Source organism: Dasypus novemcinctus, chromosome 14 (assembly GCF_030445035.2).
Source record: "Dasypus novemcinctus isolate mDasNov1 chromosome 14, mDasNov1.1.hap2, whole genome shotgun sequence".
NCBI lineage: Eukaryota > Metazoa > Chordata > Mammalia > Cingulata > Dasypodidae > Dasypus > Dasypus novemcinctus.
Genome location: NC_080686.1, coordinates 15,382,209 through 15,526,387, shown reverse-complemented (window position 1 = coordinate 15,526,387; position 144,179 = coordinate 15,382,209). Strand labels below are relative to the sequence as shown.

General features: G+C 37.5%; 1 protein-coding gene and 1 pseudogene across 7 annotated transcripts; one reads left to right on the top strand and one right to left on the bottom strand.

Moving 5' to 3' along the window:
* Window positions 1-38,928: 38,928 nt before the first annotated feature.
* Window positions 38,929-123,875, top strand: RB1CC1 (RB1 inducible coiled-coil 1). Of its 7 annotated transcripts, none has more exons than XM_058275529.2 (23): window positions 38,929-39,294; window positions 59,851-59,972; window positions 62,147-62,273; window positions 62,491-62,661; window positions 78,630-78,832; window positions 80,749-81,175; window positions 87,473-87,643; window positions 92,451-92,635; window positions 92,895-93,081; window positions 93,166-93,247; window positions 93,888-93,949; window positions 95,305-95,408; window positions 95,570-95,696; window positions 95,786-97,686; window positions 108,644-108,788; window positions 110,104-110,212; window positions 110,309-110,549; window positions 112,664-112,718; window positions 113,627-113,674; window positions 115,747-115,805; window positions 119,162-119,289; window positions 122,063-122,133; window positions 122,912-123,875. In XM_058275529.2, the coding sequence occupies exons 2-23, from the start codon at window positions 59,902-59,904 to the stop codon at window positions 122,987-122,989; spliced, it is 4,752 nt and encodes a 1,583-aa protein (XP_058131512.1). In that variant the 5' UTR covers window positions 38,929-39,294; window positions 59,851-59,901; the 3' UTR covers window positions 122,990-123,875. The 7 variants fall into 7 exon arrangements, with proteins under 7 accessions (XP_058131512.1, XP_012375617.1, XP_058131514.1 ...); XM_012520163.4 differs by having other exon boundaries at window positions 119,162-119,298; XM_058275531.2 differs by having other exon boundaries at window positions 108,623-108,788; window positions 110,423-110,549.
* On the bottom strand, window positions 48,916-49,105 carry LOC111760991 (small nucleolar RNA SNORA73 family; annotated as a pseudogene).
* Window positions 123,876-144,179: the final 20,304 nt, after the last annotated feature.

The window sequence follows — 144,179 nt, the reverse complement described above, 5'->3', positions numbered from 1 at the left end:
AACCTGATTTCTCCCTTCAGTTTCATACCAACATGACCAACCACCTAATTGATATTGCAATGGGCATAACTCACTGGCATGTCAAATTTAACATGTCCAAACCATTCATGATTTTCCTTCAAAAACATGCTCCTTACACAATCTTCCCCCTCTTCATAATGAGCACCACACTTCCTTCAAATCCTTGGATTGAAAACTTAGGAGTCATTCTTTTTTTAAAGATTTATTTCTCCCCGCCACCCCCCCACCCCGGGTTGTCTGCTCTCTATGTCCATTTGCTGTGTGTTCTTCTGTGACCACTTCTATCCTTATCAAGAGCACTGAGAATCTGTTTCTTTTTGTTGCATCATCTTGTTGTGTCAGCTCTCCGTGTGTGTGGCACCATTCCTGGGCAGGCTGCACTTTCTTTTGTGCTGGGCGGCTCTCCTTATGGGGCGCACTCCTTGAGCGTGGGGCTCTCCTATGCGGGGGACACCCCTGCGTGGCAGGGCACTCCTTGCGTGCATCCGCACTGTGCGTGAGCCAGCTGCACACGGATCAAGGAGGCCCGAGGTTTGAACTGCAGACCTTCCATGTGGTAGGTGGACGCCCTATCCCAGGAGTCATTCTTAATTCCTTTCTTCCCTTTCCCCATATATTCTTTCTTTGCGTAAATTCTATTAATCTCCCTGTAAAACATATTGTAAATCCACTCATCTATCAACATGTCAACCCATGTCCAAACACCACCATCTCTTGCCTTGCCTAAAATAATGGTTTGCATTTTCTACTTTTCTTCCTTACCCATCCATTCTTTGACCAGCTCCCAGAATGAATTTGCAAAATAATATCATAATGTGGCTATTGTCTTGGGACTTTCTATTGCACTTAGAATTACATTATGCAGCCCAGAAAGCCCTAAATCATCTGGCCCCTGCCTCTTTCTTGGATATTTTCTACTGTTTGTTTGTTTTAATCTTTCCCCATCCTTAACTAATTTCAATATTTATGAATGCACCAAATGGATTCACACTTTAAAGATTTTGCACTATTTCCTATACCTAAAATGACCTTTCCAACTGATAAAATATGGTTTGGAAGATTTTAATTGGATTTCATCAATCACATATAAGTTAATTTGAGTAAAATTTACAACTAAATAATGTCAAAATTTTCCATTAAGAATATACCATATCTCACTCTTTATGCAGTCTTTTATCTAGCACTAGAAAATTTTCTAGTTTCCTTTACATAAAATATTTCCATGTCTTACAAGGTTTATCTTGGGGTGTTTAAGAATATGGGGGACAAGGTCTTTTTTTGTAACTAACATTTTCAAATGGACATTGCCAAGTATAGGAAAGTTAACCATTTTTATTATAGTAATTGTTTTACCTTGCTACCTTCTGAAGTACCTTTTTGAGTGTCATTTTTTTAGGTGATTCTATTAGATTTTCTGAGGTAGGTGATCATACACATCTAGAAATTGTAACAGCACTTACTCTTTCAGATTGGGAATCATTAATACATGAATAAAACACCTGGAAACCGGGGAGCTCGAACTGGAATCTCAGCCAGGGTTTCCTAAACCTGCTAGTTACCATGCACAATATTGCTCCATGACCATTCCCAAAGTCAGAGTTCCCTGACCCTCCTGGGTCTCACTGAAATTGGGTGCAAACCATCAGTCTCACCTTTATCAATATACAGTGCTCATGAACTGATCCTATCCAACAAAAATCTCACCTTATGCCCATGATTACAAAAACACTATTAATCACTACATTTAATGACTTGACCAGGGGTAAGTACAATACAATACATCAAAACAGCTAAGGCCAATTCCAAGGTGCTGTAATTAATGCTCACAGTGGTTATATGGAAAAAGAGAAAAAGATCATGTCTTTTTTTTGTACTGCATAATGTCAATATTTGCAAGTTCTGCATAATTCAGCAAACTGGTATTTTTCGAAAGACTGATGCATGATGTTACACAATTGTGCATGGGTAAAACATCCATTCAAAATGCAAGTTACCAATGGATTTAACTGCAGTATTGTACAAAAAGTTTATTATTATAGTTTCAGATTCTACATTGCAACTAACCTATAAGAAATTGCCACTTGTTAAGTGTAAAAGAAGATTATCAATAATTATCTGCCAAGGTCAATAAAATATTCTTCCCTTTTCCAGCTACACATTTTTGAGAGGTTATATTTTCCTTGAGTATTTCAGTCAAAGTAACATTTCACTTCATTGATTACAGAAGCATATATAAGAAGGCAGCTATTTTCCCTTAACCCAGTCATTAAGAAATTTGCAAAAATGTAAACAATGCTACTCTTCTTACTCAATATTTTATTTGTTTGGGAAAATGGTTATTTTTCATTAAAAATGTTACTTACTTTAGAATGTAAGGGGGTTAATATTGTTTTCTAAGTGAATTAATAATAAAATTTATAAATTGAAACATTTTAATAACTAATATGGTAAACACTGGTGGGTATTACACAAGTAAATTAACTGATATCTATGAGCTCCTGTTTTCTCATGTGTAAAATGTTGTAATAGTGTCTCTCCACATTTTAAGTAAAAATAAAGCTGAATTCCTCTTTATTAAATTTAAAAAGAGATGTATAATGAGTTTGAATTTCTGCTGGGATGATGAAAATATTCTAGAAATAGACAGAGAAGTTTACAAAATATTGTGTAGTTAAGGTGCATTTAAAAATTATTAAAATTAAGTTCTTGTTATTCATATTGTCACCAGATTTTTACTAGGTTCTTGAGTATGCTGCAGAAATGAATTTCAAGAGCACGTTGGGTGAGTTAGACCAATAATTTATTCAGGCAAGGAGATCAGGAGTCCCAGGTAGAGAGGAAGGGGCTGAAAAGTTATGGTTTCCTTCATTGCTGTTTAACCTGGGAGTGGGAGACTAAGGCAGTAGGCTGCCAGGTTACATTAATCAATATTTTCTTCCTTTATGTGAAAACTAAACTAATGTTTGTTTTTTACATTTTATGGCTGACAAAAGGTTTAAACTGGGAAATTACAGGGAAAACTCATTCTTAATTCCCTAGTGTAGTAGATAGGTTTAATCTGCCATACCTAGTCTTGCCTTCAAAATTCTTGCAAAGAGGAGGCCCTTTCCCAATAGTTTCTATAATCAGATTTTTATATGACTTTTTCATCCTGCTTTGTCTAATTTGGGCTCTAAGAATACTTATTCACATATATAATTGCATATTTAATTTTTAACAATTTGAATAGAGCTCTTTTAAGAATTCTTACTTGTTAATTTGATACTATCATCCTGATGTATGAAGACATACACTGAGGAAATGGGCAGACACAAATAGAGTTAGACACAGAAACACAACTTATTGATGTTACTTATAATTTGCATTATTTTATATACTGTTTAATTTGGGGTCCAGAAATATATATGACTTATATAACTGCATATTTAACCTCAACAATTTGAGCAAATAGGCAGACATGAATAGTTTGACACAAAAATATAACTTTAGTTACTTAAAACTTCCATTTTTTACAAAGTAAGTGTGACTGCAAAACACTTCAAAGACTCCTGAAACTTTTCTTAATTTGCACTCTGACTGTGCAGTTTTACACTATGACCATACAGTTTTACACAAGAATTTTGTTTCTTAACTAATGGCTTGTAACCAAAATGTTCCCAATGCTTTAGCACCATTTTTTTTGTTTCAGAACTTTATATTTTACTTTGAATTTAGCAGAATTTCAGATAAGCAACAAGATTAATTTTATGTATACTTAGGCTATTCGAAGCCTCAGGGAGACAGACTGGTTTCTCTCATGAATTGCCACTCTTAGGAACACTGATAGTTAAGGCAGGAGATTTCCTTTTTTTCCCCAGTCCTTGGAGATAATAAAGCTCCAGTGATCATTTAAACTTAAGGGCTAAGAATTCCACCAGGCAGCAATTTAGTTTACACTTGGATTCATGAGAGAAAGCAGGGTTACTAATACCAGGACAGGAGACAGGGATGTCCCAGCTCTTCTCTGGACTGTAGGGGCAGAAGCTATCATGAAATAACCATAGGCAAAGACAAGGGGTGAGGTCAGGCTTGAAGCAACCATAAACGAAGGAAAGGTTACTTTAGAATTTATACTTACAATAATAGTTTCAGGCTAAATTTACTCAGTTATAATTTCAGTTATTATTTTTCTGCTGTTTTATAATATAAATGCATTTATAAGTGATTTTAACTCTTAGTTACAGTTTTTATTAATTTTTAAACCTGTTAATTTTATAACTTTTAAACACCTTTCATTCGACTTATAACATATTAAATGAACTTAACTATTACTTTAATTTTTCTTTTAAGGTAAAAGAACAAATCTCTTGCAGTTAGTTTGAAATAAAAAGCTACTTTTCAGGATTTGATTTCTATAACATAATGTTCTTTTAAAAGAGATAAGACCCTTTCTTCTTCAAACACTGAGGAAATGATGAGGTTAAAGCACAAGAAGCTATTTTGATAAAACAGATTTTCTTTGTATATTGATTATTCAGGAAAATTTTACTAAAAGAGACTAATGACTTCAGAGACTTTGAGAAAGAAGAAAATTTTTTACTTTGCATCAGTATACTACTGGACATGAAACCTTTTAAAACTTTATAGACAGACTTATCAAATCTTACTCAATTTTAATCATAAAAATTTTTCTTCCACAATCCTTCTACACTTTCAGTATTCATTCAGGCTTTGTCACACACTCTACTCTTTCCCAATAATCAATCATTTTATCTTAGGACAAAATCAACTCCTATTTCTTTAACAATAAAAACGCATTCCATATATTCCACATACTAAATTACCAGGTAAACTTCTTACAACATTATAATTGCCATTAACACTAAACAAGCTTGTTAAAATAATGAACTTTTCTTCACTTTAAATACTTAGTAGCATGTAATAGCAGAAACAGTTTTTCAGAAGCAAGTTGGCAGGGGAGGCTGGCCACCAACAAGTTTTCCTGTTATAAAATTACCTTTTATTAGTAGTATTATCAATTCAGGTTTTGTTTAATAAAGACATTTTGGAATTAGCCATTTAAATACCTTAATTTAAACAATGCTTCATTAAACTTTTTATAGCTGCTCCCCCCTTTTCAGCTTTCTGCTAAAATGGGAAGACAGAACTTACTCAAATTTGGCACCCCTCCCAGAGACCCAACCACCCTGACTGGGGCAGCCCCAACAAACCCAGGTATGTGGCGCCGACACAGATGGCCTCCAAGCCCCAGCAAAGGGATGGACCAGAGACAAGGCAGCAGAGCATGCGCAACATCCAGACGCTGCAAACATCCAGACTTCTCAGTTTTGCCCCATAATCAATTCACCCCCTTGCCAATGGCAAGAAGGGAAGGTTCCAGCTCAATTAAATTCTACTTTACATAACCACACAACTCCAACACTAGCATTGAGCTGACACAGACAGAAGCACAAAGGTCACTAATCTGACCCACAATTTCTATATATATATTTTTCCAGCATGGCTGCCCCCACAGCCATCACAAACTTTAGAGAGAACACTTAACATTAATATCTGGTATAAAGCGAATTCATTCACAATTCAGCACCATAACAAAAGATTCCAGCTGAGCTTTTTCACTGTTTAACTTTACATCCAGACCAAGCTTCAATAGAAAAGTGGATCCATTTTCCTGTAACCAAGTTTTTTTTAAAAATCCAGACCAATTTCTAGGATGTTAGGACTTGAACCTATAAACATTCCTTCCTATTATAATTAAGACCAGTATCAGATTCTAACATGCAGTTAGACAAACCTAAAACACCAGGCTTTTTTCCAGTTTTTTCCTCCAGGATATTAGGACTCGAACTTATAAACAGCCCTTCCTATTAAAATCAAGCTTCCACTCCTTCATGCAGTTAGACAAACCCAAAACACCAGGCTTTTTCCTGGTTTTTCTCCTTTTTCCAGACCTAGAGAGAACAGCTTCCCCCCAATTTTCTGGGGCTACTAGGGTTCTCTCGGGAGGTGATCAGCCTCCCCTTCCTAGCAATTAAAGCTAGGGCTGTCCAGACTGTGCTCACCCGGGGAGTCTTTTTTTTTTTTTTAAAGATGTATTTATTTATTTAATTCCCCCCCTCCCCTGGTTGTCTGTTCTCTGTGTCTGTTTTGCTGCGTCTTGTTTCTTTGTCCACTTCTGTTGTCATCAGCGGCATGGGAAGTGTGGGCGGTGCCATTCCTGGGCAGGCTGCACTTTCTTTCGCGCTGGGCGGCTCTCCTTACCGGTGCACTCCTTGCGTGGGGAACACCCCTGCGTGGCAGGGCACTCCTTGCGCACATCAGCACTGCACACGGGCCAGCTCCACATGGGTCAAGGAGGCCCAGGGTTTGAACCGCGGACCTCCCATGTGGTAGACGGACGCCCTAACCACTGGGCCAAGTCCGTTTCCCCACCCGGGGAGTCTTACCTTCTTCTGTTCGGAGTTCTTTTTCATTCCCAGAATCTTTCTCTTCAGACCTTCTATTGCCCTCGATTTTTGTTGGGAAGATTCTGGTGGAGCCCACATCTTTTCTGGATTACATTTAATCCAGGGGCACCCAGATTGGGGTTCACCCAAGTCCTCCCGGCTTCCTCGGGGATTTGGAAGGGGCAGCAAAATGCTACCATCTCTGGCCTTCGTTTGCAGTCCTGGGAGAGCCCCCAAAAATGTTGTAGAATTTGAGAGAGGTTTAATTATTTGCGTATAGAGATTCTAGGACTCAGGAATGATTTTGAGAAGGAAAAATGGTTTATTGACGGCCGGCTGGACTCGGGAGCTTTCTGTTTCAATCCCCAGCCCCGAACAAGATTTTTGAGTCCCTTTTATACAGAGAGGAAAGGCCAAATGGTTCTTTTGTCTCAGTTCTCAATAGACTTGAATTAGCATATATCTTCCACATCCTAATAAGCTTTTAGCATGGACTTCATACATTCTAGATAAGCTTTTAGCACATTTGGTTTGCATTTCCCCTGATATTCAAAGTCTATAGAGTTTGCATTAATAAACTGTTTCCTGGGACTGGAGTTGTTGCCATGGTCACCAAGGGCAGGACTGCAGCCTCTTACCATCCCACACCCACAAGTCAGGACAGACAGCCTAGGTGAAGGTTATCTCCAAAGAGACAAAGAGCCTCCCACCCATAGTCCACATCACTACTCCCCATAACTTGTGTTTCTTTCCCTTGATTCGGATCTCTTCTCTTTCCCACCCCCAAGCCTTTTCCGTCCAGGTCTGAACCTATCCCTCCCTCCCGCCATGTAAGCCAAGGCAAACCTACTGTCAGCACATTGGGTTTTCCAAGGTTCCTCCTACTCCGCTTCTCTTCGGAGGACTCTGCTGCTCCCTTTGCCACTCATCTTTCCACATCCCCCCTTCACAGAGCCAGCAGGTGGAGTCACCCCCCTAAGCTGTTCCCACAAGCCAAAAACCATTCGAACCCCCAGTCAAGCGATTTATCACGCCGGCTGTAGACGTGCTGGTTTCTGTCCATCCTCCCTGGAGCATTCCGAGGACTGTTATCACATCATCTGTATACAACTCTCAGCAGAGCGCCTGGCACATGGTAATGGTTCAATCCTTGTTTGCTGTTATTAGCTTTATTTATTATTTTTATATTTCTTTCTTTTGGTGTGTTTGTTACTATTAGTTTTAGAGTTTGCCTCATAGTCTTGCTTCTTTCCCAACTCCTGCCACCTCGTGGGTGATGTTATCGTGAAAACGGGTGATTCGACCCCAGATTAGCTTCAGACCCTTGGTTTGAACCACTCAGAGGCCCTTTCCTCACCTCTGTACTGACCATACACGCTTGATGATCTTGGACATTTCCCACATTTTAAATCATCTCTTCTGACCTGCTCTCTGAATTCAAACTCGTCTGAGGATGACTGATCTTTCTAAAGCACTAGTCTGATTGGGTTTAAAACCTCTAGTTTAAACACCTCCGGGCTGCTTCTGAATGACAGGATCCATTCCAGTGCCCTCGGGCTCCTGCCCTTAGTCACACCCCCCACCCTCCGTTGCCTTCCGGCGTCATCTGCCGTTTCAGGGCTCAGGTGCCTGCCAGCCTCCAGCGGGAAATCAGTTTATTCCGGGGCCACCCACCAGGTGGGCGGGGCTGGGGGCCTTAGCAAGCGCGCTTTGTGTGCGGTGGCCCCGGGAAGCCGAGCGCTGGGCTCCAGGCCTGCGTGGTCCAGAAGAAACAGATGTGACACGTACATCATTTGGCATGTCCTAGTAGACGCATTGACAACGTAAAAATAAATGTGAAACTGATGTCAATAGATTTATTTAACCAAATAGATTCAAAATATTTCAACGTGTGACTTGCTCTGGCCACCCTCGTGCACGTCACAGCTCTGGACTCTCTAGAACGCTGCCCTGGGCCGAGCCTTCTGGGTTCTGGACCTTGGGCTTCCCCAGCCGCAAAGCAGGTGCCAGGACCGCCCGCACCCAGCGGCTACCTCGGGGGGAGCCCGGGCTGGACGCGGCCGGGAGTGAATGTCCACACTCCCCGGCGAGGACCACGTGCGGCTCCCAGGGCCTTCCCCTGTCAGCCGGGACCTGCCTTTTCCATGAGCAGCTCTTCAGTACTCCCGGTTACCTTATGCTAGTAGTAAAGAAAAGGGATTCGATTGCTTTTTCTTTTCTGATAAAAAAAATTGTTAAATATTTCAAATCTACAGAAAATAACATGCAAACTTTTTTTTTTTTTCATTGCCCTTAGCTTGTTCTGAGTAACTTTACAGTCTTGGCTCAATTTATTTCTCCTTCATCTTGTCATCGATGCCACACCCTCTAAACTGAGAACTCTCAGCTCGGGCTGGGGGGAGCTAGCTCCCCATAGCTATCTCATTGTCTTTCCCTTCCTAGCATTTTGTTTGCAAACATTGGCCTTTAGCCTGGGAGTGGGGGAGATGGGGGGTGGGCCTTTCTTCCTTCTAGACCAGGTTCTTTTGTATGTCAGTTTATTTAGAGGAATTCTCCTTCAGCATAACTGTCCAAATCCCTTCTTCCCCTCCCACCACTCGATCCTCCTCCCTATAAACTAAAGGTGGCGAACCTGCCAAGAACCCCAGCCACGTGCTCGTGGGATCGTAGTTTTGGTCATACTGCTATAATTTACCGCTCCCCTCTACAAGAGCATAAGATCTTTGGGTTCAGGAGATAGTCTTATTGACCTGTTTAAATTTAAAAAAAAAAAATTTTTTTTTAAACATTTCTAGTGTCTGAAATGAGTTTTACATGTTAAAACCTTCTCCTGGGAGAAATCCTCATCTCTTCAAGGACAGAGGATAATTCCCATCTAAAGACCAAACTCCTCTTTTATCTTCCTTCGAATCTAAATTAGAGGCAGAGGTGGGGTTTATGCATAAATGCTCCGGAAGAGTATTTAATGAAGGTCTGTGGCATTTCCACTGCATTTGTTTCTTCTCAGTCTACCTGGAAAGGGTAAGTAAGAATTAGACTTTCGCAATAAAACTGAGTTGCTTTTAGCAATTGCTATGTATTTCCGATATTGAACAGAAAGTATTGCATTTATTTTTTGCCAACTTAAAAAGTGGAAGTTAGGGGAGCAGGTAGAGTTCATTGCCTGCTTTCCATGAACAAGGTCCTGGGTTCGATGCCCAATACGTCCTAAAAAAAAAATGGCTTGAGGGGAATTTGTGTGAAGACATTTGAGTTCTTTCTCCGTGAAAAGTGAAATTAGTTTGGTGAATTTTTTAGGAGCTTAGTTTGCTATTAAGTCAAATAAATTTAATAAGGTGTAAATATTTTAAAAAGTTTTCCTTGTAGGTTATTCTAATAAATAGTAAGATAATATCCTAATGAGACTTCATTTATTCTTTGAATATGAAAGCTAAAAGCCTGCTTTTAAGATCAAAACATATTCAAATCAAAAATATTTTCAAAATTAACTTCTGCATTATCTTCAAACCTGGAAGTAGAGCAAAGTTCACTTTAATTCTTAGAGGCAATTCTTAGCCCACTGGAAGAAATGTGCTAAAGCATTTTTGCACTTGAGAAATTGTAAGAATTTTGACCATTGAAATAAATTTTCTGTGATTGGAGTATGTATCTTTAAAACTATTTGGCAATTTTCTACTTGCCATGGTCTATACAGTGCTGTGTGATTTCTTAGGCTCATGCAGACTCAGCAAATTAACACTTGAGAGAGTTCCATGAAAGGGGGTTATTCCAGAAGATTAAATTGTTCTGAGGTAGCTTCCTAATTTGCTAATACCAGTTACTCTTAGAATTGTTCTTAGCTAGTCCATTATTCTTAAAAAGAATCCTATCTGGTTTTCATCTAAGAAAAAAGACACTAAATTAATCTATACATCATTCACTCACACGAATATTTTAAAAGAGCCCAGTATGTTTACTTAAAATATTCTTACTTTTAAAGGTTAATTTAAAAAAATTACTTCAAATGATTGTGAGTAGTATTAGGAAAAAAAGCATTTGAAGGAAATGTGTCATGAGTTAACATCTTACAGTCTTTCTTAGAACAGAAAGTATTTACTGCTTTTTGTGCTAGTATTTCAACTCTTTATATTTGCATTTTCTTCTTTTAAACATTAGCTTTATTTTCATGACCTACTTGCAGGTTTCCTAACAACCCATGTGATTTCTTTCCCTCTCTTCTCTCTTCCTTCTGCATTACCCTCTCCCCTCCTCTGCCAAATTTGGGTAGGAATTAACTGACTCAGCTCCAACTTTCAAGCACACCAATTGCTCTCACATTCTCAGCCTAAATAGCACACCAGGGCTACAAGCCAACAGTCCTGAGCTCAGGCTGCCACTTTGGCTATCCCTATTTTACACGTTTCATCAAGGCACCCAGAAAATGCTCTCTCACTCTCACTGTAGTTTTTATCAACATATAATGTACAAAAAATTAAATTCATCCATTTTAAGTACACAGTTTGGTGAGTTTTGGCAAATGTATACTATACAGTCGTGTCACTACAACCTGAATTATGATGTGAAATATTTCGGTCACTACCAGAAGTTGGGTTGTAGCCCTTTGAAGTCAACCCCCACCCCTGGAACCCACTGATGTGCTTTCTGTCACTATACCTTTTACTTTTCTAGAATTTCATATAAATGGAAACTTGCGGTATGTAATCTTATGTGCAGGGCCAGAAGTAGGGTAAGAGAGAGCTTTTGTGTCTGACGTCTTTCACTTCACATGCTTTTTTTTTTTTAATGTATTAGCGAATTTTTCCTTTAAACATTTTTAACCAAAATAAGTTGCAAGAGAAGAGCTAAAGTGGGAATGAATGCACTGACTTACATTTATGATTAAAAGCTAATATTTAAAGCATACATTTTCAAATTCTATAGTGATGAACAGGGTCTATGTTATATAATGACATTGGTTAAATTTTTTAATCTACTTTAAAATAATTTTTGTATTTCGCAATATTGTTTGAATTATATATGTCACGGATAAGTGCGGGGAGAATTTCTTTTTTAAACAGTGAAAAAGTGTATATATTTTTTCACAGATCAAGTATTATGAACATATATATATATGCCTGTAATGTTAGGCATTTTGTCTTATCTTTATATCACAGTGCAGTCATATAAATCAGAAAGGCAAAATAGTTACCTGAAGAGTACTTGTAATTAACATAAGAAAGCAGTGTGTTAAACTTAACATGCATTTGAGATTGTTCTGCATTGTTGCTTGAATCTGTCATTTGGTCTAATATTACAGAATCCATTGAATTGCTATGCTTATTTATCCATTCACCTATTGATGGACTTTTGGTTGTTATGAATAAATAACAAGACTTGTATAGCTTTGAAGATCTACTATACAAGTCTCTGTGTGGGCATGGGTATTTATTTCTCTTGGGTAAATACCAAGAATGGTACTGCAGAGTTGTATGGTAAGCATTTAACTTTTTAAAGAGGCCAAACTGTTTTTCTAAAATAGCTGCACTATTTTGTATTCACACCAGAAATGTATGACAGTTAAAGGTGCTTTGTATCTTTGCCAACATTTGATGTTAGAAGTTCATAACTTTAGCATTAGTGGGTATATAGTGTTTTCTTGCTATTTTTTTTTCCTTATTTTCTTTTTATTTTGTTCTCATTATTTTTAATTTGTCTTTCCCTAGTGACTAATGGTGATACTACCAGTACATATCATCTTTAGTGAGATGTGCTTTGTTGTGTTTGTCTTCAAGTTTCTTTTATTTGGGGTTTTTGAGCTTCAATCTGTTGATTTATGATTTCTATCAGATTTGATAAATAATTAGCTTTTATTTCTTACCCACTTCTCCTTTTTCTGAGACGTTAATCATATGTATGATGTATATTAGGTCATATTATGTTGCTCTATTTATTTTGTCATTCATAAATATAAGATTTTATTTGCACGTAATTAGTGTAGAAAGACCACATGATTTCAAAACCACAACACTTGACACATTATTAAAAAACATAAATACTTATTAACCTGACTAATCCAAACAGTGTAGTTTAATAAGAGATAGACCAAAGATAGAATTGACTAATTCAGAATTTGACCTAAAAAGAAAAAGAAAAAAGAATTAAACAGTCTAGGCTTAATAGGAATAAACTTTGCCATAAATGGGAAATAAAATAAAGGTATTAATGTTTTCCTTAATGATCTATATGAGCTGTTTACCTAATAATACAATCATTGTTTTGTAAATATTATTTCCTACTTTGTTGTGTGCTTTCTAATTTTACTCAAAACTGTCCTGGTGTGTAGACATTTGAAATTATTATTTTTGTAGAATTTGAGAGAGGTTCAATTATTTGCGTATAAAAAGGCCAGGACTCAGGAATGATTTTGAGAAGGAAAAATGGTTCATTGACGACTGGCCGGACTCGGGAGCTTTCTGTTGCAAACCCCCGAACAAGAATTTTGAGTTCCTTTTATACAGAGGAATAGCTAAATCTTTCTTTGTTTCAGTGCTCAATAGGTTTGAATTAGCATATATATCTTCCACATCCTAGGTAAGCTTTTAGCATGGAGTTCATACATTCTAGATAAGCTTTTAGCACATTTGGTTTGCATTTTCCCTGAATATTTAAAGTTTATAGAGTTTGCATTGATAAACTGTTTCCTGGGACTGGAGTTGTTGCCATGGTTACCAAGGGCAGGGCTGCAGCCTCTTACCATCCCACACCCACAAGTCAGGACAGACAGCTTAGGTCAAGGTTATCTCCAAAGAGACAAAGAGCCTCCCACCCATAGCCCACATCATTATAGCCAAATCTGTCTTTTCTTTTTAGATGTCTTCTCTGTTTTGATTAGAAAGATTTATTTGCCTCATTCCGAGAATGGCTTAACAACCAAATCAGAGAATGAAAGCTATGTTGTTATGAAACTGGTTGGTAAAAATTATCATAAATATATTTTGTCTAAACAGGGCTGGGCACAGTTTTAGGCACTAGGGACAACATAGTGATGAAAACAAACAGAATTGCATTGTTCATCCTTCAACCTTCAGGTATTTCTCCTTTTCATTCCCACTTCCATTGCCTTAGTTCTGATCTCACCCCTTGTTTTCATCTATCTGTTTCTCTACAATTTTCAAAAAGGCTAAATCTGATTCTGCCCCTCCCCTGCTTAACAGCCTTCTATAACTCCTTCAAGATAAAGTCCAAACTGCTTAGCTTGACTGTTTATCCCTAAACCACCAGTGTACTCTTAACCAGTCACTCCCTAAATTTCACAGATTTGCATACAAACTATTCCCTGAGGTGTTGGGAAAAACCCTGCCTTTCAAATTTTGTTTTTTAAACTTAGCTCAAACCCTTTCCCACATCCATCTGGGTTACATGGTCTTCCCATGTGATCTCATGCCCTTGCATTGTTTCCTATATCAGACAAAAATTAGATACTGCATTGTAAAGAACTCTTTGCTGGTTTAGATTGACCACCCCACCCACCCTACCCTCACACTATAGAGAACCCTTGTCAGCTAGATTTATCTTTACAATCAATTCCTATTCTTTAGCACGGGGCCTGATGTTAACAGTGATATTCAATAAATGAAGAATTAATAAATGGCCACTTTGCAGCCTTTTGAACTCATTATTTTATTCCCAAAAGAATTCTTTATATTAATGTTTCTGGATATTCTTGATAAACCTAAATCCCATGGGTTCAAATGCCACCTTTACCACTTTCTAGCTGGGTAGTCTGGGGGAAATTACTCACCCACTCTATTTCCATGTGCTTTGGAAAATGGGGATAATAGTGTCTATCATACAGAGCTTTGATCAGGACCTTTGATGAGCTAATATCGTAAATACTGGCCAATAATAAATCCTATATCAGTATTTCTCTTATCATGATCACCCGATTATTTAGCTAAAGTTTAACAAATATTTAAATTCAATGATAAATTCTTTGGTGTGTTTGCAACCCTACTAATCTTTTTAATGGCTTAAATCTACAGTACGGTAGTACTGAAATTTTTTGATACTTCATATAAATCGAAAGTTGGTACATGTTCCAATCAGGTATATGGTTATCATATGGGTCTTTGAAAGCATGGAGATTAACAAGATTTGCAAAGAGCTGCTTCACCACTTTCAAACCTTCTTTTGTATGTAAGCAAGTATATTTAACTCCCTGTATTGATTTGAATTCCAATATCAATTATATCTACAAGCTATAAGGATAAAGGAAAAATTCCTTCTTTCAAGAGCAATTGATTTTATTCCAGCATAGATAAAAAACATTAAACACATAGCACTTATTTGTATTCATGACCACTACAGAGGGCAAATGCATCATAAAATGGAACTTTTAAATATATTTTCGATTTAAGCAATTTTTCTTCGTTTAATTAATTCTATTGTCCCCTCTAATACCCATTTTAGTTATTATATAAGGAATCTCTTTGTTCCCCCAGTGGTCACAAAAGGGAAATCTACTTTCCTAATAATTTCTGGGCATATTCTGATTAGCTTTCACTTGAAGGAAAGATGTAACATGTAAAGGCAGAAATAAATATATGTCCTGTCTACATCATAAGGAAATACTTAACAACACAGTGTCTTTTTAAGTGAGTTTCCACTAGAATGAGGAATTACACATGATGGCAATCCATAGCAACTAAATAAAATAAAACCACAATCTTCAAATGACCTTCGTGATAATAATAATTGGTGAGTTAAATTGCATACATTTTCCCTTATAATTTTTTTCCCTGCCCTGGGGTAGCAGGGGTGGAAAATGAGTCTGCTCATTTTTTTTTTTTTTTGGAGGCATTGGGACCTAACCCAGGATGCCCATGTGGTAGGCGGTGCCCAAGTGGTTGAGCCATTTCTACTTCCTTCCCTTGTAATTATTGTTGTCCCTTTTATTCATTAACTTTTGGATGGACAGCATATAAATAACTCAAAGGACTAGAGAAAGTTTTTGGCTTCAGTATAATGATTCTTTGGATGAAGGTACTGTTTCACATTTAGGTTAGGCTATTGGTAAACAGACTTGTAAATTTTATTACAAATGGCCGGTGGCTTTTGTGAAGTGAGTTTTCTGGGTACTGGGTTATATCCTGGAAAGATATAAATATAGATAAATGCAAACAAATGACATAACCCAATTTTATCTATCCTTTACAAGAAAGAGACACCAAAGACTAAAATGTGGAAAATGAGTCTGCTCATTTTTTTTTTTTTTTTTTTGCTGGACAGGGATTACCAACTTTGTTGGAAGATTAATATTTTGTCACTGTTTACTTGAAGCATTATTAGATGCACTTCTAAAAATCCTAAGGGAAGAATTTTATTTTTGGTTTAATTAAAATTGGACAAATTTAAGACAACTGATATTATGGGCTGTTAAAAAAAAAACAAGGATTTAAAAATATGATTTCACTGATAAGCAAGTATCCAAATAAAAATCTTCTGGTCAACGTTATTTCTATGCATAAATATGGTTTTAAGTTTCCAGCTTACAGTGACCCCTGGTGTTATTTTGAAAAACTTGAAGTAGGCTATTCATATCTCTAATCTTTAAAAGCACCTATTAAAAAAGCGCTTGGCAAGAGTGGGCTAGCTCTAGATTAAAGCAGCTCATTCCCAATAGCCAATGGGGTAAATCACAATTTCTGCCAAAGGAAATCAAATTTTTGTGCACTAAACATACAAAAAAGGAACAGGTATAGCTATGCATGCTTTACAAAATTTACAATAGAAAGTTTGTGAAATGATTACATTCATTTTTTAAATCAAATCTCTTCAACTATTAAGCAATTTGAAAAGTAAAAAAGATTATAGGAACACAAATTTATCTATATTGTATTGTAGTGGAAAACACTCTTCAAAGAGAGAAAAAAACCCTTTTTTCCAAGTATATTAAAGTCCACAATTATGCAGTATTATGTGTTCCTCCAGAATGACACATTTAAGAAACAAGTGGTCTATGTAATACTATAATCTAAATAAATCATGTATCTCCATCTTACTCCTATTCCCCAGATACCCAGTTCAGCCAATATTTTGCCATCCTTCAATTCATCTATCAAACTCTCCATCCATCCATCCATTTTTTTAAAAGATTTTATTTATTTCTCTCCCCTTCCCCCCTGTTGTCTCTTCTCTGTATCCATTAGCTGTGTGTTCTTTTGCGTCTGCTTGCATTGTCAGGTGGCACTGGGAAACTGTCACTTTTTTATTGCGTCACCTTGCTGCGTCAGCTCTCTGTGTGTGCAGCGCCATTCCTGGGCGGGCTGCACTTTTTTTCATGCAGGGCGGCTCTTCTTGCGGGGAGCACTCCTTGCATGTCGGGCACCCCTATGCGGGGGCACCCATGCATGGCACAACACTCCTTGCGCGTGGCAGCACTGCACGTGGGCCACCTTACCACATGGGTCAGGAGGCACTGAGTTCGAACTCTGACCTCCTATATGGTAGCCAGATGCTCTATCAGTTGAGCCATGTCCGCTTCCCTCCATCCATTTTCTGGACACTTGAACGTAGGTTGTGTATATCATGCTCTTTGAACACTTAATTCTGCCATAAAAATTACCTAAGAACAAAGATACTCATTATGAAACCATCATTTTTGTATCCTTTATGTGTGTGTTCTTTGTTTTATTCTATGTAACCATCTTAAGTGCAGTTATCAAGTTCAAGAAATTTAATATTGATAAAAAAGTTTACAGGTTGTATCCAAAAAATGCCCTATTGAGCCTTTTTTCCTTTCATTAGATCCCATCCAGAATTACATTTGTAATTAAATTAAATTTGTCATTGTCTCTTTAGTTATTTTTCTTTTTTTTTTTACAACATAAACTTTCATCTCTCAGCCACTCCCAAACATACCATTCTATGGAATTAATCACATTCATGATATTGCAGTACCGTCATCAACTTCCATTATTAAAACTCTCATCACTCCAAACAGAAACCCTACACCCATTATGCATTAACTCCTTATCCCCTTCCCCTGCCCCTAGCAACCTGTACTCTTAATTTCTGTCTCTGAGCTTGCATATTCTCTGGTACTTTCTTTGTTCTTCCATGGGGCTTAAGTCTTTATTTATTTATTAGAGAAGTTGTGAGCTTACAAAACAATCATGCATAATGTGTAGAATTCCCAAACATCACCCCTCCACTTAACACCTTACATTTTGGGAGAACATTTGTTACCATGGGGCTTATATTTAACATCCTAAATCTTTAAAAATCTTGTTTGCTCTGATACCAACTTAATTTTAACAGTATATAGAAACTACATTCCTATACCACTCTGTTCCCCCATTTTTATGTATTTCTTGTTATAAATCACATGTTTATGCATTATGAGCCTCAAACCACTGATACATCATTACATTTTACGCATTTTCTTTTCAGATACTGCAGGAAGTAAAAAGTGGAGTTAAAAAACAAATAACAATAGTTCTGGCATTTATATTTACCCATGTTGTACTTTACTGGAGATGTGGCTTTGATTGATGGTCTAGTGTCCTTGTCTTTCAGCATGCAGCTCTCTCTCCAGCTGCTCTTGTGGGGCTGTCTAGTGGTGATGAAGGTCCTCAGCTTTTGTTTCTCTGGAAATGTGTTAGGCCCTCCCTCATTTTTGAAACAGTTTCACTGGATATAGAATTCTTGGTTGGCAAATTTTTGCTTTCAGCTCTTTAAATGTCATCCCCTGCCTTCTTGCTCCATGGAGGTGTCCAAGGAGGTGTCCTTGTATGTGATGTGTTCCTTACTTCCTGTGGCTTTTGTAATTTTTCTGATACTGTGTGGGGCTGTCCTCCTACTTATTTATTTTACTGGACATTCACTTTAAGTGCAATTCCGTTTTAAAAGTTAATATGTCAGGACCTGATACAGAGAATAAGTCAGGTTCTTTGCTACAGAACTATGACATGTTTGGAGTAACAAGCAAGGGCCGGTGGACTGTGAGGAAAAACAGACACATAATACATGCATAATGGGATAGAATAGATAAAGCTCCTAGTTAGAGTGCCTGCTACATGATAAATGTTTGTAGAATGAAAAAATGAATTGATGAGTAATAAAGAACTGGTAGCAAGAGACTATAGTTGGTATCCCTCTACTAATTAATTGCATTATCTAAGGGAAGAGAGAAAGTTATAAAATATGCTGGAAAGTCCAATCTCAGTCCTTGTCCTGAAGATTTTGGAGATAAATGGGTGGGGAAGAATCTTTTGTTGCTTTTAAACTCTTGTTCAATTTTCACAATTGCATTAATATAGCTTTCATCACCAATCAGTCAAAGAAACAGTATATATTAAGGTTCATTTTTCTAGTTATATTTCTAAACAGTACTTCATTTGTCTTTGTTTTTTTTTCTGTCAATAGTCATCTTTTGATTTGCTGATATATGCCCAACTGGCTAAAGGACACCATACCCTATTTTTAAAAAATATTTATTTATTTTAATTTATCTGCCCCTTGCTGCTTGCACTGTCTGCTCTGTGTTCATTCGCTGTGCATTCTTCTGCGTCCTCTTTTCTTCCTTTGATGTGTTATCTTGCTGCACCAGCTCTCTGTGGCATGGGCTAGCTTGCCTTCACCAAGAGGTCTCAAGAATCAAACCTGGGGCCTCCCACATGGTAGACGGGAGCCCAGTTGCTTGAGCCACATCCGCTTCCCATACCTTATTTATATTTACACTGAATCAAGAAAAATCTGGGTAGGTTTTATAGTATTCATTTGAAAGGGGTTAATTAAATGCAACAGAATGCACAATAAAGGGTCTTTTTTATTTTATTTTTTTAAATTCATTTTTAAAAAATATTACATTCAAAAAATATGAGGTTCCCATTCACCCCCCAACGCCCCCACCCTACCACTCTCCCCACAGCAACACTCTCCCCCATCATCATGACACATCCATTGCATTTGGTGAATACATCTCTGGGCATCGCTGCACCTCATGGCCAATGGTCCACATCATAGCCCACACTCTCCCACGTTCCATCCAGTGGGCCATGGGAGGATCTACAATGTCCAGTAATTGTCCCTGCAGCACCACCCAGGACAACTCCAAGTCCTGAAAATGCCTTCACATCTCATCTCTTCCTCCCATTTCCCACACCCAGCAGCCACCATGGCCACTTTTTCCACTCCAATGCCACATTTTCTCGATTACTAACCACAATAGTTCATGAATAGAATATCAGTAAGTCCACTCTAATCCTTACTGTATTCCTCCATCCTGTGGACCTTGGCTTGGTTGTGTCCATTCCACATCTATGTCAAGAGGGGGCTTAGATTCCACATGGATACTGGATGCAATCCTCCTGCTTTCAGTTGTAGTCACTCGAGGCTCCATGGTGTGGTGGTTGACATTCTTCAACTCCATGTTAGCTGAGTGGGGTAAGTCCAATAAACCAGAGTGTAGGAGCTGAAGTCTGTTGAGGCTCAGAGCCTGGCTATCATATTGTCAGTCCAGAGATTCAGATCCCCTAGATATATCTTAAACCCCAGCACCAACTACAATTCTGGCAAAGTAACAGGAAAGGCTTGTGAAAAGAGATCCCATCTGAGTCAACCTCCATCCCGCAGAAACACCAACTCCAAAGAAGGGCCAATGACATGGCACTGAACTCCATCTGCCATGACCATAAAACCTGTGGGTCTCTGTAGCCCTCAGAAGTACCAATACCTGGGGTTGTATCTACTTTATATGTCTCTGAGACTCTGCTCAGGTGTGCATAAGGCCAATCCTTCTGATAACCTCCAGACTCTTTTTTAAAGAGTCATAGCCATATAAACTCATTTGTCCTTTCCATTTCCCCCTTGATTTAGGTCAAAAAGCATTTTTAGCTCCTGTTATTATATGTAGACAGGGATATTCTGCTGGTCCGAGTTGAACCTTTTATTCAAGGTCATTTTCTAGTTACATCATCAGCTGGTACTTGGTAGTGATCGCTCAGCGCCAGGGAGGCTCATCCCTGGGTGTCATGTCCTACGCTGGGGGGAAGGCAGTGCATTTACATGCTGAGTTTGGCTTCGAGACTGGCCACATTTGAGTAACACGGAGGCTCTCAGGAGGAAACTCTTAGGCACAGTGCTGCTCTAGGCCTTGTTCTTATTTCAGGTGTATAGGCTCACAAGCATAGTCATTAGTATCAGGGGCTCACTGTTGGACCCTCATTCCTTCTTGGTCCTTGCTGAGGGACCGTGACAGAGACCCCCGACCAGGAACGCAGCACCCCCCCAGCTGTTGTTTTTAATTGTTTCCACTATGAATATATCCAAACATTTCCATGCATCCCGGACACATGCCCTGTATAACTCCCTGTCAACCATATGTCCCCTGTCAATAACATCCCATACCAGTATTCCTCCACTGCCATTGTTGAACCACTGTGTGATCCAAAACTTCCTGAAACGTGAAGCCCAATATAATGCCAGGTTCCCTTAATAGGAAAATGGAATATAGCGGTGAGTTTAAAGGCTTAGATATAGGTGACGGACTTGACCCAGTGGTTAGGGTGTCTGTCTGCCACATGGGAGGTCCGCGGTTCAAACCCTGGGCCTCCTTGACCCATGTGCAGCTGGCGCATGTGCAGTGCTGATGCACGCAAGGAGTGCCCTGCCATGCAGGGGTGACCCCCGCGTAGGGAAGCCCCACCCACAAGGAGTGCGCCCTGTAAGGAAAGCTGCCCAGTGGGAAAGAAAGTGCAGCCTGCCCAGGAATGGCACCACACACAGGGAGAGTTGACATAACAAGATGATGCCACAAAAAGAAACACAGATTCCCGTGCCGATGACAACAGAAGCGGACAAAGAAGATGCAGCAAATGGACACAGAGAACAGACAACCGGCGGGGGGGGGGGGGGGGGGGGGCGGCGAGAAAGAAAGAAAGAAATCTTTAAAAAAAAAAAAGGTTAGATATAGAATACATATTAATTTGGAGAAATTCTACATCCTATCTTTTTCTTTTCTTTTTTCCTAATTATTAAGTTTCTCTTCACAAGAGTTTTAGATCACAGTAATTCATATATACAATATACAGTACTCCCACATACCCAGTATAAAACTTTTTCCCTTCCACAGCAATAAACTTTTCACATATTCATACCATATTTACTGACACTGATGTACAGATATTGAGACAATAGCTTTCTTTTTTTTTTTTTTTTTTTTTTTTTTTTAAAGATTTATTTTTATTTATTTAATTCCCCTCCCCTCGCCCGGTTGTCTGTTTTCTGTGTCTTTTTGCTGCGTCTTGTTTCTTTGTCCGCTTCTGTTGTAGTCAGCGGCATGGGAAGTGTGGGCGGCGCCATTCCTGGGCAGGCTGTACTTTCTCTCACGCTGGGCGGCTCTCCTTACGGGGTGCACTCCTTGCGCGTGTGGCTCCCCTACGCGGGGGACACCCCTGCGTGGCAGGGCACTCCTTGCGCGCATCAGCACTGCGCATGGGCCAGCTCCACACGGGTCAAGGAGGCCCGGGGTTTGAACCGCGGACCTCCCATGTGGTAGACGGACGCCCTAACCACTGGGCCAAAGTCCGTTTCCCGAGACAATAGCTTTCAAACAAGGTAACATTTGTGTTTACATTGTGGTTTATACTTTAGGCTATACAATTTTCTAAATTTTTAGTTATCCTATGTTTTACATTATGATTTACATTATTAGTCTGTTGACCCCTATGTTTTTGGTGTAATATTACATGTTTTATATCCATCCTTGCGTACTCTTGTGAAACACTTCTATTGCCCTGAGAGTTACGTTGGCTCCATCTATTCAATATCTATTTCCCCCTCCCCTTAGGGCCCACAGTGACAGTCAATTTTCATTTCTTGAGGAGTCATGTTCAGAGATACTTGCAACAGTGCTGAGGGCTTGACATGCTCAACTGCCCTAATGCCCTGGGAGCCACCATTTCTCTTGAGAGATACAGTTCCCGCTGTTTGATGGCATTAGTCCTCCCCAGGATGTGGGCATACCTTCACTCTCATTATATGGGTCTCTACCCAATGATATAACCCACTCTGGCAAAATGAGCATTCACATATTCCCTAGGAGTCTGTCCTACATCAGATTATCCCCTTTAAGTATCTTAAACAGGTAACTTTCCTAATTATATTTTGAAAAGGTTTTCTTAGCATTATACTCTCAACCATCACCTGACAATCTCCTATGTTCGTATGTTGCCCCACCCTCCCCCCAATTTCTTGGGCAATATTACCCATCCACCCATCCCTAGCCCCCCTCAAGCCCGCAAAGCCCCACCCAAAGGTAACCCTATGCCCCCATTTTATCCCTTCCTTGTACACATACTTACCTCCAGCTTATCATAGATTTCACCCATGTAGATGTCAGCTTACATCCTTCCTCTACCCCCTGATTTCCTGTAAGCCTATCATCCAGTCTCTAGCTCTCTGAGGCAGCTTGGTTTACTTATTTCATATCATTGAGGTCATGTAGTATTTGTCCTTCAATGCCTGGGTTGCTTCACTCAACATAAAGTTCTCAAGATTCATCCATGTGTGTTTGTAGTGTATTTGTTCCTAAAGCTGAGTAGTATTCCATTGTATGTATATACCACACTTTATTTATCCATTCATCTGTTGATGGGCATTTGGGTTGATTCCAACTTTTGGCGATAGTGAACAATGCTGCTATGAACATTGGTGTGCATATATCGGTTTGTGTCCTTGTTTTCAGTTCTACTGGGTATATACTCAGCAGTGGAATTGCTGGGTCATATGGCAAATCTATGGCTAGTTTTTTGAGAAGCCACCAAACTCCTCTAGAATGGTTGGAACCTTCTGCATTCCCATCAGCAGTGGATGAGTGTTCCCATTTCTCTACATCCTCTGCAGCATTTGTATTCTTCTGTTTTTTCATAGCTGCCACTCTTATGGGAGTAAGATGGTATCTCATTGTAATTTTGATTTGCATTTCCCTGATAGCTAAAGATTTGGAGCACTTTTCCATGTGCTTTTTAGCCATTTGTATTTCTTCTTTGGAGGAGTGTCTGTTTAAATCTTTTTCCCATTTTTTAAATGGGTTGTTTATCTTTTTATTTTCAAGATATAGGAGTTCTTTGTATATGCAGGTTATAAGTCTCCTAACAGATATATGGTTACCAAATATTTTCTCCCATTGTGTAGGCTCTCTTTTCACTTTCTCGACAAACTCCTTTGAGGTGCAGAAGGCTTTAATTTTAAGGAAGTTCCATTTATCTATTTGTTCTTTTGCTGCTTGTGCTTTTGGTGTGATGTTCATGAAGCCATTTCCTATTACAAAGTCTTGTAGATGTTTCCCTACACTGCTTTCCAAAGTCTTTATGGTCTTGGCTCTTATATTTAAGTCTTTGATCCATTTTGAGTTGATCTTTGTATAAGGTGTGAGATGGTAATCCTCTTTCATTCTTTTACATATGGATATCCAGTTCTCCAGGCACCATTTGTTGAATAGGCCATTCTCTCCCAGTTGAGAGGGTTTGGTGGCTTTATCGAATATTATATGGTTATATATATGAGGTTCTATATCAGAACTTTCAATTTGATTCCATTGGTCTGTGTGTCTCTCCGTATGCCAATACCATTCTGTTTTCACTACTGTAGCTTTGTAGTATGTTTTGAAGTCAGGTAGTGTGATTCCTCCAATTTCATTTTTCTTTTTCAATATGTCTTTGGCTATTTGGGACCTCTTTCCTTTCCAAATAAATTTCATAGTTTTTCTAGTTCCTTAAAGAATGCTGTGTTGATTTTTATTGGGATTGCATTGAATGTGTAGATCAGTTTTGGTAGGATAGACATCTTAATAATATTTAGTCTTCCTATCCATGAACAGGGAATATTCTTCCATTTATTTAGGTTTTCTTTGATTTCCTTGAACAGTTTTCTGTAGTTCTCTGTGTATAAGTTCCTTACCTCTTTAGCTAAATTTATTCCTAAATATATGATTTTTTAATTTACTATTGTAAATGGTATTTGTTTCTTAATTTCCTCCTGATCTTGCTCATTATTGGTGTACAGAAATGCTACTTATTTTTGCGCATTGATCTTATAACCTGCAACTTTACTAAACTCATTTATGAGTTCTAGAAGCTTTGTTGTAGACCTCTCAGGGTTTTCTATGTATAGGATCATGTCATCTGCAAATAATGAAATTTTGACTTCTTCCTTTCCAATTTGAATGCCTTTTATATCTGGTTCTTCCCTCAGTGCTTGAGCAAGTACTTCTAAGACAATGTTAAATAGAAGGGGAGAGTGCGGGCATCCTTGTCTTGTTCCTGAATTTAGAGGGAAGAATTTTAGGATTTCACCATGGTAAACAATGTTGGCTGTGTGTTTTTCATATATACTCTTTATCATGTTCAAAAAATTTCCTGTATTTCAATCTTTTGGAGTGTTTTTATCAAGAAAAGGTGCTGTATTTTGTCAAATGCTTTTTCTGCATCTATAGATATAATATGATTTTTTCCCCTTCAATCTGTTTATATGGTGTATTACATTGATTGATTTTCTTATGTTGAACCATCCTTGCATACCTGGAATGCATCCCACTTGGTCATGGTGTGTAATTCGTTTAATGTGTTGTTGAATACGATTAGCAAGTATTTTGTTAAGTATTTTTGCATCGAGGTTCATTAGAGAAATTGGTCTGTAATTTTCCTTTATTGTGGTGTCTTTGTTTGGCTTTGGTACTAGGGTAATGTTGGCATCATAGAATGAGTTAGGCAATGTTCCTTCTGTTTCAATTTTTTGGAAGAGTTTCAGCAGGATTGGTGTTAGTTCTTTCCAGAATGTTTTGTAGAATTCACCTGTGAAGCCATCTGGCCCTGGCCTCCTCTTAGTTGGGAGGTTTTTAATGACTGATTCTATCTCTTTACTTGTTATTGGTTTGTTGAGATCATCAATTTCTTCTTTCATCAATATGGGCTGCTTATGTGTTTCTAGGAATTTGTCCATTTCCTCTGAATTGTCATTTTTGTTGGAATATAGTTTTTCAAAGTATCCTCTTATGATAGTCTTTATTTCTGTGGGGTCAGTGATGATACCTCCTTTCTCATTTCTTATTTTGTGTATTTGCATCTTCTCTCTTTTTTTGTTTGTTAGTCTCACTAAGGGTTTGTCCATTTTATTGATCTTCTCAAAGAACCAGCTCTTGGTCTTGTTTATCTTTTCAAGTGCTTTCTTATTTTCTATTTCATTTAGTTCTGCTCTTATCTTTGTTATTTCTTTCTTTCTTCTTCCTGTGGGATTACCTACTTGTTTTTTTACTAATTCCTCCAAATGTGCAGTTCTTCAATTTTTGCTCTTTCTTCTTTTTTGATGTGTGAATTTATGGGTATAAATTTCCCTCTCAGTACTGCTTTTGCTGCATCCCATAAGTTCTGGTATGTTGTGTTATCATTATCATTTGTTTCAAGGTAGTCATTGATTTCTTTTGAGATTTCCTCTTTGACCCACTGTTTTTCTAAGAGTGTGCTGTTTAATTTCCATATCTTGGTGTGAAATCTGGGCCTCTGGCCCTTGCAGATTTCCAGCTTCACTCCACTGTGGTCAGAGATATTATTTTGTATGATTTCGATCTTTCTGAATTCATTAAGCCTTTCTTTGTGGCCTAGCATATGGTCTATCTTGGAGAATGATCCATGTGCACTTGAGAAAAATGTATATCCTGCTGTATTCAGGTATAATGATCTGTATATGTCTCTTAGATCCAGCTCCTCTAATATACTGTTCAAATATTTTGTTTCTTTAGTGATTCTCTTCTGAGATGTTCTGTCCAGAGTTGATAGTGGTGTATTAAAATTTCCCACTATAATTGTAGATGCATCTATTCTTTCACTTAATTTTTCCAGTGTTTGCCTCACATATTTGGAGGCACCCTTGTTAAGAGCATAAATATTTATGATTGTTCGTTCTTCTTGAGAGATTGTCCCTTTCACTAATATGTAGTATCCGTCTGTATCTCTCACAATTGTTTAAATGTTTCACATTTAAAGTCTATTTTGTCTGATATTAATATAGCTACTCCTGCCTTTTTTTTGGTTGTTTGCTTGTAAGATTGTTTTCCATCCATTCACTTTCAGCCTCCATGAATCACTGGGTCTAAGATGTGTTTCTTGTAGACAGCATATAGATGGGTCATATTTCCTTATCCAATGTCTCAGTCTGAATCTTTTGATAGGTGAGTTTAATCTGTTGATATTCAGTGTTATTACTTTCAAGGAATTATTTATGTTAGCCATATTTTGATTGGACTTGTGTTTGTCATATTTTGTTTTTTTTTTTCCTTCTCTTTTTGTCTTTTTTGTTGCTCTTACACTCTCCTCCAACTCTGCCTGTGCTGTTTTTTCCTTTCTTCCTGCAGAACTCCCTTTAGTATTTCTTGAAGGGGAGATTTCTTGTTGGCATACTCTTTCAATTTCTGTTTATCTGTGAATATTTTGAACTCTCCATCATTTTTGAATGCTAGTTTAGCTGGGTAGAGTATTCTTGGTTGGAAATTTCTTTTCTTTTAGTACCTTGACTATATCATACCACTGCCTTCTTGCCTCCATGGTTTCAGGTGAGAAATCAGCACTTAATCTTATGGAGCATCCCTTGTATGTGATGGTTTTCTTTTCTCTTGCTGCTTTTAGAATTTTCTCTTTGTCTTGAGCATTGGCTAATTTGACAAGCATATGTCTTGGGGTGGGCCTGTTGGGGTTTATGATGTTTGGGGTGCATTGTGCTTCTTGGATATGTACATCTATCTCTCTCAATAGATTTGGGAAGTTTTCCGTCATTATTTCCTGCAACAGCCCTTCTGACCCCTTTCCCTTCTCTTCTCCTTCTGCGATGCCTATAATACATATGTTTGTGCGTTTTGCATTGTCATTCAGGTCCCTAAGTCCTAGCTTAATTATACTATCTGTTTGATTTCCGATGTACTGTCTTCCACATCGCTAATTCTCTCCTCTGCCTCTTCTAATCTGCTGCTATTTGCTGCAAGTGTATTTTTGATTTCTTGAACTGTGGTGTTCATTCCCATCATCTTTGTTATCTTTTTGCATATGTCTGCAATTTCCTCTCCAAGTGTTTTCTTCATATTGTTAAACTCTTCCTTTACTTCATTAAGTTTGTCTCTGATATATGTTCTGAGATCTTTAATTACTTGTCCAAAGTTCTGCTTCTCTTCCTGGTTTTTAGTTTGTTCATTGGATTCAGCCATGTTTTCCTGATTATGGTTTGGTTTGTAGTTTTTTGTTGCTGTCTGGTCATCATTTTATCTTGATGGGTTTAATCAGTTCCTTAGCTTCTTTGTTTAGTCTTGGGGATTAATTAACTGTTGTTCTTGCATAAGTGTTACATCTTCTCTTTGTCACTTTGTTCTTCTTATTCTAATTTCTTGTTGCTGGCTGAGTTCATTTTGAAGGAAAATATTAGGACCAGGGAAAGGCAATTGTGTAAAAAAGGAAAATGTGTAAAGTAGTATTGGTAATAAATGCTAACAGAGCAACAATATGAGATCTGGGAGGATGGATATTAGATTCATGTAAGTTGTGTAGAGTTATAGCAGTAAGTAGAGTACCTATAATGAGATAGTCGACTGAATATGGAAGGAATATGGTATGAATTAAAAAGCCAGTGTTTTCATGAGAGAGGGAAAGAGAAAAGAAAGACAACAGTATCAAGAGTGGATAAAAGATAGAAAACAAAACAAAGGTATTAGAAATTAAAAGTTAGACAATTTGGGGACCAAAGAAAGGGAGGTGGAATATAGGAGAGACAGTAGATGATGGAGCATATCTAGATGTGGGGGAAAGGGGATAGTGTAGGTGGCCAAAATCAATTCACACAGAAACGAGGAAATGGAGGATGAGGAAACCCAGGAAATGTGAGGTGTTCCCTGTAGCACCTATTGTATAATTAAGATAAAATAAAATAAGGAGAAAAAGAGGGAAAAGAAAAAAAAAGGAAGAAAAAAAGGGGGTGGGTGGGCAAAGAAAAGCGAGTGAAACAAGCAAGAAAAAGAAAAGAAGAAAGAAAGAAAGAAAAAAAAAACCCTAAATAAATGAAAAAAGACCTTAGGGGATACAATGGGAGAAAAGACTAGGAGATAATGCAATATTAGCAACCAAGACAATTTAAAAAAAGAAATAAGAAAAAAAGGAAAGGAAAAGAAAAGGAAAAAAAAATGCAAACGCTGAGGGCTAGGAAAATCACGGACCTCAGATGGCCCTCAGGGCGTTGTGGATTCAGGGATCGGAAGTCTGCGATAATGCAGACTCAAGAGGTGTGAGTCTCTGGGGTGTGGGCCACCAGGGTTTAGGGGACACAGACCTGGCAACCTCGAATCCGGTTAACAGGGAGCCTGGGAACACAGCAGTGCAACACAGCCTTCAGGGATCCCTGCAGCTGGGCACCAGCCCTATGGGGGGTGCGGGGGGGTCACATCCACAAACTCTGACCTCTGTGTCAGAAACCCAAAATTCCCCCTCTCACATGAGTCTCTTCTGTCGCTGTCTCACCAAGTCGAGTTCAGGACACCTCCTGCCCTGCAAGCCCCCGAAACAGCCTGCTGGGCGTGCCTATGTATCGCAAACAATTTAAGGACCGCCACAGATCAGCAGCCAACCCTAGGGGGCGGGTCTGTAGCCAGAAGCTCTGGTCTCCGTGTCAGAACCCCAAAATTCCATGTCTCACAAAAAACTCCTCCATCTCTGTTTCACCAAATCAGCTTCCAGACACCTCCTGCCCTGCAAGCCCCGAAACAGCCTGTTGGTGACGCCTCTATATTGCAACCAATTTAAGGACCGCCGCAGATCGGCAGCCAGCCCTAGGGAGCGGGTCTCTAGCCAGAAGCACTGATCTCCATGTCAGAAACCCAAAATTCCATGCCTTGCAAAAAACTCCTCCATCTCTGTTTCACCAAATCAGCTTCCAGACACGTCCCACACTGCAAGCCCCGAAACAGCCTGCTCGTAACGCCTCTATATTGCAACCAATTTAAGGACCACCGCAGATCGGCAGCCAGCCTGAGGGGGCGGGGCTGCAGCCGGAAGGACTGATCTCCGTGTCAGAAACCCAAAATTCCACGCCCCGCAAAAATCTCCTCCATCTCTGTTTCACCAAATCGGCTTCCAGACACCTCCCTCCCTGCAAGCCCCCAAACAGCCTGCTGGTGACACCTCTATATTGCAACTAATTTACGGACCACCACAGATCGGCGGCCAGCCCTAGGGGGTGGGGCTGTAGCTGGAAGCACTGATCTCTGTGTCAGAAACCCAAAATTCCACATCTTGCAAAAAACTCCTCCATCTCTGTCTCACCAAATCGGTTTCCAAACACCTCCTGCCCTGCAAGCCCCTGAATAGCCCGCTCAGTGCTTATGAATTCCCCAGCACCGCAGAGCCTCCAGGAATCGCCGCCGCCATGCCGCCCGCCTCAGGGGGAAGCGTCCTGCTTGCAGCCCCTATCTCCGTGAAAGAGACCCTAAATTCTACCTTTTACGTGAATCTTCTCTGTCACTGTCCCACCAAATTGATGTCCAGACACCTCCTGCCCTGCAAAACCCTGAAACAGCCTGGTCCTGAAAAATTTCCAATGCTGCCCAGCCACTTCTTTGAAGGAGAGACTATAAGGTGCACTCACTCAGACACCATCTTGCCTCACCAATAAAGGGTCTTTAAATATATGTCTATATACTGATAATTCCAAAATTCCAGATAATGTCCTGGAAAGGAATATTATTAAGAAATACCAGAAGTGCACAAGTTTAAAAAGTGGATTATATAAATAGTATGACATATTGATTGGTTTTGAAAGAGCAGAAATCAAGCCAGAGCTGAGAAAGTAAAAAATCTGACAATAAAAGCTATTCATGCTATTGAAAATTTAAAATAGAATTTGGGAAAAATACCCAATTAACCCTACTCTTCAATGTCCTCATATGAAATGGCTGTTTTCATTATAGATTAATAAAGCACCTAGTGTAATACTCACACATGCCCATTTAATTATGTTAGTGCCCTGTTTTACCCACCCCCAACCCCAAATTCTCTGTTGCAACCTAGAAAGTAATTTTGGGCCTCTGTAACTATGTTGATCAGAGCCAAGCACACAGCTGAAGCTACAGAGCAGCTGGAATTATGAATAGTCATTAGCTGGCAAATTATCTTTAAAATGTGCAGTAGGAACAGATGATAATTTAAAAATCTTAGCACACTTCCCACAACAAACTAGGGGAAAAAGCAGAATGTGACAAATGTAATTCACTAATCTACTATTCTATTTTAGAAGTTACCAATTTTTCCTTCTAGTCTAACCCTCCTTTTTCCCCTTTTCTCTTCTTAAATTTCTGTGCCGCTATCATTCTGCCTCATCTATTTTCACTTGCTTTTCATCTTGATTGTATAGTCTCTATCTCTAGATCACTTACATATCTAGCATACTTGACACCAGATACAGATAATTTTTTTACCTCCTAAACAACAATCATTTTTAATAAAATCATGAAAAGAAATGAAAATATAGGGCAGAAAGAAAGGAAGACTGAAAATATTTTATTGGTCTTCATATATGTAGTCATGCCTTTAATTTATTAAAATAAAAATTTAATGAAAAATACTTCAGTATGAAGAAATAGATTAATACTTTTATTACATTAATAAGATTTTTGAAAAAGAGGTCATGAAGAAATGATCCCAAAAAGTAGATCCCAGTAAGGTTCAGAGAATGATCTGCACATGTAATTAAAAAAAATTTTTTTTTCTACTTTTTCACATAATACTTTTTCTTTTTTTTAAGGATATATCTTTGTCTCTAGGGTTTTATCCCTACCCCACCCCCCCCACCCCCCCAATGATGGCTTCCTTGTCTGCTTGGTTTTGCTCATTATTTTTGCTCATTGCCTGCTTGTTGTTTGTCTGTCTTCTTGAGGAGACACCAGGAACTGAACCTGGGACCTCCCCTGTGGGAGGTGGGTACTCAACTTGAGCCATAGCTGCTCCATCACCTATCATTACTTTTTATAGTAATGATAGTATATAGATAGTAAAATATAGATATATATATGGATATATAGATAGATAGTAAGAAGTTTTACTTCTTACTATCTTTAGGATGTAAGAAGTAGAGTTACATGCCAAAAAATACAGTACAGGGAGCAGATGTTGCTCAAGTGGTTGAGCCTCTACTTCCCATGTACTAGGTCCTGGGTTCGATCCCCAGTACCTCCTAAAAACAAACAAATCCATAAAAAATATAATACAATAATACTGGAATTTACAATTACCCATATTTACCTTTACTGAGGTCATTATTTCTTTATGCTGCTGTGAACCACTCTCTAGTGTCCTTTCCTTTCAGTGTGAAGTACTCCCATTAGCATTGTCTGTAGGGGAGAACTAGTGGTGATGAACTCCCTCAGCTTTTGTTTATCTGGAATGTCTTCAGTTCTCCCTCATTTTTTTTTTAAGATTTATATTTTTGAATTTATTTCTTGCCCTCCCACTGTTGTTTATGCACTCTGTCTGCTCTCTGTTCATCTTCTTTTTAGGAAGGACTGGGAACCAAACCTGGGACCCTCCCATGTGGGAGGGAGGTACCCAATCACTTGAACCACCTCCGCTCCCTCTCCCTCATTTTTGAAAGAAAATCATGCGGGATAAATAATTCTTGTTTGACAGTTGTTTCCTATCAGCACTTTCAGTATTTCAACTACTGTCTTCTTGCTTCCATGCTTTTTGAGAAACTGACAGTTAATCTAATTGGGATTTCCTTTTACATGACATGTTGCTTTTCTCTGCAGCTTTCAGAACTCTCTCATTGCCATTTGCACTTGACAGTTTGATCAGTATGTGATGGGTTGTATTTTTCTTCAAGCTCATCCTGTTTGGTGTTTTCAGGGCTTCTTGGATGTGCATATTCATGTCTTTAGTTAAGTTGTCAAGTTTTCTTTGAATATTCCTTCTGCCCTTTTCTGTCTTTCTTCTGGGACCCTTGTAATGCCTATACTGGTAAGCTTCATGGTGTCCAGGGACTCTTAGGCTGTTTTTGCTTTTTAAATTCTTTTTCTTCCTGCTTCTTATCCTGTCAATTGTCATCTTGGAGTTCACTGATTCTTCTGCCAGCTCTGCTATTGAAACTTTTCTAGGAATTTCTCATTTCAGTTTTTTTTTTTTTTGGTCTTCAATTCCAGTTTGTTCCTTTCAAAACTTTACTTTATTGATTTTCTCCTATTATTTATTTCCTGATATCCTTTATTCTTTCTCTTTATTTCCCTTCATCTCCTTGAGAATATTAAAGCTCATTTTTAAAAACCTTTTTGTAGTATGTCCACAGTCTAGTCTTCTTCATTGAAGTTTTCTGGATTTTTCCCTCCTTCCTTTGGACAGGCCATCATTTCCTGTTTTTTTCTATCTTGTAATCTTTTGTTGCATACTGCACATGGTAATTTAAAAAATGTTTTTTATTTGTGGTTATATATGGTTATATATGTATGTATATGTGTGTGTGTGTGTTTATGTGTGTATATATATATTTATGTTTTTTTCCAAGGAGGCTCTGAGGATTGAACTCAGGATCTTGCACATGGGAAGCAAGCACTCAATCACTGAGCTATATCCGCCCCCCAATTAGAGTTGGTTTTTCATTTGTTTTCAGGAAGTGCCGGGGATCGAAGCCAGGACCTTGTACATGGGAAGCAGGTACTCAACCACTTGAGCTACATCTGCTCCCTGTGGTCTCCCCATAGTAATATTTTAAAATGTTAATTCTGGGATTTAGTCCTTGAGGTGTCTATTTCTTTGGTTTGTAGCCATCTTGGATATGACAGAGACTTTCTTGAGTATCAGCCTTCCTGTCAGGGAGGTTTGCCCAAAGCCAAGGCAAAGTGCAGGGTCCTTCCTGCCTTTGCTGGTTGTCTTTTCCTTGGCTTGTGCTTCAGGGGTTCCTGTGTACAGGAGTTTGAATGCACTCCTCTACTCCCTAAGTGACAGACCTTTCTCCTCTCTTGTATGTTCCACTGCTGGACTTATAGCCATCAATTTTTTTATTTATTTTCAGTTGTTAACTGCTCTCTCTGTCTCAAGATGCTTTTGCCTGGAGGGCAAATTCTGGGAGGGGGATTATGCTCATGAGGAGTTTCCCATGAGTCTTCCCACTCAAACAAGGCCAGGGACATACAAAGAAAGCACCAGTCAGCTCTAACCTGCCCTCGAGAGGATGAGGGAGGCAACAGGAAGGGTGCCAGGGGATTCCATGGCTCCCCAAAGTTGCATTTTCTTGTCCTGCCCAGGAAGTACAACCCTTCAACTATCCTCTGCAGCTCTAAGAAGGCATACTGTTCATAAACTTCCTTAACTACCTTTGTGTGGGGTTGGTTGCCACAACTGCCACCCTCAGAGGTGGGCCCCCAGAGATCCAAAGTTGCTAATCAGATGCCGTAGTTAACGATCACCCTGTGCCCACCCCAAATGTTGGATAAGTAAATCTTTATGTCCATTCTGGCACTAGCTAGTTATGCCAGAGGTTGGACTCCACTGCCATCTGCCACTAGAGTGAGGCTGGGTGATGGTTAACAGCCATGTGGGGACAGCAGTTTATTGATATTTACCATAACTTACCAGCCTCTTCCTCTCATTCTTTCCTGGATGCTGTACAGTGCTCTACTGGACTCTGGAATCCCAAAATATTTGAATCAGACAGTTCCTGCCTATTTAATAGTTGTTCTGATGAAGGGACTGATTCCTGGCGCTTCTTACTGTCATCGTCCTACAATGTGATAAACTTAACTTTTTGAGGAACTGTCATAGTGCTCTCCTCAGCAGCTGCACCATTTTATATATCCACCAACAATGCATTAGGGTTCCAGTTTTTCTGTATTCTGTCCAACACTTATTTTTTTGTTATTGTTGCGTCATCTTGCTGCATCAGCTCTCCGTGCGTGTGGCACCATTCCTGGGCGGGCTGCGCCTTTTCTCGCGCAGGGTGGCTCTCTTGCGGGGCACACTCCTGGCGCGTGGTGCACCCCGACTTGGGGGCGCCCCAGCGTGGCACAGCACTCCTTGCACGCAGCAGCTCTGCGCATGATCTCGCTTACCAACACAGGTCAGGAGGCCCTGGGTCTTGAACCCTGGACCTCCCATATGGTAAGCAGACGCTCTACCAGTTGAGCCATATCTGCTTCCCTTATTTTGATTTTTAGAAATAGTTTTCCTTGATTGTGTGAACTGGTTTTTCACTGTGATTTTTGTTTGCATTTCTCTGGTGTCTAATACTTTTTAAAATAACATAATCACAAACCTCACTATTGAGGTATCTAGTCAAAACAGGAAGCCATTGAGGCAAAAATCTGGATGAAAGACTCTCAAGTTTGAGGACTAAGTCCTCAGGGTGATAAAATCATTTTAGTTTGTCAAGAATAGCATAGGGGGAATAAAAATTAAAAGGAATGAAAAATATCAGAGTGAATCACAAGCAGCCAATAAAGGCATTTTTTTCATCCAACAGTTATTTCAGTGATACAGAGATTTATATGTGTGCACCAGGTCATAATAATGCAGGTCACAGTCCAACAAGTGTGAAAGCCACCACATGAAGCCCAACAACCGCTTGAAGTTTAAGTCAGTTCTACAATATCCTTAACTATACGAGTGATTAGTTTCTAGGTTAAGACATTCCAGTGATAGAATCAGTTGTTTTATAAAAATGAGACATAAACTTTATAAGGTATGATGCTACAGGTGTTATATATCAGTTCTATTTTTAAAGAATGAGACAAAAACCTTATAAAGTATGATGCTACAGAGATGTTATTTTCTCTTTAGATGCAAAAAAATGACTATAAATTCTTTGTGTATTGGTTTAAATCTTTTGGAAAATTAAGCATGCTTATATTTCCTTGGATGTGTTGTAGCATTAGAACAGTATTGCTCACTAGCTCTTCAAGTTCTCCTTACTGTCTTTGTTGCTAGTCATTTCTAAATTAACCATCATCATTATCATTAATACATGTGAGTACCAACAGACCAACTGAGCAGGGTAGCTTTAAGGCCTGTAAATAGCACTGAAAACATTAATTTAATAATCATTATGCCAGCAGCCTCTGAATGGTGCATGACCATATTAAACACACCAAATTAGCTACTATCTTAAAAACAAAGTTGAAAACAGTAAACCTTTTTGATCCCTTTAAAAATGGACAATTATTGTCATTCTTCCTTGGAATAAAGTCAAATTATGTGAATCATGCTTGCTGGTTATCGAAGATACTAAGTTGAGAAATATTCTAAAGCATATGTTCAATGACTTCCCATATCAGGCAGATTTAGCAAAATTCCAGTGTGTACCATAATCTTCCCAAAAATTCTATATGAATTTGGCAAAGGATTAATGCTATATAAACTTGTCAATACAATGATTTAGAACAGTGGTCCTTATACTAGCCTTCAAGATTTCTGAGGGCAGGAATTTTTCACAGTAAGTTATCTAGTTGACTATGAATATAATAGTTGCAGAATTTATTACATTCAACTAACATATTAATTGCCATGTGCCAAGCTCTAAAGGTTATAGGAATTTTAAAAATGAATACACAATTCCTAATCTTAAGGGTTTCAGCCTTAGAGAGGATAATACAATTTATAGTTGGAGAAATGGAGCAGAGGTAGTAGAAAGGTATGAGTGAGCATCACATTGTCTGGAAGGTCTTAGCTCCTGTTGCCAAGCTGTTTTAAAGGATGACTTTGAAATGTGAACAGGAAGGACATTCCTCAACGAGGTAAATTCATATAAAACTATGTGTGAAGGTGAAAGGTGCTGGGCGATACAGTTGGAGAGTTGCGCTGATATCTAATCATCAGGAGGATTTTTTATGCTATGTTAAAAACTTTAAATTGCATCTAATATACATAGTAAACCAGGGACATTGTTAGGCAGGAGAGAGAACTGATCAGAACTGCCCTTGATGTACTAAGGAGACTAGTTAGGAAGTCAATCCAGGGATAAACTGAGGGCCTGAACAAGGTGTAGGCAACTGTCAACCAATTATTTATTGAGTGCATACTACTGCATCCCAACTATTGGTGAAACAGTTCTCCCTCTCAAAAAGGTACTCAGTTTAGATAGTTATTAAAGAATTATAAAGGGTGATGAGTGTTATGAAAGAGGGAATACAGTGCTATGAAAGATATAATATGAGGTGCTTGGGGATTAAGGGTAAGTCAGCGAAGGCATCCCTTGGAAAGTGCCTAAAGGATAAATAGGATTTTAAAAATTTGAATTATCTTAAGTATTTATGGTATTCACGAGTTGAACCTGTACTCCCCCGAAAGATAATTACTTTCTCTTGTCCTCACTGTAAACCTAACAAAGTACCTAAAACATTTATTAAAAAACGGCAAAAGCTTTAGAGTTCATAAGTCTCATCACTGTCCCTTTGACATAACTTGGAGGTCCTTGTTTATCTGCTGTTTGCAGTTTCAATGAGAAAAACAGAGCAGTCCAAAATACAGATTGAAAACTTACTCCCTGGAAGCTTGGTTGATAAATGGTGCTGTAGGAGGTGGGTTTTTTTTTTTGTTTTGTTTTGTTTTTTTAAGGAAGGGCAAGAATGGTATTCCGTAGGCTTGATAAGAGGGAAGATGTAAATTACTGCGACATATTTTACTATGGTTCATGCAGTATTAGTAACCTGTAATAGTATTTTTTCTAAATATCTTTGCACATATAACAGAATTAATATTAATTAGCTCACCAAGATGAATGAATTTCAAATATATAACAAATTTCTTAACATTTTAAGAGTATAAAAATTTGGAGAAGGTGTAAACCTTTTAAAGTATGAACAGTGGTTTTTGGTAATTTCTCCTGGTCTATTATAGAAAATCTGGACTGAATTAACTTTTTTTTCCCAAAGACAAAATGTCAGAGACAAGTGATGTTTAAAACTTTATTTTTATTCCAAAGATTTTATTCCAAAGATTTTACATGCTAAGTTGGATAGTATTTGTATTTTCAATGACTTTTGTCATTGATAAGAGGAAGTTCAAGCACCAATATGTTCTTTAGAGATCTAATTCTGTTCTTACCAATGCTCTGGCGAAATTCGTCCTCACCACTTATTTTCTGAGAGCTGATAATTATGTGCCTAACAGAATCAGTTCCTTTCTTTAGTATTTCTGGTTCACATCTTTCCCCAAGGTATAATGACAATTTAGGGCTTTAATTTTAACTTCTCTCGTGTATCATATTGATGTGGTGTAAGAAAAGGTCAGCTTTCAAAATAAGTCAACAATGAGAATGACTTCCCAATGATCTTTCCAATGATTCAGAGACAAGTTCTCAGATATGTAGTAGTGCAAAAATTTAAAAATAAATGAAGTGGTGAAAACAGCAAGCCTGTCTCAAGCACAACCTTACTGGGTCAGGCTGTTGGAAAATGAAAATCGTTAATGTTTATTAGCCTTTTTTTTTTTTAGTCATTGTTGATCATAACAAATGAAGTCCTGCTAACTCAGCTCCCTAATAGGGTTTGTTCTGTTTTGGTGCCCTTTAAAACGGTGAGACTATTCATTTTATTTCTATTCAAACACAGCTCCCAGGTGAGGTTACACCTGAAAGCTTTCAATCATACTAGATATTTCTGGATATACCAGTTAAAAAAAGTATTACACAATTTTTCTAAGTGTACCTTCTGTTCATCAGATTGTAACACTCAACAAGCCTCAGGAGCTTAAGTCGCATATTCACAATTTCGTAATTCCCTTGAAATTGTTTTTTTCCGACTGGGGTAGCCATCCTAACCCAGCAGGGAGCTCATGTTATCAAGCTGAAAGTTGGCACTTAAATCTTCATTTCAATCGGTGAAATCTTAGCTCTCCTCTGTGTATGTTTTCTTTGCCTTACCTGGTTTGATACTATTTGAGCTGCCCCACCTTGCAGAATTTCAGGAAACTTGTTAGCTGGGGTCCCGGCGGATGTGTGTGTGCGCGCGGAGGAGGGGCAATCTTGCAAGGACTCTTCTCAAGGTGCCCGATCGGGCCCCAGTCCTCGCGGGCAGTACCCTGTCACAGATCCTGGCACGGTCCCCCAGTCCCCGGGGCAGGCGAGTAGACACCAGGCTCAGGACAGCAGGCTGCTGCGCGACAGACTGCGGGCGACTCGCTCTGTTCGTCCGAGGCTGGTCCAAAGTGCTGCGGGGTCGGCCTGGCGTGGGCCAGGTAGCTGCAGAAAGACAGTAAAACTCAGCTTGGGGTCGTCCACCTCCGGACGGTGGCCGGCCAGCTCCGCCACAGGCTGCCGAAGCCAGGTCTCGGCGGGTTACCTCGAGAAAGGTCAGCTCGGAAGGCTGTCCGCAGGAGCGGACCCTCCTCCTTTCCGGCATCCTGCGACTTCCGGATCTGCGCAGACGGCCCTCTCCCCGCCGCCGTCAGGCGCACCGCGCCCTCCCCCGCCCGCCGCCACTCCCGGCATGCTCCGCGAAGGAAGGGCCCGAGTCGACAATAACAAACCGAGCGAGCCGCGTCCTCGGCCCTGCGAGCCTAGGCGCTGCCCCGGACTCCACCACCCGGCCCCTCGGCTCTGAGCGGCCGCGGCCCCCCGCCCCCGGCCCCCGGCCCAGAGCCGAGGGGCCTGACCTCGACCCCGCCGCGCCGACCTTCCCTCCCGGAGCTCGGGGCCGGCGCCGGAACGGCCGTGGTGTCGTTTGGCGGCGCCGAATGGGCGGTTGGTAGCCGCCGCCGAGGACAAGGCGGCGGCAGAAGATGGTGTCCGGGGCCTTCGGCTGTGCTGCTGCCGCCGGCGGGGGAGGAGGCGTTGCCGGGTGAGTGCGGCCGCCTGTGTCCCCTGCCCCCGCGGGGCGACCCGGGGCCAAGCCGGGGCGAGTCCGTCCAGTGTGTGCGGCCCCGAGTTCGGCCCGGCTCGGCTGCTGTGCGCGGCCCGGAGCGGGTCCAGCAGGTGTGTGCGGCCCCGAGTTCGACCCCGTCGGTGTGTCTGCTCCGCCGAGCCGCAGGACCCCTCCTGGGCGCGCCGCCGGTCAGTTCCCCGCCCGTCCCCTCGGCGCCGGCTCAGCCTTGTGGTGTTTGGGCGCTGGAAGCCGGAGCGTGGAGTGGGGCCCAAGCGCACACCGGGCGACGGACCGAGACGTGTGCCTTTGTCCCGAACCCAGAAGGCGAGCATCGGTGTAAAGTTACTTCTAGGAATGACTCAGCCTCTGCCTGCCCCCCTGATAAATTTGGGATGGGGTGTGTATGCGGATGTCACAACTTCCTTGGTAGAAACCAAATACATTGACCATGAGAAATGGCAGTTTCTGGGTGGAATATATTGCTAGTTTCTTCCACCGCCGGGTGGATGTGCGGTGTTTACTGTTACGGTTTCGTAATCGAGTCCTTAACGTCATGACTCCTTAAAGCGTGGCCCTGCCCTGAAGTGGTGTAGGCACAGGTAACAAGGATGGCTAATGTGTGCTTTATCAAAGAGTCCAATTAGGAGATGGGAATGTGCTCAAGTTTATTCAGCCGAGGTTTGGGCCATTAAGATGTCATGTTGCTAACCATTTTTATCCTATTCTTAGTTGTATGTTGATAGTTCTCTGTGGCTTGTAAGATTTCGCTGAAAGGTTGAAAGCCTTGCAACTCTAGGAATTTAGGAAACTACTTTTAATTTGAACAGGGTTAAATCAGTGTTTAATCAAGAATTCTTACTGTATTTCCATTGATCAATGGTCAGATATTACTGTGGGAAGTCAAGGGAGGTGGCTGGTTTTATTTTTTATTATTCTGTCTATAAGCAGATCATGAACATTTCCTCAGTAACGTTCCTGTCGTGTTTTAGTTTAGTGATTACAATTGTGTTTTATATCACGGATACTTCAGGCACATCATGTTTATATTGGTGAACTACTGTAGATCACTTCATTTGTATTCAGACTGCTTTCTTAAAAGTAACTTTATTTACAGACTTATTTATGGTCTTAGTCCTTTATATAGAGTTATTGAATGGCAGGGAATGTAGTGAAGCATTGCTGACCAAAAATGGTTAGAATGCTTGACAGATTGACTTTTAGCAGATCAAATTTATACAGTGCAAAAGAGCAAAGGACATAAGACTTTCGTTTATGAAAACACACAGTTTTGAAAATTTTGATTATTTAAGGTTGACAAGAGCTTTTTTTAATTTGGTTTCTAATTTTGAAGTTAACTTTAAGTTATTATTCATGCATTCAACAAATATCTGAGCACCTCCTGTATAACATACTTTGTAGATGTACATAATCGATGAATCTTAGAAGAAAGAAGACTGGATAGTAAAATTTTCTTATCCAGGAAATGGTAATCTCTAACCACTCTTTTCTTTGGTAGTGAAGAATATACTGTCTCAGGAAACACAAACGAGCATCTAGCAGTACCATTCGCAGATATTCATTCATTTGTTTACTATTTACTTATCATAGATAGGGTTTTGGCCCAATTGCTGTGAGGAATATAAGAATGTAAAATTGCTCCTGCCTTCAAAAGAAAGAAAATTGGGAGTTCTGTATGAAAATAATTATAATATGGCCACTATTTGAAATTGGTAGGAAGGAATCACAGGTGTTGTAGATATATTTGTATATCTACTATGTGCCAGGCACTAGTCTAGATGTGCTGGTGATTAGGCACTGAACAGAACATACCCCTGTCCTCATTCAAGATAAAATATTGAGTATGTTAGAGGGTAATACCTGCTAAGGAGGAAAAGTAAAGCAGGGAACAAGGATATGAAGCATCAAGATTGGGGGTTTGAAATTTTAGATAAGGTGGCCAGCAAAGGCCTCACTGATAGATGAATTTTGTGTAAAGAACCAAGAGAATTGAGGAAGCTTGCTATATGATTATCTAGGGAAAGAACATTTTTGGCAGAAGAGATTGTAAAAACAAAGGCTACTATGAGATAGTAGCATACTTGGTATGTAGAAGGAAAAGTGAAGAGGTTAGTGGGAGTGGAGTGTGTGAACAAGGGGGAGAGAATGGAGAAAGGATTGTTTCTAGATGATGTAGGACTCTGCAGGTCATAGTTAAGGAAACTAATGTTCTCTAATCCTGTATGTGCAAAGGCACAGAGGTTGAGTTCAAGTAGAACCAGCAATGCTAGAAAGCAAGTGAGAACCAAATTGATTCATTCCTTTACAAATATCAATTGAACCCCTGCAACACACAGTTTTATTAATAGCTCTGCAATATAATAGTGAACAAGAGGGACTTTACATATAAACTTTGAGTATAAGGTTAGAGGAAATGGTGAACCTTTTGAAAATTATAAAGAAGATAAATCACAAGCACAGATTGCTTTGAGATGGTGAAATACATGTAAGGCTAGAGAAGCAGATTGCAGAGTGCTAAGCTGAAGTTTATGCTTACTGTCATAGATAAAATAATACAGTTTATGAACTAGAACAAACGTATGTCACTGTTACAAGGTGATAAGAATATAGTGATGCTTGGGGAAATACAATTAACGTAACTTCTGACTGTAGTTAATAGCGATATTGTAATCTTGCTTCAGAGTCAAAGAAGGTACTATATCAATGCTAAGTGACAGTAGGGAGTATGGGATTTCTTCTTTTGGACTAAGGAAAACTTTCAGAGGTTTACTGGTGCAATGATTGCACAACTCTGAAAGTGAGCCACTCAGTATACACTTTGGATAGAAGGGGCAAAGCATGGGACTGATCATGTGGTGAAGATGGACTGTGGTTAATGGTACAAATATGTGAGTGTTCTTTCATAGCCTCTAACAAATGTACAGTGCTAATAGTGTAGTAATAGGGAGTGTACAGAAAAATATACCAAGTGTACACTATGGACCATAGTTAGTGGTGATAGTCTGATCAGGTTGTTTCATAATCTGTTAACACATGTTCAACAAACAATGTAAGGTGTTGGTGGAGAGGTGATATATGGGAATTCTTCACTGTAAGCATGATTGTTTGTAAGCTCACAACTTCTTTAATAGAATGGAAAAAATAGAGAGAGGTTGGATTCTGTAGTTATGGCTCTAATAAGCCTACTTTACCTGTTAAGTGGACCCCATTGCCCAGGGTCCTGAGAGGGTGACATTTCTTTCCATCCCTCTGTAAAGTTAAGGTTCTGTTAATTTACTTATATTTTAAGTACAGTACTTGAGTGCTGTCAAGCACCCTGTCTTTCACTGATTAGCTTGTTTCTGCTTTTACAGCTGTTTAATGAGTACCCTGAGGATTATGGAATAATACTTTCCACTATGATTTTGCCATTTTGAATTCTTATATTTTATTGACTTGTAGTTATTGTAAGAAATGAAAATAATTGTATCCCATTTCCATTTTTTTTGTTACTGGTTCTGGACTGTCCACACTATTTTTTCCTTCATATCCTGCATCTGATAATTGGTCATTAATTGTCCAGAATATCTCAGTTAAAACTGCAAACAAATCATTACCATATTGTTAATATTTCCTTGACTATTACAGCAATTATATTGCAAATACAAGATTTATGTGTGCTTCTTTGATATTATGTTTACACAGATATTTTTTAAACAAATCAATTTTATTGCTACATATAAATCATACAATTTTCCAAATACACAGATATTTTTAGTTTAATAGAATATTAATGTATCACTTGCTATAAATTTTGGTCTCATTTTTGCTTTTACTATCTATTATAAAACAGAACTAGAAAACTTCTGCTATAGATGTAATCATGTGACTATTAAGATTCATATTTAAAGGAAATGTTCCTGCTTAATGTTGGTATCCCTTAAAAATTGTACCATGCACAGCCCTGGATATCATATTTTGGCTGGTGAAGAAATGCAGGTGGCATGAATATAGTTCCCATAGATAGTATATTTTGGATGCAGGAGAGATATTTTTAATAGGCTTCACATAAAGTCTTTTTAATGGTTCTTTTGAGTTTCTGTTAAGCAGAGACCATCATGACACAACATAAAAATGCAGGTGACAGTATAATTACAAAATACATTGTTTTTATGAATGAGGCTATTTTATTCAAAATTACAATCTAGAGTTAGTCTAACCTTTTCAGGGTTAATTTTCTAATATTTCCATATATTCAAATTATTGAAGTCATGTTTTTTAAAAATAATTTTTATGAACAGTAGGCCACCAAAATATGTAATACATTTATAGGAACTGATATGGAAAGATATCCATTATTTGGTCAAGTTGCATAGTAGTATGCGTAGCATTTCAGTTTTATACAGCCATTTTATCTGTGCACATTTTTTATTTTAATTACAAAGGAGAAAATTCAGTTTTGTAATTATTTTATTTTGATGATAAGCTTATGGGGATATATAAAACTATTCATTCTCATAAGTAAAAGGACAGTATTCCACTTGAGACACTTTGGTTTTGATTTCACAATTTTAGTTCTTGTTCTAGTTCTCACCCTTTGCTTTGGTTTTAAATATTTATTGAGTGTCCATTGTGTCTAGGTACTGTGGTGTTTCCGGAGGTATGATTCTTGGCCAATCTTCTCTAGCCATTTACAGTGCTATTAGAAGAATGTTAAGTATTTGGTATGCTTCCCCCCAGCATGGGACATGACTCCTGGGGATGAACCTTCCTGGTGCTGAGGAATTCCTACCAAGCACCAGGTGGTGATGCAGCTCGAAAAAGATCTTGAATAAAAGGGGGAAATGGTAAAGACAAATGAGTTTATATGGCTAAGAGACTTCAGAATGAGTTGGGAAGTCATCAGAGGGTCGCGTTTACGCATGTCTCAGCAGGATCCCAGAGATAGCCAAAGTAGATACAACCCCAGGTACTGGTGCTCCTGAGGTTATGGAGACACATGGGTTCTATGGTCATGGTAGATGGCTCTGGAGTTCAGTGCTTTGTCAGTGGGCCCTACTTTGGAATTTGTACTCCTGAATGTGATGGAGTTGGACTCAGAAGTGACCTTTCTACACATGCCTCTTCTCTCTCTTGTACTGAACCTGTGGTTGGCACTACTCAGGAGACCTGAATCTCTGGACTGGTCATGTGCCAGCTGGGCCCTGAGCCTCAGCAGAGTTGCAACACCTACTATCTGGTTCTTTGGACTTAACCCAGATCAGCTAAGAGGGAGGTGAAGATGGTTACCTACCACACCAGGGAATCAAGAGAGTCTACAGCTGCATGGAGTATCACATCCATCAGCCATGTGGGATCTAAGTCCCCTCTCGATTTAGAGGTGGAGTGGACATCACCATCCCAGGGTCGACAGGATGGAGCAATAAAATATGGATTAGAGTAGACTTACTAGTATTCTACTATAGAACTATTGTGACTTTAACAATAGAAGAAATTGTGTCATTGATGTGGAGACAGTGGCCACAATATTTGCTGAGGTCAGGGAGAGGGAAGAAGAGATGTGATGTGGGGGCATTTTCGGCACTTGGAGTTGTCCTAAATGATATTGCAGGGACAGATGCTGGACATTATATATCATGCCATAACCCACTGAATGTCCTGGGGGAAAGTGTAAACTGCAATGTAAACTATAACCCATGCGGTACAGCAGTGCTCTAAAATGTGTTCACCAAATGCAATGAATGTGCCACAATGATGAAAGAGGTTGTTGATGTGGGATGAGTGGGGGTGGGGTATATGGGAACCTCTTATATTTTTTAATGTAACTGTTTTTGTGATCTCTGTATCTTCATTTAAAAAAAAAGACAATAAAATTTAAAAAAAGCATTTGGTATGGGGGATGGTTGGGGTGAGGAAATAATCGTTTTGCTCTGAATATAAACACTTTGATTAATTGAAATAGAAATATGGACTATAAGTGATTAAGGAATAGATCATTGACATCTAGTAAACTGGGGAAGACTATATGATGTTTATGACTTGTTACAGAATGGAGACTATAGAATGACATTAGTGACAGCATGAAAGACCAAGCAAGGCCTGTTCATGAGATAAATGTGGAACTTTGTGTACTGAGCAATAGAAAGGTAATAGTGGAATGTCAGTCTGAAGAATTTAGATTTAATTGAGTAGTTGTTACAAAGCATTTAAAGTTTTGGGAGAAGTGACATTAAAAGGATTTGAGAAGCCTGCAAGTTGAGTTAGATTATTGCTGTAGCCCAGGTGTGCAGTAATAAGCACTTAGACACTGGATAGAGAAGGGTGCACAGACTTAGTGACTACTAGGTATGGGTACGGGGCACTTATTCATGATATTCTGAGGCCTTAAACCAAGTTCATTGATAATCTCAAAAACAAAGAAGTTGGTAGTGGAAATAGTTTTGAGGAGGAAGTTGTTTTAGGTTAAAGTTAGGATAATTATTTTTTTTAAATAAAAGAGCCTGGGAGTACATTGACTAAGAAATGACCAAAAATTAGCTACTTTTGCTATCATCTATCTTAGTTATTATTTGAACTCTGCTTTGGCATTTGCATGGAGTACTGCTTGTAGGTGTCCTGAAGAGTATGTATGTTTAATAAAAGTCTGTTCATTCAACAGATTCTTTTTGACTCCCTAGGTTATATCACAGAATTAGTTCTTGTCCCTGGGTAACATATTTGGACTATTTACTGTTAAGTGATGTGCTAAATTAAATTTTTTATATAGTTATTTTATTTCTTTTCCATCATAGCCATAGGAAGTGGGTGTTATTAGCATTCCATAATACAGATTAGGAAATGGAAATTTAGACAGTTGTGTACTTGTGAGGAAGATTTTTTTTTAACTTAACTGCATTTTTCCCCTTGTTAAAGCCACACAACTCATGGATTGACTGAGAAAATGTAATTCAATGAAATATAATGACTCTGACTTAGATTATGCAGAATTGATCTTTATATAGGTGTTACAACGTTTCTTTTAATAAGAGAATTTAAACCATTAGCATGAATATATTATTCATCCTGTTACCCATATATTGCACTAAATTTTATAAACCATACTTTTTTTTGTCTTTATTTTTTAAATATTGGATTAAAAAAATATGAGGTCCCCGTACACCCCCACCCCCCTCACGCCATTCCTCCCCCCATAACAATAATCTCCTCCATCATCATGAGACAGTCATTGCATTTGGTGAATACATCTCTGAGCACCGCTGCACCTCATGGTCAGTGGTCCACATCATAGCCCACACTTTCCCACAGTCCACCTATTGCGACATGGGAGGACATACACTGTCCGATAACTGTCCCTGCAGCACCACCCAGGACAACTGCCAAGTCCCGAAAATGCCCCCACATCTCAACTCTTCCACTCCCTACACCCAGTAGCCACCATGGCCACTTTTCTCCACACCAATGCCACATTTTCTTCGATTACTAATCACAATAGTTCATGAATAGAATATCAGTAAGTCTACTCTAATCCATACTCTGTTCTGCCATCCTGTGGACCTTGGAATGGTTGTGTCCACTCCACATCTATGTCAAGAGGGGGCTTAGATTCCACATGGATGCTGGGTGCAGTTCTCCTGCTTGCAGTTGTAGGCACTCTTGGCTCCCTGGTGTGGTGGTTGACCTTCTTCACCTCCATGTTAGCTGAGTGGGGTAAGTCCCATAAACCAGAGTGTAGGAGTTGCAAGTCTGTTGAGGCTCAGGGCCTGGCTATCACATGGTCAGTCCAGAGATTCAGGTCCCCTGGGTATACATTAAACCCCAGCACCAACTACAGTTCTGGTAAAAGTAACAGGAAAGACTTATGGACAGAGATCACATCTAAGTCCAGCTCCATCACACAGAAACACAAACTCCAAAGTAGGGCCAACTGACATGGCACTGAACTCCATCTGCCATGACCATAGAACCTGTGGGTCTCTATGGCCTCAGAATATAAACGATACTTTTTTTTTTTTAATTGACTTTGTAATAATATTACATTAAAAATATATATATATGAGGTCCCATTCAACCCCACCACCCCCACCCCACCTCTCCCCCCCCCAGCAACACTCATTCCCATCATCATGACACATCCATTGCATTTGGTAAGTACATCTTTGGGCACCTCTGCACCTCATGGTCAATGGTCCACATCATGGCCCATACTCTCCCCCATTCCATCCAGTGAGCCCTGGGAGGATTTACAATGTCCGGTGATTGCCCCTGAAGCACCATCCAGGGCAGCTCCATGTCCCAAAGATGCCTCCACCTCTCATCTCTTCCTGCCTTTCCCCATACCCATCAGCCACCATGTCCACTTTTCCCAATCCAATGTCACCTTTTCTATGTGGACATTGGATTGGTTGTGTCCATTGCACCTCTATGTCAAGAGGAGGCTCAGATTCCACATGGATGCTGGATGCAATCCTCCCACTTTCAGTTGTAATCACTCTAGGCTCCATGGTGTGGTGGTTGTCCTTCAACTCCATCTTAGCTGAGTGTGGTGGGTGAGTCCAATAAATCAGATTGTAGGTGCTGGAGTCTGTTGAGGCTCAGGGCCTGGCTATCACATTGTCAGTCCAGAGATTCAAATCCCCTAAATATATCTTAAACCCCAACACTAACTGCAACTCCAGCACATTAGCATGAAAGTCTTATGAAGAGAGATCCCATCTGAGTCCAGATTCATCACACATAAACACCATTTCCAAAGAGGGGCCATCTGCCCTGGTAGTTAACCCCATCTGCCATGACCATAACTCCCATGGGTCTCTTTAGCCCTCAGAGGAACCAATACCTGGGGGTTGTATCTGCTTTATCTGTCTCTCAGACTCTGCTCAGTTGTGCATAAGGGCAATCCTTCTGACAACCTCCAGACTCTTTTTTAGAGACTCGTAGCCATATAAACTCATTTCTCCTTTCCATTTCCCCCTTACATTAGGTCAAACAGCCTTTTAAAGTCATGTTATTTTATGTAGACAGGGATATTACTTTTGAGTTAAAATCTGAATCAGGTTATTTGAATGGCAAAACCTTTTATTTTGCCTACACAAAAATTCATACTCCCTTTTTTCCCCCAAAATCATCTTTATTTGAATTCATAAATACATTAGTTTAATAGACTAATCTACTTTGCTCTTATTCTCAAAGTACTTGGGTTTATTTAGTATATTAGATATTAAAACTGGTATATGGTTTTGGGGTAACCTGAAAATTTTGTATTTCTAGCCAATTCCCATGATTCTATCTTTAAGGCTGGAATTCTTTGATTTACTCAGATTTTTAAAAAGCCAAACATGGAGATGTGTGTGCCAATTTTCAAACCCTCCATGATCATCTTCAAGATAGTAGTGTCCACTTTCCCACCTCGTATTTCAATGTCAAGGCTTTGCTCCTCTTCTCTTCTCAAATCTGAGGTATTTTGGAATTCTTTTGAGAATTCTGTGAAGCAAGGGTACAAAATGTAAATGTAATTCACCAATAGATTAAAAACAGGAAAAAGCATACTTCTCTTGGACACGTGGTAAACTGACCCTAGATCCAGATTGGGATGCTCGAGAGAACTGTTTCCTGCGTGGTTTGTCCACAGGACTCTGAGAAGCTGTAGGAAGATGCGGGTGCAGGCTTGAGAGTCCGACTTCATCTGCAACGTTGTGGAATGGGACTGCACATCACTGGGCTGAGCCCTCTGCTCCCTTGCGCCACCTGGACAGAGCCTGGGGAGAGTGATCTCCCTGGGTATCCACGTTGGACATATCCTCTTACTGTGTCCAATCTGTGGTATAGAAGCTAAGATAGAGAAGAGAGAACTTGAGAAAGAGAGTAATGGTACTCCTTTCCCTTTCATTGTTTGACATATCTGGCCCTTCAAAATATGGGACATTTTCAAAAAGAATACAAACCTCATACAGAGAATTCCAACAGACTATCCCCCCATACCCAGATCCACTAATTTTAACATTTTGACACCTTTACTATATCATTTTTCCTATTTATTTCTCATTTATCTAGCTATCCAATTACCTGTTTTATGAATATTTGAGAGCAGGTTGCATACACCATACTTCCTTGTGTATTTCCTACATGAGTGTATTTACTTACATAATCACCCTAAGTGTAGTTATCAAGTTCAAGAAATTTAACATTGGGAAACGGACTTTGGCCCAGTGGTTAGGGCGTCCGTCTACCATATGGGAGGTCCGCGGTTCAAACCCCGGGCCAAGGTTCAAACCCCGGGCCTCCTTGGCCCGTGTGGAGCTGGCCATGCACAGCGCTGATGCGCGCAAGGAGTGCCGTGCCACGCAAGGGTGTCCCCCGCGTGGGGGAGCCCCACGCGCAAGGAGTGCGCCGGTGAGGAGAGCCGCCCAGCGTGAAAAGAAAGAGCAGCCTGCCCAGGAATGGCGCCGCCCACACTTCCCGAGCCGCTGACGACAACAGAAGCGGACAAAGAAACAAGACGCAGCAAATAGACACCAAGAACAGACAACCAGGGGAGGGGGGCGGGAAATTAAATAAATAAATAAATCTTTAAAAAAAAAAAGAAAAAGAAATTTAACATTGATAGAAAGCTTACATTATATATATATATATTTTTTTTCCCATTAATGTCTCTTCCATTCTTAGATCCCATCCAATATCTTGTATTGCATTTAGTTGTCATTATCTCTTTAGTTTATCTTTCTTTTTTTTAAATATACATAAGTAAATCTTCCCATCTCAAAACCTCCCGAGCATATCATTCAGTGGGATTAATCAGTCACAGTGTTTGCAGCACCATCACCAGCATCCATTACTGTAACTTTCCCTTCACTCCAAACAGAAGCCCTAACCTCATTTTACATTAACTCCCTATTCCCTCTATCTACCACCCCTAGCAACCTGAACTATACTTTCTGTCTCTGAGTTTGCATGTTCTCTGATATTTTCCTTGTGGTTAAAATGGAGATTAAATGTTAACATCCTAAATCTGTAATCTTGTTTACCTCAACACCAAGTAAACACCTGTTACAGCATATGTAACTGATGGTCCTGTGCTCCTTTGTCCCCCCCATCTTTATGTAGTTCTTGCCACAAATTGCATGTTTATACATTGAGTGGAAAGGCATTGATTTATCCTTACATTTTATGCATTTTACTTTTAGATCCTATACAAAATTAAAGGTGCAGTTACAAAAAAAAACAGTATACTGCTATTTATAGTTACACATGCCATTATTTTTACTAGAGATTTTTATTTCTTTGGTTAACTGTCTGGTCTCCTTTCAACTTGCAGAATTCTTCCTAGCATTTCTTATAGGGCCAGTCTTAGTGGTGATGTAGTCCCTCAGCTTTTGCTTATCTGGGAATATCTTAATCCCTCTCTCATTTATGAAAGACAGTTTTGCTGGATATAGAATTCTTGATTGACAGTATTTGCTTTCAGCAGTATTTTTCCCTTGCCTTCTTGCTTCCATGATTTCTGATGAGAAATCATCACTTCTCTCTTGCAACTTTCAGAATTCTCTTATGTTTGGCATTCAACGCTTTGATATAACATGACACAGTTTGGGTCTATTTGGATTTATCCTATTTGAAGTTCATTGAGTGTCTTGGATGTGTATGTCTGTCTTAAATTTGTTTTCAGCCATTATTTCTTCGAGTATTCTCTCTGCCCCTTTCTTTTTTCCTTCTCTTTCTGGAGCTATGCCAGTGCATCTATTGGTATCCTTGATGGTATCCCATAGGTTTCTGAAGCTCTGTTCACTTTTCATTCTTTCTTCTTTCTGCTTCTCAGACTGTATGATTTAAATGGTCTTTTCTTGAAGTTTCACTGATTATTATGCCAGCCCCAATCTGCTGTTGAACCCCCTCTAGGGAATGTTAAATCTCTATTACTTTGGTCTTCAGCTCTGTTTGGTTCCTTCTCATACTTAAAAAGTCTTTGGGGGAAATGGACTTGGCCCAGTGGTTAGGGCGTCCGTCTACCACATGGGAGGTCTGCGGTTCAAACCCTGGGCCTCCTTGACCCGTGTGGAGCTGGCCCATGCGCAGTGCGGATGCGCGCAAGGAGTGCCCTGCCACGCAGGGGTGTCCTCCGCGTAGGGGAGTCCCAGGCGCAAGGAGTGCACCCGTAAGGAGAGCTGCCCAGCGCGAAAGAAAGTGCAGCCTGCCCAGGAATGGCGCCTCCCACACTTCCCGTGCCCCTGAGGACAACAGAAGCGGACAAAGAAACAAGATGCAGCAAATAGACACAGAAAACAGACAACTGGGGGAGGGGGGTGGATTAAAAATAAATAAAATAAATCTTTAAAAAAAAAGTCTTTGGTAAGTCCTGGGTCTTCTCTTCCTCATTGATGTCTGATGCTTTAAATCTTCTCCTTTTCCTGGGCTGTCAATTCTTATTTCTTGAAAGCTTTGCAGTATTTGGTTGAACCTGAATATTTTACTGTGTTATTGCTGGAAGCTAGGCTCTGAGGTATCTGTTCCTTAAGCTTGTTGTATCTAACGGTTATGACAGGTTTCCTTGAATGCCAGGACCTTTGCAGATTGACCTGTGTGTTTTGCTATCCTTCAGAACTTATCCATACAATTAGTGTGGAGAATAGCTTGAGACCAAAGTTTAGGGGTCTCTTAGATCCTTTCTATGTGTGTGGCTTGCCTTGGGCATGTGTGTGTGGCCCTAAGATTTCCCCCATTTACTTGGATATGAATGTTCCCTCTTTTCTAGGAAACGTTTCTCATCGTTCCAGGTATTGCCTGTAAGAGTTGCCTTCTAAACGCAGGGCAGGTTCTGGGACGGCATGTCCCTCAAGCCACCACCAGACAGACTGGGCCAGACATACATGCTCCCACTGTGTGCATGAAGGTTACTCTGCTCCCTCTGGAACTGGGACCAGATATCCACCCTGGGAGCAGGGCCAGCTCCACACTGAGCTGGTGAGGGACTGGGAAATTGGCCATCCAGGACATCACGAGATCCTGTCACCCTTAAGTGGCTTTCTTCTTGATTCGCTTCTCTGCTCACCTAGTTATTGCAGTTTCTTATCTGTTTTTTGGAGTGTTGAGAAAGATGTTTATGCCAGTTCTTGCTGGTTGTTCAAAGCTTTGTGGGCCACAGAGACCCGAAATGACTCATTCCTCCATCTTGATGTGGGGTGGAGCCACCTTACAGAATCTTGAGTAGGAAGGTAGTTTAGGTGTTGTCTAGGCCAGCCATCCTCTCAATGCAATGTTTATTTCTTAAAGTATAAATATTTCATTTTTCTTGTCTGTGATAACTTTTGTGAAAAATGAAGGGTAAGAGTATAGTTTGAGAATAAGAAGGACTTAAATGTCCTTTATCTTGGTACAAGATAGAAGTTCGATCTGCATATTTCTGTGTGCTTGCTTTTAGGAAGCTGTAATTTATGAGTTTGCAATTGTTACTATTTTCCCTTTATTTAGGAAAGTATATTTAGTGTTTATGCTTTGCCTTGGATGTGTGGTGGTCACACAATTCCCCTAAACATGAGAGTTAGACATGGATGCTTTGTGAGAACTGGCAATTTTATATTACTGTTTCATATTTTACTTCCAAAGCTAAGAAAACTATACAAAGGTCTCAGGTGATATTAACTGAATGAATGCTATAAAATGACCTGGATTCAAGACCCTCTTTCCTCATTTGCAAATGGTAATAAGGATATCTTACGTGTTATGATGTGAGGTAATGCATATAAACTTAGCATAGTGACTTGTATATAATAATGTTAGCAATTATTGCTGTTTATTTTCTGTGACATCTACTTTGGACATGTGGAATAAATAAGAGCATTTGTAGCCACGAAAGCTGTGATCCCACTCAGACTACCAGCACTGGTAGACCCAGGGAGACCCAAGGGGCAATAATACCCCATTACCTCTCTAGGTAGATTTTTCTTTACACTCTACTTATGCCCTGTCTGGTGTCTAGTGGTAAAAGAGGATGAAGAGAATTAAAATTCAGAAAGGAGTTTCTGGTTAAAGCTGCTGATCTTATGCCTGTGAAACATAGAAAATGGTTGAAAACATGGACTGTTATACCAGGGTAGGTTGGGAGCTGCTTTTCAGAATGAATCTTTTTATTTACCTCACTTAGGAACTGTTAGAAAAGAGCTAAATAATGACTTCTCAGTCAAATGAAGTGTACCTTTATAATGGAGTTGAATTTAATGTAGATTCTAGAGCCAGTGCAATCAAGGCTATGCTTGAAAATAATTAATTTTCATTGAGCATGCTGACAAGCTAATTCTCAGATAAGTTCTTCCACCTCTTTTGGTTTTATTGTTAATGAATTTAGTTTCTTAGGTTGAGGTGTTCTTACCCAGATGAAGCAATTGGTGTTTGTTTAATGGCCAACTCCTACTTCATATTTAATCTGGAGTATATGCTGATATTCTTTATTTCTGTCATATAGTATGTAATTGATTTTGACCTAAACTTTGATATGATTGTACTATCTAAACTTCACTGTCTAACCTCCAAATGTCATAGTTGTAGTGTGGTGTTAGAACGTATTGAAAGACAAGAGCAAATGCCATTTCTCCGTGCTTAAAAGAGACTAAGGACCACATCATGTCCAGTGTCTGTTTACAATTGCCACTCATTACTGAACACCTGGTAGTTGCTATAGCTTATCAGAGCATGCCTTCAGTTGGCTCTTAAGTTTTATCATGGAACTGAGGGCATCTTTATTCTACTTTTTAATAGTTTCTAAAGCCCCCAGTAGGTTGAGAGCAATACTTGCCCTAGATCTTGAAAAGATAAAAGTTGACCTGTTCCAGATTGAAGGAAATTAATTAGCTATTACAACTAAATGTGTAATCCTAATATATGATCTTGAATTGGACCCTGGGCCAAGAAAAAAATGTATAAAGGAAATTATTGAGCTATATAACTTGATTATGGATTGTGGATTATATAAAATTTCATGATTTGGTAAATGTACTTTGGTTATATGTGTAAAATTCCTTGCTGATAAGAAACATACACTCTGAGGGGGAAAAAAAAAAGAAAGAAGCACACTCTCAAGTATTTATGGTTAAAGGAGCATCCTGTTTTGCAAACTACTCTCAGAAAGCTCAGAAAAATATGTCTGTGTATCTGTGCTGGAGTGGATGCTGACATAGGTGATAACCTAGTGGAATAAAATGTTAGGAATTGGTGAATCTGGGTAAAGAGAGTTCTTTGTGCTGTGCCTTTAACTTTTCTGTAGTGTGAAATTGTATCAAAATGGTAAAAAATATAAATTTAAAAAATACAGAAAAGGAAAATTTAAAATAATACAGTAACTATTATTTATAATGATTTTATGTTTAGTTGCACAAAAATGTTCCATCTTTGTTACTTTACTCCCACCTTCTCACAACTGGCCTTTTTTTCCTATTTAAATGTAACCCACATAAAAGGCTCCCTCGATCACCTAAATCTAAGTAGATCCTACTTTCTACCACTGTTATTTTCTTTCATTGCATTTATCACATCTTGCGTAATCTTTCTTCATGCCATTCTCTCCTTCAGAACTGTGAGCTCCATGAGGGCAAAGAAGTTTGTTTTGTTCACAGAATGTCCAGTGTCTAGCACATAAGCTCAAGTGTGTGTTGAATTTGGATGAGTAAATGAATTAATACATTTTCTCTCTGCCACCAGTATTCTTTCTATTTACCATGCTTTAGCTAAATAATCTTGCTGAAGACAAAGTAGCTTCTTTTAACCTGTAAGATAAAATCTGTACTTGTGGATTTTATATCACATATTAATGCATTCACTCATTCATTAAGCAGATCTTTATTGAATACAGTAATCTCATTCCCTGCTTATTTCTGGCTTAATCTCTTATCAGTTTTCTCTCGGCTCTGTGCGCTTTGTAGGACTGTCACCTCTGGCTCGTCACCTCTTGGTTTTGTAGATTCCAAGATAGATCATTCCCAGTTTTCTCCCAGTACTCCTCCCAGCCTCAGGCTATTAAGCACCCTCTGTGTTTCCCTGTCTCTCTCTACACACCTATCACATTTGTTAAAATTCTCTGCTTTTTCTGACCACACATACTACTTTTTTTACATCCTTTTATATCTTCACTGCCTAGCACTTGGGTGCACAGAATCCTGTTTGTTGAATAAATTGTACAATTCAGTGGTTTATAGTATCTCCATGAAGTTGTGGAACTGTCATGTGGATGTTCACTTTGGAATCAATAACACCTTAAGTATTATGCCTTCTGACCATTTTAAGTGATAAAACCCAGCTTCTGGTGATAGGGGGAAAGAAAAGTTGGGAGTTAGTGGGGTAAGAGGAGCCTTTTTAAAGAAGGATTTAAACGTGCATTGTTTTTTTCCTAAGGGTTTCAGGTGCTATGGAATTACGCGTAGGAATGTCAGGGAAAAGGGCATAAAGAGAGAGAAACATTTTAGAGAACTGGGCAATATTGAAAAGGGATTTTGATTTTTACTGAAGGAGTTGAAGTCCTCACTCAGCTTACTTCACTTCTAGATTCCATTTCTTTTGTAAAATAAGGGAGTTAGAGTCCCATTTTTCATTGGCAATAATTCCATATAGGTAGTTCCTAGAGAAGTGATATTATTTAATGTTGGGTGGCAGCAGAAAGGGAAATTTGAACCTTTAACTAGGGGGTTTATATTTTGAATATACTCAAATTCAGATTTGTGTGCAAGCACAGAGCAAGACAACCGAGACGGCCTGTGTTAACAATGATGGTGAGGGGCAGTTGTAAAAATGTGATTAAGCCAAGTAAGCTAGACACATAAATAAACTTTGTAATTAATATTCATTATTTGAATTGATGTTACTAAGGTATGTTTCACGTTGTAATACAGAGCTTCTCAACTTTGTTGAATACATGAGCTTTTTTTCAGTTGATTCTCATAATTACCCCTATGATGTGGTAGCACTATATTAATTCTCTGTTGCTAAGTAAGAAATTACCTCAGACTTAATGCTAAAACAACATACTTATTATTTCAGGGCCCTGTCATTTAAAGGTTTCTCATAAAGTTATTACACAAAATTGTTGGCTAGGGCTGGGGACTTATCTCAGACTGGGGATGTTCTGCTACCAAGCGCAGGTGGTTGTTGCCAAGATTCTGTTCTTTGTGAGTTGTAGGACAAGGCCCTCTCCCTCTTGCTGGGCTTTGGGTGGAGGCCTCCCCCAGCTCCTTGCCGCAGTGGGCCCTTCCATATGTGGCTTACTTCATTAAAACCTGAAAGGGAGAGTCAGCGGGCAAGACAGAAGTTGTAATCTTAAATTACAAAATCATCAATGTCATGTTCTATCACTTTTGCCAACTTTTAAATTCTTTTAACTTTATTTGAATATTTAATAATTGAAAATACAAACAATAATTAAAAACTAAAAGGAAAACAGTTGAATAAAAACATACATTTCTCAATTAAATGTATTAGATTTTACTTATAAAAATTTTTTGAATCATACAATATGTTACACAATATATTTGGTTCATAGTAACGCAGTCATACAGTATTGTCCTTTTGTGTCTGGTTTGCTTCACTCAAAATAAGGTTTTCCAGGTTCATCCATGTTGTCTTATGTTTTATGACTTCATATCTTGTTACGGCTGCATAATATTCCATCATGTGAATATACCATAGTTTGTTTATCCATGCACATTGGTTGATGAGCACCTGGGTTGTTTCCAGCTTTTGTTTTGCCATGTTTTATTGGTTAGAAGCAGATCATAGGTCCTCCCATACCAGAGAGGGGCGGGGTAGAGGATTACACTAGAGTGTGGATACTGGGACAGGGAGGTGGTGTGGATAATTGGGGCTATCTTAGAGTTTAAAGGCAGTTGAGTAATTTGCCCAAGATCATATAAATAATAGGGTTGGCTCAAACTCAGAGTCTGAGCCCAGAGCCATTATATCTTAAGGACTAAGAAATGCCTATAGGGGGTGGCAGTTATAGGGAGTTCAGTGGTGGCTTGTTTACTGTAGTTGTGGTGTGGTTTAAGAGAAGAGGCAGTTAGGAAAAGGAGTCTGAGTAGAGGCCTACTCTTTAGAAGGTAATTTTATAAGGAAGAAAAGAATAATAACCATATGTTGTTACATATTGCATCTTCTCTATAATAATGCAGAAATTTTTCTTTGCGCCTTCACTGAGTTTAACCAGGAATGCCATTCAGTTGCCAATATCAAGCAAAGCAAACACAAACCAGTTATAATTTTTTTAAGAAAAGTGATAGTCCTTTTCATAGTGATAGACACTGTCACAGTTCTTGCTTCTATAATGGAGTTCATAATCTAATGTGCTTTTTTATTGATAATATTCCTAGAGCATACACTCTCATGTACTTATCTCCACACACTCATTGTCTCCAAATAATGATAGTTTTATTATACCTTTTTAATTTTTGAAAAGATTTTTATCTTTTGAAGTACGGGGCTGGAGATTGAACCCTGGACCTCGTGTATGGGAAGCTGTCACTCAACCACTGAGCCATATTGGCTTCCCTCTAATGCACTTTTGAAACCTTACTTGCTATATTCTTCCTCCCTGATAATTTTACTCTTAGGCTCATGTAGAAAGAGCATGAAGAAAGATGCCTACTAACTTCTGGTAATTTATTCATGGTTTTCTTTCACGGCATTTATTAATCTTTGGGACTGTATCCCCCATTTATTAAGACATTTCCTGATTGTGAAATGTCTAGAACAGGCAAATCGTAGACACAGAAACTAGCTTAGAGCTTACTAGAGGATGGCGGGGGTGAAGAGGGATGGGGAGTTACTGCTTAATGGGTACAGAGTTGCTGTTTGATTTAATGAAAACATTTTTGTAAGGGAAAGTGGTGATGGTAGCACAATGTCATGAATATCATGAATTGTACATTTAAAAATGACTTAAAAATGATTTGAAAGGGGAAAATTTTACATTACATTACCACAATTTTAAAAAAAGCTTAAGATTAATTTTTTATTGTTCAAAGGAAAAAATAGGGGAAGTACTTTTGGGGTTGGGAAGACATTTGACCATATGTTTTTAGTGTATTCTTATTGTAGAGGGATAGCATGAGAACAGTATGAAACAGCTTTTGTTCTTACCACTGGTCTTTTATTTTTTAAATAACACTAATAGATTCATCGTAATCTTTAAGGACCGAATTACCTAATTGGTTTATGTATTTACATTTTGCTTTTGTTTTTTTTTTAAATTTATTTACCCCACCCCCTCACCCCATTTGCACTTGCTCTCTGCTGTGTCTGTTGTGTGCTTGTCATTGCCTTTTTTATTAGGCACCGAGAACCAAACCCTTGACCTCCCATGTGGTAGGCAGGTGCCCAACTGTTTGAGCCACATTGCTTCCCTCTTTTTTTTTTTAAGATTTTTAATTTTTTAATTTATTTCTCTCCCCTTCCCCCCCCCCCCCCCCAGTTGTCTACTTTCTGTGTCCATTTGCTATGTTCTTCTGTGTCCACTTGCATTCTTGTCAGCAGCACTGGGAAACTGCACCCCTTTTTTGTTGCTTCATATTGCTGTGTCACCTCTCCATGTGTGCGGTGCCACTCCTGGGCAGGCTGCACTTTTTTCGCGCAGGGCAGCTCTCCTTACAGGGTGCACTCCTTGTACATGGGACTCCTCTACACAGGGGACACCCCTCCATGGCCCGGCACTCCTTTCGCGCATCAGCACTGCGTGTGGGCCAGCTCACCACATGGGGCAGGAGGCCCTGGGTTTGAACCCTGGATCTCCTATGTGGTAGGTGGGTGCTCTTATCAGTTGAGCCAAATCTGCTTCCCTGCTTCCTTCTTTCTTTCTTAAAACTTTTCTTACCCTGTGGTAGAACAGTTATGTTTTTAAAATTCATTAATTAACTGAGTTGTTTCTCAACTCCCCCTTGTTGTTTTGCACTCGCTGTCTGCTTTCTGTGTCCATTTCCTGTGTGTTCTTCTCTTTAAGTGGCACCAGAAACCCATCATGGGACTTTCCAGAGTGGGAGAGAGGCGCTCAATCTCTCATATCACCTCAGCTCCCTGGTCTGTTGCGTCTCTTATTGTCTCTCATCTGTGTCTCTTTGTTGTGTCATCTTGCTGCGCCACCTCTCTGCATGGGCCAGCACTCTGGGTGGGCGAACACTCCTATGCAGACCAGCACTCTGGGTGGGCCAGTCCTCCGCTCAGGCCAGCTCGCCTTCACCAGGAGGCCCTGAAAATCAAATCCTGGACCTCCTATATAGTAGAAGGGAGCCCAATCGCTTAGGCCACACTCACTTCCCAAGTTATACTTTTATCTACATTAGTCTCACTGCTGTTTTTTTTCCTTTGGTTTGTTTTGGTTCGGTTTGGTTTTGAGGCAATGAATTTGCCAAATTGTCCAGTTAGTCATCTTAGGATTCAGAATCCATTTTGTTTTTTGTTATTTAGACAGTAAGGCTGTTGTGTGTATGGTATAGGTGTTAGTACTTATAGTCATGTTTTTAAAATTGATCACTTTTATTAAAATTGATCACTTTTATCTGTTTTTTTCAGTAACTTTATCAGAGCGTGAAGTATAATCCCAAAAACTCCAGAGAAATCATCATGAAGTTATATGTATTTCTGGTCAACACTGGAACTACCTTAACATTTGACACTGAACTTACAGTGCAAACGTGAGTTATTTCATATAGTCTCTTCACTTTTTTATTTTGTGTGCATGTAAAATGTTAAGTATTTTATTTTGAGGAAACAAATCCATTGCAATATGCAAGTCTTTAATCTATTCCACCACATTACATACACAATTATATTCTGTCTCAGGAATGCTACAGTTAAGTTGTGCTGTTCTGTTTGCATGAATATATTGGTTTTTTTTTGTTTTTTTTTAAGATTTATTTATTTATTTAATTCCCCCCCCTCCCCCCGGTTGTCTGTTCTCTGTGTCTATTGCTGCGTCTTGTTTCTTTGTCCGCTTCTGTTGTCTTCAGCGGGACGGGAAGTGTGGGTGGCGCCATTCTTGTGCAGGCTGCACTTTCTTTCGCGCTGGGCGGCTCTCCTTAGGGGTGCACTCCTTGTGCGTGGGGCTCCCCTACGTGGGGGACACCCCTGCGTGGCAGGGCTCTCCTTGCACACATCAGCACTGCGCATGGGCCAGCTCCACACGGGTCACGGAGGCCCGGGGTTTGAACCGCGGACCTCCCATATGGTAGACGGACGCCCTAGCCACTGGGCCAAGTCTGCTTCCCATGTATGAATATATTGTTCACAATATACAAATGTAATCAAAAGCAAAACTGATTTCAAACCAAGCTATCATTACAAATAAGTTCCTAGAGCAAATTGTTCTTCTGTGTTTCATAGAACATTGCTAGGGAAATTATTGTCAGCTATATAAATCAACATATCACTCTCATAGTTTTTGGTCATTTGTTTTTATTTCCTTGTTTGGATACAGTAAATAGTTTGTTTTGTTTTGTTTGTTAATAAAGAATAAAATAGGTTTAATTTTATTCAGTAGATTAATGAGACTCATGTCTGTAATTCTCCAGCTGGGCTGGGGTTTCAAATATTGCACTATTGGATGCCCTCCTATATATGTGAAAGTACTGAGAGCTCTTTGGGGAAGGAGGATATATTTTGAGTCCAAACAAGAAAGAAGTAGAAATGGTACATATCACTCCCTAACCTGCTTTTCCTTCTTTAAAGTTACTTAAACCAAGTCATAAAAAAACCAAAAACACAACAACAAAAAAAACAACAAAAAACAAACTAAGCTCCCCTATAAGGAGCCAGGGACATTTGTTGTCACCAGATTGCCTTGACCTTCTGCTCCTATTGCAGCATATCATCATCCATCATGCTAATGCTGTCTGATTCCAATTTGAGTGGCGCCTCTACTACCAGCATTAGCCTGCTAGCTTGGCTCCTAGCCAAGTGATTTCACTGCATCCGTAGTCTTGGTGTGGTGGGTCCTGGGAGCAGATTCCACCTGGAATTTCACATCCAGCATCTGGTACTCAACAGTTGTTGTTACCATGTTGATGTTTGATGAGCCATTTCGCCACACATTTGCTTGTGTGCCTGAAGACAGCAAGCTTTTGGAATTTTGCATATAATGTTGCACATGATTTGATGCCTAGAATCCACAGGCAGTTCTTTCCCAGAGTAAAAGTCTTTGTAATATGTGGATCTTTTTTCTAGTCAAACAGTCCTAATGCAGATTTAAGAGCTTCCTTGATAGTATAAAAATGGATCCCATAAATGTGCCAATTTAAAACCTGTATGTTTTTATAGTGACCATAATATCAAAGACTTGATAGTAATACAGACTAAATCTGACACTTTAAAGTTATTAGAAATAATTTTTGGACTTAGTATTCTTAGCTTGAATTGTGGGGTTAAACGGAGTAGTTTTCATTAAAGTAGTTTTACCTCTGAAAGATATTTTGAAACATAGGAAGAGATAGGAATTTTCACATTGGTTAGAGTTAGTGTAGTTTGTGTAGTGTGTTCTGAAAGATTTTTAATGAATCTGATGTCAATTTGATTTGAGCATATTCCTTTGCTACATTATTTTCAGTGCACACAAATAATTGTCTACTGTCTGTTTTTCATAAACTATAAAATTTTAAGATGTGATGCATGCACATGGGTGATTTAGTCATCAGCCAGTTAAGAAGCTTACGTTTTTTCACAACTGTTTTTGGGGACATTTTTAGTAATTCAGACTTAGAGTGGAATTCAATAACCTAACAGGTGTTTTTTGCTTAATGTTACTTTGGTTGTAAATGCTCGTCCCTGGGGCAAATGTAAGTAACTGATATTTTGCCTTTCTTTTATTTTTAAGTGTGGCAGACCTTAAGCATGCCATTCAAAACAAATACAAGATTGCTATCCAGCACCAGGTGCTGGTGGTCAACGGTGGAGAGTGCATGGCTGCTGATCGGAGAGTGTGCACCTATAGTGCTGGGACGGTAGGTGTCTGAGAGACTTCCACTGTGGTGCTGCGACTTCATGTTAGGTGGGAAATGGGGACCTGATGTTCAAAATGACATTGTATACAAATGGTTCATATATGGAGGGCAATGTAAATGTTCATTTGTTTGATTTTGATTTTGAATATTTAAATATCTTTGTTAAATTATATGTAACATTTAATGGCCATTTTTCTGCACCCTTTTTAAAATACAGGACACCAATCCAATTTTTCTTTTTAACAAAGAAATGATCTTATGTGATCGTCCACCTGCTATTCCTAAAACTACCTTTTCAACAGAAAATGACATGGAAATAAAAGTTGAAGAATCTCTTATGATGCCTGCAGTTTTTCACACTGTAGCTTCAAGGACACAACTTGCAGTGGTAAGATATAAAGCTGTTTTTTATATTATTATACTTTTTTGTATATAATACAATTTAAGTTTTCAAAGGTATATTTAATAAAGTTATGTCATTTTATAATATTTTCATGAAATGCTAGCTTATTAGGCATTCATGAATATGAACTGTTCCTAAAAGCATTCAAACCTAAATAGCAGGTAGCCTAAATTATGTAAAAAACGTGCAAAAATCATACAAAAACTTTCTTGAAAATAATATTTTGAAATTAGTAGGTCTAATTTTTAAGTTTCAGGCCCAAACATTTAATTATTCTACATTTACAAAAAATCATGGGACTCTAGAGTAGAAAAGCTGTTTAAGCTCAACTTTTCTGCTAGATAAGATGCAGATAATTACTTTTGATCATTGTTTTAATAATGTACCTGTTAGAGTACATGAAGGCAAAGAGAGCTTAAATAATTGTAAATTTGTAATTCTTTCTTTCATACTCATAGTTTTTATAGCACAGCTATGTTCCCAGTATGTATGTATGTCCCCAGTATGCTGCTCACAATCTCAATGGGTATCGTTTGATTTGCTTTTTGATTTGCTGGTACCTTCAATTTATAATTTGATCTATTACAATGATTGATTTTCTTGTGTTGAACCACCCTTGCATACCTGGGATAAAATCCACTTGGTCATGGTGTATAATTCTTTTAAGGTGATTTTAGATTTGGTTAGCAAGCATTTTTTGAGGATTTTTGCATCTATATTCATTAGAGAAATTGGTTTCTAATTTTTTTTTGTAGTTTCTTTATCGGACTTTGATACTAGGGTGATGTTGGCTTTATAGAATGAGTTTGGTAGCATTCCCTCCTATTCACTTTTTTGAAAGAGTATGAGCAAGATTGGTATCAGATCTCCTTTCAGTGATTGGTAAAATCTCCAAATCCTGTTTTTGGGGTATAATGCTTTTATAAATGTCTGTTAGGTCTAGTTCATTTATAATATTATACAAGCCCTCTGTTTCCTCATTTAACCTCTGTCCAGATGTTCTATCCAATGCTATAGAGACGTCTGTTTCTAAACCCTTCAGTTTTGCCAGTATGTGTCTCATGTATTGGCGCATCCAGGTTAGGTGTATAAATATTCATACGCTTTTTAAATTTTTTAAAGATTTATTTTATTTTATTTCTCTCCCCTTTCCCCCCACTGTTGTCTGCTCTCTCTGTCCACTTGCTGTGTGTTCTTCTGTGTCCGCTTGCATTGTCGGCAGCACTGGGAAACTGTCTCTTTTTTGTTGTGTCATCTTGCTGCATCAGTTCTCTGTGTGTGTGGCGCCACTCCTGGGCAGGCTGCGCTTTTTTCACGTAGGGCAGCTCTTCTTGTTGCAGGGCGCACTCCTTGTGTGTGGGGCAACCCCACACAGGGGTGCCCCTGAGTGGCACGGCACTCCTTGTGCGCGGCAGCTCTGCATGTGGGCCAGGTCACCACACGGGTCAGGAGGCCCTGGGTATTGAACCCTGGACTCTCACATATGGTAGGTGGATGCTCTGTCAGTTGAGCCCATCTGCTTCCCACACTTTTTGTTAATATATAACAACCTTCTTCATCTCTTATAACAGTTTTGCATGTACGGTCTATTTTGCCCAATACTAGTATCACTACTCCAGATCTTTTTTAGTTACTATTTGTGTAGAATAGGTTTTTCCAACCTTTCACTTTCAGCCTGAATTGTTTCCTTGCGTCTAAGGTGAGTCTCATCTACAGCATGAAGATGTCTTCTTCATAATGACCTTCTTTATCTCTTTTAACAGTTTTGCTGGATAACTAGTTCTTGGCTGGCAAGTTTTTCTCTTTCATTTTCTTAAATTCATCACCACCTCCATGATTTCTGATAAGGGATTGGCATTTAGTCTTATTAAGGTTCCCTTTTTAAAAAATTTTTTTTTAAATTCTTAAAAATTTTTTTATTCTTTTTGAGGTTCCCTTGTATATGTTGCATTGCTCTTCTCTTGCTGCTTCCAGAATCTTTTATCTCTGGCATTTGACATTGTGAATAGTTGATGTTTTGGAGTACATCTTTCTTCAGATGTATTCTCTAAGAGGTAGCTTGTCCTTTCATAAGGGTTATGAACTTTTCAATCATTATTTCCTCAAATACTCTTTCTGCCCCTTTTCTTTTCTCTTCTTTTTCTGGGACACCTATAATGTGTTAGTACATGTTGTGATATCAGACAATTCCCTGAGGCCCTGTTTCATTTTTTCCATTCTTTTCTCTTTCTGTTTTCTGGTCTTTTCAGATGCTCTGTCTTCCAGTTCACTAATTCTGTCCTCCACTTATTCAAATCTGCTGTATGCCTCTAATGTATTTTTTTTTCCTTTTTCTAATGTATTTTTAATCTCACCTATTGTATCCTTCATTCCCATGAGCTCTGTTACTTTTTTGCAGGCTTTCAAGTTATTTTTTATGCTCACCCAGTGTTTTCTTAATATTCTTTATCTCTAGCAATATTTTCCTTCAACTCCTTGAGATTTATATGAGCATCACTGATTAGTTGTCTTAAGTCCAGTGTCTCATCAGAATTTTTTATTTGATCTTTTGGCTGGGCCATATCTTCCTGTTTCTTCTTTTAATTTTTGGCTGATGTCTAGACATCTGATTATGTTGGTGAATTTATTCTAATGGTTAGTTTCTCACTCATGCCTGTTGGTTTTGTTTCATGGCTCTTCTTTGATTTTTGGTTCAACTTAAGTTAGCACAACAGGGCCAAGGACCCACTAATGAGGCACAGACCAATTTCAAGGGTGTCTGGACATGAGAACCTCAAAAACCTTTTTTTTTTTTTAATTTATTTTATTTATTTCCCCTCCTTGTTGTTTGCAGTCGCTTTCTGCTCTCTCTGTCCATTTGCTGTGTGCTCTGTGTCTGATCGTCTTCTCTTTACGAGGCACCAGGAATTGAACCTGGACCTCCCATGTGGGAGAAAGGTACTCAGTTGCTCGAGCCACCTGAGCTCCCTGGTTTGTTGTCACTCATTGTCTTTCCTCTTTGTCTCTCTTTGTTGCGTCATCTTGCTACATAGCTTGCTGCACCTGCCAATTCGCCTTTTCCAGAAGGTACTGGAAACTGAACCTGGGATCTCCCATGTAGTAGGCAAGAGTCCAGTTGCTTGAGCCACATCTTCCATCCAAAAAGCTGTTTTACTTACTGCTATTCTCTGCCCACCAGCAGATGGCGCTCTTTAATGAGTATTTCCACAGAGATGTTTCACCCTCCTTTCACTGGTGATTCATGGATTTTTACCCAGGCTCTTCACTTTGAGGGGGAGAGATGGATGTAGTACCCAGCAGTAGGGGCTAGTAACTCATGATTTTTGCTTCATCCTCTTCATCTCTGCCCCCGTCCCCCTGATGATGTGTTTTGCACTCTCTTGGCCAGCAGACCCAAGAAGCAGCTCCCTCAAACAGCTTTTTGCCCTTCCTCTGTTGTTTTTGTAAGAGATTGCAGCCCTGCCATCTTCCTGGAAGTCCAGTGTACTTTTTTTAAATTAGAAAAGTTGTAGAATTACATAATAGTCATACAAGAAATACAACTGATACCCATATGCAAATGAATGAAGGGGAATCTTTATTTTGCACATATACAAAAATTAACTCAAAATGGATCAGAGCCAGAACTATAAAACCAGAAGAAAATATTGGGCAATATCTTCAGGATCTTGTATTAGGCAGTAGTTTCTTAGACTTTACACCCAAAGCACAAGTACAAAAAGAAATTAAGAACTTTTGCATATCAAAAGACTTTGTCATGAAAGTGAAGAGACAACCTACTCAATGAAGATATTTGGAAACCAGTTAAGGGCTTAATATTCAGAAAGTCCTACACATCAACAATAAAAAAAAGGCAACTCAATTAAAAAATGGGGAAAGACTTGAACAGCCATTTCTCCAAGAGGAAATGCAAATGTCTGAAAAGCTCATGAAAAGACATCACTAGCTATTAGGGCAATGCAAGTCAAAACTATAATGAGACATAATTTCACATCTTATAGAATGGCCACTATTAAAATAAAAATTGTATGATGTGTTACTATGAACATTGTATGATTAAAAAATTTTTATATGTATCCAGTACATTTGAGAAATGTATGTTTTTATTCAACTGTTTTCTTTTAATTTTTAAATTATTTCTATTTTCAATTAAATTTACAGAATAAAAAGTGTAAAAAATAAAAAATTAAAATAAAAAACTGACAAGTGTTTGTGAGGACGTGGAAAAATAGGAACATTCATTTATTGTTAGTGGGATAGTAAATGGTGCAGCAACTGTGGACCACAGTTTGGCAGGTCCTTAGGATGCTAAGTGTAGAGTTACCATAAGACCCAGCAATCCCACTACGAGGTATATACCCAGAAGTATTGTAAGGAGGGACTCAAACAGATCTTTGCATACTAATGTCCCATAGCGGCATTATTCACGGTTGCCTGAAGGTGGAAGCAACCCAAGTGTCTATCAACAGAAGAATGAATAAACAAATAGATATGCATACCATGGGATAATTATTCTGCTGTAAAAAGGGATGAAGTCCTGATGCACGCGACAACATGGGTGAAATTTGAGGATATGCTGAATAAAATAATCCAGAAAATAAAGATATTCTGTGATCTCACTGATGTCAAATGATTATTTTAAGCAGTTAGAATCTAGGTTACTAGTAGGTAGATGGGATTAGGGAATGGAGAGCTGATGCCTAATTTGTACAGGATTTCTATTTTGGTTGATTGTAACTGTTTGGAAATGGAAACCATTGAGGAAAAGATACATTTTTAAATTGACAAACTTAAAAAAAAATAATGTTAATATACTCTGAATCAAAGTCTAATAAAAGGTTGGGGAAAAATACTTTCAATGTGCATATAAATGACAGAGCCTTAATTTCATATGTAAAGAGCTCATTAAAAGAGAGTCCTGAGAAAAATGGGTAAAGGCCACTGTTCAAATGTGGCTAAGAAGCATAGAGATAATACCATCAATACTGATTGATGTAATGCAAATGATACTTTTTTTTTGCCAATCTAAAATGTGAAAAATGGTAAGAAAATTAAAAAGAATGCTAGTGAAGATATAAGTAAAGGGTACGCTTATAATTTGTTATTTATTGACCAGACAGTCTTGGTGAATTTATCCATTAGTAATAAATGAAAGTACCAGTATGAAAAGTTACATGTGTATCATGTATTACAGTTGAATTGACTCTTCAGGTTTCCTTGATTATTCTTTATTGCATTGTCAGTTTTCTTTATTCATTTTACTTTTTTTGGCTTCTAATTGATTTTTTTTTAAAAGATCCATTTTTATTTATTTCACCTCACCCCGTTTTTTGGTGTTTTTTATTTATTTATTTATTTATTTATTTTTCTCCCCCCCAACTCCCCCATTGTCTGCTGTGTCCATTTGCTGTCTGTTTTTCTTTGTCTGCTTGTGTTCTTGTTAGGCACTTCCGGGAACCAATCCTGGGACCTTCTGGAGTGGGAGAGAGGTGATCATTTCTCTTGTGCCACCTCAGCTCCCTATTCTGCTACATCTCTTAGTGTCTCTCGTCTGTGTTTCTTGTTGCTTCATTTTGCTGTGTCAGCTCTCTGCGTCAGCTGGCACTACCGGGTGGGCCAGCACTCCGCATGGGCCAGCTTGCCATGCAGGCCATCTTGCCTTCACCAGAAGGCCCTGGGCATCAAACCCTGGACCTCCCATGTAGTAAACAGGAGCCTAACTATCTGAGCCACATCCATTTCCCCTAATTGATTTTATATACAGTCTTTATAGTATATTCTAATTACTCTTCATATAAGCTCTTTGTTGGTTTTATTTATATATGTGTATCAGATAACTTCTGCCACTCTGTGGCTTGCATTTTCACCCTACTAATAATGGTGGCTTTTGAACCTTTGGAAATATGTGTGGACAGTTTTTGGTTGTTCAGGTGACTGGGGAGTACAACTCACATTTCATGGACCTCAGGGCTTGGGTCCTAAGAGGTTTTTCTGCTAAGTGTAACACTGAACAGAGTAGAACACTAACTGTTGCAAATTGGCAGGGTCCTCTGTTAAGAAACTGCAGTTTAGCAAATGATTTTCTGCTCAATTGCTTTTATCGAAGAATGCACTTATCTAATATTTTAAACGCCCCCCCCCCTTTTTTTTTTAAGTTAGGCCAATAAAAAGAATTAATTGGGAAATGGGAGAAAATAACAGAGCATGCTGAGAAATAGGAGAGGACAGAAGTATATACCAAGGTTTGGTGTGAGCTCCTACTAGGCAGAGAGAGCCTTTACCTTTTTTAAATTAAACTTTTGGTTTGTTATGTTACTTTTCCAACATTTTTTATGGTTTATTTCATGAATATATTTATATTTATGTAGTATGTAGACTTATTTCAGGCCATTAAGGTTTTCTCTGAGAACTATCGTAGCTGTTTTTTTCCCCCCTTTTTTCATCTTTGTTTTTTATTTTTTTGTTTTATCATAGGTTTTGATATATCATGTTCTGCAATTTGGGATTTGGTTTCTTTATTGACCTAAGTGTAAGAATTTTTAAATCTCCAGGTACCTAGAGTATTTTTATCATATAGTTACTTGCTAATGTCATTGCTTTGCAAATCATAGAAGTCTGTAATACTTGTAATTTTTGTACTAGCCCACTGTTTGGTTAGTTATTTTAAATATTCCTGGAACATTTGAAAATAAAGGTTACTCTTTGTTTTTATGATATGGAAATTGAAACATATTAACTTCTGTAAACTTTATCAATTACGGTTTTCTGAGTTCTTTTGAAGAATAAGTTTATTCCATTTGCATTTTTATAACCTGCTGTTTGTTCTGGCATCTTATAGCTTGCTTTTCGGTTTTGAATTTCTTTTTCGTTTGTAATCTTCCACTATTTATTTTTGCTTTGCTTTATTTTTGTTCCTTTAGATATTTTGGAAAGTTTATTATCTGTTTTGAGTTCTTCTAATAGTTATCTTTTTACCAGTAACTTTATTTAATTTTTTGCGTGTGTGAGTGAAAATAATGAGTATAATTTTTCATTGCACTACATTTCAGTATGATTATGTTATAAACTATAATTTTAGACCAGTGTTTCGCTTATGTAGAAAATCTGATGTGTTCCAGGTTGCTTCGATAAACAAAATAAGGTTGACATTCTACACCTTGTAACTTAACAGACGTACATTCCGTTCTAGAATTTGGTGCATAGGGCATTTTTAACCATACTCTGTAAATCGTGGCAGAGTGTAGTAGGGAGTGTGCATGGACCCAGGCAGAGATTGTTGGCAGAACACAGAATGAGTGGTCGTGTCACGGTAAACCATTATGGACAGAAAGTGCACCTGTGATGGGGGCAGTGAAGAGTCTTCTCATCTTCTCCAGCAGAGTTGGGAATTTCCAATTCTCTGTGGTAATATGTTTTCCATGAGGGTTTAAAATATTAGGCTTGAAAAGATTAGTGAAGTTAGAGAGAAAATAGATATGGATGGAAACACTGGTAGGGATATATATCCTGTCTGTGGAGAGAAGGGCCACTCTAGGGATGCAGGTGGGGCTGGCTATAACATTTAATATGTTTAATCTTTTCTTTTGTTTTTGTCAAATCTATTGCTATTTCTGAGCAGTGACACAGTTGGTCTACTGCTACTTCCCCTGCCTTCTTTCCTTATCCCCCACTGTCTAAGTTTGGTCAGTTGTGTGATTGTATATTGGTGTTTCTTGATTTTTCTGCCTTAAAAGATGTTTTGGCTACTGAAGTATGAAGAAATCAGTAACGTGGACTCTTTTCAATTGATTTCTCTCTTCTCTCTTCTACTTCCAAATTTCCTTTAGTAATTTTATTATTTCTATATTATGATAGTTTAAAATCTTTATATTCTGTTCTGAAACCAAAATAAATCCCATAATTCTTTTGGACTCTGTCCTAAATGAACTTGTGCTCATTGCCTGATGTTTTAACTACATTATCTACATTTTTTTCTTATCTTTTTTTCCAGGTTCATAACTTATTTTACAAATTGAAGTATCATGTGATGAGTTGACATTAGAGCTTAATGGATGAAGAGCAGTTTAGAATCCATTTGTGTTCCTTTCAAAGCTAGAGTTGTTTTAGTCCTTAACTTGAAGTACAGGACATCAAAGCAATGCCTGTATATGTGGCCAGTACACAGTTCATTCTGCCTGTTAGATTCTAAGAGTTGACGTATTTTTTTTAAATACCAGTGAACTGTAATTGGGCATCAGTTTCTGGACCTGCCGTGATTTCAATCTTGCCAAAGCCCTAAATTCCCTCAGCCTATGTACATAGCCACCCCTCCTCCATTTCTTTCTTAATTCAATGTAGTTTGTTCTCCAGTAATTTTTTCAAGAACGGATCATGGGGACTATATCATTAAAAATTTGGAAATATTTGTAGGCTCATATTTTGAATGAGAGTTTAAAATATATAAAATACTGTGTCATCCTTTAAGAGTTTATTGATGTAAACCCTGTTCTACTGCAGCCAGATTTATTTCCCACTCCCTGCTACCTGATAGTGATTTATTTATTTTTTGTCCATGGGGTTAGCTGTTCCTGAAATCCAGTCATTTTATTAGGTTATGACGTGGTGTTGACTGATATATATATATATTAAATTTTCTAGGGATACTGTCTCTTTTCAACAAGTAGTCAAAATCTTTGAATATTTTTCCTCTTAGTTTCTTTGGTCTTCTTCAAGGATACTTTTTTATCTGCCATTTGCTCCGAATTCCTTTTAAAAACTTGTTTTTTGTATTTTTCATTTGATTTGAATTTTAAAGGCCAACTTATTCTGTCTTTTGCCATCTGTTCTCCCTTTTTCTGTTTCCATTGTGGCATTCATTTCAGTGATTTGTTTTTTATCTATTCCACTTATTTCCTTAGCTATGCTAGCCCATTTTAAATTTTCTTATGTCATCTTTAAACCAAGTTAATCTCTGCCTTGAGTTTTTTAACTTTATTTTGTACATGTATTAATTAAAAATAAAAATTAAAAACAAAACACAGTTGAATACAAAAACATAGATTGCTCAGCTAACTGTACTGGATAAATATAAATTTTGTTTTAATCGTACACTGTGTTACACAATGTATTTGGTTTGTAGTAATGCGGTCATACAGTGTTTGTCCTTTGGTCTCTGGCTTGCTTTACTAACACGCCCTCCAGTTTCATCCATGTTGTCGTATGTTTCACGAATTCCTTTCTTCTTTCTGCTGCGTAACATTCCATCGTGTGTATACTCCACAATTTGTTTATCCATTCATAAGTTGATGGACACCTGGGTTGTTTCTAGCTTTTGGCTATTGTGAATAACACTGTGAGCATCGGTTTGCAGATGTCTGTTCGTGTCACTGCTCTCAGTTCTTCTGGATATATACCTGGCAATAGTATTGCCAGGTCCCATGGCAAGTCTGTATTCAACTTCCTTAGGAACTGCCATACAGTCCTCAGTCCTCCACAGTGGCTGTACCATTCTATATTCCCACTAACAGTAAATAAGCATTCCTGTCTCTCAATATCCTCTTCAACATTTACAGTTTTCCGGCCTTTTAAATAGAGCACAGTCTAGTACCTGTGAAATGATACCTCATTGTAGTTTTAATTTGCATTTTTTTCCCTTTATTTAAATCCTGAGTTAATTTTTGTATAAGGTATGAGATAGGGTTCTTCTTTCTTTTGGATATGGCTGTCCAGTTCTCCTAGTACCATCTGTTGCATAGACAATTTTGGCTCAGCTCGGTGAGCTTAACAGCCTTGTTCACTTGACTGTAGATGTGAAGGTCGATTTCTGAGTTTTTGATTTAGTTCCATTGGTCAGTCTGCCTGTCCTCATGCCAGTACTATGCTGGTTTTTACATTGTAGCTAAGGTAAAGTCACGAAGTGAGAGTCTTCCAGCTTTTTTGTTCTTCCGATTTAGGACATTTTTGGTTACTAGGGTCCTTTACCCTTCCAAATTAGTTTGATTGTTGGCTTTTCGCTTTCTGCAAAAAAAATGCTGTTGGGATTTTTATTGGGATTGTATTGAATCTATAAACTAGTTTGGGTAGAATTGACATTTTAACAATATTTAGTATTATAAGCCATAAATAAAAGGAATGTCCTTCCATTTATTTAAGTCTTCTTCAGTTTCTTTTAGCAGTGTTTGTGGTTTACTTAATATAGACCCTTTATATCCTTGGTTAAGTTTATTCCTAAGTGTTCGTTTTAGTCACTCTTATAAATGAAAATTTTTTTCTGATTTCCTCCTCAGATTGCACATCAGTAGTATATAGAAACGCTGTTGATTTTTGTGTATTCATCTTGAATCTCGCCATTTTGCTGTACTCATCTATTAATAATCCTAGGAGCTTTTTTTTGGATTTTTCAGGATTTTCTAGATACAGGATCATGCCATCAGCGAATAGTGAAAAGTTTTACTTTTCCTAGTTGGGTGCCTTTTATTTCTTTGTCTAGCCTAATTGCTCTAGCTGGAACTTCTAGCATAATTATTGAATAATAATGGTGACGGTGCGCATCCTTATCTTGTTCCTGATCTCAGCAGGAAACCTTTCAATTTTTCACTGTTGAGTACAATGCTAGCTTTAGGTTGTTCATATATTTATTTACCATATAGAGAAAGTTTCCTTCTATTATCTTTTAGACTGTTGTTTATCACGAAAGGATGCTGTATTTTGTCAGATGCCTTTTCTGTATCAATAGAGGATCATGTGATTTTTCTTCTTCAATTTATCAATGTGGTTTATTACACCAATTAATTTTCTTGTGTTGAACCACACTTACATACCTGGGATAAAACCCATTTGATCATGGTATATAATTCTTTTAATATGCTTTTGGATTCTGTTTGCAAGTATTTTGTTGAGGATTTTTACATCTATATTCATTAGAGATATTGGTCTGTAATTTTCTTTTTTTTTTTGGTAATATCTACCTGGTTTTAGTATTAGGGTGACAATCGCTTTGTAGAATGAATTTGGTAGCATTCTTTCCTGTTCAATTTTTTGGTTGAGCTTGAGCAAGATTGGTAGTAAGTCATCTTTAAATGATTAGTAGAATTCACCTGTGAGGCTATCTGGTCCTGGACTTTCCATCTTTGGGAGATTTTTCATGATTGTCGCAATCTCTCCACTTGTGATTGGTTTGTTGAGGTATTCTTTTTCTTCTAGGGCCAGAATAGGTGGTTTATGTGTTTCTAGAAATTGGTCCATCTTGCCTACATTTTCTAGGATTTTTTGTTCATAGTATCCTGTTATGATATGTCTTATTTTACTGTGTCAATGGTAATGTCCTGACCCCTCTCATTTCTGATTTGTTTATTTGTTTCTTTTCTCTTTTTCTCTTTGTCAGTCTAGCTAAGGGTTTGTCGATTGTATTGATCTTCTCAAAGAACCAACTTTTGGTTTTGTTAATTCTTTCTATATTTTGTTCTTGATTTTATTTATTTATGCTCTCATCTTTACTATTTATTTCCTTTGGCTTGGTTTGGGATTAGTTTGCTGTTCTTTTTCCAGTTCCTCTAGGTGTGCAGTTAGGTCTTCAGTTTTAGCTCTTTCATCATTTTAAACGTAAGCATGGAGGGCTCTGAATTTCCCTCTCAGCACTGCCTTTGTAGTGTCCCATAGCTTTTAATATGTTGTGTTCTCATTTTGATTTGTCTCAAGATATCTGCTAAATTTTCTTGCAGTTTCATCTTTGGCCCTCTGATTGATTGAATGTTATTTAATTTCCATATACTTATGAATTTTCCTTTTTTCATCAGTTATAGATTTCTTGCTTCATTCTATTATGATCAAAAAAGTGTTCTGTGTAACTTCATTCTTTTTAAAATTTCTTGAGACTTGTCTTGTGACACAACATACTGTCTATCTTGGAGAGAGATCCATAAGCAGTTGGAAAAAATGTATGTCCTGCTGTTTTGGGGTGCTCTATAGATGTCTGTTAGGTTTGGTTCTTTTATTTTATTTTTCAAGCTCTGTTTCTTTATTTATTCTCTGTCCAAATGTGCTATCCAATACTGAGAGTAGTGTATTAAAGTCTTCAACTATTATTGTAGAGACATGTGTTTCTCCCTTCAGTTTTGCCAATGTGTGCCTCATGTATTTTGGCACATTGAGGTTAAATACATAAATATTTAGTATAGTGATTTCTTCTTGTTGAATTGTCCCTTTTATTAATAGAGAAAGATTTTCATTCCTTATAACAATTTTGCATTTAAAATCTATTTTGTCCAATATTAGTATTGCTATTCCACCTCTTTTTTGGTTACTGTTTGCATGAAATATCTTTTTCCAGCTTTTCACTTTTAACCTGGTTGTGTCCTTACGTCAAGGTGAGTCTTTTTATTTTTTATTTATTTTTTTAAGTATTTTTCTCATGGTTTTAATTTTTTTTTTTTAAGATTTATTTATTTATTTAATTCCTCCCCCCTCCTCCGGTTGTCTGTTCTCTGTGTCTATTTGCTGCGTCTTGTTTCTTTGTCCGCTTCTGTTGTTGTCAGTGGCATGGGAAGTGTGGGCGGCGCCATTCCTGGGCAGGCTGCACTTTCTTTCTCGCTGGGCAGCTCTCCTTACGGGGCGCACTCCTTACGCGTGGGGCTCCCCTATTCGGGGGACACCCCTGCGTGGCAGGGCACTCCTTACGCCCATCAGCACTGTGCATGGGCCAGCTCCACCCGGGTCAAGGAGGCCCAGGATTTGAACCGCGGACCTCCCATGTGGTAGACGGACGCCCTAACCTCTGGGCCAAGTCTGCCGCCTGGCACGTAATCTTAATAGTTTCCTTTGTATGTAATGCTTTGCTTTTCTCTTGCTGCTTTCAGAATCTTTTTTAAGATTTTTTTTTTTTTTAATTTATTTCTCTCCCCTTTCCTACCCCTCACCATTGTCTGCTCTCTTGTGTCCATTTGCTGTGTGTTCCTCTGTGTCTGCTTGCATTCTTGGCAGCACCAGGATCTGTGTCTCTTTTTGTTGCATCATCTTGCTGCATCAGCTCTCCGTGTGTGTGTGGTTCCACTCCTGGGCAGGCTGCGCTTTTTTTGTGTGGGGCTGCTCTCCTTGTGGGATGCACTTGTTGCCCATGGGACACCGCAAAGCAGGGGCATTCCTGCGTGGCATGGCACTCCTTGTACTTGGCAGTACTGCTTGTGGGCCAGCTTACCACATGGACAAGGAGGCCCTGAGTTTTGAACCCTGGACCTCCTATATGGTAGGCAGATGCTCTCTCAGTTGAGCCTTATCAACTTCCCCAGAATCTCTTTATGTTTGATATTTTTCATTATGGATAGTAGGTGTTTCAGGGTAGGTCTGTTTGGATTTATTCTATTTGGGATATGTTGTACTTCTTTGATCCTGTATTTACAACTTTCACAAGGGTAGGAAAGTTTTCGGTCATTATTTCCTCAAACATTCTTTCTGCCGCTTTTCCTTTTTCTTCTCCTTCCCAGACACTGCTAATGCATATGTTTTTGCATTTCATATTGTCGTTCAGTTCTGTGAGACCCTGTTCCATTTTTTCCATTCTCTTTCTCTTCTGTCTTCCAGTTCAGATGTTCTGTCTTCAAAGTCACTAAATCTGTCTTCAAGCAATTCAAATCTCTGCTTATTATCATCTTGCTGTGTCAGCTCTCCGTGTGTGTGGCACCATTCCTGGGCAGGCTGCACTTTCTTTCATGCTGGGCAGTTCTCCTTACGGGGTGCACTCCTTGCGCGTGGGGCTTCCCTATGTGCGGGACACCCCTGCGTGTGGGACAGCTCCACATGGGTCAGGGAGGCCCGGGGTTTGAACTGCGGACTTCCCATGTGGTAGATGGATGCCCTACCCACTGGGCCAAGTCCGCTTCCCCCTCTAATGTACTTTTTTTTTTTTTTAATTCATTTTTTAAAAATATTACATTAAAAAAATATGAGGTCCCCATTCACCCCCACTTAATGTACTTTTAATTTCATCCATCATTTCTTTCATTCCCGTAAGTCTGTTAAATTTTTTTGCAGGCTTTCAAATTGCTCTTTTCTTTTCACCCAGTGTCATCTTAGTATCCTTTATCTCCATAGGCATATTTTCTTTCAGTTCTTTAAGTTGATTTAGAAGAGTTGTGTAATTATCATTGATTTATTGTCTTAAACCCTGTATCTTTTCAGGATATTTGATTTGTTCCTTTGTCCAGGCCATCTCTTTTTGTTTCCTAGTATGGCTTGTAATTTTTTGCTGATTTCTGGGCATCTGAGTATATTGGTGAATTTACACTGATGGTCAATTTCTCTCCTTTGCCAGTCATTTTTTTCACAGCTCTTTAATATTTGGTTCGACTTATCCCAAGGTTTTGAAATTACCCAGCTTCATTTTTCAAAATCCTGCTGGGGGCTTACTATGGGAAGCATATTTTCTCCCAGGGCTGAGTAAAGAGATTCCTAAAAACCTAAAAACAGGTTTTGTTCATGCAGTTCCCAGACTGGCCAGTAGATGGTCTTGTTGACACACCTTTCCACAGAGGTGTCTCTCAGATTTGATCTGGCTGGAGCTAAGATTCAAAGCAGGCCCTGCTGGCCAAATACACTGTTATAAAACAAACGAACCCTGACTCCCTGTCCCTTTTCCCTTGTAACAGCTGACAGGGAGGAAGACGTCCACTTTCCTTTCAGTCAACTGCAGTGAGCCAGGGATTTTACCCCTCTTGATATCTTGAGGTTAGGGGAGGGATCCCTTGTTGGCTGGGACATTCAGTAACTCACAGTTTGTTGTTTTGGATTTTCTGTCTCTGTCCCTCAGCTTCCTGGGAGTTGTGAAGCACTGTCCTGGTCTGCCGACCCCCAAATCAGGTCCCTTGGGTAGCTTTTGCCCCTTTCTCCATTGTTTTTGTGAGAGTTGAGCCTTGTCTGCCTAATCTGATGCCATCTTCCCACAGTCAATATACTTTTGATTTGCAATTCTCCCAATGGGTAATGTTTCACATTCCCTTATGTGCTTACTGGCTAAGTTGCTTTTTAATGACATTGTGCAGAAGTGTCTTATTGACAACCCTAGCCTCTAGAGATTACCATTTCTTTTTTGTTTATTTAGGAAGTTCCGGGGTTTGAACCTGGTACCTCGTACATGCAAAGCAGGTGCTCAACCACTGAGCTACACACAGTACAAGAGATTGCTATTTCTTATTCCTTGTTTATTGTGATGTCTAGATAACTAGATAACTGTTGCTTCATTTACAACAGGGCTGTGAGAGCTTGAAAATAAAATAATCATTTTATAGCTCTTCTCTTCCTATTCAACCCTATAAAATGTGTCCAGTTATTATTAATCTTCTCAAAGCATATATCAAGTCAGCCTTAGATAACTGGCATTTGAGATGGCACTATTGGTCATTGCCAAATCATTGGTACACTGAGTGTTCTATATACCAGAAGTGATGTGTTCTTGGAACCCTTCAATTTCTGTTTTAGTTTGCCAAAGAGCTGCTGATACAAAATACCAGGAATGGGTTGCCTTTTATAAAGGGCATTTATTTGAGGGTACAAGCTTATGGTTCTGAGGCCCTAAAATGTCCAAATCACAGCAGCATCAGAAGTGCTTTCTTCAACTCCAGAATTCATCATCTCCTGGCATTCAGCTGAAAACTATTAGGCATATGGCTCATCTTTTCCTATGTCTTAGCTCTTTGAGCCTCTTGAGGGCATCTCTCCTTGAAGCGCAACTGTGGACTGAACTATGGTGCTTTCTCTCACGTGGTAGGGTTAAATATGGTGGCTTCCTTTTCCTACATCTGAGAATACCTGCTTAGAAATACCACACTGTTTATATTCTGTGTGGTATTTTTAGGTTCTTCAGTGCAGGAACAATAAGCTAGAACATACTGCAAACACTTTCTCTGTTTAGAACATTACATGTACGTCAGAATGTGTGCACAGAAACCATTGCCTTCTTTCATTGTCTTTTTTCTCTCCTGTAGGAAATGTATGAGGTTGCCAAGAAACTTTGCTCTTTTTGTGAAGGTCTGGTCCATGATGAACACCTTCAACACCAAGGCTGGGCTGCTATCATGGCCAATTTGGAGGACTGTTCAAATTCATACCAAAAGCTACTTTTCAAGTTTGAAAGTATTTATTCAAATTATCTGCATTCGATAGAAGACATCAAGCTAAAACTTACGCAGTATGTTTGCCATTAAAATGGTTAATAAAACATCTTTGAAATTTATTGTTAGTTTTAGTCATTGTAATTTTATTTCTCAGACTATATATTTAGTATAATTGAAGCTCATTTTTAGACACTTCTAAGATAGTGCTTTATAGATTCTAAAATTTTAATTGCCGTAGAAGTCTCCCACATTTGTTTCTAGTGTTGACTCCTTTACCTAAAAGACTCAAAATACTTTTGAAATAATTTTCAAAACTGAGAATCGTTGCCTGTTTCTTGCCCTCTCTGTTTGCCAATAGTGAAAAGTCAAATGTAAAAATAACACAACAGATAGAAATTCAAAGGCTATCAAATGTTAGACAATCAAGTAAAATTTTGTTTCCTTCAACATTGCCATCCCAGTTCATACTTGATGAGATGGAGAAAAACCTTTGTGTTATAGTTCTCATTTAAATGGCTTTTCTAGTTCTTTGCCTCCAAGAACATATAACACCCATTGTTTTTTTTTCCTAAAAGGATATTTATATCCCTTCTCCAGTTCTTCTTTTAGTTGAAAAGCAAGAGGTATATTTTTGACTACTTCGTTTTGCTTTAACCCTTTCTTATGCATACTTGTTAATTAAAATAATCCATCTGGCTCAATAATGATTTATCATGACTGCTGCTGAACAAGATTTTGAGTTTTTCTGCTACTAAAATTATGAGTTGGCATATTGGTATCTGCTGTCATTCATTCCAATAAGGTGTGAAGAATTTCAAAATAGGAATTTGATTATCTAGAAATGGCTTAAATGGAAATTAAATAACTAAACTAATAATTTCATTCTTAGAGATTATTATGTCGAATTGTTAGAGCTGTAATATAAAAATTAGAATCATAATTTCTATTGCAGTAGAATTATCATTTACATTTATAAATGTTGCTTGTTATACTATCTTTCATATAATTGATTATATTAAGCCCAATCTGGCCTTGCCAAAAAAAAAACAAAATAAAAAAACGATACTTAACAAATGAGCTGCAATGAGTGTAGAAATATAGCAATAATTCATAGTGGTTATAGCCCTTTATGTTTGTATTTGTGCTTTCAGTTTCTTGTGTTTTTTTTTTTTAATAATTTATGTTTTGTGGTTTTGCTTTTTTTCTTTCTTTACCTTGACCTTGAATTGTTGAAGCGACTGTTTTTCTTTGTCTTTTCTCCCTTCTTTTCTCTCTTCATCAGAATTTGGGATGGAAAGGGTCTGACTAAGCAAAGTAGTCATGCAATTAAGACTAGGAAGATGTTTTTAAAGTTTATATAATCTTTTCAGTAACTGTTTTTCTGATGAGTTTTTAGATATGCTTGCATGATTTTATATTAGTTTCTAAAAGAAGTCACATGGTTGAGATTCCTTATTTTCCCCTTGTCCTTGATAACATCTGTCTTTGTTTTGCATTTGTGATGAAAGTAAGAGTTATCCTAGTATTAATTAGAATTGCTAATTTCATCCTGTGCTTTTTCTATATCAAAAATACGCGATTGACTTAAGGAGAAAATATAAGAGACAGGTTTGGTCTCATATTGTAAACTTTTAGTTCAAATTTTGTAAATTTAAATTAAAATTTTTTCTTTTTTGTTAATCTTTTGTGTTTTTGTATTTGTAAATTTGAGTTTTTTTAAATAACTTTGATAAAGCCAAATGTCCTCGTGTTTAGTTTAAACTGTCTGGCTTTACTTTGTATTTTATTGTGTTAATGATGATATCCTCCTGTCTATCTGCTAAACCAGGCTCTTTGTAGAGAACACTTCATAGACTAGCTTATATATAATAATTAGTATAATGTAATAGATAGGTGGTAAGATTTGAGTATGAAATCATGTCATTTATTTCAAATAATCCCTAACAACTAAAGTCTCATTGTTTTACTGACAGATCTTTTGTATTTTAAGTTTAGGAACTGCAGTTTCAGTAATGGCCAAGATTCCACTTTTGGAGTGCCTAACCAGACATAGTTACAGGGAATGTTTGGAAAGACTGGATTCTTCACCTGAACATGAAGGTTCAGAAAAGGCTGAAATGAAAAGATCCACTGAACTGGTGCTTTCTCCCGATATGCCTAGAACAACTAACAAATCATTGTTAACCTCATTTCAAAAGTCAGAGGAAAATGTAGCCCCAGATACCACCGATGCTGAAAGTGGCCAAGAAATTAGGGAATCTTGTCAAAGTGCTGTCCAACGTGATGAAACTTTAGTAGATGCTAAAGAGGGTGATCTGCCTTTTTTCAATGTTTCTTTGTTAGACTGGATAAATGTTCAAGATAGACCTAATGATGTGGAATCTTTGGTCAGGAAGTGCTTTGATTCTATGAGCAGGGTAAGTAATGGAATTTTATATTTTTCATACCACATGTTAATGACGTGAATTTATATTTCTTTGTATACTAAATATTTTATGTAATGGGAGAATGGATTTCATAGTAGAAATAATGAGTGTTAGAATTAGTGTTATTTTATTCACCCATTCAATTTTAGACAAATTGAAATTATTTAACATCTACCTTTATTTACAATTGGTCGTAAATTTATGAAGATTATTTGAGGTAATATAGATAAAATTTCTAGAGCAATGTCCAACCTTAAAGTATGTAGTCAAACATTGATGGTTCTGGTGGTGGTAGAACTTTGAAAATATTTTTTTCTGATCCTGTAATATTACTTAGAAATGTTAATATTTGCTATCCTGTAACATCTTCACATGGCCATACTCTCATCTGCTAAGTGAAACTTGAATATTGGTTTTCTTTCTTGTTTATTTAGTACTGTGATAATGTAAACAGATAAAATGGTAATATTTGACCATTTCTGGCCTGCCATTGTTGTTAACTTAGTAATGGATCAAAAAGTTTGGAATTGCAGATTCGATAGACCTTTCAAACTTTTGGGATAATGTTAAATATATAACTTTCTTTTTAAACCTTTTAATTGTTTTTTAAGTCGAGGAATAATTTACATACCATAAAATATACAGATCTTAAATGGTTAGTTCAAGGAGCAACCACCACCCAAGAGAAGATATTGAACATTTCTGTCTCCCAGGAAAACCCTTTGTGCCTCATTCCAGTGACCATCTCCCTAGAGGGAACGTCTTTCTGATTTTCATTTATTTTATTTTATTTTTTTAACATCAATTTTATTAATGCATATAAATAAAGCATACAGTTCACCAAAGTGTACAATCAGTGGTATTTGGTATAATCATCTAGTTGTGCATTCATCACTTCGATCATTAATAAAAAACAGATAACTAAGAACATCCTTCACCTTCAGGCTCTCTCTCTTTTCCCTGCTGTACATAGCTGCTATTTCTGGCTATTCTTGCACAGTCATATATTTATTTATTTTATTATTTTTTTAGGAGGTACCAGGGATTGAATCCAGGACCTCGTACATGGGAAGTAGGAGCTCAGCCACTGAACTACATCTGCTCCCCTTTCTAATTGTGTGTGTGTGTGTGTGCACGCGTGTGCGCGCGTGAGGTACCGGGGCCCAGGATTGAATCCTGAACCTTATGTGTGGGAAACCTGCACTCAACCACTGAACCACATCATCTTCCCCAAGTTGATTTTTTTGTTTGTTGTTTGTTTTGGTTTTTTTAGGGAGGTCCTGGGGATCAAACCTGGGATATCTTATGTGGGAAGCAGGCACTTAACCACTTGAACCACATCTGCTTCCTCTTTTTTTTTTTTAGATTTATTTTATTTATTTTTTCCCACTCCCTTGTTTTTCACTTGCTGTGTCTATTCATCATCCATATTTCTTTAGGAGGCACTGGGAGCTGAACCCAGGACTTCTAATGTGGGAGGGAGGTGCCTAGTTACTTGAGCCTAATCACTCTGCTCCTTGCTTTTGTTGTATCTCTCATTCTGTTTTTCCTCCTCACATCTCTTGTTGCATCAGCTTGCCACTCCTGCCTATTCCATCACCTTGCTGTCTTCTATAGGAGGCACCAGGAACCTCTGCTCCCTGCTTTGTTGTGTCTCTCACTATGTTTTTTATTCTTGTGTCTCTTGTTGCGTCAGCTTGCCGTGCCTGCCCATCACACCGCTCGCTGTCTTCTTTAGGAGGCACCAGAATCCGAACCAGCAACCTCCTGTGTGGTAGGCGGGAGCACAGTTGCCTGAGCCACATCTGCTTCCCTCTTTCTGATTTTTAAGAGGAAATTTTAAATACTGCATCTGCCTGAAATCTTTAAAATTCAAAATTTAGACATTTATGCTTTTGTATTTTATAATTATAATGAGCATTGTTTGGATTAAACTCTGCACTTGCAAAACTTTTAAGCTTGAGGAGTACATACTACTTCATTTCTGATTCATAAACGTGATACATAATATTCCTTTGAAGCCAGGAAGGAAATTGATGGGTCACATGTTTCCATTATGCAGAAATATTAAATAATGTTTTGAAGGCTGTTTTATCTAAAGATAATGGTAAGAGGGTTAAACTTATTTTATAGGTACTCAATTAAAAAAAGAGACTTGATCTTTGATAGACTATATAGAGAAAGGCAGCTTGTAGTCTGGGGTGCCTAAAAAAAATACTTAATAGGGCATAGTAAAACAGAAACCTGTTTAGAATAAGTTCTGAGTTTCTTCTTAATTCTTTTAGTATCCATTTCCTGGATGACATCCTTTTGTGTAGGCATTTCATTTTGGCCATTATTATTTGTCTTCAAATAAAGCATCAGGGCTTGTTTGCCAGGGTAGGGTAGTATTCAAAGATGACTGCTGTAAGTGGATGAAAACAAGTGTTCCCGCTTAACCATCGACATTTTGGTAGTCTAAAAATTCTAGGATAATTGAGGTGCCTGTCTTTATCATTAAAACTATGTATAAGTCAGAACATAGTTATAAACGATGAGGAGAACACTTATTTTAAAGGAATTAAAATTGACTTTTTTTATGTGCTTTTTTAATTGTCTTTTTTATAAAGATAAATAGATCACATAAAAAGTTACATTAAAAAACATAAGAGGTTCCCATATACCCCACTCCCCACCCCACACCTCCTACATCAACATCCCCTTTCATCAGTGGGGCATATTCATTGCATTTGGTGAATACACCCTTGAGCACTGCCACATTGCATGGACCATGGTTTACATTGTAGTTCACGTTCTCCCACTGTCCATGCAGTGGGTTATGGCAGGACATACAGTGTCCTGCATCCGTCCCTGCAGTGTCATTCAGGACAACTCCCAAGCCCTGAAAATGCCCCATATCACACCTCAGTTGACTTTGTATTAGCATGTTTAAACGAGAAATATAGTCAAGTCATGAAGTTATATTTGCTTTATATGAGAAGGGGAAGAAACATTGATCCTCTTTTGGCTTAATAAATAAAATTTGCAAGTGTTTATACCTTTGAAAAACAGAAGTCACCTATAAAGTTAATATGGACTCACATTAGTTGAAATAATTGAGATTTCAGAGCTTAGTAGTTCCTTTCACAAGACATTAGCATCTGAAACCTTGATGGTATATTAAATAGCCGTTGTATAGTGAAAGCAAAATAGGAACTTTCAATTGGTTATTCATTTGTTGTAAAAATTTTTTAGCATGTGAGCACATGTAGCTGAAGTGCTTGAGCACCTGCTTCCCATGTACAAGGTCCCATGTACTGGGTTCAATCCCTGGTACCTCTTAAAAAAAAACAAATAAATGAAAAAAAAACAACTGTCAATGGGAAGTCGATGTAGCTCAGTGGTTTAGTGCTGCTTCCCATGTATGAGGTCCCACGTACTGGGTTCAGTCCCCGGTACTTCCTGAAGAAAGAATATTTTTACATGCTTATAATATTGCCTAAATGACACTTTCATCAGTTGCACATGCCCATTAGATTTTAAAAAAATGTTTTATCCTCAAAAGCAGCAATAACCCTCTTCTGAAAATTGTTTTATATATTTTTACTTATATTTTACATATTGGATTTTCTGTTAATTATAGTACTGAATAATAACTGGCACTTTGACACGATTTTATTAGATTTATATTTATCTTGATAATTCTATATTTGATACCAGTAGTAGCATTGCTAAAAATTGAAGTGCTAGCATGGCATCTTTCTCATCAGAGATGCTTTCTTTTTATTTTTCTTTGTCTAAAACAGCTAAATTACTTGACATCTGGTAGCAGTAGTGGTGTTTGCTGATGAAGTTAAAAAAAAAAAACAAAACTATGCCACAGTTGGATGTTCTTCTAGAAAAGCAAATTCTGTTTAGAGCCATCAGTTTTACCTACTAATTCCAATTTCAACAGTATTTTTAACATGTATTTTCAACTGCTTTTCTTATATACCTCATTTATCTGTAATAAGTCATTTAACAGTTTAAATCATTGACCTTACAATTTTTGTTGGAATTGATAGGTACTAGTTTTATATGAATCATTTAATTTATTCCTCCATCTTAATTTTATTTAGAAAATTTAGAGTTTCTCTGTATTTTTGCATACTCATGTAGTTTGTTCTTCTAGAGCAATTTTTGCTTTTTTCATTTCAGATTATACTCTAAAAGGAAAAATGATTTTTATTTCTGACAGTAATTGGTAGGGAGCACTTAGCGCATTTCTAAGCTGTCCAGATTAATACCAGCCTAATTTATTTAGCATTATCTTAGTTTTTTTTTTTTTAGGAGACTTGTGGTCTTGTTAGAATTTTGTTTGCTCTGTGCAGTGGGGTTGGGCTTGGGAGTGGGGTGGAAAGAATGGAGGGTGTAAGAAACTTTAATTTTATGGTGTCGTCTTCTCTAAGACAACAGTAGTCTTAGTCTTTCTAGGTGATAAAGAACCCAAGAGTGAAAATTTGTATAACAAGTGTTTAATCATTGAAATTTTGCTAATGATCAGTGTTTTATTTTAATTCTATCTTTTAAAATGTGTAATCTAAAAAATATCTTTAAAGATTTTTCATTTTCATTAACCTGTTGACAAATGGAATGAAAACTTTTAAGTAGAAAGTAGGAATTATGTAAACTGTATTCAGTGAAATGAGAACATAATTTCCGCGTTTGTCAGTGCAGTTGTATTATATTTTCAATAAATTATGGAATCATAATCAGGGGCTGGCTCTGTTTTTTTATTTTCCTTAAAGCATTGTTTTGTTGAGTTTATATATTATGATTTTTGTCCAAATTGATAATTGAACCAATTATAGTCATCCTTTTCAGCCCCCTACCACCATGATGATTTTTTGTACTCATTTACTACAAAATTGAGTGAGTGTTCACATATGTATGAGTTCTGTTATGACAGTATTGTACAGAACACAGACTGCCTATATTTAAATAATGGCTCTGTTGAATTTTTTGGTGGTGTTAGAAATGTGATCTCTTATTAACTGCATCAGATTCCTGATAATGACAATCGAGTATTTCAGTTTTAACTGCTTTTTTTGTACTCTGGCTACAAGATGCTATGTATAAAAATAAAACACCTCCTTTTGACTATTGACGTCTGAGAAATCATCATGAAAAGGTCATATATGACTAGGACAGGAATGGGCTTAAAGACCTAGGCTGAACAAGCAGTACGAACAAACACTATAGGTAGAGAAAGACAGGGTTTGTCTGGAAGTAAGGTAATTCAGTTTAAAAAGAAGGTAGGCCTGGAAAGATCAACTGATTTCACACCACTGAAGGCTTTATTGTATTTAGGTTTATTGGATGTGGTTTGTGGGGGAAAAAAAGCCATTTGATGATTTTATATGATTAGGAACTAATCATAGCGAATCGGTAGTAGAAGACTTTGTTGACTTTGGATTATTAACGAGGAATCAGACAAACAGAATGGGAATTTGTGGGAACTATCAGGGATTGAAATAGGTTTGGAAGTTACCTCCGTAAGAGTCATGTTTTAATGCTGAAATCATGTAGAGGAGTGAAAATGGGCTAAGGACAAAGTCCTTCTTGATCATCCAGATTTAAGGATTAGACAGCGGAAGTGGAGTAAAAAAGTAGACTGTCGGTATAACTGAGAAGAACCTGCAAAGAGGTAATGTCCCAAAGTCTCTTTTAGGAAAAGGTTGTCTGCAGTGTTTAGTGTACAGGAGCCTCAAGGGAAATGAGGTCATTAGTTATCTTGGCTGAGCAGTTTTTCTGGAGAGTGTAGGCAAATAGGCAACCAGTCTAAATGATTCTTTGAAGGGAAAAGAGAACAGTGTTGAAATATTTTCCCTAAACTCTAGCAAACTTGTAGAATTAAAGTCAGGGAACAGGAAGGATTGAAGAGTAAGAAAGTGTATTTGAGGAGAGAGAGAGACAGAATAAAGGAGTTTCATCCTCTGATTCAAGTAGAGAGCTGTTGATATGTGTTCGAAATTGACTTAATAAAGCAATTAATGTTACTAATACTGTATTTTAACCATTAACTCTGCTTTATTTTATAAGAACTGGATAGTAACATTTAATCGATTAAATGGTGGTATTAATTTTTGAAACTGTATTCCACAGAAAAATTGTCTTTCACTAACATGATTTTCCTGTTCTTGACTTACTTTTGATTTAGATTTCTCATGCTTTTCTGTATTTTTCTGTAATGCAGTGTACCAAAATTGTGTGAAACATATTTTAAACTATTTGTTGAAAATTTTATTCATATGTTTCCTTGTCATTTAGCTTGATCCAAGGATTATTCGACCATTTCTAGCAGAATGTCGTCAAACTATTGCCAAACTTGATAATCAGAATATGAAAGCCATTAAGGGGCTTGAAGACAGGCTCTACGCCCTGGACCAGATGATCGCTACTTGCATCCGGCTGGTAAATGAACAAAAAGAACTTGCTCAGGTACTTAGTACAAATCGTCTTTTATTATTTTTAAATACACTTAAAATATTTGTGTTTCTTGGAATTCCCCAAATATCTGCCTTTGTCCCTTCACATTGACATGATAAAGAAAAGCACACCTTGGCTTCCCCAGAGGTGACTGTTAAGTATTTAGTGTAGCCTTTGCATACCTGTGTCCGTGCAGAATTACATGCTTTTGCATCATTTTTTTAGATAGTAAAAATAAATGAGGTCATGATATGTGCATTAATGTGTAACTTTCATACTTTTTATCTTAAGATGTTTTTCTATTTAAGATTCATTTTCTTTCATAAAATACAGTACACATGCAAATAAGTGCACAAAATATAAATTGTAGTTTGCTGAATCTTAACAAAAGTGAATAGACGTGTAATAGCAAGCCACATCAAGAAGCAGCCTTGATAGCACCCCACAGTCCTCTCTTGTCCTGCCATCCTACTTTTTCTTCCCAAATGTAGCTGTTATTCTGACATTTAATACTGTAGCCTAGTTGTACTGTTTTAAAATTTTTTTATTGAAGTGTCATTCATACATGAACATACATAAAGTTGTACCTGTTTTTTATTAATATAAGTGGAATTATAGAATATGTATATCTCACAGGTATACATGTGCAGCATTTTTTTGGGTGTATACCAAGGAATAGAATTGTTGTTATATGGTCACTTATTTTCAGTTTTAGTAAATATTGTCAGACTGAGAGTTCCCATTTTACAATGTCCTCACCACATATGATATTGTGAGTTATTTTACTTTTAGCCATGCTGATGAGTATATTTTGATGTATCTGTATTTCTTTGTGGTTTTTATTTGCATTTCTCTGATTACAAATGAGATTTAAGATATTTTCATATGTTTCTCGATCATTTAGGTATACTCATTATTATGACATGCCTATTTGAATCTATGTTTGCTTTCTCTTTTTTTTTTTTGGTAGGGCTGTCTTGATGTGTGGAAATTTTCAATTTTAAATGTAATACAATTGGTTAGTGCTTTTTTGACTTTAGAACTCTTTTTTCCCCCATGGTTATAAAGAATTTTGGTTTATTTTCTTTACAGTATTATTTTGCCTTTTAAATTTAAAGCTAAAACCCATCTGATTGTTGTATATAGGTAAAATAGAAGTAAAATTAATTTTTTTCTTTTGGGATAACCAATTGCCCCAGTACATTTTTTGACAAGTTCCATTCCCTCCTGCTTTGGCATAAATCAGATGTTTCTGTCTGGACTCTTATTTCATTCATATTTTTCTTTCTACATTAATCCTATTGGCTTAATTTTAAGAACTTTATGGAGGAATAAAGTATGGATTATAGTAAGTATTTTTAAAAGCCATTTTATTAAGGTGTATTTACATTTCATACAGTCTATCCAAAGTACATGTGAAAAAATACTGTCATGGATCTAGCAACCTTACTAGGAACTGACATCTTAATTCCAGAAATTTAAGGTATTTTTGGATTTTTTGCATACACACTCATTGTCTACAAATAATCAAATCATGATAGTTTTATTATACCTTCTTTTTTTTCTTTGAGGTACCAGGGCCGGGCATTCAATCTGGGACCTCATATGTGGGAAGCTGGCATTGAACCACTGAGCCACATTGGCTTCCCTGAGTTGGTTTTTTCATTTGTTTTACTTGTTGTTTGTTTTTGTTTTTTCAGAAGGCACAGGGAACCAAACCTGCCTTGAGCCACATCCTCTCCCCCTATACCTTATTTCTTTTTCTTGCATTGTTGCACTGCCTGGGACCTCCAATTTAGTAATGAGTAGATGTGATAGCAAGCATCCTTTTTTCATTCCTGATCTTATATAGAAAGCTTTCATTATTTTACTATTATGATGTTTGTGGTAGGTTTATTTTTTCAGATGTCCTTTATCAGATTAAGAATGTAGTTACCTTCTACTTCTAATTTAGAACCATCCTTCCATTCCTGTAGTGAGATCAGCACTTTTTATTTCTATATTTAGTTTAACAAATTGGTAAACTGAACTCTATTGACATGTCATAAATATATTTGTCAAGGTTTCTTATCAGGGTTATGATGGCCCCAAAGTAAGTTCAGAATCCTTTTAATTAGAGCACATATTTAATACAGTTACTGAATATTTGCCTTTAAACCTACTGTGTTAGTCAGCCAAAAGGGGTGCTAATGCAAAGTACTAGAAATCTGTTGGCTTTTATAAAAGTTATTTATTTGGGGTAAAAGTTTATAGTTACTAGGCTCTAAAGAGTCCACCTCAGAGTTACTTCATTACCAAACTCTGTTGCCACGTGTTGAAGCAAGGTGGCAGTGATGTCTGCAAGGGTTCAGCCTTCCTCTTCCCTCTTAACACTCTGTGGGTCCAGCTTCTTCCATTCTCATCTGTAGGTTGGCATAGGGCTCTTGTCTTTCCGAGCTCAGCTGCTCTGTTCTTTTCACACGTCAACTTTAACTATTGGGCAAATGGCTCATCTCTCTTCCCGGGGCCCCTGCCATGTCTGTGGAGCTGTCTCTCTTCCTCTGTGTATCTTCTCTGTGTGTCTACTTCTGTGTGAGTCTGTTTTATTAGCCCACCAAGGGGTCAGGGACTCAGCCCTGCATGTCCTAATGATGTGGTTGAATCAAAGCCCTAATCTTGATTTAATCAAATAGAAATTCTGTAAGATTTAGCATTAGATCAACCTTTCTTATCCCCAACCCAGACCCTGATAACCTACATTCTGTATTTTAACTCTGAGTTCACTAATTCTAATTATTTTGTATAATTGAGATCATAAATATTTGTCCTTTTGTGTCTGGCTTATTTCACTCAATATAATGGTCATTTTGTCACATGAACCAGAGCTTTATTGTTTTTAATGCTTTTAATATTCCATTGTATATATATATCACATGGTTTATCCATTCACTGGTTGATGGACCATTGGGTTGCTTCCATCTTTTGGCAACTGAATAATGCTGTCACGAACATCACTGTGCATGTATCTGTTAGAGTCCTTGCTTTCAATTCTTTGAGGTATATATCTAGAAGAGGGGTTACCAAGTTATATGGTAATTCTATACATTCCCCCCAGCAATGAATTCTTATGTCTCCACATCCTCTCCAACACTTGTTTTTGTTTTTTTTTTTACTAGTAGCCATTCTAATGGGTGTGAAATGATTTCTCATTGTGGTTTTGATTTACATTTCCCTAATAGGTAATGATGAGCATTTTTTCATGTACTTTTTAGCCATTTGTATATGTCTGGAGAAATCTCTATTAAAATATTTTGCCCATTTTTTAATTGGGCGGTTTGGCTTTCTGTTGTTGAGTTGTAATATTCTGGATATTAAACCCTTACTGGATATGTGTGTTCCAGATATTCTAACCCATTGTCTTTTCACTTTTCTGTTTTAAAGTTCTTTGCAGCAGTTTTTAAGTTTGATGAGGCCCCATTTATCAGTTTTTTTCCTTTCGTTGCTTGTGCTTTGGGTGTATAAAGCCTAAGAATCCATTGCCTAACATAAGATCCTGAATATCCTCCTTTGTTTTCTTCTAGGAGTTTTATAGACCTGTTTCTTATATTTAAGTCAAATTTTTTTTGTGTATAATATGAGTTAGGGTTCTCTTTCTTTCATATGTATGTATATGTATATATGTATGTCAGTTCTCCCAGCACTGATAAAAATGTTGAAGAGACTATTCTTTCCCAATTGAGTGGTCTTGGCAGCCTTGTAAAATAATCAGTTGGTCATAGATGTGAAAGTCCCTTTAAGAAATATCAGTTTGATTCCATTGGTCTTCCTGTCTGTCCTTGTGCCAGTACTATGCTGTTTTGACAAAGTTGGAAAGTGTGAGTCATCTTCATTCTTCTTTTAAAGATGATTTTGGCTTTTTGGGCCTCCTTACTCTTCAAATAGAGTTGATAATTGACTTTTCCATTTCTGCAAAGTATAGGCTATTGAAATTTTCATTGGAATTGTATTGCATCTGTAAATCATTTTGGGTAGAATTGACATCTTAGCAATAATTAGTCTTCTAGTTCATGACAATGGAATGTCCTTCCATTTATTTATACCTTCTTTGATTTCTTTTAACAATGTTTTGTAGTTTTCCTTGTATAAGACCTTTACATCTTTGGTTATATTTATGTGTAAGATATTTGTTACCTTTAGTTTCTATTTTAAATGGATTTTTAAAAACTTTCCTCCTCAGATTGCTCATTACTAACGTTTATAAACACTACTATTCTCTATTCAGTTTTGCCAAGGTTTACCTTGTGTTCGGGGACTACATGGTTAGGTGCATAATTATAAAATCTTGGTGGATTACCCCTTTTATTAATATATATAAGCATTATTGAACAAGAAAAATTAATTTTAAAGTTTTGCATGACTTTTATAAGGAAAATATGAACTATTTTGTATTGCTGGTTGTTAAAAAAAGTCAGTGTTTCCCATGCCTTAAAGTCAGTGCCCATGTTTTGTTCAATGTCATATTCTGGCTGACCTTGTAGACATCAACACTGTGATTGTTTAAGAGACTAGTCCCTAGGTTTTAGGTCTGACATAGCTATTCAGATGTCCTTACATGAGATACTTTTTCTTTTTGACTTTTTTCCAGACTGAAAAATGAAAACAAAACCAGATGAGCATAAGTTTGTTAAAAATTAAGATCTACATTCAGAGAAATGTGGGATTTTAAAGTCTTATTTGAAAATAGAACAGTTCATGTTTAACAAAGATTTTGCTCTTCAGTGAAAAGTTGATGTGTTTCATGGAACAATATTAATGTCATTTAAAATATTTACTCTTAAAGGGATTTTTAGCTAACCAGATGAGAGCTGAAAACTTGAAGGATGCATCTGTACTGCCTGATTTGTGCCTGAGTCATGCAAATCAGTTGATGTTTATGTTACAAAATCATAGAAAACTCTTGGATATTAAACAAAAGTGTACCACTGCCAAACAAGAACTAGCAAATAATCTTCATGTCAGGCTGAAGTAAGTGATTCTATTATATGTAATTTAGGGTGTTTATGTTTATTGCTCTCAAGTGATGGGGAAAATTTCCCATAACACTGTATTAAAATATTTGTGGCTGATTGATTAACTTTGGGGTCAGGCTTTTTATTGAGTTTTTATGTCTCTATTATTATTTTTCTGATTACACTTGTAATTTTTCTTTCTTAGTTTAACCACTAAAGAATTCTTTTTAGTAAACTTTTAATGGATATTGGAAATAATGGATTTCATTCTATAGATGGTGTTGCTTTGTAATGCTTCATGCTGATCAAGATGGAGAGAAATTGCAAGCTTTGCTCCGTCTCGTAATAGAGCTGTTAGAAAGAGTCAAGATTGTTGAAGCACTTAGCACAGTTCCTCAGATGTACTGTTTAGCTGTTGTTGAGGTTGTAAGAAGAAAAATGTTCTTAAAACACTACAGGGAGGTAAATAAGTTAAATTCTATTTCAATTATATTATGCCTCTTAATAAATCAGTGTGCATTATTAACATAAGCTTTCCTTTTCTAGTGGGCTGGTGCATTAGTCAAAGATGGGAAACGATTATATGAAGCTGAAAAGTCAAAAAGGGAATCCTTTGGGAAATTATTTAGTAAGTGTTCTTCTTTAATAATATAAATAGATTTGCTTCTTAAAAGAAAAATATGCTTTTTGTTTTCTATGCGTGAATATCTAGTATTTTCAAAATTAAAACTATAAAGGCAATTATGTAGAATCTCCTCATATTTTTGAGTATAAAACTATTTGTAGCAAGTGTTTATTGAGGAATTTTTATTTGTAACATCTGATAGGCATTGAAATTTAAATATTAAATTTTGTGTATGTAAATTATTGTATAGATGTTCATTAAGAATTTTTGATGAAGTCTAACACAGTGAAAATTAATCCAGCATAGTGCCTGCTACCTGTTGCCTATTTGGGTTCTTTAACATTTGAAGAGTACTGAATTTGAACATAAAAAATATTTTTTAAAGATTAATACCATTATTTTGAAGTGCTAATAAAATATGATTACTTAGTAAGTATAAATATTTTCCCTAGATTTTAGCTGTAGTGCATGGCATGTGTGTATGCTCTTAATTACCACTGATTTCTAGAGCAATATTACTTTTAATGTTTATTTAAAATATAAAGTATTATAAAATTTTAATTTAGTTTTTCAAAAACTAGAGATGCCTTTTCTTTTAAATTAAAAAAAGTTCCTATATAACCATGTTAATTTCTTTATACAGGGAAGTCTTTTTTAAGAAATCGTCTCTTTAGGGGACTGGACTCCTGGCCCCCTTCCTTTTGTGTATGTATTTATTTTCTAACCATTACTAAATTCAGTATAGTTTAAAAACTTTTTCAGAAGCATTGGTATTTATCAAACATATAAAAAAGATTTTTATCCACCTAAAAGTGTTTTTGGCTTTAAAAGTCAGTTTATATAAAGCATATACTGTTAGGATTGATAGGAATATAGACTGCTGGTTTTCTCCCTCTTCCCCCTTTCTTTCTTTTCATCTCCTCTTCTGCCTCTCTCCCTTCTTTCCTCACTGCCTCTTCCTTTCCTCCCTTCCCTCCCTGCCCCCCCACTCTCCCTCCCTTTCTCCTTTTCCCACCCCACCATCTATCTCTTTATGTTTTCATAAATCAGAATAGGTTTGTCTTTGACTTCATTGGAATTAAACCATTGGTATATTTTCTAAACTAATATTGTCTGAAAGCCATCAATTTCATTATATGAGGAAATGAAAGTTTCTGTGATCAAAGAAATCTAGAAAATGCTGGGTTTTTTAAATTTTTCTTTTGAACAAGTTAAACATTTTTCTTTGCTACAGAATTATTTAGTGCTTTAAATGTATGTGTTTTTCTAAGAAGGGCTGATGTAGTAGACAGTCTCCCACACTCATTTGTCTGGGATCCTCCCACCCCCTTTTTTTTTTCATGAAGACTATCATGCCACCTCCACGTCTGCTTGAGTAATGATTATAGTAATCGAAGTTATTTTAAAACGCACAATTTTGGGCACTTTCATAAAGGAAGAAATGATAGTAACTATCTGGTAATTTTTTTTAAAAAAGAAACAAAAGTTGCCAGAGAGTTTTAGGTTTTGGATAATGTAATAGAAAAGTCAAGGGACTGGCAAGAAAACGAAGTGTTACATAAAAAAAAGAATGATTATTTTAATTATGTTAAAACAATAAAGCATGATAACAGGTGATAGGAATAGATTTAGAACTAGAGAAATCCTCATGCTCATGCTATGGGTCATGATAAAATTTAGGCTTTGTCTATGTACTGGTGAAACAAAAGTGTTTGTTTAATATTGGTGGGAATACTGAGAAAGATGTGGAAAGAGTGGGAACAAGAAAACCATTTTGGTCACCAACAGCTGATACCCTAGTTAGGAAAAACTCAAAAATATACACCAAGTCTTCATTGAATAGTCCTCTATTTTTATTTTATTTTCCATTAACTGGTAGCGATCACAGATTGGGGCGGGGAACGGAGGGGAGAATTGCTATTCAGGAGAATTACTATCAGAACTAAATACTGAAGTCTCTTATTTTTAAGTGTGGTGAGATCATTTGAAGCATTTTCACTCCTTTGTTACACTGAATTTGATTATAGTAAAAATTCCTTTGTAAATTATTTTTTATACAGACTCAGAAACCTCGAAAGTTTGACTGTGAACTTCCAGATATTTCATTACAAGATTTACAGTTTCTGCAATCATTTTGTCCTTCAGAAGTTCAGCCATTCCTCAGGTAAATGTCGTTAGCATATAATGACATATAAAATAAATATGGTATTTATTTTAAAAGAGATAATTCTCTAGTTATATTTGGCATAGTAAAATATTTGGTGGCTGTTATGCATCTTTTTCTCTAAGAAATCAGGAGTCTAATTTGATTCCCTTCTGTTTCAGGATTCCCTTACTTTGCGACTTTGAACCTCTACACCAGCATGTTCTTGCTCTACATAATTTGGTAAAAGCAGCACAAAGTTTGGATGAAATGTCACAGACTATTACAGATTTACTGAGTGAACAAAAGGCAAATTTATTTCTTTCAATCACTTGATTTCATTAGTTAAAAAAGTTTATGTTACTCTAGCTCTTTAAGCCCTCCCCTCTGTTTTCTAGGTATCCACAAATCCGGCATCCCCACAGTCTGCTTCTTCACCAAGGATAGAAAGTGCAACAGGAATTACAACTACTACCTCACCGAGAACTCCTCCTCCACTCACTGTTCAGGATCCCTTATGTCCTGCAGTATGTCCCTTAGAAGAATTGTCTCCAGATAGCATTGATGCACATACATTTGATTTTGAAACTATTCCCCACCCAAACATTGAACAGACTCTTCATCAAGGTTCTTTAGACTTGGATTCATTAGCTGAAAGTCCTGAGTCAGATTTTATGTCTGCTGTGAATGAGTTTGTAATAGAAGAAAATTTATCATCTCCTAATCCAATAAGTGATCCACAAAGCCCAGAAATGATGGTAGAATCACTTTATTCATCAGTTATAAATGCAATAGATAGTAGACGTATGCAGGATACAAATATATGTGGTAAAGTGGATTTAGGAGACCATACTTCTTTAAATGTCCAATTGGAAAAATGTAGAGTTGTTGCCCAAGATTCTCACTTCAGTATACAAACCATTAAGGAGGACCTTTGCCACTTCAGAACATTTATACAAAAAGAACAGTGTGACTTCTCAAATTCTTTAAAATGTACAGCAGTAGAAATAAGAAACATTATTGAAAAAGTCAAATGTTCTCTGGAAATAACACTACAAGAAAAACACCAAAAAGAACTACAGTCCTTAAGAAATGAATATGAAGCTAAACTTGATGCACTAATAAAGGAGGGTGAGGAAAATGAAAGCAAAATTAAAAAATTGAAAGGAGACTTAGTATGTCTTGAGGAGGTTTTACAAAATAAAGATAATGAATTTGCTTTGGTTAAACATGAAAAAGAAGTTGTCATTTGTCTACAGAATGAAAAAGATCAAAAGTTGTTAGAGATGGAAAATATAATGCACACTCAAAATTCTGAAATTAAAGAACTGAAACAGTCACGAGAGGTAGTGTTGGAAGACTTGAAAAAGCTCCATGTTGAAAATGATGAGAAGATACAGTTATTGAGGGCAGAACTTGAGTGCTTGGAGCAAAGTCATCTAAAGGAATTAGAGGACACTTTGCAAGTCAGGCATACACAGGAGTTTGAGAAAGTTATGACAGAACACAGTGTGTCTTTGGAGAAATTAAAAGAGGAAAATCAGCAAAGAATTGATCACATACAAGAGTCTCATGCAGTAGTTGTCCAGGAAAAAGAACAACAGCTACAGGAATTAAAACTCAAGGTTTCTGATTTGTCTGACATAAGATGCAAGTTAGAGGTTGAACTTGCATTAAAGGAGGCAGAGACTGATGAAATAAAAATTTTGCTGGAAGAAAGCAAAGCCCAGCAGAAAGAGACCTTAAAATTTCTTCTTGAACAAGAAACTGAAAATTTGAGAACAGAGATAAGTAAATTAAACCAGAAGATTCAGGATAATAGTGAAAATTATCAGGTAGGCTTGTCAGAGCTAAGAACTTTAATGACAATTGAAAAAGATCAGTGCATTTCAGAGTTAATTAGTAGATATGAAGAAGAATCAGATATGCTTAAAACGGAATTAAGCAAAGTAACATCCTTGCATCACCAAGCACATGAAATAGAAAAAAAATTGAAGGAACAAATAGTTGTACTGCAGAGTAAATTGGACTCAGAATTGAGTGCTCTTGAAAAACAAAAAGATGAAAATATTATCCAACAAGAACAAAAATATGAAGCTATTATCCAGAAACTTGAGAAGGACAAAGAGAATTTGGTCATTAACCAGGAACAAGAAAGAGAAGAGTTAGTTCAGAAACTTAATTGCGAAAAAGAAGCTGCCATTCAGACTGCTCTAAAAGAACTCAAATTGGAAAGAGATGTTGTTGAGAATGAGTTACTGGAAAAAGTTAAATATCTTGAGAGTCAACTAGCAAAAAGGTAAGAATTATTGAGAGTCTGTAATTATAAAATTAAAATTGGTAATTCAAAGTAATTGTGTGTGTAATCATATAGTACCTTGATTTTCTTCATTTATCTTGGGTAAATATCGCAATATGGGGCTACTATCATGAGGTAAAATTTTTTAATTTTATATAGTTGGTATTCCTTGAAGCATTTAAAAAATAAGTGACTACATAAATTCAGTAGTGACTTAACAATGGATCTTTATTTGGAATATTCAAAGAATTAAATTTTGGATTTCATAGGGTTGGTTTTTTTGTGTGGATATTTTGCTCTGCTTTGTTTTGTCTTTCTAATATCGTTACTACCTAATGTGACTACTTTTGAGCAGAGAAAATTATCTTTAGTATTTCTACTTTTTAAAAGTTACTAAGGGGTTTTGTGGCCTAATAGGCTTTTTTTAGAACATAATGTATCAGTTGGTTTTATCATTAACTTTTTTTGTTTTGTTTTTATTCTTCTTTTTTCATTCTTTCAAATGAATTTTAGAGCTATGTGTATTATATATTGGAACCTCTGTTTCTTGCATTGTCACTTTTAGACAGTCTCTTCTGATTGACTCTGCTTTGTAACATTCCCAGATTGGTATACAGTTAAACCTGCCCTTCTGTTTTAACAACAAACTCTTCCTGTATTCTGGGGGAATTAAAGGGTTTAACACAGGAGTCAGGACTTACACAGATGTTTATAGAACTGAGGTTGCAAAGGTTAAGGGAGTCACTGCTGAAGGCCAGGAAAACTATGTGAAGTAACATAAAATGGACTTAGGAGCATCCCCTGAAACTGGTAGATGTCCAAGTCTCATGGAGAAACTGCTGCAGTTCTCATGCATTTGTTAAAAGCCCCAGTGTCCTGGCTCACAACACTTAAGTATAGTTGTCAGTTGCTTGCCAGGAAGCTAAAACTGAATCTGGCTGCAGCCCTCTCTGGAGAACAAGCCTTGACTTCTCTTTTCCACAGTCCATAGCTTGTGCATATTCTTTTCACTGGCAGACTTCCACTAGAGCTCTACTGGTATTCTGCAAATATAGAATCTGTGTTGCAATGCAGATGACATCTTAAAAGGGTGAGGGCAATGTTGGGGTGAAAAACAGTTCAGCATTGTACATCTAGTTTTCAGCCTGGCAATACTTATTTCCTTAACCCATATTTAATTTATGGGTAGCATTGCTTTATGTATTTGTAAATCTCTTTAATATTTGACGCAGTGGATTCTCATTTGCTTCAGTCTCCTGCCGTAAGTTGTTTCAATTGAGGTATATGAAGCAAATCTAGCCTTATGCAAGTAGTAATTAGAAAAGGGAGGAATATTTTTGTTTATGATCAACCCAGATGTCATTCTGGTGGTGTTTTTTTCTTTTTCACTTTTTTTACTTTTTAAAAGATATTTTGATTACATAAATATTACAGAGAATATATAGGGGATTGCCATATGCCCTACTCCCCACACCTCCCACATTTTCCCACATTAGCAACATCTTTCCTTTCATCAGTGCGGTATATTTATTCCAATTGATGAACACATTTTGGAGTGTTGCCACTAAGCATGGATTATAGTTGACATTGTAGTTTACACTCTGTCCCATTCGATTCTCTAGGTTATGGCTGGTTATAAAATGACCTGTATCTGTCATTGTAATGCATTCAGGATGATTCCTAAGTCCCAAAAATGCCTCCCTATTATCTCTGTTTTTCTCTCTCCCTAAACCCAAGACATCCATGCTTCACTGCCTCCACAATAATGGTATTTCTTTAATTGCTAGAATCACATTAAGTCTATAGTAGAATACTAGTAAGTTTATTTTAGTCCATAGTTTGTTTCTCAGTCCTGAGGACTCTGGGATGGTTATGCCCACTCCACCATTAATTGAGGGGGGCTTCGATCCCATTTATCTGATTGATGGGACTTTTTCTCTTGCAGGTGTAGGTAATCTCGGTTCCTTGGTATGTTATTTGTCCATCATCTTCTCCCTGTTAGTTGTCCTGGGTGAGTCCATTGAACTGGAGAGTAGGTGTTGCAACTCTCTTGAGATTCAGGTCTCAGCTGGCACATGGACAGCCCAAAGATTTAAGTCTCTTGGAAGTACACCTGCCAACTCTAGTACTAACTGTAGGTTCAAATAGAAGGACAGAAGAGTCATGCATAGGGAAACCACCACTGAGTCTGTCACACACTAGGGAGCATAAATACCCAATTAGGGCCCTAGGGCCCACTGGCAAGGGGCCAATTTCCTGAGGTATCTGCCCTGAGTATAGAGTCTGGATGTCTCTATATACTTGAGGAGCTTCATTCTTTGGGGTAATATCTACTTTGGCTGTCAAAGAGATCCTTTTGAGATGGGCATAAGTTCTGTCTCTGAGATAGCCTCCCTACTCACTTTGAAGTCTCTTAGCCATACTAACTCATTTGCCTTTAGCTTTTACGCCTTTGGTCAAGGTCTTTTTTTCCCCCCAGATGAATTGCTTGTTGGTACTTGGTAACAATTCCTCGGTGCCAGGGAGGCTCATCCCTGAGAGTCATGTCCCATGATGGAGGGAAGTTACTGCTTTTAGATGCCGAGTTCGGCTTAGAGAGAGGCCACATTTGAGCAACAAGGAGGCTACCAGTAGGTAACTTTTAGGTACCCTACATCACTAGGCTAAGTTCTAATAGCAAGACCACAGGCTCATAAGCGTAGTCATCAATATCAAGAGTCCTTCAGTGGACCATCCTCCTTCACAAGTCATTGTCCCTGTTCTTGGGGCATTCTTGTTGTTCCTTTAGAGAATATGGCACAGCTCCCGTGGATAAGAATTCGATATTCTTTTGGTTATTGTGTGAATCTCCACCCACTGTGACAATGCCCCATGAACATTTGAACACATTTATATGCCTTATATGTATACCCAGTTGAACTTCCTCCCATGTATCCCCCTCACCGACACCCCATACCAATGATCCAGGGAGGAATATTTTAATACCCTTTCAGCTAACTGAATTTTCTTTGATACTAAGTCAAAATTCAACAATGGTAATTTCTTAAATGTTAGTTGCAATGTGGAATATGAAACCATATCAGTGAAGTTTCATACTGCTACATAGAATATCCATTAAGTCTCAAAAAGGTATGTCACAGCAAGGCTGAAGATTTAATAAAATTGATCATTTTTATTATGTCATCAAGTACATTCTAACATAAAATTGTCCCTATCCCTATTAACCCTCTCCTGCCACCCCTTTTACAGTGTCTTACAATGGAAAATACAGCGACCGCAATAACGGTTTGGAGTTATTGCCTTTTTTATTTATTTCTCCTCGCCCGCCCCCCCCCCCCCGGGTTGTCTGTTCTCTGTGTCCATCCTGCATCAGCTTTCTGTGTGTACAGCGCCTCTCCTGGTTGGGCTGTGCTTTTTTCACTCAAAGGCACCCTTGTGGGTCACACACCTTGTGTGTGGGTCACCCGTTTGTGGGGGCACCCCCTGCGTGGCACGGCACTCCTTGCTCTTGGCAGGACTGCGCAGTTACCAGCTTACCATACCTGTCAGGAGGCCCTGGGGATCGAACCCTGGACCCTCCATATGGTAGGCGGACACTCTATCAGTTGAGCCCATCTGCTTCCTGCTGTTGCCTTTAATTCATGATAAGGTCCCAGCATTTTTACCATCAATGGAAAAGGTGAAAAGGACAAATGATACCTTACTGCTATTATGAAAAATAGTTTGACCTCACTGGCCCCTTAAAAGTCACAGGTATCCTCACAGTTCTCCAAATTACATTTTGAGAATTGTTGCTCCAAAGAATGGTTGGCAAACTTTCTGTGAAGGGCCAGATAGTAAATATTTTATGCTTTGAGGGCTATGTGGTCTCTATCCATGGTACTGTGCTGTTGTAGGAAGAAATCAGTGAGACAAAATGGGTGTGGCTATGTTCTAATAAACGTTATAATTATTATGTGTGTTATACATACTATATTATATAAGTTACAATTATATAATACATGTATCATGTAATATATAATATATATTATAACCAATGTGGGCTGCATCTGGTCTGCAGCAGGCCCTCGTTTACCTGTGCCTGATTTTGCCATCTGATCTTGCCATCTTCTTTTCACTTCCTGTGGCCATTCCATCAGAGTTTCAAGCAATCATCCTAGCAAACTGTTAAAGCCAACAGTGAATCTTGAATTGCTGGTCAGGTCACTCATGAATTGACCTATTTAAGCATTATGTTTACCCTTCCTGGTTTAACTTTCATTAGATCCATTGCCATTCATATTTCCCAAATTCCTGCCAAAATAAATAAATTGTTTCTGAGTATATTTTAATCCCCCCTTGGTTAAATTTTCAGGTCCTCTGGAACCAGGGCATTTGAAAGTAGTAAAGAAAGTGTCTGGAAGTGATGAAATGGTGGAAGTGGTTGTTGAAAAGATCAGGGGAAGTGGACTTGGCTGAATGGATAGGGCGCCTGCCTACCACATGGGAGGTCTGCGGTTCAAACCCCGGGCCTCCTTGACCCGTGTGGAGCTGGCCCACGCGCAGTGCTGATGCACAAGGAGTGCCCTGCCATGCAGGGGTGTCCCCCATGTAGGGGAGCCCCATGCACAAGGAGTGCGCCCCATAAGGAGAGCCGCCCAGTGTGAAAGAAAATACAGCCTGCCCAACAATGGCGCCACACACAAGGAGAGCTGACACAGCAAGAAGATGCAGCAAAAAGAAACACAGATTTCTGGGTGCCGCTGATAAGGATAGAAGTGGTCACAGAAGAACACACAGTGAACGGACACAGAGCAGACAACTGGTGGGGGGAAGTGGGTATAATAAGAGAAATAAATAAAAAATAAATCTTAAAAAAAAAAAAGAAAAAAAGGATCAGCTTGTTGAGAAGGGGACTACCCTCAGGGCTGAAGATAATATCTTTTCAGACAGGGAGGAGGGACTACTCCTGGGAAGGGAAACTTGGTAGAAGAATTTAATTATTTAAATTACACGGCTTCATTTAAATCTGCCCAAATTTTCCTATCTCAAATCTCCGCGCCCAACTTTTTCATGATTAATGCCTTAAATTTACCATAAGAAACCTTATGAGGCTGTGAAATCTTTTAATATTATGACTCATCCAGTCTCAAGATTGGGCTTTGGATTTAGTTTTCAGCAATCTTCCCTGAAGCTGTAAGATTGAGGAATTCTTTCAGGGCCATCATAGAAGCTTTCTTGTTCCCAATTTTTTTCAGTACTGGCAGTGTAAAGTCACTTGTAGTGTGCCCGATTTCTCCAGGGCAGTCGAAATAGCCACCCTACCCTGCAATCCTTATGCCCTTTATTTTCACTTAATTGCTCTATTTTAATACCTTTGGTACCCCTCAAAGTCTGGCCTTCATTAGCCACTTGACCCCAAACCTCTCAGGTGTCCGCTCTTTTGCCAGGGCACATTGTGGTTGTGCAGTGCTCCTTTGGGAGGTCATCAGCTGTCGTCAGATTATCAGGTCAGGAATCAAGGCCAGGTCCCCTTGTTAATGGCTTTTTCCCTCTGCAATCACTCGTATCTGTTTCTGCACTGAGTTTCGAAAACATAAGCCCTTATAATATTCCAGGCTTAACGAGTTTAATATTAGACTTAGAGCTTGTATGAATTTTGGGAGAACTGGGGGGAATGAGTGGTAAGGGAGTTGCTGCTGCAGGCCAGGAAATGGACACATGGTAAGTCATCTGAGGTGCCAAAGCTTGTGTCTTATCAGGAAACTGCAACAAACCCTTTGAAGATTTGCCGCCAGTTATCTCAGTTTATAGCACCAAACCAGGTGGTTCACTCAGAAGCCTTTTGTGAATCTCACATTGCCCAGTTGTCTTGTTGCAACCACCTATGCTTCTCTTCTGTATTCCAGATCTTGTGTGTTTTTCATTGATACACTTGAGTCCAGAACCTTGTGAGAAGGGGAATCTTGATAATGTAGTTCTCCGCTTCCCATTTCCTGTCATGATGAGGAATAAGGAGGATGCTGTATGACAATTCCCTTCCCTCCACCACTGGGTTGGCTGAATATGTACATGTATATAAGCAACATTTAGAGACCAACTGCCTGGGAGAAAATATTTGTAAGATATATAATAAGAGTGCTAATTTTATCTGTAATGTTAAAGAGCTCCCACAAATCAATGAGAACAAGGTAAACAGTCCATTTGAAAATTGGGGAAAGGATAGAAACAGATTGAAGAAAAACTGCACGTGGCTAGTATGTGAATATTAAGGAAATGCAAAATTAAATAACTTCTCTTTAACAAGGCAAAATTAAATTGGTGGTATACATAAATCCATTATTGGGAATATAGGGGAAGGGTTTGCACACCTGTGTAGAAAGAAAATGCATGCAAGATGTGCATGTGTAGACTTGCTTTTGTCTAGAGGTAGGACTCTGGATAGACCACTGCACTGTCGTGCTTCCATGAGTTGGTGATGTGGGTCTGTGAAATAAGGGAGTTTTTCAATTTTGTAATTTTAATCTTTTTAATCTTATTTTTTAATCATATTGGATATGATAGAATCTTTTGTGAGCACACTCTAGTGTTGGTAGGGAATGAGGACCCTCTAGAGATGTTTTATTTCACTTTTTCTGAAATGGTATGGAAGTTCCCAGCTAATAGCAAGTGTATCTGCCTCCTTGACTTTTGATTTCCAGGTCCCTTTAATGAATTAAATTAATATATCAAAATTATGTAAGTTGTAAAATACTCTAGCTTTTCTTCCTCCTCCCTGCCTACACCACCACACCTTGCTTTCCAAAGAAAGCCAGATAGTTGTGCTTATTAAAAAAATGTAAAAATCTCAGCCAGAAGTGTTTCTTTACTAGGATTGTTTCCTGCTGAAGACAACCGTTTTGAGTCCCAGGTGGTATGAGATAAGAGAAGAGTGTGGCAGACATTTACTTGGAACATCTTTGAATGGGTCCTCAAACAATGTGGTATATATTGTATATTGTTTTTGGCCAGGCTAGTCATATAGCCCCAAGAAATCTTTGTCCCCAACACAGCATAATTAAGACTTTTGTCCTAAACTCTCCTTTCTTTGCTTTTATTGCCAAAACTCTTACCTTAGAAGCCAGTGAATAGTCTGTACTAAACCCCCAACCTGCTTATTCTGTGTTTGAGGTCATTGGGTATGGTCCCCGTGCATTCTTGTATATCTGGAGCTATCTCCTTACTACCTGCCTCCTCTCAGGATAGCGTTGACCCTGAAATAGAGCAATCCAGAGGTGAAAGACATTGAGTACCACCCACCTCTACACAGCACGCACAGTTTGAACACTATTTCATTCTTCCTGTGTCATGCTGAAACCTTCCTCTTTTGTCGTGCTGAAACCTTCTTTCCTCCAGATTTTGTTAATAGGTTCCAATGTTCTTTATAATGTATTTCATAGCAATCTAAAATCTTACTGTTCATGCTCTGCCTCCCTCCTGCTTCTCCAGCTTCATTCATTCCATGCTATGCCCTACCTTGCTACCTACCTGGAACTTGGCTTTGCCTTTCATTCCACTTTACCCTATAATTTTGGGATGATTCTTCATGGTATATATTTCTTATTACTTTCAAGAGGAAGAAGTTAGATGGGATGGAGAAAAAAGTAACCTGTAACTTGTCATTACCTAGTTTTCTCCTGAGGGTTTTGTCCTTAGTAATGAGTCCCTTTTTGTATTCTAGTTCCTCAATAATATTTATACTTATGCACCCTATCAGTTTCCTAGGAAAGCTAAAGTTTTATTTTTTTTTTGGTACCAGGGGCTGGTGATTGAACCCAGGATCTCGTATGTGGGAAGCCAGTGCTCAACCACTGAGCCACATCGGTTTCCCTGAGTAGGCCCTTTCATTTGTTTTGCTTATTATACTTGTTTCTTTAGGAGGCACTGGGAAGCAAACCTGGTACCTCCCATGTGGGAGGCAGGAACTCAACTTCTTGAACCACATCTGGAAAGCTTTAATTTTTAACTTCTGTACCTCCTCCCCTCTAACTCCAAAGGGAAAACTTTGTAAACAAATCTTTGTCTTTTAATCTTGTTACGGAATAGGAGCTTCCGCCAATCCAGTTTTTCTGGAAACTAAGCAGGGTGTGTCAGCCTGTGATAGAGGTTTTATGTCTCAAACAGCATATTAAATGTTTGGTCATTTAAAAGACATCCCTGGGAAGCAGACTTGGCCCGGTGGATAGGGCATCTCTCTACCACATGGGAGGTCCGCGGTTCATACCCTGGGCCTCCTAGACCCGTGTGGAGCTGGCCCACGTGCAGTGCTGATGTGCGCAAGAGTGCCGTGCCACGCAGGGGTGCCCCCTCGTAGGGGAGCCCCATGCACACAAGGAGTGCGCCCTGTAAGGAGAGCCACCCAGCGCAAAAGAAAGTGCAGCCTGCCCAGGAATGGCGCCGCACACACAGAGAGCTGACAACAAGATGACACAACAAAAAGAGACACGGATTCCCGTGCCACTGACAACAAAAGCAGACAAAAAGAACACGCAGCAAATGGACACAGAGAACAGACAATTGATGTGAGGGTTGGGGGTGGGGAAGGGGAGATAAATAAATAGACATCCCATACAGAAAGTGGATTTGGCCTAACTGATAGAGCATCCGCCTACCACATAGGAGGTCCAGAGTTCAAACCTGGGGGAGTGGGGTAAATAAAAAAATAAAGACATCCCTTATAGGAAGTGGATTTGGCCAAACTGATAGAGCATCTGCCTACCACATAGGAGGTCCAGGGTTCAAACCGGGGGGTGGAGGTGGGGGAGTGGACTTGGCCCAATGGATAGGGCATCTGCCTACAACATGGGAGGTCCTCAGTTCAAACCCCAGGCCTCCTTGACCCATGTGGAGTTGGCCCATGTGCAGTGCTGATGTGCGCAAGGAGTGCCTTGCCACGCAGGGGTGTCCCCCACATAGGGAAGCCCCACATGCAAGGAGTGCACCCCATAAGGAGAGCCGCCCAGCACGAAAGTGCAGCTTGCCCAGGAATGGCGCTGCACACATGGAGAGCTGACACAGCAAGGTGACGCAACAATAAGAAACAGATTCCTGTGCTGCTGACAGCAACAGAAGCGGACAAAGAACACACAGCAAATAGACACAGAGAACAGACAACTGGGGTGTGGGTGGGAAGGGGAGAGAAATAAAATTAATCTTTAAAAAAAAAAACCCGGGTGGGGGGTGGGGAAGGGGAGAAATTAAAAAAATATATATAAAAGACATCCCATACAGGAAGTGGATTTGGCCTAACTGATGGGAGCGTCCGCCTACCACATGACCCATGTGCAGTGCTGAAGCACACAAGGAGTTTCATGCCACACAGGGGTGTCCTCCAAGTAGGGGAGCCCCATGCATAAGGAGTGTGCCCTGCAAGTTGAGCCGCCCTGTTCAAAAAATTGCAGCCTGCCCAGGAGCGGGGCCATACACACTGAGAGCTGACACAGAAAGATGACGCAACAATAAAGAGACAGGTTCCCAGTGCCGCTGACAAGAATGCAAGCGGACAAAGAAGAACACACAGCAAATGAACACAGAGAGCAGACAATGGGGAAGGAAGGGAAAGAAATTTTTAAAAGTAAAAAACAAATACATCCCTTCAGAAGGAAACCTGCAGTGTTTATCTGAATTAGATTTTATCAGTAAATTTGGAAGTATAAATCACAATTGTTAACAGTTTCCTTCAGGATTATCAATATGTTGTTAATACTGTATTACTGGGAAGCTGATGTAGCTCAAGTGGTTAAGTGCCTGCTTCCCATGTATGTCATCCCGGGTTGTTTTCCTGATACCTCCTAAAAACAAACAAATGAAAAAACCAACTCTCCTTGGGGAGGAGATGCAGCTCAATGTTTGAATGCCTGCTTCCCATGTATGAGATGCTGGCTCAATCCCTGGTACCACCTTAAAAAAAATAGTGTATTACCATCATTTTATAATTAGAATAGGAGATTACATAGTAAATAAATAGGATAACAATTTTTTAAAAGTAAAGGATTATTAGGTTGACCAGGTTAATAATTACAGTTTCCATTTGCTTATTTGTCCTTGCTTTATTCTCTTCTCCTGTCTGGTTTTGTCAGCAACCGCCAATGATGTTAGCAGTTTTGAGGGAAATGGGAATCATGAGTATGTAGATTTCCTTTGCGTAAACAGTAAAGTTCAGCTTTAACTTTGTGTTATTTATTTAGTAGCTAGCAATATACAACAAAACCTTTAAAAATGCTGTTTTCAGATACCTCCCCCGCCCCCATAGTAAGTAAATACAGATGTATTTGTAACTGTAGCACATGTAAATTATAGCTGTGTAGGGATAGCAAGACAAATTTGAAGCTGTGTTCATTCCAGGGGTATGTTGAAAATTTTACCATTTTCTGATAGAAGTAGATTATCCTGAATTTATCTGATATAATCATTCAAATATGTTAGTGTCAGAGAGCATATAACCTGTATTTTTTTTTTCATTTGTTTGCTTGTTTCTTTTTCGTTGCTTTTTTTTTAAAGGTACACAGATCACATAAAATGTTACAATAAAAAAGATGAAGTTTCCATATACTCCACTCCCCATACCCCTCACTCCTCCCACACTGACAACCTCTTTCATTAGTGTGGTACATTCATTAGATATGATGAGTACATTTTGGAGTATTGCTACACAGCATGGATTACTATGCTGCAGTTTATACTCTGTCCTAGTCCATTCATTGGGCTTATATAACCTGTATTAAACTTCCCTTTTACTTGTTTCCCTTTCTGTTGTAGTTAGAGGGAAAGAGGGTTCATACAGAAATAACTTAAACACCAATTAACTACTAAGTTTAGGAAAGTAAATATCCTTAATGATGTAAATTAAATATAATTGATCTGTTTGTAACTACTATTGTAATTAAAAAAAATAATAATACTATATTTAACTTTCAAGTCCTGTCATTGAATCTCCCAGAGAAGAATCTTCAAGTTTAGTTGCTGAACTTCAAGAAAAGCTTCAGGAAGAAAAAGCTAAGTTTCGAGAACAACTTGAAGAACAAGAAAAAAGAAAGAATGAAGAAATGCAAAATGTTCGAACATCTTTGATTGCTGAACAACAGGTATGTTGCCCTGCCTCCATCTGAATTGTGTGAGGTTTTAGTAAAGTAGTCATAAATTAATGTAAATCAGGGAACAGAAAGAAAATAAGGAGGTCTAGTTCAGAACCCTTAGACACTTTAAAATTTAAGGTCTAAGTAAAGAAAGAGGAGCCTGCAAAAGGAAATGAAAGAGACAAAAAACGAACCAACCAAAACACACACCAGCACACACAAAACAGAAGAATGTGTGGCTGCATGGAAGCCTGGGCAGGTGAGTAAACGGAGGGAGTGGAGCCAACTTTTTAAGAATTGATAATGAAGATTCAGTGACTTGTCTCTGTTTAAAAATCTAAATTTATAGATTCTTTAGTGCCTTCATTTGACATAAATTTATTTCTCTCTCTCTGCTGCTTTGTGTACCCTTTTTAAACTATCTGTATCTTAAATGGCGGTTATTTAAGATTAAAATGATTTGTACGTATCTACAAGGTGACTGCTATCTTGATCTAAAAATGCTTTACTTTTGTTGCTAGCCTGATTGGTATGACTCAAAACATTTTCATTGTGAATAGATACAATTGAATCTTAAAATTTTCAATTGGGAAATGGTGGCTGGAGTTGGGAAGAGTCAATTTAGATGATTTTGCCAGTGAATCTATTGCTCTTACGTTTCAAGAAGCTCTTATATGGAGATTTTGTAAATTAAATTTTAATACTTTAGTATTCTTTCAAAGAGAAGCTGTGCAGTTAAAATTGCCAAATTGAGTCATGAGACCCATTCAAGGCATTTTTCGGGCAGCTGGATTCTACTTTGCAGTAAGAAAGTTTGTAAAAAGTACAGAGTAGCAAATCAAACCATTATAAATTAGAGATCCAGGAGCCATTCAAATATCCAAATAATAGAGGGAGACAATATAAAGTCATCTCTGTACTGCTAGTGTATTAATGGAGAATTTAGGGAAAGGCAAAAGGAAGATTCCAAAAATTGTTAGAAAGTAAAAATGAAGTGCCACCTTTTTTTTAACCTCTTTTTTAACCCCAGAATTTCAAAAAAAACTTTTGCTGATGCTTTTCCTTGAGAATATGGTCTTCATTTTTACAATAATTGGAACATATCTTAATATTGAAACAAGAAAATATAACCTGTACTGTAGTAACATAATTTTAAGTTTTGCTAACTATAAGTTAGCATATTTATTTAAAATTAAATGTCATTCTTGAATCACTGTATCTTCTTCACATACAAATCCACCACTCACATATTTGCAGGGCTATTTTCTCAACTCTAGCTGCTAAGTGCATACAAATAATTTAAGTAGTTATTCTGTTGTTCCAGACCAATTTTAACACTGTTTTAACAAGAGAGAAAATGAGAAAGGAAAACATAATAAATGACCTTAGTGATAAGTTGAAAAGTACAATGCAGCAACAAGAACGGGATAAAGGTTAGTACTGTTTTTTTGTGATTTATGCCTTTTAAAAATTAAAAAAATATATATTCATTAAATAATGCTTATTTCAATGGGGGGGCGGGACTTCAGATTTGATAGAGTCACTTTCTGAAGATCGAGCTCGTTTGCTTGAGGAAAAGAAAAAACTTGAAGAAGAGGTTAGTAAGTTGCGTAGTAGCAGTGTGGTTCCTTCACCGTATGCAGCTGCAGCCCCAGAACTTTATGGAGCTTGTGCACCCGAACTCCCAGGTGAAGCAGAGAAAGGAGGCATGGAAGCAGTAGACGAAGGAAGGCTGGACTCTGCAATGGAGACAAGCATGATGTCTGTACAGTGAGTATGTCTGTCTGTAGCTGTATTGTGAGGTTTTAAGCCACTTACTGCAATATTGTAAGGTCTAAAACTATGAAGATGGGAAACATGTTTCTCATTTACTGGTTGACCGTAACCCATATGTCTTAAGGTTGTTGCATTATAACTTTTTAAACTATAGATGTGAGGAATAATTTTAACAAGACTGACTGTATGTCCATGTGGATCACTTGGGAGGTGTTTACGTAATACTTATAAATGTGTGCCAAAATTTTTATACACTGCCAGGATTGAGCCATTTTTCCTTACAGGGACGATTTAGGCTTTCAGACTTGTTACCTAGGACAGACTTCACCGTAGTATTGAATAATCTTAAATAGTATAAGCATCTGGATTTTGCTGGAGGCGTATTAGGGTGTGGTTATTTTGCAGAAAGGCGTGACTGACTTTTGTGAAAAGCAAAATGCATTTAGAGTCCTTTCTAGTTTAAATGAGAGGATCTAGAAACTAGTTAATTTTATACTAGGAAAGATATAAAGCCTAAAATGTGTTAAAAGTTCTAGATAAACATTTAAAAACAGAAGTAGAATGTAGAATTTTCAAACTGGAAAAAAATTATAAAGAAAATGCAGTTCAGAAAGTCAATGTGTAAAAATATAAAGATAGCATACCCATTAGAAAACCTGAGCTTATATGACAGAAGTAAGTTCAAACATAGGTGAAAACTACCATCACAAGGAATCTTAGAAAACAAAAATCTATCCAGCTGTACTCTATGTACAAGAGAGGTACCTAAAGCAAAATGATACAAAAAGTTTAAAATAATGGGATTGAAAAAGACATATTAGGCAAACACTAAGGAAAAGGATACTGTTTTATCTTTTACTGTCAAAGACAGATCTCAAAGCAGAAGGCTTTTAAAAAGATGAACAGGGCAGAGTTCACCAAAAAGTTACCAGTTACTGACTTGTAGCTTCTTAAAAATATGACTTTGATAAACTATATGAATCAAAAGTGGCATAAAACTATATTACGAGGAAGTGGATGTAGCTCAGGTTGTTGAGTGCTTGCTTCCCATATACAAGGTTCTGGGTTAAATCCCTAGTACTTCCTAAAAAAACAAACAAAAAAAAACTGTATCGAGAAATTTCCTTATCCACAGTGCACTTCTCCTTCACAGGAAACAACAGTGAAGTAAAAATAAAGCAATAGAGACATAGAATAATACAATTGGCAATTTTATAAGACAGTTAAAGAAAGCAACTGTATGCCAAAATAACAAAGGAAGATTCTAAACTTAAGATGGCACTACTTCCCAAACTGATCTGCAAATTCAATGCAAATGCTACTGAAATCCCAGTTGCCTTTTTGCAGAAGTTGATCCTAAAATTCATATGGAATTGCAGAAACCCCAGAATAGCCGAAACAATCTTGAAGAAGAGTAGAGTTGGAGGATTCACCCTTCCTGATTTCAAAACTTAATACAAAGTAGTGGTAATCATGACAGTGAGGTGCTGTCCTAAGGCCTGACAGAGATCATTAAATTTGAGAGGCAAGAATAAACTCTTAAGATTGTGGACAATTGAGCCCTAACTTATTGTCAAAGACAATTCATTGGGGAAATAAGTCTTTTCAACAAATAGTGCTGGAACAGCAGTATGTGTACATACAAGAAAATGAAGGTGGACCTATACCTAAATATAAAGCTAAAATTATAGAATTCAGAATAAAAAAGCATAAGAGTAAGTCTTGTGACCTTGAATAAGCAAAGCCTTCTCCTATTAGAACTAACATTTAGAAGATTTAAATCCTCCAATCAAGTTACTTTAATGCCTCCAATCAAATTACTTTAAATGTAGTTGGAGAATTATACTTGCAAAGGAATTTTAAAAGCCTAGACAATGGTTCTTTTTTGTTTTCTAGTTAAGTTTTGAATGTTTAGGGTCAGGACCTCTGGTTCAAAGAAGTATAACATTGAAACATTAACCAGCTTAAACTGGCTGCTTTGAAATTGTATACACTTCATTTAAAAAGTATTTTTGAGTTAATTTTGAAATTTCCTCAATGTTATGGAAGAATTTAGGGTTCAGAATTTTAAAGCTTAAAACTGAAGTAGATCATTTCCTCACTTTTAGAGAAAATATCCATATGTTATCAGAAGAAAAACAGAGGATAATGCTGTTAGAACGAGTAAGTAAATTATTTTCTTGAAATACAATATTTCATGTATTCACTTTGGGGATGCAGTTAAATTTTATTCTGAAATATAGTTTATTAGACCATTTCTGTTTATGTTTAAAAATTAAATCATTTTATGGTTAACTCTTGTGATTATCATTTTGGTTTTTAAGAGGCTAAACATGGCAGTACTATTACATTAGAGACCTCTCATTTGTCATAATTACTAAGTCTGTATTAATGAAAAAGGTTGAATAAAGACAAAGAATAATGGTTATCTATGAGAATTTAGTAGAACATCGTAAATATGAATTTTATGTTTCCAAAATAAAATATTAAGTGTTCTTTCTAAGCATGGGCAGAATTATAAGAATAGGTAAACAATGAAGAAAAGACTTATGGTTTTTGTAATTATTAATTAAAATGAGTACTAGAAAATTGGCAATAAGGGTTCCCCTCAATTTGTATTATCAGTTAAGATAGAATTTTTGTCCATATTTGGCAAATCTTTTTCTTTTCTACATGCTTAATTGTCTGATAGAGTATTGTCAAGATTGTACAGTTTTGTTCAGAATCACCTGAGATGTATGTTCTAAATGCAGAGCCCTCTTCTTAGGCCAGCCTAATAAAAGAGGGTCTTAGGGAAAGATCTCACATATCTGCATACTGTGTTTACAAGTTCCACAGATAATTCCAATGCATCTTAAAGTTTCAGAGCACTTGGCTTGGCTTAGATAAATATGCCAATAAATAATGAAAATAGTTGGAAAGGATTCCTAGAAAATAAAATAATGTCCCCATTAGTGTTTAATATCACAGATAAATATTGTTCTGAAGATTGAGAAATGTTTTCAATAATGCTGTTTAGCTTTATTTGAGTTAAGTATGAGGGTAAACCCAAAGTTTGTTTTCCCCTACAGACATTACAATTGAAAGAAGAAGAAAATAAGCGATTAAATCAAAGACTTGTAAGTTTTTTTTCTTGCCAAATTAATCTTAACATTTTTTAATTATTTGCATTATATTTTAATTTGTTTGCGGTAGTTCTGTTGAGTCATGCTGGTCATTGGTCACTGTTGATACCTGGATGATAAAGTGGAGTCAGGCTTAGTTAGGTTTTATAACTGTAGGCTGTAGGCTCTTTTCTTAGCATGAAAAAATTTGTCTTGGTGAGACTGTAGATCTGATCAAATGCAGATCTTACTAAGATAATTTTTTATGAAGATTTTTATCCCTATTTATATGTGTATCCATAGAAGAGGATTATATGGGTTTTGGGTTTTTTGTGTGTTTTGTTTTGCTTTGTTTTGTTTTAGGAGGTACCTGGGATTGAACCCAGGACCTTGTACATGGGAAGTAGATGCTCAGCCACCGAGCTACATTCACTCCCCAAGATAATTTTAAAAGGAGTAAAAAATTCAGTGCAGTATCTCCTGATTATTTGTAAACTCTTTATAATTTCTTAGTTAGGATTTTGTGATTATATATGGTTTTGGTCTCAAATTAGGATTCTTAGTAGAGTCAGTAAGTAAGTTAGAGCTGTGCTTCATAAGCCTTTTAAAAATTGACATGTTCACTCTAACAAGTGGGCATAATTAATAAAAAACAATATCTTCTCATGAATTTGAAACTTTTTTTAAAGTGAATGAAAGGCTTGGGACCATGTGTGATCTTCTGAATTCCCTTGGCTTTACTCTTAGTTGTAAATTTAATCAAGTACAGCACTTAAACAGCCAGCTGAAGTTTTACAGTCAGTCACATATGCTTTAATTAATCACTTACTTCATTTTTCAAATTCTAATAATTACTATTTACAAGAGTAAGAAAGGAGCAGTTCAAGGATTGTGTTCAACAGCTCAAGGCAGCGTTTTAAGACGCAGTTTGGAATTGAATCTTTAAATCTTACAGTGAACGATCTCCTTTCGTGTGCCTTTATTAATTTGAACAGTAAAAATCTCATCTGAAAACTTGAATGGTCGAATTTGTCCTCACTGGTGGAACATAGACTATTTCTATAGATGGTTTTGATAATTTGTTGCTAACACTTTTTTTAGGCCTTTCTATTTATTATTCCTTCTTCTTTCCTTTTTGTTTTTTAAAAACACTTATTGAAACCTCTCAGTATACTGGATAGTGTTCAGAAGGAAATGGAAGAAAATCAAAGCATTGAAACTAGATTTAAAAAACAAACAGAAAATAGGCAGTTTATCCATCCTTGCTTTGACCAGCATGCATTGGGCCCACTTGCTTGTGAAAAAGAAGTTCTTGAGACCTTACTAGGCCCCAAGACCTTAGAACAAGCACCCTACATTTGATGGTGTGAGAAATGGAGTGAAGTTTGTTTTAAGAGCAGAGGAGTACAGCTGAGCTAAGGCATCATCAAATCAGCCAGCATTCCATTGTACTCCTCACCAGGGGAGGAAAGGGGTGGTAATCATCTCTTTATAATTTAGCAATTGCTGAGAGAACTGTTGGTTTTTTTTTAACTGTTCTATCTTAGGAATTACCTTTGAGATGAGAGGGAGGACTTTTCCAACCTAGGGACTTTAATAGCTCACAAGAGTTTTATGCCACAATATCAGCCAGTAGAGTTGTGTTTTTTGTTTGTTTGTTTTCCTACTTAGGTATCCACTTCCTTCTTTCCCATTACCTTTTTTTCCCTACCAAGGAAAGATTTGAAAAATGATATGCTAGCATTTTCAGACTCTCCTCAAAAATTTCAGTCTGTCTCTGTTGTGATTTATTTTTGAGAATAAATACGATGTTTTGTAAATTTTGTGAATTTGTATTCTGATTTTAATCCAACAATTTGGTCAAGTAAGTAACATAAAAATAACTTTGTCCTGTGAAACTGATTGTTGTGGTAATGAAATTATATTAATGTAAATAAGCATTAAATAAATTTGGACCTTTTAAAAGCTGGGGCACACAGACTTGGATGTGTGTAGCATATTCAAATAGATTAAGTATATATAGTCCTCTAATTTTATTAGCTTTAAATTTTATGAAGTGTTCTTTTTATTTTATTTTATTTTTTAAGATGTCTCAGAGCATGTCTTCGGTATCTTCAAGGCATTCTGAAAAAATAGCTATTAGAGAGTAAGTATTATGTTTATATTTTGGTTTTTATTTTCCTATTTAAAAAATATGGATTGAATAGTATTGAATTGTTAATTAATGAAAATGTATTTCTGTGACCATAATCCAAAAGTCAGTTCATTGGACTGAGTATATTGTGCTCATTGGTACTCAGTTTTGGGTGTTTTTTGTTGTTTGTTTTTAAAGCAAGGTATTTCTAAATTGTTATTCTGGAACCATTAGGATTCCATTCCAAAGCATTCATATTAAGCTTTAATTATCATACCTAAATACTCTTGAAGCCTTTTGAAGTCTAGTTAAACTTTCAGCTGGTGCCACCTCTTTTAAATCCCATTTACTTCAGTCTTTTTCATGTTAGATAGGAGTCTTAAAGTTGCAGTGTTTCCTCATCTTTCTTTTGACAAGCTACAAATTCATAATCCACTGTTAAATTTATCAGGTGAATAATTTAATAGTCAATTTTCCTGAACCTAATAACCCCATAGTAATATGCTATTCTTTGTCTTGGATCATTTCAATGAAGTTCTCTGTAATAATAAAGCATTGTTAGCTTGCGAATAGTGGTTAGTGGTTAGTCTTCTATACCTGAACTGGATGAATGCAAAAGCTACTAATCCAATTTTTTTAAAGACTCTTTTTTATTTATAATAGACCTGTTAACCAAATTTTTGGTTGAGATATGTCATGGTTACTGACCTTTGGCATCTCATCATTTTATCTTGTAGCTTGAAAGGGCTGAGAGGCAGCTCTCTTTCTTTCCCAGCTGTATATCAAATCAGTGGGTAGCGTTAGGGTCTTTCTAAGATTGAAGAGAGATGAGCTTAAATAACTCTGCCAGAGAGAGGTCTCCTATAGCTTTTTAAGGTAATACTTTCTGGTGGTCAGTGTCAAGGAGTATTTGTAGAATAAACATTTTTTTTTTTTTAAAGATTTATTTCTCTCCCCTTCCCCCCCAGTTGTCTTCTCTCTGTGTCCATTCACTCTGTGTTCTTCTGTGACTGCTTCTATCCTTATCAGTGGTACTGGGAATCTGTGTTTCTTTTTGTTGCATCATCTTGTGTGTCAGCTCTCCGTGTGTGTAGCGCCATTCCTGGGCAGGCTGCACTTTCTTTTGCACTAGGCGGCTCTCCTTATGGGGCGCACTCCTTGCGCGTGGGGCTCCCCTACACAGGGGACACCCCTGCGTGGCACAGCACTCCTTATGGGCGCTTCACACGGGTCGAGGAGGCCTGGGGTTTGAACCGTGGACCTCCCATGTGGTAGGTGGATGCCCTATCCATTGGGCCAAATTTGCTTCCCATGTAGAATAAACAATTAATAAAAGTAATCTTTTAAAAACCTCCACAGCCAATCTTGATGGTTTATCAGGTATGGGACCTATTAAATTAATCTTGGCAACTTAGAAATATGAAATTGATTTTCAAAGCCTGCCGATGCTTTGTTTTGTTGTTTGTTTTGTTTTAAGGGGAGTGGTTGAGTTTATATTTTTAATTTTATAAAAATCCTAGAGGGAAGCAGACTTGGCCCAGTGGTTAGGGCGTCCGTCTACTACATGGGAGGGCTGCGGTTCAAACCCCGGTCCTCCTTGACCCTTGTGGAGCTGACCCATGCGCAGTGCTGATGTGCGCAAGTAGTGCCCTGCCACATAGGGGTGTCCTCTGCTTGGCGGAGCCCCATGCACAAGGAGTGCGCCCCATAAGGAGAGCCACCCAGTGTGAAAGAAAGTTCAGCCTGCCTGGGAATGGTGCCACACACAGGGAGAGCTGACACACAAGATGATGCAACAAAAAGAAACACAGATTCCCAGTGCCACTAACACTAACAGAAGCAGACAAAAAAGAAGAACATGCAGTAAATGGACACAGAGATCAGACAACTGGGGGGGGGAGGTAGAGGAGAGAAATAAATAAAATAAGTCTTTGAAAAATATATATATATATCCTAGAGAACCGAAAAGTTCAAGGAGCATTTCTATGTATTACAAATGTTATCATATAAAACTACGATGTGTATGGCATTGTGGTCACTAAATTTTTTTCTAATTGTGGTTACATGTTTATAATCACATGTAACCAAACATGGTTACATATGTTTATAAATATCTTTATAAAATTTCCATTTTAATCATTTTTAAGTGTACAGTTTGTTGGTATTGGTTACATTCACAGCATTGGCAATTATCACCACTAAAAGTTTGTTTTCATTACCCCAAAAGGAAACTCTGTACCCATTAAGCAGTACCTCCCCATTCCTCTCCCTTCATCTTCTAGTAACCTCAAATCTACTTTTTGTCACTCTGAATTTGCCATCCTTAATATTTCATATAAGTGACATCATACAATATTTTTCCTTTTGTGTCTGACTTCCCTTAGCATAAGGTTTATGCATGCTGTAGCGTGTATCACAACTTCATTTCTTTTTATGGCTGATAAGTAGTTCATTATAAGGGAGTGAATGTAGCTCAAGTAGATAAGCACCGGTCCCCCATACGTCCAAAAAAATAGCCCTTAATATCTTCATATTCTCTCCATATCTTTAACAACATTTGTTTTCCTTTTTTAAAAGTACAGTCATCTCAATAGGTTGAAGTGGTGTATCACTGTGGTTTGGATTTGCATATCCCTAATGATTGATATTAAGCACCTTTTCATGTGCTTATTAGCCATTTGTATATCATTTTTGTGGAAATATCTTTCCATATCTTTAGCCCATTTATTGATGTCTTGAACATGACTGACGGCTCTGAAGAGATGACACCTCTTAATGCATATATAGGCCATTGTATCCACTTCTTTCTTTCCTGTTACCTTTTTTCCAGGCCTAAATCATAAACTGGTTTATTAATAATGTGTAAAGACCTTATTAAGCACATGGACCTAACTCAGTTGCTTTTTTTTACAAATTGAGGAGCACTAGACTAAGAGACTGGGGAAGTGGGTTCTAGTTCTTTCTTTGCCACTGTGATTATATGTAATTTCCCTCTTTCTAAAGTTATATTTCTTGGTGTAAAATGAAAAATGAGGGCAATAATTTTCCTCCAGTGACTGTTTGAAATAATGAAGGTATATTTTCCCCCATCTTCCAAGCAGGGCTTTTTTTGTTTTGTTTGTTTTTTTTATATTATATTAGATAATATTGGAAAATTTATTAAGGAAACATTTGGTTTTTGATCATCACCTTTGAACGTCTGTGTATGACCAGTATTCCTATTGGGAGCTGGGAAGAGTACAAAAAGACTATCATACCTATATTTAATATTACATTAATATTTGAATATATAGTGAACCATTGCAGAATGTATACTTACACTGTTAGAATAACTCTTCTGTGCAATAAAATTACATTCCTTTATTTAGTTTTCAGGTGGGAGATTTGGTACTCATCATCCTAGATGAACGCCATGACAATTATGTGTTGTTTACCGTTAGTCCAACCTTATATTTTCTGCATTCAGAGTCCCTGCCTGCCCTGGATCTCAAACCAGGTGAGGGTGGTAAGTGTCACATCCATAACTAAAATATTAAACAGCGTGGAAAAAGTATATTGCAGATTTTTCCCCTGTTGTCTAATTATATCACAATTAAGTTACTAAGAGGGAAATCCTACTTAATCTTTATATATATATATATATAAAACCTGCATTATTCAGCTTATTTTAATGGATTCTATTAAGACTTCAGAATTAGAGTGTAGTTCATGCAGTTAGATGATCACGTAGTTCTGATGATCTAATGATCAGAATATGCAGTTGATTTAAGCATCTTATATCCTAGCAATAGCAGAATTATAATTAAGCTAAAATGCTCACCAATACAACTTGTTCGGGTTTATTGCATGCTCATTTTATTTATAAAGACACTGCCTTTTCTTTGGCTAAAAAAATATTATAGTATAAAATGTTTTTTCTGTCCCATTTATCATCTTTTGTCCCCACCTTGTTTTTTATTAAACTAGTCAATACATTAATTTCATAAAATAAGACAATAAGCTTTGTTAAAGTTTACTAAATAAAAATGTCTGTTGTCTATTACTTTGATTTTTAAAGATTTCAGACTGGATAGGACACAGTATTGCATTTAGTTGTCATACCTCTTTAGCCTCCTTTAAAATCTGTAACACTTTATGTACTTGCTTTGTATTTTATGGCATTTTATAGCTATAGTCTCCCACTCATTTTATTTTTTAATGGAATTGTTCCTTAGTTTAGGTTTGTCTGATGTTTCGTTATGACAAAATTTAGATTTCTCCATTTTCTGTGTCATGTTTACTCATATATCACATCTGGGGACATACATTTTTAATGTTTTTCATTAGCACTGTGAATTTTGGTGACCTGGTTCAGGTATATTCTGATTTCTGCCCTATAATTGCTATTTTTTTACCCTTCATAGTTAATAAGCAATCTGGGGTGGAGGCATTTGAAGACCATGCAAATACCATTTCCTCATCAAAATTTCGCCTGTACATTTATTTTGTTAGTTTTTGTTTTTGTTAGGAGGCACTGGAACTGAGCCCAGGACCTCCCATATTTGGGAAGCAGGCACTCAGCAGCCTGAGCCACATCTGCTCCCTCCCCGATAGATTTAGCATTCATTAGTGATTTTTCCTTAATCTAGGCCTTATTATGATAACTGCATAATGATTGAAAATGATTTTTCCAACCCCATTTCTCCCTCCACATTTACTAGTGGCACTCAGAGTTCTTATTTATCTGCTAATAGTATGGATTCATGTATTCATATTTTTTCAGTGGTTTTTAATTTGTGTCTCTTTTAAAATTATTTTAGTTGCTTTAATTGCCCCAACTTTGGCCTATGAGAGTCCTTAACAACTGAAACCTGGGGCACGTTACTGTTTTGAGCACTCCTTTACTTTCTGGCATATTCCAGGCCTCTACCAGCTTGGAGTCTACCATTTCTCTGAGGGGTGCCTCCTCTTAATGGAGATTGTAGGTGTAGATATGCCTCTGTACTGTCTTTGCTTCTTGACCCTTTCAACAGACAGAGAGAGCTAGGAATTACATGCATGAATGTAGACAGATACACATAGATATATGAGAATGCCCCCACACAAGTAAATAAACACATACCCTGTACCCATGTTTGTGTACACATGCAGTACAGATAGATATTTTAGAAGTCTAAAGTTCACAGTGATATCTCCAGTTTCGTTCTGTCCCTACAGAGTTGTTTCTTGCTTTCTCCCATTTCTTATCTGTATGTCTCCTTATACATTGCAAAATTGTCTTCCCACAACATTGACACATTTATGAATTTGCTCAGTACTGTAATGCATCTAAAATAATTACAGACTTTTTCACCCTAGTAAAAGAGTTTGAGATTTGTTTGCAGTTCTTTTACCCTTCCTGCCCTCACTCAAATGAGGATATATGGTCATTTATTGTTGAACTTGGTCTTTTTTTAATGGACAGGTCCCATACATTGTCATGACATTTTTTGTGGCTTCCAAGTAAGTGGGTTTGTAATTTAGCCCTCTAGTACCAACTTCTTCCACAGAAAAGTCAGATTACATGATTGTACATGCCATGGTAAAACTACATTTATATTAGAAATTTCTCATAGGTTTGACCAATCTAACAGCAAAAGAAATAGCTACTAACTTGTTTATGAGACCTAGCCAACTTACCTTGTTTCCTCCCACATTTTCTACCTCCCCTTCACACAAATTCTGCCCTTCTAGACTTTTAGTTCTCAAACTTCACTGGTTATTCCTTCAGAACCAACTCTGCTCACATTGCAGTGCCAAGGCACTGAGCAGTATAGACATAAGGTGCCAGTTCCTGCCCTTGAGGATTTGTGTTATAGCCCTGCCCACACACCAGTGCTTTGCTTTGAAGATGGCATCTGCCTAACTTTGCTTTCAGATATGGAAAAGGTCATCTTTGTTAGCTTTTTCAGTAGATGGCGCTGTTGAGTTAGGTTGGAATTTTTAGATTTATTCATGATTTGCATTTAGATTTATAGTATTTCTTGAACTATGTTTTATGATTTGATATACCATCGACATTTAGTTAATGAATGATAAAAGCCACACATTACTGTTTGGGGGAAAAAAACCTGAATTCAGTTTTGTTTTATAAATTGCTATACATTTCACTGATTTCAATACTTTCTAAAGTCTTATATATACTTTTCACTCATGAGTATTTCATTAGTGAGAGTTTTCAGTTCTGACAGTTACGTTTTTATGAAAAATAATAATTTATATTAAGTTAAATTAATGATTTGATTCTTTAGCTTCAGGTACATCCAGAAGACCTTGGGTACTTGGAAAAGTAATGGAAAAGGAATACTGTCAAGCTAAAAAGGTAATTCCTACATCATATGGTATGAACCTAGAAATTACTAAAAAGATTCTCACACTGCTTTATATAGAAATCATTGCTAGTGCTGTCCTCGGCCTTTTAGCTCTCTTGAGTTAGAGCTTGAATTTAATAAGAGTTGAGTTTGAATCAATTTTATAAGTATTTATTTTATTTGTCTTTTGATAATAGAGGTAGATTACCAACAATCCATCACCTATGCAGGAACGTTACTATAAAGTTTCTGCCCTGTAACTTATAAGTTAATAGTGCTTTTGGTATGTAAAAAAAGAGCACTACATAGTTGGTGACCAAAGGTGAATTCTTTTTGTAGGGAGAGTTGGTGTTTTCTTATTTTCCTGCCCTAACCCCATTGAAAAAAATTAATGTAAAAACTTAATGGCTAAAATATAAGTGAATATAATGGCAGCAAATATCAGTGCTGTAGAATTCATGAAATCTACTATTTGAGTATTATTTCTACCTGTCCTTACCTTTGGGCCTCAGGACTGTAAACCATTAACTGGAGCTTGTCTTATATTGGAGTTTCTTTGCTACTTAAAATAATAACAGAAGGCTTACTTTGTACTAAATTTCATATTCCTTATCAATGATTATCAGTAAGAGTGGTTCAGTATTCCTCCTCTGGTGAGGGGTGAATCTCGTGTAGTTTGATAAAGACCTCTCTCTTCTCCAGTTCTCTTGCAATGAGCAATGCAGTAGGAAAGTACCTGTGTCATTTGGTGTAATCATTGAAGTGATTACGTCTTTTTTTCCCTCTTAGGCACAAAACAGGTTTAAAGTTCCTTTGGGGACAAAATTTTACAGAGTGAAAGCTGTGTCATGGAATAAGAAAGTATAACTAATAGAAGATCATCCTGTGACATTTCTCTGAATTATACTACAGTGCTCATTTACCACTCCAAAAATAGGCCATTTTTTATACAAAAGTCAACGTGACAATATACTTTATTGTTGTACAACATTTACTTTCTAACTGGCTACATTTTAGGAACAATAAATTCGTCAAAACCTTTGGCTGAATTAAAATGGTTTTGTTTTTGTTTTTACCCAGGTAACTCTAGAAATGCGGACCAAACTAGTTCATTTTCTCAAAGGGCATACCCTGTGCATTGTGGCTTATAATTAGCCATATTAATTGCCTGTTAAATATACATTAGCTTGGTTGTAGATGTTAAATGTTAGTTTATTACCAGCATTTGTCCTTTTGTGAAATCAATATCAGAATACTTGCACTCTTTAACACATTCTTTATAAAATGTGTAAATTCTACAAAACTATTTAAAGAGGAGTGTTATTGCATGCAGATAATCATAATTTTGAGTTTGCCTCTGTAGATTACTAAAGCAAATTGTTTCATTTATTTTTTAAATGCCCTTTGATGTTTCAAGGAAAAAAAAAGGAACTCTTTAATTAGATTGACTGATTTTAATATCAGCCATAAGTAATCAGCAATCTTCAAAAGCACTTTCAACATATTGCCATCTGGGTTCTAAATAGGGGGAGAGTCTGTTCCATTGACAGTTTCAAATGAAGCACTCAAACCTTCCCCACATTTTTATTACTCTGTTTAGAATAATCATTTTGATGAAATCGTAATTTATGGTTGAGTTTCAGAAAAAACATATTCATTGTACATTAACCATATAGAGGTCATTTAAATAACAAAATATTGTATTGTAAAAGACATGTAGAATTTTAAAACAATAAAGATTTGAACCTGTAAATGCGTGTGCCTTTTAAAGAAGGATACATTTTTAATAAATTTGAGTGACTGCTGGGAAGTATGAAAAAATTGTTCTGTATCATATCAAAGAGAAACTTGTTTGTTACAAAAATGTTCTTTAACTTTTAACTATTTGCTATGTAACAGGGTAAAGCAGTGTTAAATAGAATAGAATTGTGCAAACTAGATCTTTAGAAAAGTTGCCATTGAACAAAAGGCATTTAAATGAGTTAGTTGAGTTGGTTAAGACTTATTTTAGGTTTATTGCTAGAGAACAATAATAAAATGATTCTTTTCCAGAAAATATTTAATTTCTTCATAAAAATAAGTTAAATATTTTTTTAAATATGTATATCTAATAGTACAGAAAATGGAATAGTGGAATAGTGTATAGAAAACTGAATTTGACAACATATTAATAAATGAACAAATGATTTCACATGTTTCTATTCAATCCTTCCATAACATCTTTACACAAAAGACACAAAAGCATTAAATTACTTTATAGGTGAAGTGGATTGTTAGGCATATTTGATTGGATTTAAATGAGTTTGCCAGATAGGTCACTCTGACTTCATTGGTACACTTAAAATTTCCTGTGTGGGTCTTGTGCTGTGGAGTTGTAATGTGCTGAGCCAAGACCCCTCTTACTACTGTGGTTCATTAATGATGGGTTTTGTTGTCTTTAGTTTTTTTCTTAATGCCTGTTTTATAACCATCCTGTCAGTTTTCATGCATACCTTTATAAAATACCACAAATGACAGAAAAATTATAATCTTAGGTAAAAAGGAAAATGAAACTTGGGAATCTAAACTCATCAACCTTTGGGATAGAAGTTGTACTTTGGGTCAATATGCTTGAGTTCCAGCTCCAGACCTAAATTTAACTTTGGGCAGCTTTTTTCATGTTGCCCAAACGAATAATAACAGCATCTACCTCCTAGAGTTATTTTGAAACTTAAATGAGAATTATAAATGTAAAGTGCTTTGACCAATGTCAGGCATACACTAAGCACTCAGCAGAAGTTAGTGATTACAACGGTATCCCTGTCCAAAATAACCAAAACCTTTTCAGTCATATTTTACTGTGAGGAAACCTTAAACATACTTGAATATATGGATAGTTTTATCTTGGAAGAGTTACCTAGATATATACTAGGAACAATGAACAAAACACATAAAAACTTTGATTTCTATTTAACAAAATTGTGATGTAAAACAGACACCTTTTTTGTTTTTTGTTTGAAAAAAGATCAATACTGTATCCCCACTGCCTTTTTACCGAATTTAGCTCCCTGGAGGCAATTGCTTTTGCCTTTTTAGCCATTTTTATCTGGTGTGCTAGATTATATGCACTGCTATTTCATTCAATTTGACATCCTTTATTTATTTTCTCATAATATGAAGATTTAGTTCTTTCCTAACACTACTATATTTTAATCTTGCTTATGCTGCATGTTACTTTCTCCATTTGTTCATTAGGGTTCACATCATGGCTCTTCAGATATTCTTTGCTAACCCATATCCTACACTATGATTATATATCCTTTCTTACAAACCCACCTTTTTCTTTGAAGGACTTATGCTAATATCATAATTTTCATTGCCTTAATCTTTTTAAGTGTTTCTTCAAATATACCAAGTCCTGTTTTCCAAAGCCCTCCTTTTTGGGATATTTAGCTCTCCTGCTTCACACTAATCTAGCTGCTTCTTAATCTTATTATTTCATAGCTATCCTCCCAAGACTTCCTTTACCTTAACTTTTTTTTTTTAGATTTGTAAATTATTTATTATTTCCCACCCCCCTAACACTTGCTGTCTGCTCTCTGTGCATTTGCTGCATGTTCTTCTGCATCTGCTTGTCATCCTTTGTTGCGTCATCTTGCTGTGCCAGCTCTCCTCGGGCACGGGCCATCAGCTCTCTTTAGGTGCCGGCTGTCAGCTCTCTGCAGGCACAGGCCAACTTGCCTTCACAAGGAGGCCCTGGAAAGCGAACCCAGGGCCTCCCATATGGTAGACGGAAGCCCAATCGGTTGAGCCACATCTGCTTCCCAACCTTAACGTTTTTGTTTGAAAGCCACTGCTTCTTGAGTCTCATTCTTCTGTCTTGCTGATGTTATGATCAAGTATCAATGGGAGATAAATTTTCTGATTCTCAGCAAGTACAGTAGAAACATAGTTGAATTTAGGCTTTGGCAGACATTGCTTCATTGTCTTCTGTCATCCAATGTTACTGTTGAGAAATCTGATGGCATTCCATTTTGTGTTCTTTTATAGATTGTTTATGCACCATGGAAAATTTTAGGAGCTTCTTTTAAGTCTTGTTTTATAAAAAGGGATGACAATGTGACTTGCAGTTCCCCACCAAAACCTCCATTTTCTAGGCATTCAGTGAATGAACCCTTTCAACCTAGAGGTGCATATAAATTTCTTTTGTCTTCTCAAACTTTTATGAATGTTAAACCCTTTAGATCTCCTTTCTGCTTATGTTTTACTCCCCAGTTTTCTATTTCGTATTTTACCTTTCCCCTTATGTTTTACTCCTCAATTTTCTATCTGGTATTTTAGTCTTTTGTGGGAGTTTACATAAGATTTCCTTTTAACCATTTCATGGAGTTCTTATGTGGCAATTACAATCTTAATTTTCAAGAATGCCAATTACCTTTTCATGACTCTTTTGGATGTATTATCATTTCAGCTCTCTTTGAAGACACAAATTACTGTTTTCCTAAAGTTCTGTTTCTCTATGGTCTCCGTGGCCTGCCGTTCTCATTAATGAATTTTGGGTTTCATATTGGAAGCCCTCTTCAGATGTCTGATGATACTTCCTTGTACCCTTATACTCAAGAGTAGGGCATTGAAAGGCTGATTGTGAACCCTATTTTTAACCCTTTTCCCACCTTGTATCCAGGAAGTGGAGACAACTTAATTTTATAATGGTAATGTTGAACTGTTATGAAATCTTTGAAATTACCTGGCCTGATCTTTTTAAAGGCAAGAAAGCAGACAAGTGACCTGACCAATGTCTCAGAATTAGAAGGTAAAGTGGGAGTCTAGCATGGTGGTCTTTCAGCTAGGGGGACATCTGTATATGGCTGGCTTATTTTGGTGAGAATAGCCAATTACTTTCTGCTATGGGTCTAAGAAAATAACAAGGAATGAAAGATAGGTGTTTACTGACAGGTAAGCCTCTAACATTTCCCTTGAGTGTTTGACATGGATTCATGCAATAGACTGGCTTATATCCTGTTTCCTGATTGTTAAAAGTTAGAGGCTGTACAGTTTAGTTCAGCATAGTACAATTTCCTTAAAAACTGTGTCCATTTTCCATACATTTGATTGTTGTTTACTATATGCTTTTTAAAAGCTATGTCCGTAATTCAGACGTCTCTCCAGAGTGTGCTAGAGTGCTATAGGAAAATTAGAAGCCAATTCATCTAGCTAAGAGAGTCTACTAGGCACTGACTCAAATATTTCTCAGTCATAGCAAAGGGCATCATTGATTTGATGATGACCCTAACCTGTTTCTTGGGAATCTTCAGCTTACTGGGCAGTCTGGACATAAACCAGCAGTTTCTGGGTCTTCTATCTTTCTGCTAAATTTTGCTTATAAAATAAGCAGTTTCTTTGCTAGTTCATCTCTCTTCTAGTGCCTCATTATACACAGATAAAATGAGCCAATTGATACTAGAACATTACCTGGAAACCTTAGCCAAGTTCTTTGGTTTTGCCAATTGTTTTGCTACTATGAGACATGATCTTTCCAGCTTCCGATAGCTATTTCTTCATTTTTTCCCACCTGTAATGACGGTTTCTTCATCATTCTTCCATCCTTGGCCATCAGCTGCCTAATCATCTTTCTAACTTTGATCAGGCAGGGCCACATGTTCTAGGTTTTTGTTGTGACAGCATGCTACTCTTAGTACCACTTTTTCTGTCTACAAATATTGCTGTATAACTGATCATACCACGAGTTTGTGGCTGAAAACAGCTCAAAGCTCATGGCTGCCAATTCTCTGTCCACTTGACAGGGTCCTGCTGGTCTGGAATTTCCCTCGTGCACATGTCTCGGTGGGGGGTGGTGAGGCTGTCATCTGGGATGCTGTGGCCCTTGAGCCCCTATCCAGATAGCCTGGGTTTCCTACACAGTGGTAGTAGCATTCCAAGGAGAAGGACAGCAGAAGCTAGAGTCTTGGAAGCTACATAATGTCACTTCTACTGCATTCTGTGGTCACAATAAGTTCAGAGCCAAGCCTGGTGAAGAGGATGAAAGGAACTGCAAAGACAATGAGTGTTTTGAAAGTCGCCAAACTTCTTTCTGAAGGTAGGCCTAAAATGATTATCCTATAAAATTTAGCTATAAATTAATAGATATCCTTGGAGGTTTTAAAAACTCATGTGACTTTATGCCAAAGTCACCACACCAGGTAATTTTTACTTTAAAAATGTAATTTTCATAAATTTAACTATTTTACTTAAACTTCCTAGTGACAATGGGTAAGCTTAAAATTGTTATTAATATCCCCTAATTGATGGCTTTTATGTTAGTCATACTCTTAGAATATAAACAGGCCATCCTTGGCCAGTTTTTAAAAATACTTTGTATAATTTATAATCTTTATGGGTAAGATGGAAATTCTTTCAAACAATTCTTAACATAGTGGTAATGAGACTGAACAGTCAACTGTAAGCTATTTAGTTTACATACTTCTTAGGTGTCTCAGACTTGGAGACCATTTAGATTGAGCTCCACCTGTTTGGTTCATTCCCACCTTAATATAAATAAGGCTTAGAAGCAATATCAGTTCTAATGTTAGAAACAAGTGACAATCCTAAAAATGACAGAAAATAGAAGATTTGTCTTGGATGTACTCTTCTAACGAAAGCATTAATAGTGTTGACATGGTCCTCTTGAACCGTCTTCATGGACGGCCCCCTGTGCCTTTCCTACAGAGCAGAGCACTAGGCCTCCTAGAATCAGCAATCCCTCCAACGGCAAAGTTTAGCCCTAGAGTTTAATATTGGCAGTTTAGGAATTTCCAACACTTGGAGTGGCTCACAATAGCTATTTTTACCCGTGTGTTGCTTCAGAATGATCTCTCCAGTTTTGTGAAACTTAATAGCAAAGATGCTTCTGAAATCAAATTCCAAGTTGATGCTGTAATATCCTTTTCATAGACTGATTTTGAAATGACACCAATTAATTCCTCTAATAGTCATGTTATTACTATTACTCAGTTACAGATGTCTCTTGTAACCTCTTTGGAATTCTTTTGAAAGTAAGCATCGATGGGTGTCTCCTTAAACAACCCAGGCTTCAAACATGAATTGTTTAGTTCCTTAAAGAACGAGTTCTTGACATTAATCCCTATGACAGGGTGAAGTCTTATTGCATAAGCATCAGTCATGCCTGCATTCTTTCAGCAATTTCAGTCCTAATCCCATAATACAAGATTATCTCCACAGCCTCTTTCAGAAGTCTGACTACTGAGGATGTCAGATAAACAGGTATGTCACCATTCAAACAGGCTATCCATTATCTAGTGGAAATGAATACTGTCTCCAATCTATTTTAGTGCCACCCACAGACATAATTAGATCACTTTTTTAAAATAACACATTTTCATGAATATTCTTCAAATTTAACCTCTGACATTGAAGAACACAAGGGATTATGAGTGACCTCTAAACTTTGACATTGGTTATTTTAAACTCTGGAAATCTTACTGTTCTTATTAACCAATTAGCAGTACAAGCAATTGTACATAATTTAAAGAATTTTGAGATGACTTGCAACTAATAGTATCAGTCAATTAAGTAACTAAGAGCATTTAGAAGTGTTGCCCCACTAATCCTGGTACTCCTACATGGATTGGGAGTACCAGACAGTGATCACTTTCCAACTTTGGTATGTGATATTTCCTGAAGACCCAACACAACCAATGATGACTGAGCAATCAAGCACTCCTAAAACACTGGAGAGGCTTTACAAACAGTAAATTTCACTGTTAAATTACAAAATGTTAATTTCATTGAGCAACTGTGCTATTATCAGTGGTCAAGGAGTAGTCTCAGTTGAGATAGTTGAATCGCATACCATGAACTAAGCAATAATTCATATTTCAGAATAGAAGCAAGGGGGTAGAAGCTTGTGAATGTAACAGATGCCAAAAAGAAACGTCTCCACTTGGAGAACATGGACAAGTTCTCTTGTTATTACTTGAAATGCTCGTCACTTTCATTTTACAAGTACAACAGTGCTTCTCTGTCCTCTGAATATCTTCAGACCAACTGTCCTCTCCCCATCCCTACCAAAAAAAATTGACAAGTGAGTGGTGCTAAATTACCCTGTTTTTTATAAATGTGCAGGCCATGTCACACAGGGTGTGGTTGTGGCGTACACCAGAATCATACTTGCTGGTGGGGTGCAGTATAGTTGCCACGAGAAATATAATCTAACAAATTAAGTAGCTTAGATGGAATGAAGAAATTCTTAGAAAAACATGAACTACAAAAACTGATTAAAGAAGAAATAGACGATCTGAATAGGCCTATATAGCAAGTAAGAGATTGAATAATCAAAAAAACCACTCACAGAATAAAACACAAAAGCCCCGATCCAGTAACTTCACCACTAAATTCTACCAAACATTCAAAGAAGAAATAATATCACCTGCACAACTATTCTAAAAGAAGGAACAGTTTCCCACTTATTTTATGAAGCCAATAATCCCGATAAAAAAGCCAGACAAGAAAATAACAACTGGTGAGGGTTATAAATATAGGCACAAAAGTTCTCAGCAAAATATTAGCAAATGAAGTCCAGCAACATATAAAGCACATTGCACAATGACCAAGTAAGTGGGATTTATCCCAGGGATACAAGATGGGTTTAACATCCAAAAATCAATATAGTGCACCATATCAGTAGAATAAAAAACAAAACTGGAGACTTTCAGAATGATGGAGGACTAGAAAGGCATGAGACTCTCTTGTCCTACAGAAAAACAGCTAGTGATCAGGCTGAAACAGCCTGGAAAAATATCTTCTAGGGTTTAGGACACCAGGCAAAGGCTGGGTCACCCAGAGGAAAGGGAAAAAGGGGAATTGTGAGCCATATGGATGGCTCACAACTGTGAGAATAGAATTATGAGTTGAAACCAACGGTGGCTGCTGCTGGCACCCCCCCCCCCCCCACACACACACACACTAAAGACACTTTAGTCAGGCCTCTGGGCCTGCAGCTACATAGAAAGGGGCTCAAGGGATCTACACCCTAGGAAAGGGGAGAGAGAAGGACACAGCCTACGGCTGACTCAGCTTTGACCCACACATTTCGTCTGCTGTGTCCCATGAGCCCTTCCAGTTTAGCTGGGGCCATGTCATTATTGCTTGGGAGCCAGCAGGGGGGCTAAAGATTATGACCCTCCCAATCTCCTCCACTAACTGGAACTGATTTTTGAGGGCCCAGAGGGGAGTGGAAATATTTCCTACCTAGGAAAAGGAAGGGCACTGCCAGGGGCTGGAGAACTGTCACTGAGAAAGTTTGAATGACAAGGCTCTTAGCCTCCAGGCAGGACACTATCACAAAGATGTGGTCTGTGCTGCAAAAAAATACACTCTGACCAGGTATCAAACTGAGCACTGCCAAAGATAACCATCTGCTGGCAGACCAAAGAAGTGCATGTGAGAAAATTCAAAATATGAGCTTTTTCAGTCCTTTATAACTTCCCTCCCAAAAAGCTATGAAGCAGGTCTGCAACCAGTCACTGGGTCCAAAGCCCAGTTTTGAGCAACTAGCAGGAACAACCTTAACAATCCAGGTTGAGTAAGAATCAAAGAGCAGTGGTAACACACAGTCTCCTGGCACTAAATCCCTTCAAAAGAGAAAGAAATTGAGCAACTGAGTAAACTACATCCTAAACAGAGATCTAGACATCAGCTGAGACATACATTGCCCAAGAAAAGGAATATATCAAAGCCCCAGAAGAGATGCAGGATGTGAAAGAACTAATTAGCAAGAGGGGCGCAAATTTCCAAAATCAGTGAGTTGAAAGACAATATGGCTAAAGAGATAAATGACATCAAGAAGACATTGAGTGAGTGCAAGGTAAGATTTGAAATCCTGAACAGAAAAGTAACAGAGCTCATGAGAATGAAAGATACAATAAGTGAGATAAAAAAAAAAAAAAAAAAAAAAAAAAAAAAACCACATTAGAGGCACACAACAGCAAACTTGAATTGATAGAAGTGCTTTTTTTTTTTTTTTTTTTTGGGGGGGCCTATTTTCCCCTTACCCTTATTCTAGCCCTGTTCTTGCCCTGTTTTGCCCTTTTTCTCCCTGCGCGGATTAGCACGTAAATAGACATGGGGATTTGTAATCTGTAGTGGGGATGTGTAGTCTGTAAACTAATCCTTTTTAGCCCTTTTCCTCTCTCTACCTGTGATCCATAATCTGATATTTTCTCCCATTTCTCTTCTCATTTCCTTAATAAATTACTGGCCTAACTGAACTGACTTGCACCTAAAAAAAGAAAGAAAGAAAACAAATGATAGAAGAAAGAATAAGTGAAACAGAAGACAGAAGACAGAATATCTGAAATTGAAGAGAAAAGAATGGAGAGAAAAAGATGGAAAAAACTGAGCAGGGGCTCAGAGAGTTGAATGACAACATGAAAAACAACAACATACATGTAATAGGAGTTCCAGAAGAAGAAGAAAAGGGAAAAGGGGCAGAAGGATTATTAAAGGATATAATAGCTGAAAATTTCCCAACTCTCATCAAAGAAATGAACTTACATGTCCAAGAAGTTCACCATACCCCAATCAGAATAAATCCAAAGAGACCTACCACAAGACACATACTACTCAGAATGTCAGATGTCAGAGATAAAGAGGAAATTCTCAGAGCAGCAAGGGAGAAGCAAATCATCACATATAAGGGATGCCCAGTAAGACTTAGTGCAGATTTCTCTTCAGAAATTATGGAGGTGAGGAGAGCATAGAAAAAAAAAAATTGAGGGAGGCAGACTTGGCCCAATGGATAAGGCGCCCTCCTACCACATGGGAGGTCTGCAGTTCAAACCCCAGGCCTCCTTGACCCATGTGGAGCTGGCCCATGTGCTGATGCATGCAAGGAGTGCTATGCCACGCAGGGGTGTCCCCCACATAGGGGAGCCCCATGCACAAGGAGAGCCGCCCGTGGGAAAAAAGTGCAGCCTGCCCAAGAACAGCACTGCACACACTGAGAGCTGACACAACAAGATGATGCAACAAAAAGGAACACAGATTCCCGGTGCTGCTGATAAGGATAGAAGTGGTCACAGAAGAACACACAACAAATGGACACAGAGAGCAGACAACTGGGGGGCGGGGAGGGGAGAGAAATAAATAAAAAAAATAAATCTTTTAAAAAAATTTAAAGGATAACCAAAAGAGTAAAAAGAAAGACGAAAGTATAATACAGCATAAGAAAACAAAGGAATAAAATTATGGAAGTAAATAATGCATTTACAATAATATCATGGAATATGAATGGACTTAACACCTCTATATAAAGATACAGGCTGACAGAATGGATAAAATACACAAGCCATCCACATGCTGCTTATGAGAAACTTACCTTAGCCTAGGGATGCAAAATGACTGAAAGAGAAAGGTTGGAAAAAAATACCCCATGCATATAGTAACCAAAAAAGTGCTGAGATAGCTACACTAATATAATAAAAAAGAGACTTCAAATGAAAAAAAGTTATAAGAGATACAGAAGGCCTTTATATATTAATAAAAGGGAAAATCCACCAGGAAGATAAAACAGTCATAAGTATCTATGAACCTAGCCAGGGTGCCCCAAAATACATGAGACATACTCTGGCAAAACTGAAAGGAGAAATAGACCTCTCTATAATAATCATTGGAGATTTCAACACCCCACTCACATAATTAGATAAAACAACTAGAAAAAAAGATCAACAAGGAAACAGAAAACCTGAGCAATATGATAAATGAGTTAGGTCTAACAGACACATACAGAATGCTTCATCCAAATTCAGTGGGATATACATTCTTCTCAAGTGACCATGGATCTTTTGCCAAGATAGACCACATGTTAGGGCACAATGCAGCTCCCAATAAATATAAAAAGACTGTAGCTATACAAAGGAATTCTCAGATTGTAATGGTATGAAACTGGAAATCCAAATAGGGAAAAAGTAAATTTGCAAATGTGTGGAGGCTAAACAACACACTCCTAAATAATAAGTGGCTCAAAGAATAAATTGCATGTGAAATCAGTAAATATATTGAGACAAATGAAAATGAGAACACAACTTATCAAAACCTATGGAATACAGCAAAGGCAGTCTTGAGAGGGAAATTTATAGCCCTAAATGCCTATATTAAAAAAGAAGAAAGAGCTAAATGCAAAGATTTAACTGAACAACTAGAGAAATAGAAAAAGAATAGCAAACCAATCCCAAAGCAAGTAGAAGGAAAGAAATAATAAAGACTAGAACAGAAGTAAATGAAGTCGAGAACAAAAAAGTAATAGAGAAAAATCAACAAAACCAAAAGTTGGTTCTTTGAGAAGATTGAGAAAATTGACAAACCCCTAGCTAGATAACAAAGGGAAAAAAAGAATATGCAAATAAATATAATCAGAAATGCCTCTACATAAACAAAAAAGAATCATAAGAGGAAATTATGAGCAACTGTATGCCAATAAACTAGACAACCCAGATGAAATGGACGAATTCCTAGAAATGCACAAATAGCATAGACCAATGATAAAAGAAAGAAGTTAACAACCCAATCACATTTAAATCATCAAAAATCTCCCAGTAAAGAGAAGTCCAGGACTTCACAGATAACTTCTACCAAGCATTTAGAAAAGAATTAACACCAGTATTGTTTCAACACTTCCAAATACTTGAAGAAGAGGAAAAATTACCCAACACATTTTATGAAGCCAACATCACCCTAATTCCAAAGCCAGATAAAGATACTACAAGAAAAGATAATTACAGACCAATCTCTCTAATGAACATAGATGCAAAAATTCTCAACAAAATACTTGCAAACTGAATCCAACAGCATATCAAAAGACTTATACAACATGACCAAATGGGATTTAGTCTTGGCAAGCAAAGCTGGTTCAACATAAGAAAATCAGTTAATGTAACACACCACATCAACAAATTGAAGGAAAAAAAAAAACACAAAATCATCTCAATTGATGCAGAAAAGGCATTTCACAATATCTAGCATCCTTTTTTGATAAAAAACACTTTAAAAGAGGAATAGAAGGGAAATTCCTCACGATGATAAAAGGCATATCTGACAAACCCACAGCCAACATCATACACATTGAGGAAAGGTTGAAATCTTTCCCTCTAAGATAAGGAACAAGACAAGGATGCCTGCTGTCACCATTGTTATTCAGTATTGTACTAGCTAGGCAATTAGACAAGAAAAAAAAAAGGTATCTGAATAGGAAAACAGTAAAACTCTCACTATTTGCAGATGACATGATCCTGTAATATAAAAATTTGGAAGTATCTACTACAAAGCTACTTGAACTAATAAATGAGTTCAGCAAAGTGGCAAGATACAAGATCAACATTCAAAAATCAGTAATGTTTTTACATAAAAGTGAACAATCTGAGGAGGAAATCAAAGGAAAAAATTCCATTGACAACAGCAACAGAAAGACTCAAAAACATAGGATTTAACTTAACCAAAGAAGTAAAGGATGTATATGAAGAGAACTACATAACAATGCTAAAAGAATTTTTAGAAATATACCTAAACAAATGGAAAGACGTTCCATGTTCATGGATTGGAATAATAAATATTGTGAAGATGTCAATCTTACCCAAACTGACCTATAGATTCAATGCAATACCAATCAAAATTCCAACAGCTTACTTTACAGAATTAGAAAAGGCAATTACCAAATTCATTTGGAAGTGAAAGTGCACCCAAATAGCCAAAAGCATTCTAAAAAGAAGAGCAACATGGGTGGAATTTCACTGCCTAAACTTGGAACATGTTACAAACTCCAGTGGTTAACACAACATGGTACTGGCATGAAGAGAGACACATTGATCAGTGGAATAGAATTGAGAACCCAGAAATAAACCTTCACCTATACAGCCAGTTGGTTTTTGACAAACCTACCAACTTAATGTTAAAGGGACAAAACAGTCTCTTCAACAAATGGTTCTGGGAGAACTGGATTTCTATAACCAAAAGAATGAAAGACGACCTCTTTCTCACTCCCTATAGAAAAATCAACTAAAATGGATCAAAATCATCCTAAATATGAAAGCCAGAACCATAAGACTACTAGAAAAAAATGTAAGGGAACATCTTCAAGACCTTGTGGTAGGTGGTGGTTTCTTGGACCTTACAGCCAAAAATACACACAACAATAGAAAAAAATAGATAAATGAAACCTCCTCAAAATTAAACACTTTTGCTCCTCACAAGTCTTTATCAAAAGGGTGAGAAGGCAGCAGACTCAATGGGAGAAAACATTTGGAAATCACATAACCAATCAGGATTTAATATCCAGGATTTATAAACCATGTTACAACTCAAAGACAAATGACCCAATTAAAAAATGGGAAAAAGACTTGAATAGACATTTGTCCAAAGAGGAAACACAAATGGTGAATAAACACATGAAAAAATGCTCAACATCACTAATGATTAGGGTGAAGCAAATCAAAACTACAATGAAATCTCATTTCACTCATATCAGAATGGCCACTATTAAAAAGATAGAGAACTGCAAGTGTTGGAGAGGACATGGAGAGATAGGAATACTTATTCTCTGTTGGTGGGAATGCAGAATGGTACAGCCACTGTGGAGGACTGTTTGGCAGTTCCCAGAGAAATTGAAGATAGACTCACTACATGGCCCTGCAATACCACTGCTGGGTGTTTACCCAGAAGAACTCAGAGCAGTGACACGAACAGATATCTGCACACCAATGTTCATAACGTCATTATTCATGATGGCCAAAAATGGGAAACAACCCAGTTGTCCATCAACCAAGGAATGGATAAACAAACTGTGGAGTATTCACATGATGGAATATTATGCAGCTTAAGAAGAAATGAAGTCATAGTAAAACATATAATAACATGAATGAACCTGGAGGACATTATGTTGAGCAAAACAAGTCAGATGCAAAAGGACAAATAATGCATGATTGTATTACTATAAACCAAATATTTTGTGTAACATATTGTATGATTCAAAAAAAAAATTATAAGTATCCAGTACATTTAAATTGAGAAATGTGTGTTTTTATTTAAGTGCATTTTCTTTTTCTTTTTACATTATTGTTCATATTTTCAATTATTCAATGTACAAAATAAAATTAAAAACAAAAACAAACTCTAATGACTATCCCAATGGGTACAGAAAAGGCATTTGGCAAAACCCAGCACCGTCAAACAAACAGCAAATGTTTTACAAGTAGAATAGAGGATAACTTCCTCAACCTGGTAAAGAGCATCTACAAAAACCCACAGTTAACATCATACTTAATGGTGAAAGACTGGATACTTTCCTCGTGGGATCAGGAACAAAACAAGGATGTCTCTTCTTGCCACTTCTATTCAACATTGTACTGGTGGTTCTAGCAATAAAAAGGCATTAGATTGGAAAATAGGAAGTAAAAGTATGTGTATTCACAGAAGACATGATTTTGGTATATAGAAAATCCTAAGTAATCTACTTAAAAACATTTAGAAGATAGTAATTTACAAGATCACTTTGAAAGTCTAGGGAAGCAGTTGTGTCTCAGATGACTTAGCTCCTGCCTACCATATGGGAGGTCTGTGGTTTGGTTCTTGGTGCCTCCTAAAGAAGACAGCAAGCAACAAGACATGCTGTCTTGGCAGGGCTACATATGCAGTGGCACATCCTTCCTCCCCAGCTCCTTTCTTCACTTCTGTCTCTCATCCCTTGTATTAGTCAAGGTTCTCTAGGGAAATAGAATCAACAAGAGATATCTGTCAATAGTAAGAGATTTTATCAGTCTCTCCGGTAACCTTGGGGATGCAAAATTCCAGGTTCCGAAGGCAGGATGCAACCAAGGACTCCAATGAAAGTCCAGTGAAGGTCTCTGATGAGTTCTGGGAGATGTTGGCTGCCCGAAGACAAGCTGTGAAATTCTCTCTTAATGCTGTAATCACTCCCCCTTTTTAAGGCAATCAACCGATTGGATAAAAGGTCACTGGTTGCTGATGGCAATCTCCCTGATTGATGTAATTGTAATCAGCTATATATGACTCACCACTGCAGTAAAATCAATGGTGACAAAAGTCCATAAATGCCCTTGTATTACAGTTAGCCCAGTGCTTGGTTGACCAAACAACTGGGTACAATTACCTGGCTGAGTTGACACATTAGCCTAACCATCACACCCCTCTTTGGTTAATGCTGTCTTTTTCAGATTTTTAGGCTTAAGCTTTTTATAAATTATAATTACACTGATGACTCCCTGAGACTATAGCCAAATCCATATGGTCTTGGTGGAATCCTCTGCTTAATATTTTAAAATCCCTTGCAGTCATAGAGTCCTGAGTTATTTCTTCAGGTAATTAATTGAATTCATTCTTTGTTTTTTAAGTTTCCAAATTTTACTTGAGCTCTCAGCGACCTAATTACCAGAATGTGTTCTCAATGGTGTTTATTAGAATATGGGAATCTAGAATTGAAAGTAGCCCAAATTATTTATATAAATCTTGAAAATTCTAACATTTGACATTCTGAAATTCCTGCTCAGAGCTTAACTATCATTATTTCTAATTCGTTCAACTAAGAAGCATGCCACTTAAGGTTTTTATAATTAGAATGAAGTTCAGAAAGTCTCCATTCAATAGTGTCTGATATCAAAATGATTTCCATTTATTCATATAACAGTGAAATCCAAAAATTTGGTTTTGATAAGGAGGGCCAAAGAAAAATACCTCCTATGCATTTGCAGCAGTGATTTTAAAGCTGCATTTACAAAATGGATGTTCATTATAATTGCAGGGTTGTAATGATTCATTAAATTCATTAAAAATTACTTTGCACAATATTTTGTCACAACATTTCAGTTATGGGATGACAATATAGTCATGATTACTATAATAACGAAGTTGGATGTCACTGGAAGTGATGAGTGGTTGCTGTGTGACACCTTCTTGGAACAAGTTCCACATATTCATCTAAGAAGATACAAATCATTAGACAACGAATATGCTATTTTCTATAGCAGGCCTCTTGTACTAACTCCCTTACACAAGGAAGTAGTCAATATTTTAAATAAAATGTCCAAAAAACTAAGTTTCCAAGGCTGACCTTTTTCACTCTATCTGAATCAAACCTTTGTACTTGAAAGAAATACACTCTTTTCCATTAAGGTAAAATGCTGAGCTTGGTAAAAGAAGGTGTTTTGAAACTATTTCATTTAATTAGAAGGCCACAATGATGCTGGACACTAATTCTAAGAAAATACGCAGACAACCAAGAACCTTGAGTATGACATTTAGCTGCTCTTTGTCCACTTCTGCAGTGAAACAACTACTCTCTGTTCATGTTAGGATTTCAGTAGTGCACCTTACCCAAGTATGCCAATGGCCCTAGGGTCAGTTTCTATAGTTATACCTCAAAAAGTACTTGAGTTGAATATGTCAGTCATTATTTAAGTTTAAGCATCTTCAGAGCTTATTTCCTTAGGAAAACTCTAATGATTCATGTAGATCCTGCTTGACAGAATTCCAGGTATGACACATTGTAACATTCTGACAGAACACTTTTTAGTTAATAGAACTAGTTACAAATACTGACTCCAAAGTAAATTTCTGGTTAAATCACTAACTTTTTAAAGCCAAAATGCTTTTATCTATAAGAAATTTCACAGTTTGTTGTGTTTATTATAATAAGCAAATGTCAGTGAAATAGTTTTGCATATTGAAAAGTGCTTAAATATTTATATACTCCTAGAAAGCTTTCAAAAACATTCTACGTGCTTTCAAAAAAACTAATGAAATGGAAGTTTCAGAGTAGTCTTCCTAGGTTTCTACATCAATATTGTTACTCAAAATTTTTTTTCAAAGGAAGGAATTTAAACTACCCCCCTGAACCTCAGACCATCCCACCATGCAAATCCCACGAAGCAGATAACATCAATGTATTTAAAAATGCAAAGGAGGCTGGTTGACCAAGGTGGTGGCATAAGACTCTCCAGGATTCTGTTTTCCTAAAGAAGCTTGGAACAACTAGCAAAAACTGACAATGCCATCTTCTTCAAAACTCCAGAAAACAGCTAAAGGGTTGCAACAACTGCGTAAATGCCGAATCAATAAAACACAACTGAAATGCACATTAAGAGAAGTTTGCAGGGCTCTTGCTGCCCCACCTGCAGTGTGGAGCCAGCCTGTACTCTCACTGTGGATCCCTGGCCCCTTCTGGAGGGAGTAAAGGAACTCCTATGCATATACTGGGTGTAGCAGTTTGGTATAACTGATGAATTCCAAAAAGAAATATTGGATTATGCTGGTAACCTGATCTGTACCTGAGCATGACTGAGCTATGATTAGGGCCCCAAGGGGTGGGGACTCACAGATAAAAGGCATTGCAAAGAACAGAGTTGAGGGCTTTAAATGTTGGAATTTTGATGTTGGAGTTTGATGCTGAAGACTTAAGCTGAAGCTCCAGGAAGTCAGCACGCAGAGGAAAGAGGAGCCAGCCCCAGGAAGAAAGGAAACTTGAACCCAGAGAAAAGCAGGCCCCAGGAACATAGGAACCCAGGAAGCCAGAACTCTTGCAGACATTGGCAGCCATCTTGCTCCAAATAGACTTTGGTGAGGGAAGTAACTTTTGCTTTATGGCCTGGTATCTGTAAGCTCCTACCCCAAATAAATACCCTGTATAAAAACCAACCAATTTCTGATATTTTGCATCAGCACCCCTTTGGCTGACTAATACTCTGGGGTACCTGTACGTTGGTGCCAACCTAACCAGTGTCAGCCTGAAAAACCAACTCTGTACATGTAGATAGTTAAAGCAGTGTAAGAAACAATTAAATTAAAATGGTCTGGGGTAAATGATTACTAGCTTTAAGAAATGCAATAGAACAAACACCATTGAAGAGGGAAAAGTTAACTTCATAAGAAGTGGGGGCATTTGGATTCCCATAAATGGGGAATTCCTAAGGATGTGAAATCAAGCCCAGAATAAGACACAGGCTCAGAAAAGAAAGAAAATACAGCATACTATTGTGTCAGAATGATCTTGATAGGAGGGCTAAACTCTGAAAGAGAGTACAAGCCAATGCAGAGCCAATTTGCAAAGACTTTGAAAGGTGTTTTATGCCTTTGTTTATTATTTCTGCTAAGTCCTGGCACTCGAGGACTGTCATATCATTAGCTGGATACAAACTTAAGAAATATATAGCTCAGGGATTAAATTCCAAAGTTGCTATAAAATATTATAATATACAGTGTGCAATAAGAGATTTCAAGATAAACAAAGACAAAGGAAGTGATGACAATCCAAAGGAGTAAGATAAAAATTCAGAAACCATCAATTAAAACAATCAGAATTTGGACATAGCAATTTTAAAAATTGATCTTTAATATGCTCAAAAAGATAAAGGAAAACAGAGAACTAATGGATATCAGAAAAATGATGAATGAACAATATGAGAATCTTAATAAAGAGATAGAAATTTTCAAAAAGAACCAGAAATTCTAGAGTTGAGACTATAGTAACTAAAATGAAAATTCCATGGAAGCATTCGACAGCAGACTGGATCTGGGAAAAGAAAAAAATCAATGCACTTGAAGATAAGAAAATTGAAATAATTCAGGCTGAGAGGCAGAAAGAAAAAAGAATGAAAAAACTGAACAGAGACTGAGGCCTGTGGGACACCATCATGTGTATAAAAAAAATGCATTATGGGAGTTCCAGAAGGAGAAGGAAGAAAGAGGAAAAAGGACTATTGAAATAATGACAGAAAGCTTCCCAAATTTAACGAAAGACATGAATATACACATACTAGAAGCCCAACAACTCCCAAACAGGATAATATTGAAGAGAACCACACCTAGACATACAGCAGTTATAGCAGTTTGATATAGATATGAATTCCAAAAATAGATATTGGATTATGCTTGTAAACTGGTCTGTACCTGTGTGTGATTAAATTATGATTATGGCTTTGATTGGGCCACATCAGTAGAGCGTTGACTCTCCACCCCTTGGTGGGTGGAGACTCACAGATAAAAGACATGGCAAAGGACAGAGCTGGAGATTTTGATGTTGGAGTTTTGATGTGGAGTTTGATGCTGGAGTCTTGAGCTGGAGCTCCAGGGAGTACACACACAGAGGAAAGAGAAGCAAGACCTGGGAAGAGAGGACTTGAGCCAGGAGACAAACACAGAGGAATAGAGGCGGCTCCTTAGACATGGCAGAAACCCTGAGGAGAGAGACAGAGTCATTTGCCTGATAGTCTACAGCTGACCTTGTAGAGAGAGGCAAAGCCTAGAGAGCCTCATAGTCTACAGCTGACCTTGTTGAGAAAACAAAACAAAAGACCTGAGCCTGGAAAGAAGCAAGACCTGGGAAGAGAGGAATCCAGGAAGCCTGAACCCTGGCAGATGTTGGTGGCCCTCTTGCTCCAGCACATGAAAATAGACTTTGATGAAGGAAGTAATTTATGCTTTATGGCCTGTTTTCTGTAAGCTTCTACCCCAAATAAACATCCTTTATAAAAACCAAGTGATTTCTGGTATTTTGCATAAACACCCCTTTGACTGACTAATACAGCAGTGAAGTTGTCAACTGCCAAGGACAAGAAGGGAGTTCTGAAAGCTGCAAGGAAAAGCAATAGGCTATGTACAAAGAAGTACCAACTAGATTAAGTGCCAATTTCTTATCAGAAACTATGGAGGCCAGAAGGCAGTGGGATAAAATATTTAAAGTGCAGAAAGAAAACAATTGCCAATAAAAAATTTATAGCCATTATGATTGTCTTTCAAAAATGCAAGAGAGATTAAAACAGTCCCTCATTAAAAAAAAAAAAGTTGAGGGTTATTGTTACCACTAGAGCAGCCCTACAAGCAATGCAAAAGGGAGTTATTCAGAGTGAAAGGAAAGGACACTAGACTGTGGATCAAAGTAGGAATAATAAAATAAAGACCTCTGGTAAAGATAGCCATATAGGTAAATATAAATACCAGCATCATTTTATTTTATATTTTGGTATGTAAAATCACTTTTTTCTTCTTACAGAGTCTAAAATGGAGATGCGTAAAAAGGAATGATAAATCTATGATTTTGGAAATGCAATGTATAAATATATAATGTATAACAAGTCCAACAAAGTCAGGGGAGGGTGGAACATAGGAACGGTGTTGCTAGTGAAGTGAAGTTGGTATCAAATCAAACATGCTTGCTACATATTCAAGATATTAAATTTATGCCCTATGGTTACCACAAAGAAAATATAGTAAAAATATAGAAAGAGAAATCAGAAGGACCTCAAAATGGTACACATCAAAAAATCAAATAAAAATGAGTGAGGGAGTGGATGTGGCTCAAGCAGTTGAGCATTCAGCTCCCACATGGGGGGTCTTGGGTTTGGTTCCCAGTGCATCGTAAAGAAAAAACAAAAAGGCAACAAGCAAACAACAAGCAAAAAACAATGGCAGACAACAATCAAAAACAACGAGCAAAAATGATGAGCAAACAGACGAGGGAGCCATCTTGGGAGGGATGGGTGTAGGCATTAACAGAAGAATTGGGGGTCAGAAAAGGTATATGACTTACAAAGATGAATGGCAAAATGGCAGAAAAAAATCCTGCATTATCAGTAGTTACTTTAAATTTTATGGCTAAATCCTTTAGTCTAAAGACAGAGATTGGAAGAATGGATAAAAATGCATGACCCAGTTATATGCTATTTACAAGAGACTCATCCTTTTTTGTTTTTAATTATGTGTCATCTTATATCAGATTATTAACTATAAATATAGACAACAATTAAAAGGAGAAGTTAGACCCTTCCTGCCATGAGTAGGGGCTTAGGATGTCAACTCAACAGTAAAAGCTAAAGCATACAATAGACAACAAAACATATAAAATAAGAATTTCCTTCAATTTGAATGTCTTATGATATAACATACATGTCCCAATAATGCAAACTATGCTAAAAAATCTACTAACTAAAATCATCTTCAGAGCCACAACAGAAAATCGATCTAATTCCTTTCCATCCAGAACCCAGTTTGTTACCCAAAA

Excerpts from the sequence above, each read along its gene's own strand:
- RB1CC1 (XM_012520162.4), top strand. The coding sequence starts at position 59,902 with ATGAAGTTATATGTATTTCTGGTCAACACTGGAACTACCTTAACATTT. Across the intron at positions 78,833-80,748 it reads ATCAAGCTAAAACTTACGCA|TTTAGGAACTGCAGTTTCAG; the intron begins GTATGTTTGCCA and ends TTGTATTTTAAG. Across the intron at positions 110,550-112,663 it reads ACAAGCATGATGTCTGTACA|AGAAAATATCCATATGTTAT; the intron begins GTGAGTATGTCT and ends CCTCACTTTTAG.